This window comes from Bufo bufo, chromosome 1 (genome assembly GCF_905171765.1).
Source record: "Bufo bufo chromosome 1, aBufBuf1.1, whole genome shotgun sequence".
NCBI classification, from domain to species: Eukaryota; Metazoa; Chordata; class Amphibia; order Anura; family Bufonidae; genus Bufo; species Bufo bufo.
Window position 1 is genome coordinate 666310856 of NC_053389.1, and position 144179 is coordinate 666455034.

The window sequence follows — 144179 nt, forward strand, 5'->3', positions numbered from 1 at the left end:
GCTCTTTCCAATAGCTCATTAGTCCATTCATCTATATTTTTATCTAACTTCAAACGGGAATAAATATACTTGATAACCTTAGGGATTATCTTTCCTGGGTCAGATTGACTATCTGCTAAAACCTGGCCATTACCTGGGTCGCTGCCTGTTACACTCATGATTTTGATCAATAATCAATAACAACAACAATTTGACTTGCCAATAAGGATTAAGGAATATTTTCACTAATTGCACAAATTGGTTATAGAAATATCTCAATCAATCTCGGTGGGACCTCCAAAATATGTCGGGTATTTATTTCATATAAGATATGAAATCATAAAAATTATGATTTCATATTTTTATGAAATATGAAAAATTAAAAATTAAATTTTTTATTGGCGGACATATAAACGCCAGTTCTTTTATTGATGAGATCTAAAGTTAATTTGTGCAGATAATGAAACAGGGTGCAATTAATTATATAAAATATAATTTATTACAAATAAATACATGCAGTAAAAATGGCATACAAATGAATACAAGGATAATATCAAAATTGACCACAAGATGATGCTCCGCCGTTTACGCCGGGCTCACTTAATTTAGTACACCAAATACAATATAATGTTATTCAAATTATCATCAAATTATTATAATGTAACAACGACAATAAAACAATAGAAATGAATCTGTGGAAAATCCCTTATGCTCAATCAAAGAATATGGCAGTAAGAGACATCTTATAAATACGCCCGTTGGCCTAACTACGGATAATAAAATCCGCTCAGAGATTCCACTCTGATAGCAATATTATAAGAATTCTAATGATGTGCACGTTCATTAAAATTTCCCATAAAATTATTGTTTTAACACTATTGACCCACTAATAATGGGGTCTCAACTATATGCCAATTGGAGCGATTTATAATTACTGCAAATGAAATAGATTATACATTACCCCTGGCTTTGGGATAAAGAACTTTTAGAATGGACCCAGCTTTCCAAGATTTAGATATGTCCCGTCCTGCAGTATGTTCCTGACGTGTGAGTGATGCTGATGAATGAATCTTTGTGAAATGTTCCTTGTGAAGAAGTCCTTGTGAAGTTTTTCTTTTTGTGAAGTTTGTGAAGTGTTTGAAGAAGTGTTTTTTCTCTCCCAAAAAACTGGATCAGATATCCCCCATCCTTATCTATGCCCATCCCCTCTTGGAATAGGGATTACCAATTAGATAAGGTGGGTGTGACGTATGTTAAACATGGGATGATGTCACTAATTGACATTCCTAGGAAACTTCTGCCCATCTAACACTTGATGGCACTGTTGTATCATATAACAATTTTGAATATTTTAAGAATTAACATATATACAGATTGCTTTATTACTACTTAAACTTTGCCCTTTCACACCTTAAATCAATTAGGAGGGGCTCTTTCTGACACTTTGCTCAGACTGACTGGCGGTATCAGAAGTTTTCCTAATCCCTGAATTTATGGGGCAGATAGGAGTAATGATGGTTTTTCTGGTTTGTATACCTTAACTGTCTTCAGCTATTGAGTAATGATGTTTGAAATAACATCAGCTCCTCTAAAATAAACCCTATTTAAGAAATTTCCACTTAAACACATTTTATATCCCCTAGAATATACCCTCTCAGTGAGATATAGACATATAAAGATACATTAATAATATTTGGTTATAATACATCAATATCACATAGTATATATGAATCATTAATAAGTTCAAACGCTAAATAAATGCACACAGGAATATATCTATATGCGAATATATGAATAGATATCTGTTCCACACCAGATGTGTTTTATGGACGTCTCTTATCAGATCATGGTTTAGCCATGAAACACCCATTGTTTCTCAGACAGACAAGTTTAGAGAAACCTGTGTAGATAAATCCATGTCTCTAAACAATAATAAAAGTATAGTCTTCTCTATATATTCACTTTTAACACATTGAACTTGCTATGAACCCATCTTGGTTTTTTTCAGGTTCATGCTGATCACATGTTGTTAAAGGCAATGATCATCCATATTGAATATGGTATCATCAGATACATTGTACACTTATGAAAATGCACAACAGATATGAGGGTCCGACGTCCAAAGGTGGGGGTTGTGCTTACAGCCCAACACCGTGCAGGACGTTTGGCATTTGCCAGAGAACACCAAGATTGGCAAATTCGCCACTGGCGCCCTGTGCTCTTCACAGATGAAAGCAGGTTCACACTGAGCACATGTGACAGAAGTGACAGAGTCAGGAGACGCCGTGGAGAACGTTCTGCTACCTGCAACATCCTCCAGCATGACCGGTTTGGCATTGGGTCAGTAATGGTGTGGGGTGGCATTTCTTTGGAGGGCCGCACAGCCCTCCATGTGCTCGGCAGAGGCAGCCTGACTGCCATTAGGTACCGAGATGAGATCCTCAGACCCCTTGTGAGACCATATGCTGGTGCGGTTGGCCCTGGGTTCCTCCTAATGCAAGACAATGCTAGACCTCATGTGGCTGGAGTGTGTCAGCAGTTCCTGCAAGACGAAGGCATTGATGCTATGGACTGGCCCGCCCGTTCCCCAGACCTGAATCCAATTGAGCACATCTGGGACATCATGTCTCGCTCTATCCACCAACGTCACGTTGCACCACAGACTGTCCAGGAGTTGGCAGATGCTTTAGTCCAGGTCTGGGAGGAGATCCCTCAGGAGACCGTCCGCCACCTCATCAGGAGCATGCACAGGCGTTGTAGGGAGGTCATACAGGCACGTGGAGGCCACACACACTACTGAGCCTCATTTTGACTTGTTTTAAGGACATTACATCAAAGTTGGATCAGCCTGTAGTGTGTTTTTCCACTTTAATTTTGAGTGTGACTCCAAATCCAGACCTCCATAGGTTGAAAAATTTGATTTCCACTTTTTTATTTTTGTGTGATTTTGTTGTCAGCACATTCAACTATGTAAAGAACAAAGTATTTTAGAAGAATATTTAATTAACTCAGATCTAGGATGTGTTATTTTTGTGTTCCCTTTATTTTTTTGAGCAGTGTATTATTACCTAGTGCTATTCAATGGGAATATTTAAATTGCTGCCATTCTGGGATAGATTTGCTCCCAAGCTAAAATTGGTCTCGAGACCGGGACCTCTCACAGTTTTAAATGGGCATCCAGTACTTCCTGACTCCCTTAAAAATCTGCCGAGCTTCACAACATCAGCTGTGCACTCGATTACTGTCAAAGATCTTCAAGGTGATAAGGGCTTGCTTCCTCTGAATGATTTGTCTCACATCCTTCCAAATACACTTGGTTTCTTTATTTTCAGTTAAGAAATTTCATATAGTCCTTGACGCCTGGGTCTCAGTCTAATATACGACTGACCTCATTTGAGAACTTATGTGTCTCAGAGACAGCTCCAGGTCATGCGGTTTCCTTGATTTACAGTATGATTAATGATGGAGAGACTGAGGATAAAACTCATTGGATACATTCCCAGGGAATAAAATTGGTTAGCGCTTGGGAGGAGGAGTTGAGAGTTACTATTTCCCCAGATCAATGGAAAAGATCTTTATTATTCACACATAAGTCCTCCACTTCAAAGAGCTTAATTACAAAATCTGGACCAGGTGGTATAGGACTCCGGTAAAACTACATAAATTCTATCCATCGGTACCAGATATCTGCTGGCGTTGCCAAGCGGATACTGGCACAATGGCTCATATATGGTGGGATTGCCCTAGAGTAGCCCCTTTGTGGAAAGATGTTTTCTCTCTATATAACCATCTTTACCGGACTACAATATCACCGTCTCCTCTGATAGCACTGCTCTCTATTTTTCCAGGGCGAATAAAGCATGTTAAGAAAGGTATCTTAAGATTTTTTGTACTTGCCATGAGGCAGATTATTCCCCGTAGGTGGAAGTCAACAGAGAGCCTGCAGAGGATTACCTGGGCAACTGCTCTGGATGCCCTGGCACACCTAGAGGAGTTAAGTGCTGATTCAAGTTTATCCGGCCCGGTCTATACAGTAACTTGGGAGTCTTGGCTCCAGTAACGTTCCTCCCCGCGCTTCTCGGCTTGATTGAGTGATGGCTCTCTTTCATAACCTTTAAGTTCTTCTGATATTATCAGCCTAGATATGGTATATCTTGTCTCCATGTATTCTCCCGATATCCGTGTTCCTTACCTAATGTCTCTGTCTTGTCTCCCCTTCTATCCTTCTTCATGTTTCCTTACCTCTACATTTTCGTTATTTGTTTATTTATTTTTTTAGTTCTCCTTATTATATTCATATCCTCAAATGTTTCATAAGTGGATACTAATCAACATTACTAGTGTCTTATATCTTTGGATAGATTACATTTTTTCATGTGTGTTTCACAATTACCTCTTACAACGCTTGGTAATTATTATTGCTAATCTGCTTGGATAACTCAATAACCATAAATTGCTGCCCTTCTTACACTGTTAGGCCTCATGTACACCCGGCCGGGATTCCTGCTGACAGCAGGAGCGCACGGCGTCATTGCTTGCTATGACGCCGTGCGCTTCATGCCGCCACTGCTGTACAGTAGTGTATAGATCATACGAGTGTATTACTGTACAGCAGCGGCGGCATGAAGCGCACGGCGTCATAGCAACCAATGACGCCGTGCGCTCCTGCTGTCAGAAGGAATCCCGACCGGGTTACCATGGACCGCTCTCGGCCGTGTGCATGAGGCCTTAATGGCAGGGTCTTCAAACTTGGTACATTCGGTTACTGGGTGATGGGAATTAAAAAGTGGGCGGAGCCAAAAACAACCAATCAGATTTCAAGCCAACATCCTGTGGTTTCTTCAGAAACGACACCATCTAGTTCTGAATTGTAACTTATTAGAAAAACAACAATTCGGTACATGGAATAGAAGAAAAAACTTTATTTCATAGAATGCATTTCTAGAGAAAATTAAGTGCATATATATATTTTCTTTTTCCACAAAATTTCAACAGAAAGATAATGCACTGGAATGAAGCATTTTTGATAGATACGCCTGGAGACAGTCTTGTTACTCAGAGCACGCCTCTCATACATATTAACTATAAGCATGTTGAGGCCTGCTGGGGCTGGATTACATGTAGATGGTCTAAGAAAGAAAGAAATGTAAATCACATCTAAAATGCAGGTACGTGAGACTGTTGTGCAGCTCCATGTACTAATGGTTGAGAAAAAGCTGCACTGAAACTTCAGTGAGGAGACTGGAGAAATCAATACATTTTATGATGAATCATGCAATGATATAAGAGAAGCACCTAGGTGAAACAAAATCCTAAAGAGGCATCAATCATGGAATAAACTGGACGGACCACCTATTTGGCAGCCACTTTGGGAACAGAAAGGTTAAGCAGCAATTATGGCATTATGGCCACCAGACGTCAAAGGCCACCTAATATCAGACATGCAGGTGAATAACTGATACTGTCAGTCTTCAGATTCAGACCACTCTCATACAAAGGCTTAGTGGTCATCTCCTAAGCAATAAACATAGGGAACATGTATATATACATATATCTATCTTCTTTATGATTGTGCAGTGCAGTTGCTTTTGGAGCAGGTTACCTAACAAACCACATGTACAGTAAAGCTCATAATAGAGTTCCGGTAAGCTTTGTACAACAAGTAACCCACAAATAAGAAGTTGTGAAATATTTAATATCTTCTGCGTTCTGCTGCTGCTAATGGAACAATCGGTATAATTGTGATCTTGGAAAAGTAACTGTATACATCCTCAATTAAATGGACTGGTTCCGATATTAGACAACAATTTATCAAGTACTATAGGTATTTTACACAAATAGAATATTCAACCATAAAAGTTATATACATAGGAGTGATGTGCAAGTAAGCCGTCATCCATTCAAATACATTCTGCCCAGACCGTTTCTATGTCACAGTAGAGAAGCATATTGAAAAGGACACTAGACAGACGAGAAACTACTTATTGAGGGTTTAATCAGGACATATCCAAGGCATTTTCAGCATCTTGCTGCTGTAGTTTTCTTTTTACTGTATAGCAATAAGATCGGTTGCAGAGTGCTCCAAACGTCAAGATTCCTTTCCCGCCAGTATTACATGTGTAGCATAGACTGGTCCACAAAGAGGATCGGAGGTGGAGATCATCTAATGCTACCATTCCATGCTTTATTATACAGCGGTCAGTACAGGTGGCAACTCTAGGAGCTGCATGATATTCAAAACATGGCTGCACCTTCCCCATCTCCTTGCATGTCTTACCTCAAGTGCCATACCAGATCATCATCAGAGCACAATATACGACCAATGTGCTGAAATGAGATCATTTCTTTTAGCATTCAGACTCCAAACTATGTAGAAACATCTACTTTATTGATGTAGCAATTTCCAAAGAGCTTTTCAGGTGGACGACAGGACAAATGCTTATGTCAAAAACTCAGCTCCTCGAAGATCCAAAGAAGTGTAAAAGAGGATGTACGCAGCCGAGGTCTTCACTGAGGATACTGATATTTCTGACACTTCATGGTCATCAAACTTAAACCACCTCTGTCTCATTGCATTCTTGCAGTAAGCAGTATAATGCCCACCATCCAATCCACCGTAATGATTCTGTTTAAAACACAATGATTCTATAAGTCAAAAGTGGTTATACTTGTCCGGCGGCAAACAGTTATACATTTAGTAGATTAAACACTCAAAAATAAATAGAAAAGACCTGTAATGAAGCAGGTCCATTTCATTAAAGGATTTTCAGCTCACAGCACCTACTGTCCATGGTCCCACTGAGCAGTGGCGTGCTGTTCAAACAGATGTGACCACTGAGGCCCGTAACTGGCTGCAGCAGTCACAGGACGAAGTCACTTCTGGTCCTGCAAGGACTGAAAAAGGCCAGAAATGGGGGCATCTCTGCAGGCACAGCGGAACTGTGGACAGGGGAGGAAACAGCTTAGGACCTTTGGAGAGGCCAAACTAGTGAAAAATGAGTCCATGTTTCTAAACAGACCACACAGGGATAGAGTCCACACGTGGTCCATTTTACTGCAGACCCATTCACTAGAGTGAGTCTTGCAGGGATATCAGAGCAATATACAGTAAGCTGTGATTTTCTCTGCTCAGACCAATGGTACCCATTCAATTTAATGGGTCAGTTTTCATTCTAAGTGCGGAAACATCAGCTTTAAATGCCCACTCTGTGTTGAAAATTAGTGTCCTAACGCTTATTCTCCCAGTGATATAACATATTTGCATGTCTAACTTACACAATGTCATTAGAGAAGCCATCTAACATTTAAAGGCACTGCCCAATATTAGAGAAAACTAATACACAGGAAGGGGGTGACATAAAAATAACAGAATAAGCATTACTTACCTGTTCAATTGCCTGCCCTTCAAGCGCTGACAGTCAGTCCTTCCTGCTGCTCTTTGTTTATAGGGCTGAAGCGCTGACATCACGTCAACATGCAATCACAGCAGCCAATCACTGGCCTCAACTTTTGAGGTAATGTGCTACTGACACGTGATCAGCGCTGCAGCCCTTTAACCCCTTAAAGAATGGGCCTATTTACATTTGTGCATTTTTTTTTTTTTTTCCTACTCACGTTTCAATAGCCATAACTGTTTTATTGTTCTGTTCACATAACCATGTGAGGGCGTATTTTTTTGCGGGACAAGATGCATTTTTTAATACCACCATTTAATTTACCGTGTCTTGAAAATGGGAAAAAAATTGCCAGGAGCTTGAACGTCTCGCACATGCGCAGGCTCTCATGTGCGAGTGCCTGAGCATTGCGCTTTTGAAAACTACCTCACAGCGGAGTGGAACAGTGCGAAGGCATCAGCATTGCAGGGACACAGCGCATGCGCAAGACTACGTTCGAGCGTCCGGTAGAGAAGGAACTGAAAATCCTATCAATAAAACGCTAATGGGCGAGAAAGGGAGGCGGAGAGCGCTTGACTTCAGACGAGAAAGCCGCTGCCCCCTTGACTTCAAGACTATAGTTTACATAGCGTGGGCCAGTTGAATAAAAGTATTTCAGACTTTTGGCGCATTGTACAGAAAAGACACACAACTTTATAATCATGCTACAGGCTGCAATAAGGTACTGCTGGCGGTTTAATATGCGTTTTCTGGGTGACAGGTTCCCTTTAATAACTATTAGCCCCCTTAGGGGGCTAGAACCTGAGATCTTTAGACCCTAGTGCTATTCATCCTAATAGAAATCTATTTGGGTGAATAGGATTCTGACATTGCCCTGCAGAGACATGCCTCGTGTATAGTTCAGCAGGGAGCTTACCATGGCAGTCATGGAAGACTTTAGCAGCGTCCAGTCTGCCATGGTAACCGATCAATTTCACTGCGGGGGCTCCGATCAGAAGGCAGAGGGATGCGCTCCACAGATGCTATCAATGTTGAATGCAGCATCAGAAAAGTTAAATGATGGGGTTAGGCGCGATTAGGCATTGCTCAGTTAGTGGGTTCCTAGGGGAATACTTTAGAAGGTGTACCGTATTTTTCGCCCTTTAAGACGCCCCCCCCCCCCCCCCCAAAAGTGGGGGGGAAATAGCAGTGCGTCTTATGGGGCGAATGCTGCATTTTGCCGAACCGTCAATGATACGCCGCGCGGCGGGTGTATCAGCTGAGAGGGAGGAGGGGCTGGGGGCCGGCATCTCTTTTTATGACAGCGGGGCCCGTGCAGTGACTGTATTCTACTACATGGGCCCCGCTCACTGTATATACCGTAATCTTATCGATAATTGTGGCATTGTTAATAGTAATCAGCGCTTGTATTACTTACAACAAGCGCTCGTAGCAGAGAGGAGGGAGGAGGCAGGCCGGGCGCTGGCAGCTTGAGTCATCACTACGTCATGCGCCCACGCCGCCTGCTTCATTCATAAAGTGGGCGGAGCAGGCGCATGACTTAGTGATGACTCACGCTGCCAGCGCCCGTCCTGCCTCCTCCCTCCTACGAGCGCTTGTTGTAAGTAATACAAGCGCTGATTACTATTAACAATGCCACAATTATAGATAATATTACGGTATATACAGTGAGCGGGGCCTGTGTAGTTGAATACAGTCACTGCACGGGCCCCGCTGTCATTATAAAAAGAGATGCAACCCCCACCCCCTGTATTGGGGGCAATTCACACTACAGAGACACTGTTATGGAGGAGATCTGTGGATGACACATATGTGTCACCCACAGATCCCTCATAACAGTGTCACCCACAGATCCCCCATAACAGTGTCACCCACAGATCCCCCATAACAGTGTCACCCACAGACCCCCCATAACAGTGTCACCCACAGACCACCATTAGTTCAAAACCCACCAAAAGCACACCTTTTTGTTCAAAATATATTTTTTCTTATTTTCCTCCTCAAAAACCTAGGTGCGTCTTATGGGCAGGTGCGTCTTATAGGGCAAAAAAATACGGTAATTCCCTAATAAAACGTATTCCAAATTCACTTTAAATCACTGAGTCTGCACATAAAAAAAATGAAGTACCAAACATACTTAATTTAAAAAGACAAAATCGAAAAATAGAAGAATTATTTTAAAATCAACTAAATCTAATTAGATAATCTATATTTTGTTTTGCTCCACAAGTGCATGACTCTTAACAGTGATATGTATACAGCAGAAAGATAAGACACGTGTAAGAGCTGACTACTTACTGATACTCCAAATAAACTGTATTTCTTAAATGTCCTGGGTCCTATGACATATTGAGACAAATCAAGGTGTTCCAAAGGAAAATCCACATGTGTTTGAAGTTTTTGTTTCCAGCGCCCTTCATAAGAAAATCTAGGAAAAATGATCACAGGATAGAAATGTTCAGTAGCACCTAATACTTCTGATCAGCTGGGGTTATGTCAAATACAACACAACCTAAACATAATGAAAGCGGGAAGAAGAAAATTACCGTTTTAAGTGCACAAGAAGGACTGGCGGAAGTTTCCAAATTTCTATTTTCTTTGTGGAATCTCTTCTAGTTTTACAGTTGCTACAAAAAAACCTGTTATTATCCGTGAGTTTCTCTTCTTTGGAAAAAGACTTAAGGCAATCCTAAAAAGATATAATAATTACAAACCGCTTAAAGGGATGCTACTACAGAGTTGCTTATTAGAAATGAATTACATTGGAAAACTACATTTGAGATATTAGAAACATCTTAAAGAGGTTTTCTAGGATTCTGAGATTGTTGGGTGTAGTGGCTGTACATGGTGTTGAAAGCTCAGTCCTATTCCGTAAATGGGACGGAGCTGCATTACCACTACAAGACACAGGACACGGTGCCTGTTAAACAGCTGATTAGTAGAGGGCACCAGGAGCTTGAACCTCACCTATATGATATTGATGGCCTATCCTATGGCTAGGCCATCAATATCAAAGTCCTGGAAAACCTCATTAAAGGGATAGTCTGGTACCCAAACTCCTATTCAAAGTATGCTGTGCAAAGCGAAAATCATTACTATATACAGAACCTTTTCACTAGTTTCCCACAGTTAATCCATACTTACTGGCCCAAAATGTGATGTTCAAGCTCTCTGCCTAGGGTTGCGACCTGCAGTCCAGCTTCAGCTTGCTGGTGGAACATGCTCAGTTCCAGCATTGGAGTTATAGGAGGATGTAAGTGGGTCCTAATGCAAGAGGCTCAGCAGTGAGGGAGCACAATAAGAGACGCACAAAGACTTGCCCTTCAGCGGCCAGGGAAATACAGGGGGGAAGAACAGGCCAGAATGCATGTATACTCTTGTGTACTCTTCTACCCACATGGACTGCTGCTGAAGCCAAGCCTACTCTTGTCACACAGAGGAGCCGCAATAGGGGGCACCTCTCTGACAAAAAAGTAAATTATACATATAGGATGTAGTATTAGTGTTGTACAGCTTGCTTTGTGTGTAATTCAGTAAAGTAAAACGGTTTGGTCGGCAATTGGATGTGTGGTGCGTATAGAAGGGAAGCGCTCCCAGTCTTTTTACAGTGACAGAAAACCCGGCACTCGCTCTTTATTCTCTTGCTTACTTTATTGTATGATCATTCACTATTAAAGTTGTTGTCTCACTTCAGCAAATAGCATTTATTATGTAGAGGAAGTTAATACAAGGCACTTACTAATGTATTGTGATGGTCCATATTGCCTCTTTTGATGGCGGGATTCATTTTTCCATCATATTATACACTGCTTGTTTCCATGTTTACGACCACCCGGCAATTTATCAGTGGTGGTCGTGCTTGCACACTATAAGAAGCGCCGGCCTCTCTGGTGGTCTGGTCTGTGGGCAACCATGAAAAAGCAGTGTATAATGTGATGAAAAATGAGTCGAGACAACAAAGGAAGCAATATGGACAATCACAATACATTAGTAAGTGCCTTGTATTAACCTTCTCTCCATGATAAATGCTGTTTGCTGAGAGAACCCCTTTAATAATAGGATGTGTTGGGTCCACCCTGAACTTTCCCCAACTATAGTTGAGGAAGGCTCAGGACGGGCTGAAATGCATCTATTATAGGGAATGCTCATACAATAAAGTAAAGTAAGCAAGGGAAAAAAGAAGAGCGAGTGCCAGGTTTTCGGTCATTGCTGTGTGTGCAATGACACTGCAACCTTCTTTCAAGTTTCTTGTCCGAATGTGGAAATGCTGCTTTTCACTTACTGGAAGTAGTTCATGATATCGGCAGAGTCCTGTACATAGAAATCTGTGCAACACACCTTTCAATAAACTAGATTATTTGCAAGCACTTGACAACTTTCAGTGCAGTCGGCAGATTCAGAAAGGGTACATATATATTAGTCACATAAAGCGCTTTACAGACATTATCACTGCTTGCTGTTTCCAATGGAGCTCACAATCTAAGTTCCCTGTCAGTATGTCTTTGGAGTGTGGGAGGAAACCCACGCAAACACGGGGAGAAGATACAAACTCCATGCAGATGTTGTCCTTGGTCGGATACCAACCTAGGACCACAGCTCTGCAAAGCACCAGTGGTAACCACTGAGCCCCAATGCTACCCTTTATACCTACCTTTAATACTACTACCTAACTAATGATACCTACCTACCTTTAATAAGGATCTGAACTATTAGATCTATCCAATGCAGACATCCACACTTTGAGACTACATGCACACGACCGTATGTGTTTTGCGGTCCGCAAAAAAACAAACGAAAAAAAAAACATATGCCATCCGCATTTTTTTTGCAGGGCTACGGAACGGACATACGGATGCGGATAGCACACTGTGTGCTGACCGCATTTTTTGCGGACCCATTGAAATGAATGGGTCCGCATACTATCCGCAAAAAAAAAAAAAACTGAACGGATATGAAAACAAAATACGTTTGTGTGCATGAGGCCAAAACCTGATAATAATCTGTTCTAAGAAAAGGAGCAAATTCATTCAGATAAATACCTGAAGAGAACATTTGCTTGATGGAAGGGGCAGAGACAAGTACATGAAAGCTTCAAATGTTCGAGACTTTTTGTGACAAGTTAGACACTGCACGGTCGATTTGAACTGGCCTTGGAAAAGCGCGACTATAATGGATTCATTGAGTTGCTTGTGCTTTATCCAAGCTATATCTGCAGCCTGAGCGTCATTCAAGTGATCGTTGTTTTCTTCCTTATGTCTCTTCCTGTTGTCAGCCTGCAAAAAACACAGAGATCACCCCTCTAGTTCCAGTAACAAAGGACTTACAAACAGAAAAGGGAAGCACTGGTACTGAATGATGTCTACAGGACAAGATGGTTACATTCAGATTGTGAAATGATATCAGGAGGTTGCGACTGTGTATTTATTATACTCACTTATATAGCGCTGAAATATTCCGCAGCACTTTACACACATCATCATCACGGTGTCCCCAGAGGGGCTCACAATCTAGATTCCCTATCAGTATGTCTTTGTGGGACTAAAACCTGCACAAACACGGGGAGAACATACAAACTCCATGCAGAGTCGAACCTAGGACCCCATCGCTGCAAGGCACCAGTGCCAACCACTGAGCCACCGTCCTGCCTGGTATAGTAACTAACTCAAAGGGGTAACATTCAGTATAGTGCTGAACATTAATAACACATGTCGTGGTGTATGGGCATGAGATGAGCATTTATAGTCTGCTCACATTTCTACATATTGGAGGAAGTTTATTAACACTTTCACACACAACTGCTCACAAATCACAATGCAGTGACTATGATGAATGGTCACTTGGTGACTTTAGTTGAAGCCCAGGCCATTTTTTCCTATTCATACCAGATATGTTTTGTGTCGTAGTGCTATAATTTTTTTTATCAGAAACTGTATTAAAAAAAAGGAAGAAGGTTTCTATCACGTTTTACTATTCAACAGTTCCACTAAAATATATATATATATATATATATATATATTTTTTTTTTTTATTGTGTCCTTTTATGTTACTGTCCTGTATATAGTTTTGGGTTGTGAGGGTGGGGCTGGAATCTGCAATTTGAGCTAACAGTGGCATTCTTTTATTTGTTTTTTTATTACATTTTTGTCTTCATTATTTTTTTTTATAGTCAAAACAGTCCCCTTGATGGATATTTAGCACTACAATACTTTTTTTTGCCAATTGCAGCTGTAACTGGCAGTAGCGTGGTCCCAGAATGTGAGGTGCTCATTATGTGGGAATTCTGACTTTTAGGGGTGAGATGTCTTGACTCCCCGTGATGCCCAAGCTATACTGAACGCAATTACTACAGTGATTAGTATGTGCATTACACTAGGAATGAGTTATAGCTTATGGTATATTTTAATCATTCTCTGTCATTCAAGTTGAAAAGGTGCTGGATCCGCTGCTGTTGGAGGGTGCCGCCATGTCTCAGGCATCATGCATTTCCATGAGGTTTGAGTGTAGAATCCCAGAAACCTCTCATCACCAGTTCTAAAGGGTCCGTTTCTAGCAATCGGGTGCTAATTCGATGTACGGCCTAACATGCACTGCAGAGCTGATCTGAGTCTACTAAGACACAGCAGCTCCTGCAGCTACCCAGCAGTCGTGATATTATGACCACCCAGACGGGAACAGGACACGTCATGGCCAGTTCCTGAGCAATGGCGTTCATCGAGTGCTGTGCAAACAAAGATAAGGAAGGCAGGGACAGTTATAAATTCACTTCTGCATTCTCATGTGCAAGTCCACCGACTTTGAAAATCGAATGCCCTCTTCTGCAGCTGCACGCTCAGCAACGACGTACAGAAACATCCTTGAAGAATCATGTGTGGACCAGTTTGGCGGTGTGCAAAATCATAGGACTTACCACAGCACTTCACATAATACCTGCATTTACAGAAGGGGCACTTGCTCATACTAGTTTTTAGTGGGGTTTTACAACTCTTTACAAATACAGCTGAAAGCTAAAAAATGAACAGTAATATATGCACCTTATATGTAGTAATGAGAAGTCCAGCATTAGCGATATTTAATAAATGAACCCTCTTTACTGCATAAAATCCATAGATTGACATTAAAACATGGTAGCATTCCCCTTGCTTTGCTTGTTTAACCACTTGAAGACACAGCATTTTTGGACTTAAAGGGAATCTGTCACCAGGAAACCGACTGTTAAACCAGTCACACTCCATTGTAAGACTAGCTCAGCTGAATGTAATGATACCTTCACTAACCCTCAGTTCAGACCTGAGCGTTTTACAGCGCTTTCCTACGCGCTGTAAAACGCTCAACAAGGAGAAACCAATGCTTCCCTATGGGAATGGTTCTCACCTGGGCGTTTTACAGCGCGTACGATCGCGCTGTAAAACGCCTGACGCTCAAACAAGTACATGAGCGTTTTTTTGGGCGTTTGTCGCGCGTTCCCGTACATAGACTTTCGGGAACGCGCGACAATGTGTGCTCACTTGTCTCTGTATGCGCGCTTGTAAATGCCCGTACAATCGCGCATACAGAGCGCTCCCTTCAGAACGCTCTGGTGTGAACCCAGCGTCAGAGATGACTATACAAGAACCTGGCCCTGACAATCAAGGAGATTGTATAGACTTAAATGGGACTGAGCTGCCCTTAGGCCACGTGACCGATGAACGTGATATCACATGGCCTAGGAAGAGGCATCAGTGCTCACAGAGCGAGGCGGGCTCTCCATACAGCTGATCGGCGGGGGTACTGGAAGTCGGACCCTGCCAATCTCATACTGACCACCTATCCCGAGGCTAAGCCATCAATATGAAAGTTCCGGACAACCCCTTGCTCATTTGCATAGGGATTAAAAAGTACTGTTTCTCCAGAACTAAGTAAAATATTGCATTCAGCAGAGCATTATGCCTGGTTTAACAGTGAATTTCCTGCCGGCAGATTCCCTTTAAAGAGGTTTTAACCATTTAAACACGCAAAAAAAAAAAAACAAAAAAAAAAAACAAGATGATTGATAATCTTAGGACGCAGAAAACTTTACAAAAAAAGAAAAAACTTAACTGCCATATATATGAAATAGTCCAGATGTCATATGTCATGGACAAGCTGCAGCCCAGTCAGAAGATGTGCAGGAACTAACATTAATGAGAAGTGCACGTATTCCATTGCAATGGGAAGACAACACATAGTGGACAGGACAAACGGCTAATTCCAACACAAAACCAACACAGGTGTAATATATGGACAGAAAAAGCCATTGCCTTTACAAACATGAACACATGGTTTTTCTTACTTACTCTCTACAAGGATCGTCAAAGGACACATAAAATAGAAAATAAAAAAAGAATAAGACATTTATGTCATCCATACTGTCATCTATACAGAACCTTTCCATATATGACTCGATATGCTACTGTTCCTTACACCATATGAAAGCCGCCAGCAAGTGAGGTCAGTCTGCTGGCTGGGAGTAGTCACCAAGGAGATCCACGTGAGCTTACCCTCCATGACGGCTAGGAGAGCCAGAAGTGCTAACGCTAGTGCCTAGCCGTACCTCCAGCAACTGCTGGAAAGAGGATTTCCACACAAAACTTTTTCTCCAAGAATAAAGGCACATTCCTACGATATATCACCATTGTGGGACTGATGTATGGCGGTGCAAGTCTATCTACTGAGACCCCTACAATCACAAGAGCGGGGGGGCTCTCATATCCCTGCGTCACTATAATCTGTGTGCTGATTCTGGTATTGATGCTCAATTGCAGCTCAGCCCCAACGTAAAACAACAGGACCACAGCACTCCAATGAGGGTACTGGTCACACAATGACGCACCATCACCGCCAATTCTACTTTGCTTTCCTTCCTCTGAGGTCACAAATCCTGGATTCTCATACACATACCCCTTTAAATAATGCAACTACTAATATGAATTCTTAAACCTTCTCATTCCTAATCCAAGGTTGAAACCCTGAGAATGTATTTTCAGTAGCGTCCTACATTCTAGAGAGAAGACAGGTACAGTCTAATAGGATATAATAAAGAGTGCACATCTACTCATTAAATAATGAATCAAGTGGGAAGCAGATTACCTTATTGAGATCCTCATGGAGCCCATCCATTAGGAATAACAGGAGCTCCTGGGAGTCTTGCTGGCTGAACCCAGCAAACTGGTCATTGATTTTCCCAATGGTCACCTTGAAGTCTTTAGGAGTAATGTATTTATATTGACCTGTCCAAAGAGCCTTCATTACCACACCAAATTCCTCAGCCACTTCTCCTTTATGACCTAGAAGATTAGATCTGCACATAACAGACACAGGTAAGAGTCCAGTGCACCAGACTGACAAAATAGTAGTTAAAGGGTTTCTGTCAGTAGAATTTTCAGTATTAAACTGGCTGACATTAGCGATGTGCTAATGTCAGCTGCACCCAAGGCCTCATGCACACGACCGTTGTTTTGGTCCGCATAAGAGCCACAGTTTTTGCTCCGTGTGCTGTCCGCATCCGTTGCTCTGTTCCGTGGTCTGCGAAAAAAATATAACCTGTCCTATTCTTGTCCGTTTTGCGGACAATAATAGGCAGTTATATCAATGGGAAATTGCGGAACGAAATCTCACGCCGTTTGGTATTCTGCGCAAGCGCGGTGAGGGAAGGACACTTGCAGGCTACCAGCTTCCTCACTGTTCCTGCGCAGAATCCCGAACGGCGCGAGATTTCCCCAGGGCACAGGGCAGGCAGAAGGATGTGAACGATGCCTGGCCCTGTCAATCAACACTTGAAAGGCGTAACTTGAGGTGGGAGACGGGAGCCTCTAGGTGCAGGAGCAACGCCCCCCCCTAGTCCTAGAGGCTCATTTACATATGATAAAAGTAAGAATTCTACAGTAACAGGGGCACGGATAATCATTAGAAAAGCAGAGTTAGGTGCAGCTGACATTAGCACATCGCTAATGTCAGCCAGTTTAATACTGAAAATTCTAGTGACAAAAATCCTTTAAAGAAATAATGTCTATAGGGTCTCAAGCTAGCCATGGGCCAAGAGACAGATTTTGGCCGACCATTTAATCTTAAACCTACTGACTCACCTCTGATTGCAGATGTTGGAGTAAAAAAGGGTTGGGCATGTTGGATTGCAACATGCCTGATCCTTCTGTTCTCACGGGTGTGAGGGGTGTCAAGCAGAGGCTTACGCCCCACTGAAAAACGCATGCAATAAACAAAGCATGTGTAATTGGGGGGGGGGTCCACTTTGCTTTAGGAAAACACAGCATGCTGCTCTATTTGAGATACCTGCAGTAGTGCAGGATCAGGTTTTGGGCCTGGGACAAATTGATAATCCAGCAGAATAATAAGAGTAAAAAAATTCTTTAACACTTTCACTGTGCACTGATAGGTATTGTAATGTAATCTAATAGGTCTCCTTTAAATAAAAGCACAAGCTTGCGAATCCACCTAGAACGATAGATCTGCTGCTTTTCGTACCTGTTAATATCTGCTTGGTAATAGTTCTTGTGGAAATACTCTGCCAAGTGAGGAGTGTTACAGAGACACTGTAAGACGGAATTCATGTAACAAGTGTTGCCAAGATTCCTCAGACCGGTAAGTGCGGGGCCTGCACCTCCAAATACGGGATTGAGGCTGCGGATCTTAGATGCGGATAACTTTGTGATCTCGGTTTTCGTGTGGGTTGCTGGTCTAGAAGACAAATCATTTTCTATAGATAAAAAGTTGCATTTTCCAATTTTTAAAAGGTAAAGCAGCAGATGAGTACTGTCTAAGCCCTGCGCTCTACAAATAAAGGGTTACTTTTGCACCTTGCAATGACAAAGTAGTTTACTCTGAATTACAAATATTAGATAACTTACTTATTTTCTCGGTTGATCTGCGGTGTTGGCTTCTTCTTTTCCTCATCTTTAATAGCCTGGGATAAATCTGGTGAAGAATATGATCGTTTCAACTTTGTTTGCTCCTTGTCTACATCTGAATGGGCTTGAGGCTTCACTTTCTGAACTGGAGTTGATGAAGGAGCAGTTGAGGGAGCCATTTCAGGTGGATACATGTGAACCGTGTGCGTTGGTGAATGATAATAGCGGTAAGTACCGGTTACAGCATCAAGGAACTGCAAGTGGAAGAAATACCAAATTGTTTTACTACATGAGATATTCAGAAAATAATTCGATTATTTTTGCTTTTTTTATTCAGATTACTGGAGACATCCCATTCATCATTGACAGGATAGATGATAACTATTAGATCAGTGGAAGTCCTACCGCTGGGATGCCCACAGACCACGAGAACGGGAACTCTGTACCCCTCGGTACGGAGCGGCAGGTCAGGCATGTACGCTGCTGCTCTATTCATCTCCATCAGAGGTCCGGAAATAGCGGATCTCTGTACTTGGCTGTCTACTGAACTCCCATAGAGATGAATGGAGCAGAAGTGCACATGCCTGAGGGGTACAGTTTCCGCTCTTGTGATCAGCCTGGGTCCTTGCAGTAGGACCCCCATCAATGTAGTTATACATTATCCTATGGTAAAGTGTAGAGAGTATGGTCGGCAGTGCTGTAGGTGTGGAATTTAATTCGGTGCTGCACTGGTCAAATGAGAGTAACGGTGGTGCTCAGCATGAAGACGTGGTATTTGCAAAAAGAAAGAAAAAAAGAATGCGGCACTCACCAGGAATACTCTTTGCAGCTTTATTCACATAAAAAGATCAGCATCAGACCCTCTAGCTGTGCTTTACCCGCATGACGCTGATCTTTTCATGTGAATAAAGCTGCAAAGAGTATTCCTGGCGAGTGCCGCATTCTTTTTTTTTTTCTTTCTTTTTGCAAATACATTATCCTATGCCTGGGGGTTTACATCTCACAACTGGAATACCCATTTGAAGGGGTTTTCCATATTTGTTTTCTAGATCTCTTATGTAAGAAGAATAAGAGGGCTTTCCCTATGTATATGTGATGTACACAATGAGGCTAGAGACTATGGTGAGACCTGCCTGCAGCGGAAAGGTGAGTGGGCGCTGTAGGGAGGGAATAGGTCTGCATAGGACCTGTGTGTACAAAATGGTAGGATATTTTTTAATCAATACAATTTGCTATGTGTTTAAAAAATATCTTCATCCTCCATTAAATGCCAGTTCTGGAAAATCTATACATCTATTATACATCCTGGAAGTGTATTAATAAACTGACAAGTGGCGGCACTGACTGAATAACGTCAGGTTATGTAGGGACAAGGGAAATGCTAACAGTTGTAAGAAAAGATGCTTAAAAAAAAAAAAAAAAAAAAAAAATCTATATTTTATAGGAGATGCAAATATTTCCTAAAGCATACATTTTAGGGGGCTGAGAGGTCGTTTTTATGATATATATTTTATGAACGTCTGATAGAACTTTTTGCTGAACCTTTCTTTGAGCCAAAAATAGTTAAAGGTGTTGTGCAGTGTCAATCCTCAGGAAAGGTCAGCAATATCAGCTCGGCGGAGGCCTGACTGCTAGCACCCAGGTGCTGCATCCTCCTCAAGCAGCTGATCGGCGGGTGTGTCTGCAGTCAGATATTGTTGATCTATCCCGAGGACAGATCATTCTTTTTATGGGATTGCACAACCACTTTAAGAACAAGGTGTGAATTTTTGTATGACAGTAACCTAGTTCTATTACCTTAACCCAGCCTTCAGGCATTCCAGGAACTGTTCTACCCATCTCTTCACTTCGAGCTCGCATCAAGGGCTCTCTCTGAAACCAAAGACAGATGTAAAATATCATAAACCATTTGCGGCAAAGCTCATTACTGTAAAATTAATTGATTTCATATGTAAACTCTGCAAAAATAATAAGACATTTCAATTCCACAGTAAAATGAAAGCCAGTATACTCACTTTAGGCCGATCGTCTTCAGCAATATCTTTTGTAACCGGCTCCGCTTTGTCGTCTTGAAGCCCTTTAACCCCTTCATGCTGGAAAACAAAGTGCAGTGCACATTTGCAGAACAGACGACATAAAATACAGAGTTTCTACACTGTCCTCCTTGGCTACTTGTGAGCAATACGTGTTACAGGCAGGGCTGTGGAATCTGAGTTATTTTTGGCTGGAGTCAGAAAAAAAAGGTACCGACTACAGCTTAAAAAATAATAATCTTAATATTGTATAATTAACATAACTTTCTTAGGAAGTTTAGAAATGTTAATAAAATATATTTATGTTCTATCAATCTAAGGCTCTTATTTTATTGTCAGAGATGTTGCCTGTGTGGTCACTGTAGAGAGGTTGTTTTCTGCTCTCGGGCATCAATGAAGGAGGATCTCACTACGGCAATACTTTTTCTGAGGACAAATACATAGATTTCTTATTATTAAAAGCATAACAAAGTTTTCCAGTTATTGCAAATTTACTCCTAGAAAACACATACAAAACTGGTGACATGGCTACATAGCTACAGAAGCAGTGAGTCTATCCTTACCTTTATTGTACTTGCCCATGGCTGCAACCTTCTAAAAAATTATTTTTACTGTCACTGTGAAGTGCCCTGGCCTGCACGGTCTCTCTGCTCCGCTCCCTTAGCCCTCCTTAAAGCCTGCGCATGTGCCATCAGTAACAGAGATACTGCTCGCTCTGGAACCGCTCACTGATGGTGCATGCACAGGTTTTCAGCAGGGCACAGGGAGCTCCATCAGTCATGAAGGGAGAGGGTGGTGTAGCAGAACCATGAGGCATTGGGCCGTGGCACTTAAAGGGATATTCCCATTTTGAATAAAACATGTCTGCTGGGCTCTCTCCAGCCTCTTTGTCAGAGTTATGTAAACAGCATAGCTTCCGTGGGCTACACCATTTGTGTCATGTTGTTAAAGTCAACGGGAGTTACCAAATTGTGTAACTCTGCCGCTTTGGCTTTCTCTGGCCTTCCAGTGTTCCCAGGTTGGGACAAAGAGGCCGGAGAGAACCCTGCAGCCATGTTTTCCGATATAGGAATACCCCTTTAAGTGCCTTATTCACGCCTCTTTGACCCATCACAGCGGCAATAAAAATTATTTTTTACATATTTCCACAGCCATGTCACCAGTTTGCTATGTGTTTTCTAGGTGACAATTTTCCTTTAAAGTTATTTGTTCACTTTGTTATTTGTTCAGAAATTGTATTCCAACAAATCTGCTTTATTTTCTATATAAGCAAGTTGATTATTAATATGTTATTACTTATTATTGCCCATTTATGAAGGAGTTGAAGTCCGACAGATAAAATAGAGGAGTCGGACCTTTGGTGTACAGTCTCCACAGCCCTGTTTTTAGGAAACACGTAATCAATCACAATCCACTGTATTTGACCATCGATCTTTCGATTTAACCGCTTGCCGCACATGTAACGCCGAAAGGCGTCATTGCGGCGGCTCTCCCAGGCTACGCTAACGCGATTGGCGTCATCTCGCGTGAGCCGAGATTTCCTGTGAACGCGCGCACACAGGCACACGCGTTCACAGGATCGGAAGGTAAGCGAGTGGATCTCCAGCCTGCCAGCGGCGATCGTTCGCTGGCAGGCTGGAGATGTGATTTTTTTAACCCCTAACAGGTATATTAGACGCTGTTTTGATAACAGCGTCTAATATACCTGCTACCTGGTCCTCTGGTGGTCCCTTTTGTTTGGATCGACCACCAGAGGACACAGGTAGCTCAGCAATATGTAGCACCAAGCACCACACTACACTACACTACACCCCCCCCCGTCACTTATTAACCCCTTATTAGCCCCTGATCACCCCATATAGACTGCCTGATCACCCCCCCTGTCATTGATCACCCCCTGTAAAGCTCCATTCAGACGTCCGCATGATTTTTACGGATCCACTGATAGATGGATCGGATCCGCAAAACGCATACGGACGTCTGAATGGAGCCTTACAGGGGCGTGATCAATGACGGGGGTGATCACCCCATATAGACTCCCTGATCACCCCCCTGTCATTGATCACCCCCCTGTCAGGCTGCATTCAGATGTCCGTATGTTTTTTACGGATCCACGGATACATGGATCGGATCCGCAAAACACATACAGACGTCTGAATGGAGCCTTACAGGGGGGTGATCACCCCATATAGACTCCCTGATCACCCCCATGTCATTGTTCACCCCCTTGTAAGGCTCCATTCAGACGTCCGTATGATTTTTACGGATCCACTGATACATGTATCGGATCCGCAAAACACATACGAACATCTGAATGGAGCCTTATAGGGGGGTGATCAATGACAGGGGGGTGATCACCCCATATAGGCTCCCTGATCACCCCCCTGTAAGGCTGCATTCAGATGTCCGTATGTTTTTTACGGATCCACGGATACATGGATCGGATCCGCAAAACACTGACGGACATCTGAATGGAGCCTTACAGGGGGGTGATCAATGACAGGGGGTGATCACCCCATATAGACTCCCTGATCACCCCCCCTGTCATTGATCACCCCCTTGTAAGGCTCCATTCAGACGTCCGTATGATTTTTACGGATCTACTGATACATGTATCGGATCCGCAAAACACATACGAACATCTGAATGGAGCCTTATAGGGGGGTGATCAATGACAGGGGGGTGATCACCCCATATAGGCTCCCTGATCACCCCCTGTAAGGCTGCATTCAGATGTCCGTATGTTTTTTACGGATCCACGGATACATGGATCGGATCCGCAAAACACATACGGACATCTGAATGGAGCCTGACAGGGGGGTGATCAATGACAGGGGGGTGATCAATGACAGGGGGGTGATCACCCCATATAGACTCCATGATCACCCCCCTGTCATTGATCACTCCCCTGTCATTGATCACTCCCCTGTCATTGATCACTCCCCTGTCATTGATCACTCCCCTGTCATTGATCACTCCCCTGTAAGGCTCCATTCAGACATTTTTTTGGCCCAAGTTAGCGGAAATTTATTTATTTTTCTTACAAAGTCTCATATTCCACTAACTTGTGTCAAAAAATAAAATCTCACATGAACTCACCATACCCCTCACGGAATCCAAATGCGTAAAATCTTTTAGACATTTATATTCCAGACTTCTTCTCACGCTTTAGGGCCCCTAGAATGCCAGGGCAGTATAAATACCCCACATGTGACCCCATTTCGGAAAGAAGACACCCCAAGGTATTCGCTGAGGGGCATATTGAGTCCATGAAAGATTGAAACTTTTGTCCCAAGTTAGCGGAAAGGGAGACTTTGAAAAAAAAAAAAAAAAAAAAAAAAAACAATTTCCGCTAACTTGTGCCAAAAAAAATAAATTTCTATGAACTCGCCATGCCCCTCATTGAATACCTTGGGGTGTCTTCTTTCCAAAATGGGGTCACATGTGGGGTATTTATACTGCCCTGGCATTTTAGGGGCCCTAAAGCGTGAGAAGAAGTCTGGGATCCAAATGTCTAAAAATGCCCTCATAAAAGGAATGTGGGCCCCTTTGCGCATCTAGGCTGCAAAAAAGTGTCACACATCTGGTATCGCCGTACTCAGGAGAAGTTGGGCAATGTGTTTTGGGGTGTCATTTTACATATACCCATGCTGGGTGAGATAAATATCTTGGTCAAATGCCAACTTTGTATAAAAAATGGGAAAAGTTGTCTTTTGCCGAGATATTTATCTCACCCAGCATGGGTATATGTAAAAAGACACCCCAAAACACATTGCCCAACTACTCCTGAATACGGAGATACCAGATGTGTGACACTTTTGCAGCCTAGGTGGGCAAAGGGGCCCACATTCCAAAGAGCACCTTTCGGATTTCACAGGTCATTTACCTACTTACCACACATTAGGGCCCCTAGAATGCCAGGGCAGTATAACTACCCCACAAGTGACCCCATTCTGGAAAGAAGACACCCCAATGTATTCCGTGAGGGGCATGGCAAGTTCCTAGAATTTTTTATTTTTTGTCACAAGTTAGCAGAAAATTATGATTTTTTTTTTTTTTTACAAAGTCTCATATTCCACTAACTTGTGACAAAAAATAAAAACTTCCATGAACTCACTATGCCCATCACGAAGTACCTGGGGGTGTCTTCTTTCCAAAATGGGGTCACTTGTGGGGTAGTTATACTGCCCTGGCATTTTAGGGGCCGAATGCGTGAGAAGTGGTTTGAAATCAAAATCTGTAAAAAATGGCCGGTGAAATCTGAAAGGTGCTCTTTGGAATGTGGGCCCCTTTGCCCACCTAGGCTGAAAAAAAGTGTCACACATCTGGTATCCCTGTACTCAGGAGAAGTTGGGCAATGTGTTTTGGGGTGTCTTTTTACATATACCCATGCTGGGTGAGAGAAATATCTCGGCAAAAGACAACTTTTCCCATTTTTTTTATACAAAGTTGGCATTTGACCGAGATATTTATCTCACCCAGCATGGGTATATGTAAAATGACACCCCAAAACACATTGCCCAACTTCTCCTGAGTACGGCAATACCAGATGTGTGACACTTTTTTGCAGCCTAGGTGGGCAAAGGGGCCCACATTCCAAAGAGCACCTTTCGGATTTCACCGGCCATTTTTTACAGATTTTGATTTCAAACTACTTTGAACGCATTTGGGCCCCTAAAATGCCAGGGCAGTATAACTACCCCACAAGTGACCCCATTTTGGAAAGAAGACACCCCAAGGTATTTCGTGATGGGCATAGTGAGTTCATGGAAGTTTTTATTTTTTGTCACAAGTTAGTGGAATATGAGACTTTGTAAGAAAAAAAAAAAAATTTAAAAAAAAATCATCATTTTCCGCTAACTTGTGACAAAAAATAAAAAAATTCTAGGAACTCGCCATGCCCCTCACGGAATACCTTGGGGTGTCTTCTCTCCAAAATGGGGTCACTTGTGGGGTAGTTATACTGCCCTGGCATTCTAGGGGCCCAAATGTGTGGTAAGTAGTTTGAAATCAAAATCTGTAAAAAATGGCCGGTGAAATCCGAAAGGTGCTCTTTGGAATGTGGGCCCCTTTGCCCACCTAGGCTGCAAAAAAGTGTCACACATCTGGTATTGCCGTACTCAGGAGAAGTTGGGCAATGTGTTTTGGGGTGTCATTTTACATATACCCATGCTGGGTGAGAGAAATATCTTGGCAAAAGACAACTTTTCCCATTTTTTTATACAAAGTTGGCATTTGACCGAGATATTTATCTCACCCAGCATGGGTATATGTAAAATGACACTCCAAAACACATTGCCCAACTTCTCCTGAGTACGGCAATACCAGATGTGTGACACTTTTTTGCAGCCTAGGTGGGCAAAGGGGCCCACATTCCAAAGAGCACCTTTCGGATTTCACCGGCCATTTTTTACAGATTTTGATTTCAAACTACTTACCATACATTCGGGCCCCTAGAATGCCAGGGCAGTATAACTACCCCACAAGTGACCCCATTTTGGAAAGAAGACACCCCAAGGTATTCGCTGATGGGCATAGTGAGTTCATAGAAGTTTTTATTTTTTGTCACAAGTTAGTGGAATATGAGACTTTGTAAGAAAAAAAATAAAATAAAAAAAATCATCATTTTCCGCTAACTTGTGACAAAAAATAAAAAGTTCTATGAACTCACTATGCCCATCAGTGAATACCTTAGGGTGTCTACTTTTCGAAATGGGGTCATTTGTGGGGTGTTTGTACTGTCTGGCCATTGTAGAACCTCAGGAAACATGACAGGTGCTCAGAAAGTCAGAGCTGCTTCAAAAAGCGGAAATTCACATTTTTGTACCATAGTTTGTAAACGCTATAACTTTTACCCAAACCATTTTTTTTTTACCCAAACATTTTTTTTTTGGCAAAGACATGTAGAACAATAAATTTAGAGAAAAATTTATATATGGATGTCGTTTTTTTTGCAAAATTTTACAACTGAAAGTGAAAAATGTCATTTTTTTTGCAAAAAAAAATCGTTAAAATTTCGATTAATAACAAAAAAAGTAAAAATGTCAGCAGCAATGAAATACCACCAAATGAAAGCTCTATTAGTGAGGAGAAAAGGAGGTAAAATTCATTTGGGTGGTAAGTTGCATGACCGAGCAATAAACCGCTAAAGTTGTGGAGTGCCAATTTGTAAAAAAGGACCTGGTCACTAGGGGGGTATAAACCTGTGGTCCTTAAGTGGTTAAGAGACAACTTCCCAGCATGTTTCAGTGATACACAGGTAAATGTTACATGCTGCGCGTCTCCAAATCCTTCATTCATGTTTAGGCCTCCATGTCACATGGAAATGTACCACAAAAATTAACTATATGAATAAGTCGCGCAAAAGTTTGCAACTTTTAAAATACCATTGCGTATGTGCAAGTGGAGTTTCTATTTTCCAAAAGGAGGCATGGCAAAGGCGGGACCATTAGCCCAAACACATTTATCATCATTTACACCAGTTTTCTGGAGTAAATGAGGATTGAAATGATTGACTGCCAGGGGATGCCTTTAATTTAAGTTAAGTGCATTTAAATTAAGTGCATCTTCCAGTGGAGCAAGGCAATATCAAGACCAGCATATAAATGCCGCTCTCGATTAAATGAGCCCATGTATCCATATATGAAATGTAGAATATTGTTTTAACTAGGAAATTGGAATAACAAAGGGGGTAAGAGCTGGAAGTATCACAACCCGAGTTCATGTTTTGCGTTTCATTTTGGAAGCTTTAGTTTTTTACACTACGGAAAATCTAAGACGCTTTAGGAGTTCTAGCCAGAAGGCAAATGCCAAGAGAATATTTTACATATGGTGAAGCAATAAATGTCCACACACAGGATCTGTAAATACGATATTTTACAGCTCTATAATCATTTTACAACCAAAACACAGGAGGTTTTGTGACTGCCTGCTGCATAAGCAGAATAAAGGCTGGCATTAACAGCAGCCACAATTCTGCTGACAGATTCTCAGTGCAAGGCCCTGTTCTATTACCAGATCACACCAGCTAATAAAAGAAGCCGACTGATGAACTGCTGTTAATATACTTAGTCCCCAAATAAATAAGAGCGTGTACACACCCTATGAACGAGTTCCACGCATCGGACTTGCAGTGTGAATATGCGGCAGCTCCCGCCCTGACGGGGTCGCATAACATTATACTGATTTATGATGCTATGTAACACTTAAAGTTCTGAAATGTATTGGATGTCAGCGTTATAAAATACATTCAAGACCTCTAAAGGGTCTGTAATCATTGGGGTGTCCTGTGCAGCAGACAGAAGTTCTCTGTAGCCATTCTTTACTCTGGCTAATTGATGAAGGTCCAGAATGAAGGACTCCCCTCATTAGGGAGAGAAGTGTTCTCCGATCCCAAATTAGTACTAGAAGATAGCTGTCAGTCACAGCTGTTCTCCAGTGGGGAATCGCACAGCTTCGGTGTCCCGTGTGGTCCCCATCATGTACACTGGGATATGGGAAAGGGAGCCTTCCCACAATGGGCATGTACATGAGAATATGGGAAGAGGTTAAAGTCTTTATCAAACAGAAAATTATTGAAAATTCTGCAAACACTGAATTTTTTTTAAACTAAACTACAACATGCTCTGGGTACGGCATTTTTCCAATAGGTTTCTCAGAAGTCTTGGGGATTTGTCCTCCGGATAGGTGATCAATATCCACCCGGAACCCCTGCTGTTTAGCTGTTTAGCTGTTCTGCAGTAGCTCCGGAGCTGGAATTCGGGGTAGGAACTACACAACTCTGTCCACTGTGTAGTGGACAGAGCTGGTACCTGCTCTCACTGAAGTGAATGGGAGCAGCGCTGCAGTTGCCAGCACAGTCTACTAGACAACGGACTGAGCAGTGGATTTGCGGCGCCAACTTCCAGTGCTACTTTGGAACAGCTTATTAGTGGGGGGGTGTGGTGTTGGATCAGCTATGATCAGAGATTGATGACTTTTTCTGAGGAAAGGTCATCAATATAAAAACCCCAAAGAACCCAAATAAAATAAAAACCACCACGAAAAAGGCAATGAAAAATACTTGAAAACAAAAGGTTTAAAAATGCTTAATTTGTGTATGTGAGGCCTAGCAGCGGCTTGAACATGAATGAAGTAACTCTACCTTCTTCGGAACAGCGGACACCGTCACATCTTTCTTTTTCACATTTTGCTCTGGACCAGCTTTCTTAATTTCCTTATCAATAAAAACTTTGTCCACGGATTCTTGTTTTTTCTGTGGAGTCCCAGAGTCAGATTCTCTGGTATTGACCGGATTGATTTCTTTTTCTTCTTGAGTACTAGTGTCCCTGATGTCACCCTTGTCTGGGTCTTGTTTTTTGTCTTGATATTTATCCGGTGTGGTACTATCTGATGAAGAATGGATTTCTACTTTGGGAGGTTTGGTGTCTAAAGATGGCTTTGTAGAACGATCAGGAATAATTTTAACATTTTGAACTGGATTGTTTTCTTTCACTTCATTCCTAGGTATTTTTGAATTATCACCAATTACAACAGTTGGCTTCTTAGTGCGATCAATCTACAAGTAATAAATATAAGGACAGAAAAGCACATTAGAAAAGTAAAACAGGAAAAAAAGGGAAAATGTAATGTTAAAGAGAACACAGAAGCATTATTGGTTTAAAAACTTAAAAAAATGTATTAACCATATGAAAAATCCTTGCCCTCTAAAAACCAGATCCTTCAAACAATGTTGAACTGGTGGCCAGGTCAGATCCTGATCCTGTTCTGGATCAATAGGTTGTGTAACAGGAAAGACTGACAACAAAATAAGGCATCAATATACTTAAAGCGAACCTGTCACCATGATTTTGTGCACAGAGCTGGGGACATGGGCTGCTAGATGGCCACTAGCTCATCTGCAGTACCCAGGTCCCACAGCTCTCTGCGCTTTTATTGTGTTAAAAAAACGTTTTGAGTGATATGCAAATTACCTGATATGAGTCCTGTAGCCGGAGATGAGTCAAGCGTCAAGGAGCCCAGCACCGCCCCGCGTCCTCCGAATCTCCTCCTTGCTGGCTGACGTCACAGAGCTGGAGCGCCGAAATCTTGCGATGCGCGAGCTAGCGCATGCGTAGTTCGTTCACTGTGCTGATGCCAGCACAGGTAATGAACATGATGCCGACACTGTGCATGCGCTAGCTCGCGCATCGCAAGATTTCGGCGCTCCAGCTCTGTGACGTCAGCCGGCAAGGAGGAGATTCGGAGGATGCGGGGCGGTGCTGGGCTCCTTGACGCTTGACTCATCTCCGGCTACAGGACTCATATCAGGTAATTTGCATATCACTCAAAACGTTTTTTTAACACAATAAAAGCGCGAGAGCTGTGGGACCTGGGTACTGCAGATGTGCTAGTGGTCACCTAGCAGCCCATGTCCCCAGCTCTATGCGCAAAATCATGGTGACAGGTTCGCTTTAAAGGGGTTATCCAAGTTATGAAAAAATAATAATATAGCACTGAATATATGATATATAACTGAGCTAAGCAAGTTTTATGCAAAAAAATAATAATATATATATTTCCTCATTTCCCTGGTTCTTTTCTGGCCCTTTGTTTACCTGCAATAAAAACAATCTCTGCCCCTCCCCCTGCTCTGCTAAGGGAGCGAATACAAGAGCTGCCCTGAGTGACATGTCTGCCTGCTGGGAGACTCTGCAGCTTGTTATATGTGTATGACTACAAGTCCCAGCTGTATAATGACACTGCTAAGGGAGTTCATACAAGAGCTGCCCTGAGTGACATGTCTGCCTGCTGGGAGACTCTGCAGCTTGTTATATGTGTAGGACTACAAGTCCCAGCTGTATAATGACACTGCTAAGGGAGCGAATACAAGAGCTGCCCTGAGTGACATGTCTGCCTGCTGGGAGACTCTGCATCTTGTTATATGTGTAGGACTACAAGTCCCAGCTGTATAATGACACTGCTAAGGGAGCGAATACAAGAGCTGCCCTGAGTGACATGTCTGCCTGCTGGGAGACTCTGCAGCTTGTTATATGTGTAGGACTACAAGTCCCAGCTGTATAATGACACTGCTAAGGGAGTGGATACAAGAGCTGCCCTGAGTGACATGTCTGCCTGCTGGGAGACTCTGCAGCTTGTTGTATATGTAGGACTACAAGTCCCAGCTGTATAATGACACTGCTAAGGGAGTGGATACAAGAGCTGCCCTGAGTGCTGGGAGAAAACAGCAACTTGTAAGTGTAGAACTACAAGTTCCACTTATATAATGACACTGCTAATACACACAGGATCTTCCCCCTACCTGTAATGCTTTGCAGAACTTCTCTTTCAGCTCCTGTGCCCAGCATTTGTCTCCTCACTGCCTACAGCTACACAGTAAACACTTCAGCCCTGAGTCTGTGCAGCTGAAGGAGTTAAGAGTCTTAGAGCACACAGCCGGCAGTGAAGGGGGCGTGGCGTTTTGTTTACAGGCTTGTAAACCACCTTTATCAGAGCAGGGAGAGAAGCTGACATCACAGGTCATGTGACCCCAGTGAAATCGGAGAAACCAGCCACTGGAGATAAAGTGAGTGAATTGGAAAGCTGTTACATTTGCCCAGTTAGGAACATAGAAAGAACAAAAAAATAACTCGGACAACCCCTTTAAGTGATATACTTAGATCATGTTACAGCTGAAGGTGCACTAATGGGATTTATTATATGAATTCACCTACCTGAGGGATAAGCTTGGTAGGTTCTGCAGGCTGTACAGGACCTGCTGGCTCTGACTCCTGAATTATACTGATTGGTTCTTCTAGTTTTACTGCTTGAATGACTTTTCTTTCTCCATCTTGAACATCTGGTGAATACACTGGAGAAGGTTGGACCTGAACAGCAGGTGGAGGAGGTGGTGGCGGTGGTGGCTCTTCCAGAGAGGGATAGCTAAAATTCACTAGTACAAAGAGGAAAGGAACATAAGCTATGCATACAAGCCATTAATGTGGTGTATAGCTTGTGCTAATAGGGTCCCATATGTATCCTAGAATGGCACATGGAGGCAATGTAGGGATTCCTTCCAGTTGGGACTCTCTATTTTCAGTAGAGAAGTTTGGAGGATCACCAGTAGCCATGCATTATAGAGGCAACTACGGAATGCAATTGGCAAGCACATCCCTTAAAGGGGTTGCACCAAGTTTATAAGTTATCCCCTTATCCACAGGATAGGGTATAACTAGCTGAACGTTAGCGGTCTGAACACAGGGAACCCCACCGATCCAGAGAAAGGGGATCCCGTACTCCCGTTCTGATGGAGCGGCAGGTTGGGCATGCGCCCTGCCTCTACATTCATTCTCTATAGGAGAGCTGGAGATAACCGAGTACACAGCTCTGCTATCTGCAACGCTTCCATAGAGAATGGATGGGACGGCAGAGGGAATGGAACCCTCAGCAATCAGCTAGTTATCTCCTATCCTGTGGATAGGGGATACATTAGAAATCTCTTTAAAGAGGACCTTTCATCTGGAAAAAAATTCTGAACCAAGTATCATGATATATACAGCGGCTCCCAGGGATCTCACTATTATCCCTGGGCGCCGCTCCGTTCTCCTGCTATGCCCTCCGGTATGTTCGGGGACTTGGTTATAGTAGGCGGAGACTGCCCTTGTTCTCCTGGGCGTCTCCTTCTCCCAGGCTGTAGTGCTGGCCAATCGCAGCACAGAGCTCACAGTCTGGGAGAAAAAAAACTCTCAGGCAGTGAGCTCTGCTCTGCACTGCGATTGGCCAGCGCTACAGACTGGGAGAAGGAGACGCCCAGGAGAACAAGGGCAGTCTCCGCCCAGTATAACCAAGTCCCCGAAGTCTCTGCCCAGGGATAATAGTAAGTGCAGTGAGATCCCTGGGCGCCGCTGTACATATCATGACACTTCGTTCAGAACTTTTTGCCAGATAAAAGGTCCTCTTTAACAACCACTTTAACATTAAAAATAGGTTGCAGAGAGCACCAGCGTGAAAAACCCATGTTAGCAGCTGCAGCTGAAAATAATGTACAGTAAATTGAAATCTCTAAAGAAGACTTACCATATATAAATATATACAACGCCCTTTAAATGTACAAAAAAAATAAATAAAATAAAAACTATCACGTTTACACTGCCTGGTGCTGTCAAAGTACAGAGAGAGCTGACCCTCTAGGTGTAAAGGTAACGCCCCGTTGCTTCTAGAGGATCATTTGCATATATTAAAAACGAGATTTTTGTGAACTCACCTGTAAAATCTCTTTCTCGCTTTATTCATTTTCGGACACAGGACTGTGGGTATAGCTTGCTGCTGCCACTAGGAGGCGACACTAGGCTGAAAGCTGTTAGCTCCTCCCCTGCAGGCTATACCCCCTCCAGCCTGGAGAGAGCATATCAGTTTGTGCTTCAGCAGTAGGAGAAACAGTACCGAAACAAAAACACAACCAGTAAGGACCACTGCCCAACAAAAAAAAAAAAAACGGACACCAGCCCCAAACGGCAACTCGGACCCACTGGCCTCATAATAAAAGAAAAAATGGGTGGGTGCTGTGTCCCCCAATGAATAAAGCGAGAAAGAGATTTTACAGGTGAGTTCACAAAAATCTCGTTTTCTCGCTCATATCATTGGGGGACACAGGACCGTGGGACGTCCTAAAGCAGTCCCCGGGGCGGGAAACAACCACTGGCCCAGAACAAAACCAACTCCCTCCGGTAAGACACTACACTGCGGCCTGCAAAACTCTGCGGCCAAGAGCAGCATCCGCCGAGGTGAAAGAATGCACTCGGTAAAATTTTGTGAAGGTGTGTAAAGAGGACCAAGTCGCTGCCTTACACAATTGAGACGCCGAAGCGTGGTGAAGGTGAGCCCAAGAAGCCCCGACCGCCCTGGTAGAGTGAGCCGTGATACCGGGAGGAGGAACCTTGCCCTTAGAGCGGTAGGCCTCTGCAATGGCCGATCTAATCCACCGAGCAATCGTCACCTTCGAGGCTGCCAAACCTTTACGAGGACCTTCCGAGATTACGAACAGGGAGTCCGTACGTCTAAAAGGGGCCACCACTGCCAGGTAGATCCGCAAGGCCCGTACCACATCCAGACGGTGGAGAGCCACCTCCCTAGGATGAGAAGGCTCAGGGCAAAAAGAGGGCAGAACAATGTCCTCATTAACATGAAACGCCGACACCACCTTCGGCAGGAAGGACGGCACTGTCCGGAGTACTACCTTGTCTTGATGAAACACCAAGAATGGCTCTTTGGACGAGAGAGCCGCCAGTTCCGACACCCGCCGGATGGAGGTAATTGCAACCAGAAACGCAACCTTCCATGAAAGCATGCGAAGGGAGACTGATCGCAGAGGTTCAAATGGCTCGGACTGGAGCGCTACCAGCACCAGATTCAGGTCCCAGGAATGCAACGGTGGCCGATAAGGGACTGCGGTGTGAGCCACTCCCTGTATGAAAGTCTTGACCGGACCCAACACCGCCAGTGTACGCTGGAAAAAAATGGAAAGAGCAGAAACCTGACCTTTCAGCGAACTCAGAGCTAGTCCCAGCTCTAAACCCGCCTGAAGGAAAGCCAGCACCGTAGGGAGGGAAAACTGCCTGGGAGGAAGATCCCTGTCCTCACAGAATTTGAGGAAAGATTTCCACGTCCGATAATAGATCTTGGCGGAGGAGGGCTTCCTAGCCCTAATCATCGTGCGAACAACTGCATCGGAGAAACCTCTTTGCTTCAACAGGAAGGTTTCAATAGCCACGCCGTTAAACGTAGCGTATTTAAACCCTAGTGGAAGACTGGGCCCTGTGAGAGCAGGTCGGGCCTGAGTGGAAGGGGCCACGGCACGTCTCCCAGAAGAAGAATAAGCTCTGAGTACCAAGCTCGACGAGGCCAGTCTGGGGCGATCAGAAGCGTCTGAATGCCCTCCATCCTGATTCTGCGTAGGATCCGAGGTAGGAGCGGTAACGGAGGGAACACGTACAGAAACGTAAAGTTGTCCCACGGAGCCACGAGGGCGTCCACGTCGTACACCATCGGATCTCTTGCGCGAGACAGAAAGCACGGGAGTTTGTGATTTAGCCTGTACGCCATCAGATCCACTTCTGGGCGTCCCCACCGGAGACAAAGGTCCTCGAACACCTCCGGATGGAGAGACCACTCCCCCGAGTCCACCGTCGTTCGGCTGAGGAAGTCCGCTGTCCAATTGTCCACACCCGGGATGAATATAGCCGAGATCACCGGAACATGGGCTTCCGCCCACTGCAGAATCCTTGCAGCCTCGTTCATCACCGTCCCGCTGCGAGTCCCCCCTTGGTGGTTGATATAGGCAACCGCTGTAGCGTTGTCCGACTGTATCCTGACCGGACGGCCCTGCAAGTAGGGGGTCCAATGGCAGAGGGAGAGGTAGATGGCCCGGAGCTCCAGTATATTGATAGGTAGTTTGGACTCCGACGGAGACCAAACGCCTTGGGCTGTCCGGGTACCGAAGACCCCTCCCCAGCCGCTGAGGCTGGCGTCGGTCGTGACCACCGTCCATGACACTGGAAGGAAGGACTTCCCCGAGGACATGTGGTCCGGTACCATCCACCAGCCCAGAGCCGCGCGCACTGGGTGGGACAGAGAGATCCTGAGGTCCAGAGAATCCCGGGACTTGTCCCAGGAGGACAAAATGAGCCTCTGAAAATCCCTGGTGTGGAACTGGGCTAATGGAATCGCCTCGAAGGAGGCCACCATCAGGCCCAGTACTCGCATGCAGCTGCGAATCGACACCCTGCGGCGCTGAATGAGCAGACGCACCGTCCTCTGAATGTCCGATCTCTTGTCCAGTGGTAGACGCACCACGGCAGCCTCGGAGTCCAGTGTCATGCCCAAGAATCTGATCTGAGTGGTGGGAGACAGGCATGACTTCCTCAGGTTGATAATCCCCCCGAAGCGAGTGAGGGTGCTCATCGTAATCTGAAGACTCTCTTCGCATTGAGCCGCTGTAGGTGCCTTGATTAAGATGTCGTCCAGATACGGGAGAAGAGTAATGCCTCTGGACCGCAGAATCCCCAGAAGAGGGGCAAGAACTTTTGTAAATACTCGCGGAGCCGTCGCCAGACCGAACGGCAGAGCGACGAACTGGTAATGAGCTGCCTGGATGGCAAATCGAAGGAACCGTTGGTGGGCTGTGGCGATGGGGATGTGGAGATATGCATCCTGGATGTCTAAGGACACCATGTGCTCCCCTTTCACCAGTGAAGCAACCACGGAACGAAGGGACTCCATCCTGAACCTTTGAACCCGCAGATAACGGTTCAACAGTTTTAGGTCCAGCACTGGCCTCACATCGCCCTCCTTTTTGGGGACCACAAACAGGTTGGAATAAAAACCCGTAAACCGCTCCTCCAAGGGAACAGGGGAAATCACCCCCCGTGAGAGAAGTGACTGGACTGCGTGCAAAAGAGCCGCGGCCCGGATGGGATCCCTGGAGGGCTGGGAGAGGAAGAAGCGGTTGGGGGGAAGAGACCTGAACTCTATTTTGTAGCCCGAGGAGACAACCTCGAGCGCCCATGCGTCCGGGAGAAGACGCCCCCCCACCTGTGAGGGTGGGGACAAACCTTCATGCTGAAGGCTGCTTACCTGGGGCTGTGCGAGGCTGCTGAGGCCGCGGAAGCCAGGCCTGCTGGGGCTTAAAGGACGGTCCTTTCCGCCGATCCTGATTGGGCGGCCCCGCCGCTGAGGTGGGTGCTGAACGGGTGCCCGAAAAGCGGCGAAAGGACTGAAAGCGAGAAGATGAAGTTCTGGACTGAAAAAGGAGATTTTTGTGAAACTCACCTGTAAAATCTTTTTCTCGTCTTTTCCATTGGGGGACACAGACCATGGGTATAGCTTGAGGTATTAGTAGGAGGGACACTATGCAAATGAAAGAGCTCCTCCTCCTCGGGCTATACCCCCCGACTCCACCAGGAGGAACTCAGGCGTTGCACAAGCAGTAGGAGAAGGAGCAAGAAAAAATTATGGAAACCATCGGACCAAGCCATAAGGTCCAACCATAAGCAAAAACTGAATTGAAGACCCCTCCTGCAACAGACAGAATGGGTGGGAGCTGTGTCCCCCAATGGAAAAGACGAGAAAAAGATTTTACAGGTGAGTTTCACAAAAATCTCCTTTTCTCGTGCTTTTTTCCATTGGGGGACACAGACCATGGGACGTCCTAAAGCAGTCCATGGGGTGGGAAAAAATCTCAGCACCGCCAGGAGGAACGTCCAACGGTCAAACAGGAACCACAGCCTGTAAAACCCTGCGGTCAAAGACAGCATCAGGGATGCAGCTGAAAAAACTTCGTAAAGGAACGTAAGGACGACCAGGTGGCCGCCTTACGCAGCTTAGACGCAGAGGCACGATTGCGCCTTGCCCAGGAAGCCTTCACCACCCTAGTGGCGTGAGCAGCATTTCGTGCTGGGGGAACCCTAACACGAGCGCGACAACAGCAGAGCGGATCCATCGCGCCACAGTGACCTTGGAGGCCGCCAGACCCCTACGAGGTCCCTCAGAAACCACAAGGAGGAATCAGAACTGCGGACGCAAGTGGTAGCCGTGAGATACACTTCCAAGGCCCGGACGACAGCCAGGGAGTGTAGAGCGCGTTCCCTGGAGTTTGCCGGAGAAGGGCAAAAGGAGGGCAGGACAAGATCCTTGCTAAAAGGTGGAAAGAAGAGACCACCTCGGGCAAAAAGGAGGGAACCGGACGGAACACAACCGTATCCTGGAGAAAAACTAGAAAGGGGCTCCTGGCGGGAAAGAGCGGCCAGCTCCGACACCCGTCTGATGGGAGATGTGGCCACAAGGAAGACCACTCTCCAGGTGAGAAAGGTCAGGGAGACCTCTCTCAGAGGTTCGAAAGGGGCCGTCTGCAGAGCGCGCAGGACCAAATTGAGATCTCAAGGAGGCAAAAGGGGAACATACGGGAACCGAATGTGCCACCCTCTGAAGAAAGAACTTCACAGGACCCATAAGAGCAAGGGACCCTTGAAAAAGGACGGCAGCGCCGAAACCTGACCCTTCAGGGAACTCAGCGACAGTCCCATCTCAAGTCCGGACTGAAGAAAAAACAGCACCATCGGGATGGGAAAGCGAGGGGAGGGAACCCCGAGTTCTCACAAAAAGTCATGAAGGCCTACTAGGTACGGTAGTAATCCGGAAGGAAGCCGGCTTCCCCTGATCATGATTCTAACCACCGAATCCGAGAATCCCCTCTTCTTCAGGATGGCGGTTTCAACAGCCACGCCGTTAAACGAAGAGACCGTAGATTCCGGAGGAAGAGAGGACCCCGAGACAGTAGAATCTCCCTGTCGGGAAGAAGCCATGGGGCATCCGCCAGCATCCGAGCCACGTCCGAGAACCATGCGTGGTTAGGTCAATCTGGGGTGATGAGGACGGTCGAATCCCATCCACCGCAATCTTGCGTAGACCCCTCGACAGAAGAGAAGCGGAAGGAAGACATAGAGGAGGCTGAAGACTTGCCACGGAGACACCAGCGCGTCCACCCCATACGCCTTCGGACCTTGGGCGCGAGCCGGAGACCTGGGAGCTTGTTGTTGAACCTATGACGACATCAGATCCACATCCGGACGGCACCACCTGCCACGCACGTCATCGCAGACACCCGGATGCAGAGACCCTCGCCTGGCTCCACCTTGTTTCGACTTAGAAAGTCCGCAGCCCAGATGCCTATTCCCGGAAGGAATACTGCTGGCCACACAGGAACGTGCGACTCTGCCCACAGCAGAATTTTTTATTTTATTTTATTTTATTTATTTATTTTATTTTTTATTACTTCCCGCATCACTGTCCGGCTGCGGTCCCACCTTGATGGCTGAAGTAATTCACTCTCAGCTCAAGGATGTTGATAGGGAAAACTATTCCGTCGCCGACCAAACCCCCAGAATCGAGTGGGACCGGAGAACGCCGCCCCAGCCAGAGGCAGGCATCAGTGGTCCAGGAAAAGAACGGGAGTAACGATCTTCCCGCCGTCAGGTTCTGTAGAAAAAAACAGAACGCGCCACCTGCAGATGTAATCATACAGACCACGAGAGGTCTCGTCCCAGAGGGAAAGATCTCCTGTCGCGGCGACAGAGTGTGAGAAAAAAACTGGACATATGGTACGGCCTCGGAAGAGGCCACCACAAGACCGAGGACCCGCAGGTACCCCCGAAAGGAGAGACACAGGGAGCGCAGAAGGTGCGACACCGCCATCTGGATCCAGAAGACCTAGTTGTCTGAAAGAAAAAATCTCTTGGTCAAGGCATCCAAAAATATCCCCAGAAGGAGAGCTTCAGGGACGGGAGGAGAAGGATCGTGGAAGTCAATCAACCATCCGAGCTGTTTAATTTGAACAGTGATCCGGACGCCAAGAAATGTCCTTGGTGCGAGGAAGAGCCATCAAAGGCGCTAGGATCATGGTACAGACCCTAGGGGCAGTCGCTAACCCGAAAGGGAGGGCGAAAAAAATACATAGAGTCAGCCACCCATGGCAAGCGCAGGAATCGTTGTGAGATTCTGTGATCGGGCCATGCGGACAGGCGTCCTGGAAGTCTACGGACGCGAGGAATTACCCTGAAGAAGAGAAACAATAACAGAGCGGAGGGATACCAATTGAAACCTCCTTATCCGGAGGAAAAAATTTGAGCAGCTTCGGATCCAGGGTCGGACGCACCGACCCCTCCTTCCTTGGAACGATGAACAGGTCTGAAAAGAAACCCGTGCCCTGTTCCTCTGGAGAAACCGGGGTAATAATACCCCTGGTCCAGAAGGGAAGAAACTGCCATCCAGAGATCATAGGCGCGGAACGGATCCCCCGAAACGCTGGATGTAAACTATCTTGTAACCCGACGTTACAATTCTTAGAGCCCAGGCGTTCCTGAACATGAGCCCTCCAAACCTGTGGAAGTAGCAGGGAGGCAGACTGCGTCCTTGGACACCATGACGGCTGGGGCTTGAAGGGGGGAGGTTCCTGCGGGAGTCCTGTAGCCCCCCCAGCGGCGGGGCAGCGAAAGGACTGGTACTGGAACCGGAGGACCCGGTTCGAAAAGGACGTTAGGACGTAGGTGTGGAATGTAAGAGTTCTTGCCCCCAGATAGCGGTAGGGAAGAACTCGTCCAGCTGAGCCCTAAAAAACCTGGAACCCTCAAAGGGGAGGTTAGTAAGGGGACACTTGGAGAAGCGTCAGCGTCCCACACTATTAACCCAACCTCTCTGTGCAGAATGACCGAGAGGGCTGCAATGCGGGTAAAGAGGGAATCAATGCCCATGGAAGCCTCGCAAAGGAATTTGGAAGACTGAGACACCTGGAGAACCAAATCCGGTGTGTCAGTAGACGCATCATGTGCCGCCAGGTTCAGGTGGTGGCGCTGCAACCACACTTGGGGAGAACACTGACCTAACGTGCCCGCCAGAGATAAATGGCTCTTGAGAGAGAATCTAGGCGCCTGTCCAGAACGTCCTGCAGAGAGGAGCCGGTAAGGACAGGGAAGGCAGTGATCCTGGACACTGGGGGATCCACCCTAGGGGAGAAGACCAGCCCTCCACACTGCTCAGTCGTAAAAGGAGGATCCTGTCCCAGGTTCTGGGTATGACCGCGGAAATTCCTCATGGATAGGAAAAAATGCGGCAACCTATGGCTTCTTGGACAGAAAACCAAAAAAAGGGGGGGAACTCCCGCGTAGAGGAGAATCCCCTTGGAGATTACAGGTGTCATGGACAGCCGCTACTAAGTCCGCCAAACGTGGGGAGCTTAGGCGGAGGGACCCGCTCCATGACCTCGTCCGAGCCGGACAATCCCCCTTCAGACCTGCGCTCCTTAGGGGGGGGGGGAGAGTCGTCTGAACACACCTCTAGATGAGGGGGGAAAACGGAGTCATCCAAGATGGATGCTACCGCTCACGCTGCCTCTTATTAGTCAGGCGACCTCAGCGGGAACCACTGCGGGGAGACGGAGTGGTAGGGGCCACTGGATTGGCAACTGCCATACGGTCCAAAAAGGACATGGCTGCCTTGGCGACTCAGGCCAAATCAGCGGCCGCGCAGGACCTGGCAGATGCCCAGGCGGGTACCGCCAGCTCTGCTGGGACAGAAATAAGCATTTTTCCCACTTTTTTTTTTTTTTTTTTAAAGGCTGAAAGTGGTTTGAACTCAGAAAGCCTGGACTGGGGCAACAGCCTTATCACTGAGATACCAGCTTGCCTTAGGAGCTGGGTTGGGCAGGAAGGAGATCCTGTCCAGGGCCAGGGCAGGAGGCACAAACACCAGTGGTCTAACAGGACCCCATTGAAGCCTGAGAAGGTGACTTGGCTTAGGCATGAGAACAACTATGCAAGAATCTACAGTTGCAGTTAGAGAAAAGAAACCTTAAAAGTGTCTTCTGGGAATCGAACTAGAGATCGTTCACATCAGAAGCAAGGCATTTATACACACACATACACAGCTAGACAGCTGTTCAGAGAGAAGCAGATTGAATAGGATTAAAATGCCATACCACACATACCCTTGTGGACCAGTATGGTGCTGCACATGAAAAAAGAAATGGTAAAATGACACAGCCCATTTAGGCTGACACCCTTAATCCATGTTCAGAGAGAAGCAGGGGAGCGGATAGGAGCGTGGGAACCTTTGTAGCAGACGGAGGAAGATGCCGGAGCGAAGCGCTAGGCTCCGCCCCCGGCCGCGTCAGGCTCCGCCCCCGGCCGCGTCAGGCTCCGCCCCCGGCCGCGTCATAGAAGCGCGAAAAAATCGCACGCTCCACTCCCTGTGCTTCCTGAAAACATGTCCCCCAGTGCCGAACACAGCAAAGCGGGGGTTAACAAGGAACACACGCCTGCCTGCAGTTGCAGCCCAAAATCCTTGTTCTGTCCAAGGTTAGCTGGCGCCGCCAGGGAAAAGTCATGCCTCATAAAGGGGGAGCAGAGAGTCCCAGCAGGGAGATAAGCCAGTATAGTGCCTCCATGCCCCAGAACCCCCGGACAGAGAACATCCTCAGTTCACCCAGGCGGCCCATAGACATAAGACAGGGAGGGGAGGGGAAGCAGAGCGATTGTAGTAACAGCCACGCCGTTATACTTATCTGCTCCTGCAGTCTTCTCCCTCCGTTCAGGACCAGCAGGGCTCACCTCTTCAGACGTCTGACTCCAGGAGTGCAGTGCTCTGGATGGAGGGCAGCAGCAGGTGACCCAGGAGCTGGTGGGATGCCGGAGCTAACAGGTCGAGCCCGGTTCCACTTATCTTCTTGGGGGGAAATGGAGGCAGCCAGGCAACGTCCCAAAGACGGCGGCGGGCACTCCACGGGGGACCAGGAAGGCGCCATGCCGACCTGTGTCCCCATCTAGAATAAAAATAACAAAAAGGAGTAGAATCAGAGAGTGTCAACCTCCTTCACCAGACACTAAGCAAAGACTGAGTTCCTCCTGGTGGAGTCGGGGGGTATAGCCCGAGGAGGAGGAGCTCTTTCATTTGCATAGTGTCCCTCCTACTAATACCTCAAGCTATACCCATGGTCTGTGTCCCCCAATGGAAAAAAGCACGAGAAAGGCCGCTTTGCCCTGGGTTGGGGCAGATGGGTGCTTTTTCCACCCGTAGCCTCCGAAATAATCTCATCTAATTTGGACCCAAATAGCCGAGACCCCGAGAACGGAAGCCTCAACAGGGAGCGCTTAGATGAGGAATCGGCTTTCCAGGCCTTGAGCCACAACTCCCGGCGGATGGAAGTGGCGAGAGCTGAGGAACGGGCGATCATAGTCCCAGCATCCAGAGCCGCTTCACAGAGATATTTCCCTGCCTGAGAAATTTGGAGCGCTGACGATTGAAGTTCAGCGGGAGGGAGGTCGGACGCCATGTCCTGGTTCAAATGGAGGGACCACTCCGAAACTGCTTTGGCTACCCAGGCAGAGGCGAAAATCGGCCGCAATGCCGAACCGCTCGCCGTAAAGATCGACTTAGAGAGTGACTCTATGCGGCGGTCCACTGGATCCTGGAGGGACGAGCCATCTGCCACCGGGATGGTAGTGAATTTTGCCAAGCGAGCAACCGTTGGGTCCACCTTCGGTGGGGAGGACCATTTGTCCACGGACTCGCGTGGAAAAGGGTAGAGTAGGTCTAGGCGTTTCGGAATAATGAAACGCAAACCTGGCTGGTCCCAAGCCTTCGTGACAACGATAGAAAAATCGTCGTGTAATGGGAACGATTTGGGGTTCTGCTTTGTACGCAGAAATGACACCCCTTGTTGGCTAGTGGAGGGAAGGTCCTCCTGAACCTGGAAGGTGTCCCTTATTGCCGATATCAGGCTATCCACCATGGATGCAATCTGAGAAGAGTGCTCCGGATCCATATCTGCATCCGAATCCCCAAGCTCTCCTTCTGACAGTGCGTCGCCTAAAAGGGAGGACGCCTGTGAATGGGATCCAGGAGCAGGGGGGGGGGATGCTGAGGCGTCAGAGGAGGAACGGGTGCCTGCTCTGGGGCGCTTACTAGGAAGTCTACCTCTGGTTTGTGCGCTATGCGACTGTGCAGGTTGCGCCGGTGGTGATTTCTCTACCAAACGACCCAGCAATGAAAGGGTGGAATGGGAGATTTTTGAGAGGTCTTCCACTGCCCGTGACAGGGACCTTGCCCAGTCTGGTTCCCCCTGGACAGGCCGCTCCAGGGCTTCTGTGGGCTGTTGTGCCCTAGGGGGATGGCTCTGTGCAGGTTTCTGACATGCAGAGCACAGTGATAGTGACTGACCACGAGGGAATTTCTCCGAACATAAGGAGCAGGCATAGTAAGTGGTCCTACAGGGTGCCTGGTGGGGGTCAGTGGCCGGGTCAGACATGGTCAAATCTCCTGCTGGATGGGGGTATCGATTGCCTACCAGTATGGAGGTCCCAGGTCCTGTATCCTACCCACGCAGTGCAGAGGAAGAATCAGGAAGCTGAATCAGGGCGGGAGAATAAGCCACGCCCCCTTCCAGCCCGGACCGGCAAGCCACGCCCCCTTCCAGCCCGGGACCGGCAAGCCACGCCCCCTTCCAGCCCGGAAACGGCAGCCTATGCTGAAGTGAGGTCAGAACGCCTATGATCCCCATGTCCGGCCTTGACCACAGCGGTACTGGAACCGCTGCGGCTAAAAGGTAATGTGTGCTATGCCGCCGCCTCTAATAAATAGACCCGATATGTGCGGCGAGAGCAGTGAAGCCAGAGATCGGGCTGACGGACGGACGGGCGGGGGGGGGGGGGGGGGGTGTGGAAGATGGAGGAGTTCTCCTGCAGCTAGGGGGATGAAGCAGATTACTTACCTGTCTTCATCCGTGTTCTTCACCCTATGATGCAACACCAGCAGGGCCACCCTATGACCGCTGGCACCATGCGACAGGGGTCCGGGCAGAGAAGGGCTGAAGAGAGGGTGGCCCTCTTGCTGGGGGGAAGCAGGGGAGCGAGGCTGCCCTGGTCCACTTTGCCTTCTTGGGGGAGGCAAGGCGGTGACTTAGATACACCGGCCAGCCTCCCGGGGATACAGGGACGCAGGCGACCCTGTGCCCCCTTCCAGTAGTCTGTGAATTAAAGATAAAAATAATAAAATCAGAAGAAAAAATAAAAACGCCACCCTGCAAAGCAGGGAGGTCTGCCTCCTACGACACTAAGCTAAAAACTGATATGCTCTCTCCAGGCTGGAGGGGGTATAGCCTGCAGGGGAGGAGCTAACAGCTTTCAGCCTAGTGTCGCCTCCTAGTGGCAGCAGCAAGCTATACCCACGGTCCTGTGTCCCCCAATGATATGAGCGAGAAAGTAATTTTTCTCAGCAATGTTGGCAGATGCGAACACCACAGATGCCTTCAGCTGCCAAGTGCACTTGTAACAGGTCAGCCAGTTTCATAGGTACAAATCTGCCGACAGACGTTATTTAATTAGTATGATCGACCCTACCTTGCAGTATGCCTCGCTTAATAGGGTTGATCATGCTGACGCTTTAAGTGAAAAATGCTTACAGAATGTTTGCCAAGAGGAAACTGTACTTTTCAAGACTGTAGGGTCAATATATTTGGAATCCCAACACCTATGCCATATGCATCTTCAAAAAATGAGGTGTAAACATAAACTAGCCTAAATATAAGACACAGATATATTATCCCGCTTGCAGATTAATCATAAAATGAAGATTATTTTCATATATGCCAGGAGGATGATTTTCTCATTTCTAATGTGCACAAAAGGGTCCTTTAACATGTTTTTCTGGTTGCTCCCAGTAATGTGACATACTGTGTTTAAAGCATTGACAACAATAATGCTATACTATAAGGCTGCACTCAAAATGCACCAAAAATGGTGAAAAATGCAGATCTATTGCAGTGAAATCCCCTAAACCTTAGGCTACCTTGGGCTGTTCTTCCACTTTCCACATACAAATAGAGAGCATGAACTTGATGGACTTTTTTAACCGTATTAACTACGTAACACTGCTGAGAACAAACCGCGCACTTACATGACAAGACTGCGTTTTCATCTTTGTTTCTTCTTGGCACAGATACTTTCCCATTTGTGGTGTACATTGGATAGCAGAAAAGCCAATTTTCATAGCCACCATCTAAAACTAAAGGCTCACTTTTCAGGATAACCTTGGTTTCCCACTACAAACAAAATAGAATATGCAGATATAATACGATGTTTGCCTATGTATCAAACCTCTTAAATCACATAGAAACCCCAAGGTCTCCTAAAATCATTACAAGAGTGAGATGAATGCCAACATCACCAAGTACCATGAGCAGGTGGTTAAAGGGGTTGTCTCACTTCGGCATTGTCCATATTGCCTCCTTTGCTGGCTGATTCATCTTTCCATCACATTATATACTGTTCATATCCGAGTATTACAGCCACAGCGGCAGCGCTGAAACTGGACAGAAGCAGACACGCATGCAGGCAACTAAGCCAGTCCTAGTTTACACCAGTTTGATAAATCTCCCCCAGTGTCTTTTTATCCCGTCATTCAAAGGGCAAATCATTTTTACATTTTCCATTGATGCAGCCTTAGGCTACATGCACACATTGCGGATTACACGCTGTTTTTCCACGCAGATTCTCAACCGAAAAAAACGCAGCATAATACAGTATCAACGAAGTGAATGAGATTAGACAAATCTCATGTTGATGTTGCTTTTTTCTGTGCAGAAATTAACCTGCTGTGCAGATTTAGAAATTGGAACGGTGAGGCCTGCCGAAAATACGCACAAAAACCCTGCAAGTAACACACAGGCTTTTTTTGTGTAGAAATACAGAGAAATCTGTACTGTACGAAAAACCGCATGGATTTTCTGTTTTGGAACCAGTACCAATGTGCAGGTAACCATATGAGGTGTGTTTTGCGGTCTGCAAATTGCTGATCCACCAAACACTGATATCGGCAGTGTGCGTTCCGCATTTTGTGGACCGAACATGGCCAGCCCTATGATAGAAATGCCTATTCTTGTTCGCAATTGCGGACAAGAATAGGACATGCTCTCTCTTTTTTGCTGGGCCGCAGAAAAGAAGTACGGATGTGGACTGCACACTGGACTGCACACTGTGAGCTGTCTGCATGTTTTGCTGCCCCACTGAAATGAATGGGTCTGCATCTGTTCCGTAAAATTGCGGAACAGATGCGGACCCATAAATACAGTTGTGTGAATGTACCCTGATATGTATTTAAGTGACAAAATTTTGGGGTACATATAACTTATTGAAATCGTTTTAATAACTTTATGCGGAAGAAATGGAAAGGAAAAAAACAATTCTGACATCTTTTTCTGCAATAAGCCTTTAACCACTTCAGCTCCCCTAGCTTAAACACCCTTAATGACCAGGCCACTTTTTACACTTCTGACCTACACTACTTTCACCGTTTATTGCTCGGTCATGCAACTTACCACCCAAATGAATTTTACCTCCTTTTCTTCTCACTAATAGAGCTTTCATTTGGTGGTATTTCATTGCTGCTGACATTTTAACTTTTTTTTTGTTATTAATCGAAATTTAACGATTTTTTTGCAAAAAAATTACATTTTTCACTTTCAGTTGTAAAATTTTGCAAAAAAAACGACATCCATATATAAATTTTTCTCAAAATGTATTGTTCTACATGTCTTTGATAAAAAAAAAAAATGTTTGGGTAAAAAAAAAAAATGGTTTGGGTAAAAGTTATAGCGTTTACAAACTATGGTACAAAAATGTGAATTTCCGCTTTTTGAAGCAGCTCTGACTTTCTGAGCACCTGTCATGTTTCCTGAGGTTCTACAATGGCCAGACAGTACAAACACCCCACAAATGACCCCATTTCGGAAAGTACACACCCTAAGGTATTCGCTGATGGGCATAGTGAGTTCATAGAACTTTTTATTTTTTGTCACAAGTTAGCAGAAAATGATGATATATATATATTTTTTTTTTTTTTCTTACAAAGTCTTATATTCCACTAAGGCCTCATGCACACGACCGTATTTTTTTGCGGTCCGCAAAACGGGGTTCTGTTTTTCCGTGATCGTTTTTTCGTCTGTGGGTCTTCCTTGATTTTTGGAGGATCCAGGTGTCTGCCTGGCCGTGCGGAGCCAAACGGATCCGTCCTAAATTACAATGCAAGTCAATGGGGACGGATCCGTTTGACGTTGACACAATATGGTGCAATTTCAAACGGATCCGTCCCCCATTGACTTTCAATGTAAAGTCAGGAGTTAATATACCATCGGATCGGAGTTTTCTCCAATCCGATGGTATATTTTAACTTGAAGCGTCCCCATCACCATGGGAACGCCTCTATGTTAGAATATACCGTCGGATTTGAGTTACATCGTGAAAACTCAGAACCGACAGTATATTCTAACACAGAGGCGTTCCCATGGTGATGGGGACGCTTCAGGTTAGAATATACTAAAAGAACTCTGTACATGACTGCCCCCTGTAGTTAACACATTGGTGGCCAGTGTGGCCGCCCCCCCCCTCCCTCCCCTGTAGTTAACTCATTGGTGGCCAGTGCGGCCGGCCCCTCCCCCTCCCCTGTAGTTAACTCATTGGTGGCCATTGCGGCCGGCCCCCCCCCTCCCTCCCCTGTAGTTAACTCATTGGTGGCCAGTGCGGCCGGCCCCCCCCCCCCCTCCCTCCCCTGTAGTTAACTCATTGGTGGCCAGTGCGGCCGGCCCCCCCCCTCCCTCCCCTGTAGTTAACTCATTGGTGGCCAGTGCGGCCGGCCCCCCTCCCTCCCCTGTAGTTAACTCGTTGGTGGCCAGTGGGCCTTCTCCCCTCCCTCCCCCTCCTAATTAAAATCTCCCCCCTATCATTGGTGGCAGCGGAGTGTACCGATCGGAGTCCCAGTTTAATCGCTGGGGCTCCGATCGGTAACCATGGCAACCAGGACGCTACTGCAGTCCCGGTTGCCATGGTTACTTAGCAATTTGTAGAACCATTATACTTACCTGCGAGCTGCGATGTCTGCGTCCGGCCGGGAGCTCCTCCTACTGGTAAGTGACAGGTAAGTGACAGGCACCTGCCAGGCAGCAGGGGGCAGTCATGTACACAGTACTTTTAGTATATTCTAACCTGAAGCGTCCCCATGACCATGGGAACGCCTCTGTGTTAGAGTATACTGTCGGTTCTGAGTTTTCACGAAGTGAAAACTCAGCTATGAAAAAGCTTTTATGCAGACGGATCTTCGGATCCGTCTGTATAAAAACTAACTTACGGCCACGGATCACAGACACGGATGCCAATCTTGTGTGCATCCGTGTTCTTTCACGGACCCATTGACTTGAATGGGTCCGTGAACCGTTGTCCGTCAAAAAAATAGGAAAAAAAAAAAACCCATCATTTTCCGCTAACTTGTGACAAAAAATAAAAAATTCTAGTAACTCGCCATGCCCCTCACGGAATACCTTGGGGTGTCTTCTTTCCAAAATGGGGTCACTTGTGGGGTAGTTATACTGCCCTGGCATTCTAGGGGCCCTAATGTGTGGTAAGTAGGTAAATGACCTGTGAAATCCGAAAGGTGCTCTTTGGAATGTGGGCCCCTTTGCCCACCTAGGCTGCAAAAAAGTGTCACACATGTGGTATCGCTGTATTCAGGAGAAGTTGAGCAATGTGTTTTGGGGTGTCTTTTTACATATACTCCTGCTGGGTGAGAGAAATATCTCGGCAAAAGACAACTTTTCCCATTTTTTATACAAAGTTGGCATTTGACCAAGATATTTATCTCACCCAGCATGGGTATATGTAAAATGACACCCCAAAACACATTGCCCAACTTCTCCGATACCAGATGTGTGACACTTTTTTGCAGCCTAGGTGTGCAAAGGGGCCCACATTCCTTTTATGAGGGCATTTTTAGACATTTGGATCCCAGACTTCTTCTCACGCTTTAGGGCCCCTAAAAAGCCAGGGTAGTATAAATACCCCACATGTGATCCCATTTTGGAAAGAAGACACCCCAAGGTATTCAATGAGGGGCATGGCGAGTTCATAGAAATTTTTTTTTTTGCCACAAGTTAGCGGAAATTGATTTATTTATTTATTTTTCTCACAAAGTCTCCCTTTCCGCTAACTTGGGACAAAAATTTCAATCTTTCATGGACTCAATATGCCCCTCAGCGAATACCTTGGGGTGTCTTCTTTCCGAAATGGGGTCACATGTGGGGTATTTATACTGCCCTGGCATTCTAGGGGCCCTAAAGCGTGAGAAGAAGTCTGGAAAATTTTTTACGCATTTGGATTCCGTGAGGGGTATGGTGAGTTCATGTGAGATTTTATTTTTTGACACAAGTTAGTGGAATATGAGACTTTGTAAGAAAAAAAAAATATAATTTCCGCTAACTTGGGCCCAAAAAATTTCTGAATGGAGCCTTACAGGGGGGTGATCAGTGACAGGGGGGTGATCAGGGAGTCTATATGGGGTGATCACCCCCCTGTCATTGATCACCCCCCTGTAAGGCTCCATTCAGATGTCCTTATGTGTTTTGCGGATCCGATCCATGTATCAGTGGATCCGTAAAAATCATACGAACATCTGAATGCAGCCTTACAGGGGGGTGATCAATGACAGGGGTGTGATCAGGGAGTCTATATGGGGTGATCACCCCCCTGTCATTGATTACCCCCCTATAAGGCTCCATTCAGATGTCCGTATGTGTTTTGTGGATCCGATCCATGTATCAGTGGATCCGTAAAAATCATACGGACATCTGAATGCAGCCTGACAGGGGGGTGATCAATGACAGGGGGGTGATCAGGGAGTCTATATGGGGTGATCACCCCCCTGTAAGGCTCCATTCAGATGTCCGTATGCGTTTTGCGGATCCGATCCATGTACCAGTGGATCCGTAAAAATCATACGCACATCTGAATGGAGCCTTACAAGGGGGTGATCAATGACAGGGGGGTGATCAGGGAGTCTATATGGGGTGATCACCCCTCTGTAAGGCTCCATTCAGACGCCTGTATGTGTTTTGCGGATCCGATCCATGTATCCGTGGATCCATAAAAAACATACGGACATCTGAATGGAGCCTTACAGGGGGGTGATCAATGACAGGGGGGTGATCAGGGAGTCTATATGGGGTGATCAGGGGTTCATAAGGGGTTAATAAGTGACAGGGGGGGGGTGTAGTGTAGTGTAGTGGTGTTTGGTGCTACTTTACTGAGCTACCTGTGTCCTCTGGTGGTCGATCCAAACAAAAGGGACAACCAGAGGACCAGGTAGCAGGTATATTAGACGCTGTTATCAAAACAGCGTCTAATATACCTGTTAGGGGTTAAAAAAAATCACATCTCCAGCCTGCCAGCGAACGATCGCCGCTGGCAGGCTGGAGATCCACTCGCTTACCTTCCGATCCTGTGAACGCGCGCGCGCCTGTGTGCGCGCGTTCACAGGAAATCTCGCGTCTCGCGAGATGACGTGTATATGCGTGACTCTGTGCAGCGCTGTCACCTCCGGAACGCGATCCTGGGTTAGGCGGTCCGGAGGTGGTTAAAGGGAACCTGTCATCAACTTTATGCTGATCTCACTGTTGGCAGCATAAAATACTGACGGGAATGCTGATGTCAGCGGTGTGTTACTCATGAGCTAAAAGTAAGTGGTTCCCGAGAACCAGCATCATAATCATTGCAGCCCAGGCCTGGAAAAGAGTCAAATCCACCTGAGAAGAGTCCTGGTTATTCCTAATCTCCTGCTCTCCTCGCCCATCTGCTGATGATTGGCAGTTCTCTCCTAGAGAGAAATGGAGAAAACTAGGTAGAAGACTGTCAGTCATCAGCAGGTCGGCGGGAGAGCAGGAATTCATGAATAACCAGGACTCTTCTCAGGTGGCCGGGACTCTTTTCCAGGCCCAGTCTGCAATGATTGTGATGTTGGTCCTCGGCAACCACTTTAACTTTTAAATGACCGACCGCTGAAATCAACTCTCATGTCTCTACTTTATGGGCAGCACAAATTTGATGACAGGTTCCCTTTTAATATTTCTGTTTTAATTACAATATAGACAGCATATGATAAAAAAAAGGAGGTGACAGAGAGGAAGCGCTGACCTGGTTTTATTTTATGTATTTTCTTTGTGTAGCGCTCTTACAAAAATAAAAAAAGTCCCTGTAAAATAGTGACATTTCTACTGCTTTTATGTACCTTAAAGAGAGCATCTTTTAAGCTCTGAAGAGTTGTACCAAGTTTTAAGTCACTGACAGAACTGAACCAGTCCAGCAAAATAACATAATCAGCATGACTTCTGGTGTCCCATGAATCCTTTGATGCTTCAGGAAGGCTGCTCTCAATTCTGGTTGCTGTAAATCTGAAAGGAATACAATGAAACTCATTAGTAAAATACATCAAAGATTGTAAACCCTTGCGAACAAGGCCTCATGCACACGACCATATTTTTGGTTTGCAACCAATCCGCATTTTTTGAGATTTGAATGCAGGCCCATTCATTTTAATGGGGCCGCACAAAATGTGGACAGCACGCTGTGTGTTGTCTGCATTCGTATGTCCATTCTGTTAATATGATAAAACATCCTATTATAGCCTGTTTTGCAGACAAGAATAGGCATATTTACAAAAAAGTGTGGAACGCGAAAGTGCAGGTCGCACACGGCCGGTATCTATGTTTTGCCAATCTGTGGTTTATGGACCACAAAATGGATACGATCGTGTGCATAAGGGCTAATAAGGACATATATTTCATTTTATATACATCAGTAAAAAAACAAAACCATTAGTTAAACATTCCTGCAGGGAGGTTTCACATACAATGTTTTCTGGAAAAACATCACTCCAGTTTTTGATGTGTTTTTTTGAGCCATAGCCAGAAGTGGATCCAGCAGAAGAGAGAAGTAGAAGTCCTTCTGTTTACCTCCCGTTCCTTCAGAATCTACTTTGGTTCAAAAAAAATGCCACAAAAACTGCAGCGTTTTACTGAAAGACAATGTGGGGGAAATGTACTAAGACCAGTATTAGTATAAAAAAGTGTACGCCCCTAAATCATTATGGCGCATCTCAGGAGGTCCAGGATCCAGAAACAGAAATCTACACCAGCATAGATTTCAGCTGTCATTTACACCACTTTTATGGTGTTACTATTAAAATTTACAGGCCGTGTGGCATGAAGATGGAAAAAGTCACAAATTTTAGTGCAAAACAGTGTTCTACAACAGAAAAGGTAAGAGCCTTTAATAAATTCCTCCCTGTGTGTGAAACTAAAGGGATTGTGTCACTTCAGCAAACAACATTTATCATGTAGAGAAAGTTAATACAAGGCACTTACTAATGTATTGTGATTATCCATATTGTCTCCTTTGCTGGCCGGATTCATTTTTTCATCATAGCCGTGCTTGCACACCATCGGTAGCCGTGCTTGCACACCATCGAAAAAATCACCAGCCTATATGAGCTCCTGCAGTCCCGGACACCAGTGAGGCCGGTGTTCTGCCAGATTCCTATACCTTGGCAGAATGTTATACCGGAAGGGACGCGGCCGCATCGGAATCAGCTGGAGGAGGGTGTGTGTGGATCTGCGCAAGCGTAGATCCACTGGATTCGTAAAAATAATTGCACCGCCGCGGGAGAAGCACCTTCTTTATTTGCATGGTCGACACCGTACACTGCCCGTGCGCACTCAGGGGTAGGTAGATTTTTCAGTGCAAAATGTTCCATCAGATCTCCCTTTCCCTGAGAGCGCACGCGCGGACACATCATCTGGAGCGGTTCAGCCTCACCACATAGCAGAGCTAAGTGCAGGATATTGGGGTGGTGGGGTCACCACATAGCACAGCTGAGTGCAGTCCCTGAGTGCGCAGGCGCGGTGTATGGTTTCGCGCATGCAAATTAAGTGGGTGCTTCTCCCGCTGCGGAGCAATTACACACACCCTCCTCCAGCTGATTCCGGTGCGGCCGCGTCACTTCCGGTACAGCATTCTGCCATGGTATAGGAATCTGGCAGAACACCGGTACTTTTTCCTATAGTATGTAAGCCTGTTCACCGCTGCTGGATTGCAGGGTGGTCGTAACCATGGAAACAAGCAGTGTATAATGTGATGAATCCAGCCAGCAAAGGAAGCAATATGGACAATCACAATACATTAGTAAGTGTCTTGTTATTAACTTTCTCTACACTATAAATGCCACTTGCTGAAGTGAGACAACCCCTTTTAAAGTCTTATTCTAAAGATAATTTGGCAGATCTGAGATTGGTGACATACATACCCAGGAGATATGGCCTCCTCAGGAATATTTATAGAAGAAATAATATGAGATTCCTCAAAATCCTTAGCTCGGCGTGCATCCATTATAACAACAGTAATACCTGGGTCCTTCATCATCACAAACAGTTTTTCCGGAGTTATAGATCCATTAGGGACTGTAATTAAATATAATAGAAATTTATTAATTTACATAACAATTAGTATTAACTTTCACTGATACTGACACAGCAGTATTACTGGCTATCATGGATGGTGAGATTTTCTGATAAACTGGTTAAACATTTCCTTCACGAAAGGGAAGGGGTCACCACAAATTCCCTGTCAGGCTATCTCAGCTGAATACACTTCGTGATCCATCACTTCATTCTGGAGAAAAACTGCCGCTCTATCCGTTCTCTACTGAACTGTCGGAAACAGCAGAGAGCTGCATTCTGCTACTGGCAGCAGGCCCATGCAGATTAAGGCTCGGCCTGCTGCCCCATCAGGATTTAAACATGGGACGCTCGCTCATGGGATCAATGGGGTCCCAACGGTTGGACCCCCACTGAACAGTTTGTTATCCTGTATTCTGTGGATAGGGGATAACTCTCATACTTGGTGCAACCCCTTTAACTGCTAGTTGGTATATAGATGAAAGTATGATTGCATTCATCAGATCTAGTCCTAAATGGCATTGTGCCTGGTTTAACAGGGAATTTTCTGGTGACAGATTTCCTTTAATAGGAAAATTCTAAATCTGATCAGGGCACTGTGCTATTTTGCAGACAGTTTTTTATTGCCATATATGACCAGTGCCCAAACATGACACACTCACAAAGGTTACTTTGGAGCAAGTACAGCATTTTAGAAAACCCAAGTAAAGCAAGAAACTGATCTGAACTACGATCATTTCTCCTAAACCGTCTTTAATAAAAAAATAAAAAAAGGAACACTAAACCTAGAAATGAATGCCAAGTCTAAGTCTGCAGCATTTTCTTCCTAGTCCTGAAAACAAACAGCCTGCAAAGAACAATGGGGCAGATTTATCAAAACTGGTGTAAAGGAAAACTGCAGGCAATGTTTTGGTGTCCATCTCCAAAGCGGAATGGAGACTGAACGGAGGCAAACTGAGGCTTTCTGAGCGGATCCTTTTCCATTCAGAATGCATTAACATGAAAACTGATCCGTTTTGGGCCGCTTGTGAGAGCCCTCAACGGATCTCACAAACGGAAAGCCAAAAGGCGAGTGTGAAAGTAGCCTTAGCTGTCCATAGCAACCAATCAGATTCCACCTGTCATTTTTCAGAGCTCCTTTGGAAAATAAAAGATGGAATCTGATTGGTTGCTATGGGCAACCCAACCAGTTTTCCTTTACACCAGTTTGATAAATCTGCCACAATGGGTTAAATCTGATATCTTCCATCTTTGGCTGGAGAACTAGGACCTAGAACTTTTTGTCCCAATGCAGATAGGACACAGCAAGGAGTCATTGTTCTGCCACTCTTCTTAGGCTACTTTGACATCTGCATTATCCTTTTTGGTTTTGAGATCTGTCAAAGGGGACAAAACTGAATGGAGTGCACCAGAATGCATTCAATTCCGTTTGGTTGTGTTCCCATACCGGACAGAAAACCGCTGCAAGCAGTATTTTTCTGTCCGGCATGGGATGCGGACACAAAAAAAAACCGCCCCCACTGACTTACAATGGTTTTAGAGATAATACAACCGAATCCGTTCTGGATGCAGACGGTTGTATAATCAGTAACGGAGGCGTTTTTGCTGAACCCTGCCGGATCTAGCAAAAAGCAGATGTGAAAGTAGCCTTACAGTTTGTCATAAGACAGTGAGGAGGAGGAGGAGGAGGAGGCATAGCTAATATTCTGAGACACTGAAGGAAGATTTCTTTATATACAGATGCTGTATAAAACACAAGTCTACCACAGTGTGTGCAGAGCAGATTTCAATTACAGCAAAGGCAAAAAGATTATGAAGTACAGACTAAATGAACTATAGTTCGAAGGAGCCTGAACTATAAATTTAAAAGGGTATTCCCATCTTATAAAATGATGGCATTTCACTGGGACATGCATCCATTTATGGGACCCCGGAAGATCCTGATTCTGTGCTGGGAACATTAGGGAATGACTTTGAAGGTGCTCCTGAATCAATGCCGCACTCTCAGAAGCGGTGAGCGTTCCAGAGGTCAGAGCCCCGATCAAGTGAATGCATGTTTCACTGAAATAACTTTATGAGATAGGATCAACCCTTTAATAATGTAATAAAAAGTCGATATTTGTACAAAATGCAAACCTACCCTTTGAAGAGACTTCATTCTTACGTCCAAGCTCTTTTTTATCACCATTTATCTGAGGGGGAAAAAAAACAACAAAACAGAAGCCTTAAATGAATCCATTATTTATGAACGTTAATCTTTTGCCTACCGCCGCATGACTACAGGTAGTGGCGGTGGGTACTTAACTGTAACCTAATGTATAAACGCGTCAGGCTACATTGCGATCTCCTGGCGCACTGTGACGTTTCAGATCACTGTAACCATGTTGTAATTAGACAGCTGCAGTCACAGAAAGTATATCCAAGACCAGCAGAAGAGGTATTGCAGTGTAAAGTGTAAAAGCCAGCTGAAGAGCACTATGCCGGCAGTATGTGAAATAATTAACCCCTTTCTGCCCTGACTGTGGCAGGAAGGGGTTAATTTAAACCAATAAATGAATAAAAAATTCATAAAAGGTGAAAAAAAAACAAAAAACGACTAGTTTTAGCAATACTATAGCAGACTATGCATAATATATATATATATATATATATACACACACATACATATACACACATACAAACACTTTTTTAGTACATAAAAAAATAAAATAAAAAATATGATTTATTAGTTTTAGCAATAGTATAGCGGACTTGTGTGTAAGGCTACTTTCACACTGGCGTTTTGGCTTTCAGTTTGTGCGATCCGTTAAGGGCTCTCACCAGCGGTCCAAAACGGATCAGTTTTGCCCTAATGCATTCTGAATGAATAAGGATCCGCTCAGAATGCATCAGTACAGTCTCCATTCCGCTTTGGAGGCGGGCACCAAAACAGTGCTTACAACGTCTGATGAAACTGATCCAAACGGATCCGTTCTGACACACAATGTAAGTCAATGGGGACAGATCAGTTTTCACTGACACAATCTGGCACAATAGAAAACGGATACATCCCCCATTAACTTTCAATGGTCATCAAGACGGATCAGTTTTGGCTGTGTTACATATAATACAAACGGATCCGTTCTGAACGGATGCATGTGGTTGTATTATCTGAACGGAAGCGTTTTTGCAGATCCATGACGGATCCGCACCAAACGTGAGTGTGAAAGTAGCCTTAAATATACAAAACGTACACACTTTATTTTGCTGTTTGTTTTCTTTAAAAAAAAATTGAAATGTTTTGTATTAAAATCTTTTGTAACAGTTAAAAAGATTGTAATCACAGGGAACGACCTGTTTAAAACGTAGCCTTTAATCTAATTTAGATATAAAATAACAAAAACTCCCACAAAACATACATAGAAAAGAACAAAAAAGAAGATATATCCTTGATGACATGGAAGAAGATACTTGTGATCGTCCAGAATAATACGGGTCAGAGATGGACGGTATGGACAGAGGTGGAGTCTAATCTGTCCCTATTCCTGGCCCTGGGCTAAGTAGCCCTGCCTGAAAACGGAATAGCCGCCCTGATAAAAACGATCCCGTATTCTGGAGCCTCCTTGTAACACCTGAATAGACCCTGTAATCCTGATGGTTCCCTACTGTGGGGTCTGCTCTAGGCACACAAAACAAAAAAACAAGTATAGATAACCAGTAAAGAGAGCAGCGAACCAGCCACATTCATAGATGCTCAGTGGTGTGGGTGGAAGGCCGCCATCAATAAATATGTCATAAAGGATGCACAGGCAGCCCAGGATATGGCTATCTGTGACTGTGCATCATCCAATGGACGAAATCACTGTGCAGACCCCACACACCACTATCGATGTGCGACGTCAAAACACAATGAGTCGCCGTTCACATTTGTACATATCAGTGTATACTAAAGATATGTATACACGTACGGCACCAGAAGCACTACATATATCAGTATGCAATCAGGTGCCAGTGTCCCAACGCGTTTCACCCTGATTGATATTCGGGTTCTTCAGGGGACATATATCAAAGTACAATGCTGTTGTTTGGCATCAAAGAGAGGTAACCAAACCGGTGGTAAGGTCCTCAATTATGATATAATTAACATTATATGATTATAATTAACATCATAATTGAGGACCTTACCACCGGTTTGGTTACCTCTCTTTGATGCCAAACAACAGCATTGTACTTTGATATATGTCCCCTGAGGAACCCGAATATCAATCAGGGTGAAACGCGTTGGGACACTTGCACCTGATTGCATACTGATATATGTAGTGCTTCTTAAATATTTTTTTTTTAATATTATATCTGCCACCTAAATGGCACAAAAGTAAGGTCTAAAAAGTCCTGTGAAAAGTACATGTAGGTTGGCTCAGAAATTAATTCGTTAGTTGTAGCTACATAGGTCTATTGCTAAAACTGAAAAACTGGCCTGGTAAAGGGGGCAAATCGTGGGTGTGGTAATAACGTGGTGAACATAACACTAAGGCTGCTTTCACACGTGTGTTGCGGGAAAAGGTGCGGGTGCGTTGCGGAAACATGCGCCATTTTTCCGCGCGAGTGCAAAACATTGTAATGCGTTTTGCACGCGTGTGACAAAAATCGGCATGTTTGGTACCCAAACCCGAACTTCTTCACAGAAGTTCGGGTCTGGGTTAGGTATTTTGTAGATTGCTATTATTTTCCCTTATAACATGGTTATAAGGGAAAATAATAGCATTCTGAATACAGAATGCTTAGTACAATAGCGCTGGAGGGGTTAAAAATTAATAATAATAATTTAACTCCCCTTAATCCACTTGATCGCGCAGCCGGCATCTCTTCTGTCTTCTTCTTTGCTGTGTGCAGGAAAAGGACCTGTGGTGATGTCACTCCGGTCATCACATGGTCCGTCACATGGTGATGGATCATGTGATGACCGGAGTGATGTCACCACAGGTCCTTTTCCTGGCTAAAACACATATAAATCATAGTCTGCCCCCGACATGTTTCGCTACGTGCTTTGCGAAACATGTCGGGGGGCAGACTATGATTTATATGTGTGTTTTAGCCAGCCGGCGAACTGCATAAAGACAGAGTGGTTATGCAGTAATAGCGATACAATAGGGTGCACCAGTAGGGCTTTCACTCACCCCAGGGAAGCGCACTGTGAGACTTAGGCCCCTTTCACAGGGGCGAGTATTCCGCGCGGATGCGATGCGTGAGTTGAACGCATTGCACCCACACTGAATACCGACCCATGAAATGGGGCTGTTCACATGAGCTGTGATTTTCACGCATCACTTGTGCGTTGCATGAAAAATCGCAGCATGCTCTATATTCTGCGTTTTTTACGCAACGCAGGCCCCATAGAAGTGAATGGGGTTGCGTGAAAATCGCAAGCATCCGCAAGCAAGTGCGGAGGCGGTGCTATTTTCACGCACGGTTGCTAGGAGACGATCGGGATGGAGACCCGATCATTATTATTTTCCCTTAGAACATGGTTATAAGGGAAAATAATAGCATTCTGAATACAGAATGCATAGTAAAAAAGCGCTGGAGGGGTTAAAAAATAATAATAATAAATAATAATAAATAATAATAATAATTAGTCCACTTGATCGCGTAGCCCGGCATCTCCTTCTGTCTCCTTTGCTGAACAGGACCTGTGGTGAGCATTAAAGGGAACCTGTCACCGGGATTTTGGGTATATTACTGAGGTCATGGGTTGCTAGATGGCCGCTAGAACATCCGCAATACCCAGTCCCCATAGCTCTGTGTGCTTTTATTGTGTAAAAAACCCGATTTGATACATATGCAAATTAACATAAAAGAGTCATATCTTACTTGTGTGACCAGAGAAGAGTCATATTTTCAAGCTCTGACTCATCTCAGGTTAATTTGCATATGTATCAAATCGGTTTTTATACACAATAAAAGCACACAGAGCTATGGGGACAGGGTATTGCGGATGTGCTAGCGGCCATCTAGCAACCCATGTCCTCAGCTCTATACACAAAATCCTGGTGACAGGTTCCCTTTAATTACAGGTAAAGGACCTTTGGTGACATCACTCCGGTCATCACATGATCTTTTACCATGGTGATGAATCATGTGATGACCGGAGTGACGTCACCACAGGTCCTTTACCCAGGTCCTGAAGAAAGGAGACAGAAGGAGATGCCGGCTCCGCGGTCAAGTGGATTAACCACCTCAGCCCCCAGTGCTTAAACACCCTGAAAGACCAGGCCACTTTTTACACTTCTGACCTACACTACTTTCACCATTTATTGCTCGGTCATGCAACTTACCACCCAAATGAATTTTACCTCCTTTTCTTCTCACTAATAGAGCTTTCATTTGGTGGTATTTCATTGCTGCTGACATTTTTACTTTTTTTGTTATTAATCGAAATTTAACGATTTTTTTGCAAAAAAATGACATTTTTCACTTTCAGTTGTAAAATTTTGCAAAAAAAAACGACATCCATATATAAATTTAGCTCTAAATTTATTGTTCTACATGTCTTTGATAAAAAAAAAATGTTTGGGTAAAAAAAAAATGGTTTGGGTAAAAGTTATAGTGTTTACAAACTATGGTACAAAAATGTGAATTTCCGCTTTTTGAAGCAGCTCTGACTTTCTGAGCACCTGTCATGTTTCCTGAGGTTCTACAATGGCCAGACAGTACAAACACCCCACAAATGACCCCATTTCGGAAAGTACACACCCTAAGGTATTCGCTGATGGGCATAGTGAGTTCATAGAACTTTTTATTTTTTGTCACAAGTTAGCGGAAAATGATGATTTTTTTTTTTTTTTTTTTTTTCTTACAAAGTCTCATATTCCACTAACTTGTGACAAAAAATAAAAACTTCCATGAACTCACTATGCCCATCACGAAATACCTTGGGGTCTCTTCTTTCCAAAATGGGGTCACTTGTGGGGTAGTTATACTGCCCTGGCATTCTAGGGGCCCAAATGTGTGGTAAGGAGTTTGAAATCAAATTCTGTAAAAAATGACGAGTGAAATCCGAAAGGTGCTCTTTGGAATGTGGGCCCCTTTGCCCACCTAGGCTGCAAAAAAGTGTCACACATCTGGTATCTCCGTATTCAGTAGAAGTTGGGGAATGTGTTTTGGGGTGTCATTTTACATATACCCATGCTGGGTGAGATAAATATCTTGGTCAAATGCCAACTTTGTATAAAAAAATGGGAAAAGTTGTCTTTTGCCAAGATATTTCTCTCACCCAGCATGGGTATATGTAAAAAGACACCCCAAAACACATTCCCCAACTTCTCCTGAATACGGAGATACCAGATGTGTGACACTTTTTTGCAGCCTAGGTGGGCAAAGGGGCCCATATTCCAAAGAGCACCTTTCGGATTTCACTCGTCATTTTTTACAGAATTTGATTTCAAACTCCTTACCACACATTTGGGCCCCTAGAATGCCAGGGCAGTATAACTACTCCACAAGTGACCCCATTTTGGAAAGAAGAGACCCCAAGGTATTCGCTGATGGGCATAGTGAGTTCATGGAAGTTTTTATTTTTTGTCACAAGTTAGTGGAATATGAGACTTTGTATGAAAAAAAAAAAAAAAAAAAAAATCATCATTTTCCACTAACTTGTGACAAAAAATAAAAAATTCTAGGAACTCGCCATGCCCCTCACGGAATACCTTGGGGTGTCTTCTTTCCAAAATGGGGTCACTTGTGGGGTAGTTATACTGCCCTGGCATTTTCCAGGGGCCCTAATGTGTGGTAAGTAGGTAAATGACCAGTGAAATCCAAAAGGTACTCTTTGGAATATGGGCCCCTTTGCCCACCTAGGCTGCAAAAAAGTGCCACACATGTGGTATCTCCGTACTCAGGAGAAGTTGGGGAATGTGTTTTGGGGTGTCTTTTTACATATACCCATGCTGGGTGAGAGAAATATCTTGGCAAAAGACAACTTTTCCCATTTTTTTATACAAAGTTGGCATTTGACCAAGATATTTATCTCACCCAGCATGGGTATATGTAAAATGACACCCCAAAACACATTCCCCACCTTCTCCTGAGTACGGAGATACCAGATGTGTGACACTTTTTTGCAGCCTAGGTGGGCAAAGGGGCCCATATTCCAAAGAGCACCTTTCGGATTTCACTCGTCATTTTTTACAGAATTTGATTTCAAACTCCTTACCACACATTTGGGCCCCTAAAATACCAGGGCATTATACCTACCCCACAAGTGACCCCATTTTGGAAAGAATAGACCCCAAGGTATTCGCTGATGGGCATAGTGAGTTCATGGAAGTTTTTATTTTTTGTCACAAGTTAGTGGAATATGAGACTTTGTATGAAAAAAAAAAAAAATCATCATTTTCCACTAACTTGTGACAAAAAATAAAAAATTCTAGGAACTCGCCATGCCCCTCACGGAATACCTTGGGGTGTCTTCTTTCCAAAATGGGGTCACTTGTGGGGTAGTTATACTGCCCTGGCATTTTCCAGGGGCCCTAATGTGTGGTAAGTAGGTAAATGACCAGTGAAATCCAAAAGGTGCTCTTTGGAATGTGGGCCCCTTTGCCCACCTAGGCTGCAAAAAAGTGCCACACATGTGGTATCTCCGTACTCAGGAGAAGTTGGGGAATGTGTTTTGGGGTGTCTTTTTACATATACCCATGCTGGGTGAGAGAAATATCTTGGCAAAAGACAACTTTTCCCATTTTTTTTATACAAAGTTGGCATTTGACCAAGATATTTATCTCACCCAGCATGGGTATATGTAAAATGACACCCCAAAACACATTCCCCAACTTCTCCTGAGTACGGCGATACCAGATGTGTGACACTTTTTTGCAGCCTAGATGCGCAAAGGGGCCCAAATTCCTTTTAGGAGGGCATTTTTAGACATTTGGATACCAGACTTCTTCTCACGCTTTGGGGCCCCTAGAATGCCAGGGCAGTATAAATACCCCACATGTGACCCCATTTTGGAAAGAAGACACCCCAAGGTATTCAATGAGGGGCATGGCGAGTTCATAGAAATTTTTTTTTTTTGGCACAAGTTAGCGGAAATTGATATTTTTTATTTTTTTCTCACAAAGTCTCCCGTTCCGCTAACTTGGGACAAAAATTTCAATCTTTCATGGACTCAATATGCCCCTCACGGAATACCTGGGGGTGTCTTCTTTCCGAAATGGGGTCACATGTGGGGTATTTATACTGCCCTGGCATTCTAGGGGCCCTAAAGCGTGAGAAGAAGTCTGGAATATAAATGTCTAAAAAATTTTACGCATTTGGATTCCGTGAGGGGTATGGTGAGTTCATGTGAGATTTTATTTTTTGTCACAAGTTAGTGGAATATGAGACTTTGTAAGAAAAAAAAATAATAATTCCGCTAACTTGGGCCAAAAAAATATCTGAATGGAGCCTTACAGAGGGGTGATCAATGACAGGGGGGTGATCAATGACAGGGGTGGTGATCAATGACAGGGGGGTTGATCAATGACAAGGGGGTGATCAATGACAGGGGGGGTGATCAATGACAGGGGGGGTGATCAATGACAGGGGGGGTGATCAATGACAGGGGGGGTGATCAATGACAGGGGTGGTGATCAATGACAGGGGTGGTGATCAATGACAGGGGTGGTGATCAATGACAGGGGGGTGATCAATGACAGGGGGGTGATCAGGGAGTCTATATGGGGTGATAACCACAGTCATTGATCACGCCCGTGTAAGGCTTCATTCAGACGTCCGTATGCGTTTTGCGGATCCGATCCATCTATCAGTGGATCCGTAAAAATCATGCGGACGTCTGAATGGAGCTTTACAGGGGGGTGATCAATGACAGGGGGGTAATCAATGACAGGGGGGTGATCAGGGAGTCTATATGGGGTGATCAACACAGTCATTGATCATGCCCCTGTAAGGCTTCATTCAGACGTCCGGATGCGTTTTGCGGATCCGATCCATCTATCAGTGGATCCGTAAAAATCATGCGGACGTCTGAATGGAGCTTTACAGGGGGGTAATCAATGACAGGGGGGTGATCAGGGAGTCTATATGGGGTGATAACCACAGTCATTGATCATGCCCCTGTAAGGCTTCATTCAGACGTCCGGATGCGTTTTGCGGATCCGATCCATCTATCAGTGGATCCGTAAAAATCATGCGGACGTCTGAATGGAGCTTTACAGGGGGGTAATCAATGACAGGGGGGTGATCAATGACAGGGGGGTGATCAGGGAGTCTATATGGGGTGATAACCACAGTCATTGATCATGCCCCTATAAGGCTTCATTCAGACGTCCGGATGCGTTTTGCGGATCCGATCCATCTATCAGTGGATCCGTAAAAATCATGCGGACATCTGAATGGAGCTTTACAGGGGGTTGATCAATGACAGGGGGGTAATCAATGACAGGGGGGTGATCAGGGAGTCTATATGGGGTGATCAGGGAGTCTATATGGGGTGATCAGGGGCTAATAAGGGGTTAATAAGTGACGGGGGGGGGTGTAGTGTAGTGTAGTGGTGCTTGGTGCTACTTTACTGAGCTACCTGTGTCCTCTGGTGGTCGATCCAAACAAAGGGGACCACCAGAGGACCAGGTAGCAGGTATATTAGACGCTGTTATCAAAACAGCGTCTAATATACCTGTTAGGGGTTAAAAAAAACACATCTCCAGCCTGCCAGCGAACGATCGCCGCTGGAAGGCTGGAGATCAACTCTCTTACCTTCCGTTCCTGTGAGCGCGCGCGCCTGTGTGCGCGCGTTCACAGGAAATCTCGCGTCTCGCGAGATGACGCGTATATGCGTCCACTCGGAATGAATCAACCACCTCCAGGACGCGTCTGTGCGTACAGCGGTCCGGAGGTGGTTAAGGTGAGTTAAATTATTATTATTTTAACCCCTCCAGCGCTATTGTACTATGCATTCTGTATACAGAATGCTATTATTTTCCCTTATAACCATGTTATAAGGGAAAATAATACAATCTACAGAAAACCGATCCCAAGCTCGAACTTCTGTGAAGAAGTTTGGGTACCAAACATGCGCGATTTTTCTCACGCGAGTGCAAAACGCATTACAATGTTTTGCACTCGCGCGGAAAAATCGCGGGTGTTCCCATAACGCACCCGCACATTTTTCCGCAATGCCCATGTGAACCCAGCCTAACAGTGTGTGTGCTATCGAGCACGGGGCATTATATACTCACGGAGGATGAAGTTAGATAGCATGGAGTAAAGCCCACAAACCAACCCCACTGCTAAACCAAGGATTATTATTAAGTGATAGGGCAGACACGGCTGATAATTTTAGCGATGTTAGTTCTAGGTAGTGATTTTAGAGACAAGCAATAAATTTTATATTTTAGATATAAGGAAAATAACACGTGTAAACCTAGAGACAACCACTGGTCCTAGTGACCATTTGTAAATAAACTGATCTAGACCTAGTCACATCTTGGGCAATTTTTTTTCTAAAAAAAAACAAAAACAAAAAAAACAAACCCTGATAATTTTTATTTTCTCTGTGATTCTTGATTGAAATCATTGCCCCTTGTAGAAGTGCAATACACTTTCCCAGCTCATCTATAACCTGACAGTTGTTGGGCAAAATTTTAAGTTATGATGGTCCAGGAAAGGCCATTGTAACGTTAAAATAATGCATTTACTTGGGAGAAGGCAAAAATAAAATATGAAGTCTGAGTCAAAAGAATGTTATAGGATTTTTTTCTCACTCAAGTGCTGGTGTCAGGGGAATATTGTGTAAACTACAATAACAATAGCAAAGTACAAGGTTAGGGACTGCAATGGAACGGAAATATTCTTACATTATCAGTTTGTTGAGAGACTTCAGGATCATCTTTCGGCACAGAACGGACCTCTTTTTTTCTCTGTACTTCCTTGTCTCTTTCTTCGAGCCTCTTTCGAACTTCAGCTTCCTCATACCTATGTGATATGAGAATATGTTGTATGTACTATATACACATGGCTGGGTTCAATACCATCATATTATGAATGTTAAAAGGTAACCGTATCTAAAAGACATAAGCCTCCCTGTTTTTACTTCTCATTTTTTCCAGTTTACTTGTGCAGTAAGATACAGGTTGGTAATAGTGATTTTCAGTTTTCAAATGTTGGCAAATATGTAAAAAATCCATTAAAGGGCTTCTGTCACCCCACTAAACTCATATATATTTTTTTTGTGTACTTATAATCACTATCCTGCTATATTGCCATACATTATGTTATTAATAATTTTCGTTCAGTAGATTTAGCAAAAAACTTACTTTTATGATATGCTAATTACCTGTCTACCAGCAAGTAGGGCGTCTACTTGCTGGTAGCAGCCGCAGAAAACCGCCCCCTCCTTCTGTTGATTGACAGGGCCAGCCACGATCTCCTCCTCCGACTGGCCCTGTCAGCATTTGAAAAATCTCGCGCCTGTGTTGATTCGGCGCAGGCGCTCGGAGATAAGGAGGCTCGCCTCCTCAGAACTCCCTCAGTGCGCCTGCGCCGATGACGTCTTCTCTTTTGGTGACGTCATCGGCGCAGGCGCACTGAGGGAGTGCTGAGGAGGCGAGCCTCCTTATCTCAGAGCGCCTGCGCCGAATCAACACAGGCGCGCGATTTTTGAAATGCTGACAGGGCTGGCCAGAGGAGGAGATCGCGGCTGGCCCTGTCAATCAATAGAAGGAGGGGGGGTTTCTGCGGCTGCTACCAGCAAGTAGACGCCCTACTTGCTGGTAGAAAGGTAATTAGCATATCATAAAAGTAAGTTTTTTGCTAAATCTACTGAACGAAAATTATTAATAACATAATGTATGGCAATATGGCAGGATAGGGATTATAAGTACACAAAAAAAAAAAAGTTTAGTGGGGTGACAGAAGCCCTTTAAAAGGTTTATATGGGAAATGATAATGATGACCTATCCTCAGGATATGTCATCATTATCACATTAGTGGGGGTTCTTTCAGGAAGCTGCTGCGGCTCCCGGCAGATTTTCAAGGACAGCGCCATACATGTTTGGTATTGCAGCTCAGCCCCATTGATTCGAATGGGGCTTAGCAGCAACTAGGCCATGTGACCAATGTACAGCGATGTCACTGGCCTAGGAAGGGCTGCGGCGCTCAAGGCCTCTTCTAACAGCTGATCGGCGGGGGTCCCGGGGGTCGCACCCCTGCAGATCTGATACTGATGAGCGATCCAGAGGATAAGTCATAAATATCTTTTCCTGGATAACTCCTTCAAAGTGGCCTTTACGTTAATATGTGGTCTGCATGAACATTCTGAGCTTTTTCTATTCAAGATCTCTGCTCTACAAATACACAACCTTAAGAATTTTTTATTCATTTTTCATATAATCCAGGAGTAGCTGGCTAACTGTTGTCTGATAGTCATCTGGACTAAAATATGGAGGCATATAGGACGTTTCAGAGGAAACTCTTACTCAACCCTCATATCAACCACTGTAGTAACCTCTGACTGTCCTTAAAATCAATGGCCCTTTGCTTAGGCTACTTTCACACTAGCGTTCGGGTGTCCGCTTGTGAGTTCCGTTTGAAGGGGCTCACAAGCGGCCCCGAACGGATGCGTCCAGTCCTAATGCATTCTGAGTGGAGGCGGATCCGCTCAGAATGCATCAGTCTGGCAGCGTTCAGTCTCCGCTCAGCAAGCGGACACCTGAATGCTGCTTGCAGCGATCGGGTGTCCGCCTGGCCGTGCGGAGGCAAACGGATCCGTCCAGACTTACAATGTAAGTCAATGGGGACAGATCCGTTTGAAGTTGACACAGTATGGCTCAATTTTCAAACGGATCCGTCCCCCATTGACTTTCAATGTAAAGTCAAAACGGATCCGTTTGCATTATCATGAACAAAAAAAAATGGTAATGCAAACGGATCCGTTCTGAACGGATCTAAGCGTTTGCATTATAGGAGCGGATCCGTCTGTGTAGATACCAGACGGACCCGCTCTGAACGCAAGTGTGAAAGTAGCCTTAGACACTTCATTCCACACAACCCTTGGCCTACAATGCTGTGTCAGATTTTCAGAAACAAATCTCAGAGTACAGTGAAAGGTGTCATCATGTTAACCAGTGGTGGTCCAAGATCACAAACTCCACCAATGCGGTCTTCTCTGTTCATCTGTGGCAGATCAGAGGAAAATTCTTAAAGGATTTCTCCTTGGGGTTATCCAACAAAAAACATTTAGCACCTATTCATAGGGTAGGTGATAAATATATGACTGCTGGACACCCAGTGCTGTAGGACAAGTTGTAGTTTTTATTGGCGCCATTTTAGGGTACACGTAATTTACTGATTAACTTTTATTACCTCTTTCTGGGAGGGGGATAGGTAAAAACAGCAATACTGCCACTGGGTTTTTACATTGTAAATTTTGTGGCATTAATTTTTCGGCATAAATAACATAACTTTACTCTCTGGGTGAGTACGATTACTGCGATACCAAATATAGTGTTTTTAATGTTTTAGTACTTTTGTGCAGGACCCATATTTCTGTCTTTTTTTGGGTGGCAAATAAGCAAAAAGCAGCAATTCTGGCATTGTTTTGTAGTTTTTTTATGGAGTTCACCATAAGGGAAAAATCTGTATTTTTCACCCCATAAGACGGGGGAAAATGTCCCTGCGTCTTATGAGGTGAATACTAATAAGCACTTCGGTACTATTGAACGCTTCCATAATTGGAGGACCGGGAAGTGGTAAAGGCTCTGTACTCATCGCTTCCAAGTCCTCGGCAGTACTGTGGCTGCGCACAACGTGAGGGCAGTCTGTGACCTCACGCTGTCCACGTCAGGTCACAGCACAGCCGGATACAGGAAGAGCGCTGGAGGTGAGGAGCGGCAGCGTCCGGAGCAGGAGAGGTAAGTGTTTTTTTTATTTTATGTGCTCTGTGGCATGGGGGCTGATATGAGGCAATGGGGGCTGAGGAGAGGCATGGGGCTCTTATCCGAGTTCTGATTGGGGGTCTGATCTGAGGTCTTATTAACATTGGGGGTCTGATTGGGGCTGTCAGCTTAGGTCTGATTAACATTAGGGGTCTGACCTGAGTTCTAATAAAAAATATATATATTTTTTAATTGTCCTCATCTAAAACCTCTTATGGGCCGGTGTTTTTCTTTTTTTTATAAAAATAAAATTTTCACTCTCTGTCTATACTGTGTGTAGTTTTATGAGAGAGATATCGAGAGAGAGAGATATCGAGAGAGAGAGATATAGAGAGAGAGAGAGAGAGAGAGAGAGAGAGAGAGAGAGAGAGATATCGAGAGAGAGATATCGAGATATCGAGAGAGAGATATCGAGAGAGAGAGAGAGAGATATCGAGAGAGAGAGAGAGAGAGAGAGAGAGAGAGAGAGAGAGAGAGAGAGATCGAGATATCGAGAGAGAGAGAGAGAGAGAGAGAGAGAGATCGAGAGAGAGAGAGATATCGAGAGAGAGAGATATCGAGAGAGAGAGAGATATCGAGAGAGAGAGAGAGAGAGATATCGAGAGAGAGAGGGAGAGGGAGAGGGAGAGGGAGAGGGAGAGAGAGATATATCGAGAGAGAGAGAGAGAGAGAGAGAGAGAGAGAGAGAGAGAGAGAGAGATATCGAGAGAGAGATATCGAGAGAGAGAGAGAGATATCGAGAGAGAGAGAGAGATATCGAGAGAGAGAGAGAGAGAGAGAGATATCGAGAGGGAGAGGGAGAGAGAGATATATCGAGAGAGAGAGAGAGATATATCGAGAGAGAGAGAGAGATATCGAGAGAGAGAGAGAGATATCGAGAGAGAGAGAGAGAGAGATATATCGAGAGAGAGAGAGAGAGAGAGATATCGAGAGAGAGAGAGAGAGAGAGAGAGATATCGAGAGAGAGATATCGAGAGAGAGAGAGAGAGATATCGAGAGAGAGAGAGAGAGAGAGAGATATCGAGAGAGAAAGATAGATATCGAGAGAGAGAGAGAGATATCGAGAGAGAGAGAGAGATATCGAGAGAGAGATATCGAGATATCGAGAGAGAGATATCGAGATAGAGAGAGAGAGAGAGAGAGAGAGAGAGAGAGAGAGAGAGAGAGAGAGGACAAACTGTATCACATAGGAAAAAAATAGAGACCCTGCAGTATGAGGGGACAGCACTGATCTGTCATGGCTCTCAGAGCAGAGCACTGCAGTGTGGTGAGACTGCCCCCTCTGTCTCTGCAAAGCCAGGCATGATGGGAAATGTAGGATTCATTAGGAAAACCATATCTGAGGGGAGAAGGAACAAAAATGGCAGGTAACCCCGCAAATGCCGACATGTATGAAGGCTGGCTGGCGTCTCGTGTAGGCCCCAGACCAGCCTTGAGTAATTTCCAGCAGGCTGCACTGAACTATTAAGTGGTAAAAAAAAAAAAAAAAAAAGAAAGAAATAAAAAATTCCATAAGAAAAGAAAAAAAAAAAATACGTTTTTTTTTCCATTGAAAATACGCTTTTCAATAAAAAAAATTGCAAACAAAAAAAATCTCCCCCATATGTTTGGTATTGCCGCTGTAACAACCCGGACTACATAAATATCACGTAAATTATACCCTACGGTGAACGCCGTAAAACAAAAAATGTAAAAAAAAATAAAAATAAAAAAAAGACAGAATTGCTAATTTATTCTTAGTTGCCACGAGAAAAACTTAACAAGCGATCAAAAACAGTAATTTACTCCAAAATGATACCAATGAAAAATAAAAGTATTCCTGCAAAAATCAAGCCTTCACACAATCCATAGAAAGAAAAAAAAAAAAAAAGTTATAGGTCTTGGTAAGCGGCAATGCAAAAACATTTTTTTACTTAAAAAAATAAATAAAAACGGTAATTAGTCTTGGCGGTAATAGTTTTTTCAGGAGCCCAACATGACAGCACATGGGAGGTAGGCCTCTGTAGGAACAGGAAGCACGAGAGTTTAAAAGGCCCCTCCCCACCCCCCTATCCAGTGTCTTATAAATTACTACACCGGAATCATTTTTTTTAACCAGGTTATATACCTAGCAATTCTAGATTCACAATATTAACAGCACATTGTTATTATAGAAGTATATGAGAAATATACATACATACATTTATTTTTTGGGGGATATATTGGTGCTGTCAAGTTGGACTCCTGAAAAACAAATTAACGGTAAGACTAATTACCAATTTCCAGGACGTCCCCCATGACGGCACATGGGAGAAATACCCAATCACTTTAACTTTTTAGGGGGGGGAGAACCACTGCTCGAAGGACCTTTCGTCCAAACACTAAATTCTGAATGGTTAGGAGGTCCAAACGATAATGCTTGCAAAAGGCATTATAAATTTGTCCATGTAGCTGCTCTACAGATTTCATCTATCATGACATCAGCTTTTTCTGCCCACGATGTTGCCATAGCCCTGGTCCATTGGTCTTTAATGGAGATTGGACAGCTCTATTTTGGTAAAGAGTATGCCTCTCGAATTGTATCTTTAATCCATCTAGCCAAGGTTTGTTTAGTAACTTTCTGGCCTTAATTTTTTCCTCCATGCTGAATGAATAAATTTGAATCCTGTCTCCAAGATTCTGTTGACTGGAGATATTTAACTATCATCCTCCGTACATCCAAGCAATGGAAATGCTCCTCTTTGGCATTTCTAGGGGAAGCACAAAAAGACGGAATAATTATTTCCTGTTTTTCATGGAAGGAGGAGACTACTTTTGGTAAAAAGGCTGGGTCTAATTTTAAGATTATTGTATCATCAAGAATTTTTTAAATAAGGTTCTTTCATAGAGAGCTTGAATTTCCCCTATCTTATGGGCGGAGGTAATGGCTACCAGGAAGGCAGCTTTCATGGTCAAATATTTTGAGGAGATATCATCTAATGGTTCAAACGGAGGTTCACAAAGGGAGTTTAGGACTAATGTTAAGTCCCATGTTGGGACATTTTGTTTTATTGTGGATCTTAATCTGGAAATGGCTTTAAAGAATCTATGTTCAGCTAATGGAAAATCTAGGAAAGCCGAAATAGCCAATACCTGGACTTTTAAAGGTACTCGATCTCAAACCTAAATCAAACCCTTTCTGCAGAAAGTCTAGGATGTGTGAAATGGTAGGTGAGGAACAGTCTGGGTGTGATGAAGACAACCAGGAACCATATTTTTTCCAGATTTTACCGTATATGGCTGAAGTAACTGGTTTGCGACTATTTTGTAACGTTGCAATTACTTTTTCCGAAAGAACTTGCCTTTTTAGCATTTCCCTTTCAGGATCCAGGCCGTCAAATTCAAGGTTTTCAGATCTGGATGTTTTAGAGGGCCCTGAACTAGAAGATCCTGTCTGCTTGGGAGGATCAATGGCTCTTCTATGCACATTGCTCTGAGTTGCGAGTACCAGCTCCTTTTGGGCCAGGCCAGAGTAATCAATAGCACCTTTGTCGTGCTCTCGCCAATCTTCCTCAATACTGCCGGAATAAGAGGAATTGGTGGGAAAGCATATGCAAAATCCATGTTCCAGGTTTGTGACATTGCGTCCACTGCTAGAGGATTGTCTCTTGGATTTAGAGAGTAAAAACAGCTTGCCTGTGTGTTTACTCTGGTCGCAAATAGGTCTATCTGAGGCTGACCCCATTGGTGACATAACTCCTGGAACACTTTTTTGTTTAGCATCCACTCTCCAGGATCGACTCTTTTCCTGCTCAGGAAATCTGCCATTGTGTTTTCTCTGCCCCTCAGATGTAAGGCTGAAATTGATAACACGTTTGAATGGGCCCAGTTAAAAATTTGATTTGACACCCTCTGCAGCAAGGGGTTCCTGGTTCCCTCCTGGTGTTTGAGCTAACACACCACAATGATGTTGTCTGAGTAGATCCTTAGATTTTTACCTTTTACAATATTTTCGGCCTGTTTCAGAGTCTTCAGAACCGCTGTTAGCTCTTTTAAGTTTGATGATCCCAGGCTCTCTTGAGGTGACCATTCTCCTTGAAAATATAGATCCTCCACCTGGGCTCCCCAGCCTAAATTGCTGGCATCCGTGGTTACCGTCATCATTGGATCCAGCTTCCAGTGAATTCCCTTCACTAGGTTGTCTGGAGTTAACCACCAGTTCAGGGAGTTCGTTACCCCTGTGGTAAGGAAAATCCTTTTGTCTAGAGATTTTTGACTCTTGTCCCACCAAGATAGTATCAGTTTCTGTAATAGTCTTGAATGAAAATGGGCCACAGGGAATCATGGGTATGCAAGATGTTATGATGCCCAGAATCCTCATTGCCTCTCTAATCGTGCAACTTTTCTTCTTTTTGAAGTGTTGGAATTTTATTACCATGGTATTTTGTTTGGTTATAGGTAGAAAGGATCTTTCTTTCATTGAATCTAGAAGTGTACCCAAGAAAATATTCCTGGTTTCCAACTGCGGATCTGATTTGTTGAAGTTGATAATCCATCCCAATTTGGTAAGCATATACAGTGTTAATTGAAGATGATCTTTTAATATCTTCTGAGATTGGGCTGTTAATAAGAAATCGTTCAGGTATGTGATGATATCTATTTTGTACTGTCTTAGGTGAGCCATCACTTTTACCATCAGTTTTATAAAAATCCACGGAGCTGACGAGATTCCGAATGGCAGACACTGAAATTGGAAATGATGTATGTGACTGTTCACTTTTATTTCAAATCTCAGATATTTTTGATGATGAGGATAAATAGGGATATGATAATATGCATCCTTCAAGTCTATTGTGCACATGAATGCTGCCGGGGTGATGAGTGGAATAGCTGACTGAATGGATTCCATCTTGAATTTTCGATAGGAGATCCACCTGTTCAGGAATTTGAGGTTTATAATTGTCCTGAACAATCCATTAGTTTTTTTTTTACAAGGAACAGTTTGGAATAATGACCCTTGAACTGTTGATGCAAGGGTACTGGAACAATGGCCTTCATCTTACACAGAGACTGAATATCCAGAAGAAGTTGATTCTGTAGGGTTTCTGAGTGAGGATTCGTTATCTGAAAATGCTGTGGGGGAGGAGACTTGAATTCTAGTTTGTAACCCTCCTGAATGGTTCGTATTACCCAGGGATTTTTTGTAATGGAAACCCATTCCTGGATGAAAAAACAAATAACCCATTCCTGGATTATTTGTATTGTTCGGGTTGAAAAGGAACCCTCTTCCCTTGCCTCCTTTCGGGTAGTTCCATCTACCAGATTTTCCCTTCGGTCTACTTGAGGAGTACTGGGACTGTGTTTGTTCTCGGAAAGGGCTGACTTTTCTTGGGCTTCTCTTCTGGAAATCCTTTTTTCTTGTCAGCCACTCTTTCCAAAATAGTATCAAATACTGGTCCGAATACGTAAAAACCGTAAAATGGTATTGCACATAACTTATTTTTAGAAGCTGTTGTCGCCTGTCCAGGTCTTCAGCCACAAGGCCCTTCTAGCGGTATTTGATAGTGTTCCACTTCGTGAGGCAAAACGGATAGATTCTGCAGAAGCGTCACCCATGAAAGCTGTGGCCATTTTTAGCAAAGGCAGAGAATCCAGAATTACTTCTCTAGGTGTCTTGAGCTTTAAATGGTTTTCCAATTGATTGAGCCATAATCCCATAGCTCTGGCTACAGATGTTGCAGCAATATTAGTATTGATTCTTGCCACTGAACATTCCCAGACCCTTTTTAGGAGACCATCAGATTTTCGGTCCATGGGATCTTTCAATTGGGACAAGTCTTTAAATAGGATGGTCGTCGTTTTGCAACTTTTGCTACCTGGACATCTATTTTTGGAACTTCTTGCCATAATTTAGTGTCCTCCAGATTAAATAGAAGGCAACTTCTGAATTCTCGAGGAATGAAAAGTTTCTTTTCTGCATCTTCCCACTCCTCCAGTATCATCTCTCTCAGATTGGAATTGACCAGAACCAGCTTCCTTTTCTTTGCCCTTAATCCTCCAAACATCTCGTCTTGAGTTGTTCTGGGTTACTGAACCTCCTCCCAGATCCTTTTCCCCCTAGAAAGAAATAAAGGAACTCTCCCTTAGTACTAGAGTACACCAATAAAGAAGAATAAAACAGGATAAAGCAGGGCTTGGTAAAAACTTACATAGCCCTGAGGAGGGGTATCGCCAGCCATTTCAGCTTTGGTAGACATCTGGGACTTCATCTGGAACAGCAGACAAGCCCGACTGCTTGCTGGTTCCTTTTTTATATGACCTTACCTTAAGGGTCCGCCCCCTGCTGCCGCTGCGCTCCTTCTTTCTTGGGGACTCTATCCCCTAGGGGAGAGTCGACCCCTCATGCGAGCCCCTCATCCAGGCCTCCAGCATGGAACGCTGGGTGCCGCCATCTTGGATCCTGGCAGAGCAGTGTCACTTCCTGTACCCGGAGCGTTCCCCGGAAGCGACGTCCCCACTATACACCCGCTCGAGGAGAAGGCGCGCTGCCGAGCTCAGAGCCCCCGAAGGGGGAAGCGGCTTTGGCTTCTAGATACCGCGGCCATGTGGGAGAGAGGTAAGCTGGGAAGGCTAGGGAACCTCGCAAAGAGGTACTAGCAGGGCCTTGAGGAAACTGGGAGGAATGGCTGGACACCACCCGACCCAGTTCCAGCCCTAGTAGCCTGCGGCTACTTCCATGTTCTGTTCTTCACCCTAAGGAGGGCCTCTCTTGCAACTCCCTGTAGGGACAGGAAAAACACTGGATAGAGGGGTGGGGAGGGACCTTTTAAACTCTCTTGCTTCCTGTCCCTACAGATGCCTATAAGGACATCCTCCCATGTGCCGTCATGGGGGACGTCCTGGAAAAAAGGAGACTTTTGTATTACTTACCAGTAAAGTCTCTTTCTCGCTCTTCCTTGGGGGACACAGGAAACCATGGGTATAGCTCTGCTCCCTAGGAGGCGTGACACTAAGCGAAAGCTGTAAGCCCCTCCTCCATCAGCTATACCCTTCAGCCTGGAGAAGAGACTGCCAGTTGCGTGTCCAAGTAGTGAAAGATAACCACCAACCGGAAAAGGAACTGTCGAGCCCCAACGGGGGCAACCAAGCCGGAACCACAACTGTAACCCAATGAAGGGCGGGTGCTGTGTCCCCCAAGGAAGAGCGAGAAAGAGACTTTACTGGTAAGTAATACAAAAGTCTCCTTTTCTCGCCCATATTCCTTGGGGGACACAGGAAACCATGGGACGTTCCAGAGCAGTCCCAGAAGGGAGGGACCAGAACAAACTAGACCAACACCAGAGGCATCAATCAACTGCCGCCTGCAACACCAGACGGCCTAAAGCAGCGTCAGCCGACGCATGAGTATGCACCCTGTAGAACTTGGTGAAGGTGTGCAAGGAGGACCAAGTGGCCGCCTTGCAAATCTGCTCCGAAGAAGCCCGATTTCTCTGAGCCCAGGAAGCCCCGACCGCTCTAGTGGAGTGAGCGGTAACACCAAGGGGAGGAACCCTGCCCTTGGCGAGATAAGCCTCAGTAACAGCCATCTTGACAAAACGGGCGATAGCAACTTTGGATGCCGCCATCCCTCTGCGCGACCCTTCCGGGACCACAAAGAGCGAGTCAGTATGCCTGAACGAGCTGGTTACTTCCAGGTAAATCTTGAGCGCCCTGACAACGTCCAGGCGATGAAGCTTCCTCTCCCGCGGATGGGAAGGGGAAGGACACAAAGAGGGGAGAACGATGTCCTCGTTCAGATGAAAGGCGGAGACCACCTTAGGAAGGAAGGAAGGGACCGGACGAAGAACCACCTTGTCCTGGTGGAACACTAGGAAAGGTTCCAGACAGGAGAGTGCAGCCAATTCGGACACCCTCCGAAGAGAGGTGATGGCTACAAGGAAAATAACCTTGCAGGACAGAAGTCGCAAGGAAACCGTACGCAGAGGCTCGAAAGGAGAAGCCTGGAGCGCTGAGAGAACCAGGTTCAGGTCCCAGGGCGGTACCGGAGGGCGATACGGGGGAACCGCGTGAGCCACGCCCTGAAGGAAGGTCTTGACAGGACCAAGGGGGGCCAGTGGGCGCTGAAACAAAATGGACAGCGCAGATACCTGACCCTTCAAAGAACTAAGGCCTAGACCTTGGGCCAGTCCGCTCTGCAGGAAGGACAAAACGGTGGGGAGAGAAAAGCGGAGCGGAGGAATCCCCAGATCGGCACAGAACCCCAAAAAGGTCCTCCAGGTCCTATAATAGATCCTAGAAGAGGACGGCTTACGGGCGCGGATCATGGTGCGGCTGACGTCCGCAGAAAAACCCCTACGTGTCAGGACGGTGGTCTCAACAACCACGCCGTCAAACGTAGGGACCCTAAACGCGGGTGGAAGATCGGTCCCTGAGAGAGAAGATCTTCCCTGGCGGGCAGCGGCCAGGGCGCGTCTGCCAGGAGCAGCATGAGGTCGGCATACCAAGACCGGCGGGGCCAGTCCGGAGCGACCAGAATCACCGAGACGCCTTCCGCCGCGATCTTCCGAAGGACCTTGGGCAGGAGAGGGATGGGAGGGAATATGTATGGGCGCGCGAAGCCTCGCCAAGGAAGAACGAGGGCGTCGGCTCCGCAAGCTCCCGGATCCCTGGCCCTGGACAGATAGGCGGGGACCTTGTGATTGAATTTTGAGGCCATGAGGTCCACGTCCGGTATGCCCCAACGAAGGCAAATGGCCTCGAATACCTCCGGGTGAAGAGACCACTCGCCGGGGTCGACGGTGGTGCGACTGAGGAAGTCCGCCGCCCAATTGTCCACCCCTGGAATAAAAATTGCAGATAGGGCCGGGACGTGGGCTTCCGCCCAACGGAGAATGCTGGAGACCTCCCGCATCGCAGCAGCGCTGCGAGTGCCCCCCTGGTGGTTTATGTACGCCACAGCCGTGGCGTTGTCTGATTGTACACGAACTGGATGACCCTTCAGCAGAAGAGTCCAGTGTCGTAGAGACAGAAGGGCCGCTCTCAGTTCCAGGACATTGATCGAGAGTTTGGACTCCGATGGAGACCAAATGCCCTGGACGGATCGGGGAGGAAACACGCCTCCCCAGCCCGAGAGACTGGCATCGGTTGTAACCACCAACCAGTTGAGTGGCAGAAAGGACCTGCCCAGAAGAGGGGACTGTAACCACCAGCGGAGAGATGACCGCACCGGAGGCGAAAGATGGAAGGGATGAACTGCGGTGATTTGTCCCAGGAGGAGAGGATCGCCCGTTGGAGAGGGCGGGAGTGAAACTGCGCAAATGGGATCGCCTCGAAGCAGGCAACCATCTGCCCCAATACCCGCATGCAGAAGCGGAAAGACGGTCGACGGTGGAGAAGGAGACCCCGAACCGCCCCACGGAGGGTCAGACGTTTTTCCGAGGGAAGACGTACCTCCGCCGCTCCCGTGTCTAAAAGCATTCCCAGGAAGACGAGATGTCTGGAGGGGGGAAGGGAGGACTTGGGGAAGTTGATGACCCAACCGAACCTCGCCAGAGTCTCTAGAGTGAGATCCACGCTGGCAACCGCTTGAGAAAGGGACGGAGCCTTGATGAGGATATCGTCCAAGTACGGTAGCAGAAAAACACCCCTGGAACGGAGTAAGGCTAAAACCGGGGCCAGGACCTTGGTGAACACCCGGGGGGCTGTTGCCAGCCCAAAGGGAAGGGCGACAAATTGGAAGTGGAGGTCCCCCACGGCGAATCGAAGGAAGCGATGGTGACACCGGGCTACCGGAACATGGAGGTAGGCATCCTGTATATCGATGGAAGACATGAAATCTCCCTGCTCCAGGGAAGCCACCGCGGAGCGGAGGGACTCCATCCGAAACCGTCGAAGGAGGAGAAAACGGTTGAGCTTTTTGAGGTCCAAAATGGGCCGCACCGAACCTCCCTTCTTGGGAACTACAAAGAGGTTCGAGTAGAACCCTTGGAATCTTTCCTCTGGAGGAACGGGGGTAATCACCCCCCTGTCCAGTAAGGCTTGAACGGCCGCGGAGAACGCAGCCGCGCCTTTCGGGTCCCGCGGCGGGCGGGAGCGAAAGAACCGATCCGGAGGGAAGGAAACAAATTCGATTTTGTATCCGGAGGACACAATTTCGAGGGCCCAGGCGTCGGAGACGTGAGCCATCCAGACGTCCTTGAAAAGGAGGAGCCGGCCCCCCACCCGGGTGGGTGGGGGCGCGCCTTCAGGCAGAGGACTGTTTTGCTGCGGGTGTGCGGGCAGCCTGCGGCTTGCGCCAGGATGGCTGCGCCCGAAAAAACGGCTTCCTACGCTTGTCCTGGGGAGGAGCCGAAGCGGCAGCTGTGGTGGGAGCCCCAGAGGCCCTGCGGGAGGACCGAAAACGAGACGCACCAGGGCGTCCGCGGGGGGCGCCCCTGGCTTGGGGTTGAGGGAGATGGGTGCTTTTACCACCCGTGGCCTCTGAAATAAGTTCGTCTAAGCGGACCCCGAAAAGGCGGGAACCCGCAAACGGTAGCCCCGCCAAGGAACGTTTGGAGGCAGCGTCCGCTTTCCAGACCTTCAGCCAGAGCTCCCTCCTGACGGCAACTGCCAGGGCGGAGGAGCGTGCAATAAGGGCTCCCGCATCAAGGGAGGCCTCACAGACAAAATTCCCGGCCCGAATAATAAGCTGGGCCAAGGAACGTAGGTCCTGGATGGGGACGTCTGAGTCCAACTCCTGTTCCAGCTGCGCACCCCAAGCAGAGATTGCTTTCCCTGCCCAAGCAGAGGCAAAAACCGGTCTGAGAGCAGAACCGGAGGCAGCAAAAATGCCCTTGGAAAGGGTCTCCATGCGACGGTCCTCCGCTGACTGAAGAGAGGACCCGTCGGGAACAGGGATGGCCGTGTTCTTTGACAGCCGAGCCACAGGGGGGTCCACCTTGGGTGAAGACCAGGTGGCCACGACATCGGCTGGAAAAGGATAGCAAATGTCCAGCTTCTTTGGGTTGACAAAACGGGCGTCCGGGCGAGCCCAAGCCTTAGACACCACGGAGGAGAAATCAGAGTGGATTGGAAAGACTTTTGAGGCCTGCCTGGGTCTGATAAAGGAGACGCTAGCTGCGTCCGAGCTAGGGGGGTCATCCTGCACCTTAAAGGTGTCACGAATATCAGAGATGAGTTGGCCCATCGCTGAGGCTAGCTTGGACGGCAGGGCCGAGTCCATTTCCAGATCTGAAACCGCCAATTCACCTTCAGAGAGCGAATCCTTTGGAGAGGAGAGGCCCGTCTGGGTGCGCACGCGTGGCGGAGAGAGTGAGGCCTCAGAGGAGGAGGCTCGCTCTACTCTAATACGCTTCTGAGAGTGCCTAGCTCGGGAGGGGTCACTAGGAGAGGGTGAACCCGCTGCAGCGGCAGAAGCAGTGGACCCGGAGGGCGCGACAGTCAGAGTGGCGACCTGCGGGGTAGGTGGCCTGTCTATTAGGCGGCCCACGACATGAGTGAGGCTTTCCACGGCCTGGGACAGGGATCTAGCCCAGTCAGGCGGGTCAGAGGAAGCAGGGAGCGACACAGCGGGCGACTGAGGCTGCGGTGGAGCTCGGCATGCAGTACAGTGCGGATCAGACTGCCCCCGGGGAAAGGGTTCCCTACAAGCAGTACAGGCATGGTACCATGGCTTGGCGGCTGCAGAAGGGTCTGACATGGTGGAAAGATGTTGCACTTAAAGTGAGAACCAAGCAACAGTACTGTGGCACGGAGGGGGTTAACAGTCCTACCAGACCCGGATGATACAAGCGGCAGCTGTAAGGGGAACAGACTGAGGAGGCTGTGGAGGAGAGGCAGCAGCACGGAGCTGAATGGCTTCAGGATCGCACGGCAGAGAGATGAACCCGGAAGTAGCGGAGCGCAGCGGCACGGAGCTGAATGTGTAAGGAAGCTCCGCCCCCCCTCTGCCGCGCTGAAGCCGAAGCAGAGCCGCGCGCGCGCGGCAAAATGATTTTAACCCCCAAGGATGTTGAAGTGCCGGCCATGAAATGGCGCCGTTCATGCCAAGAAAAACGGCTCCCGCCGCGCCTGGATGTAGCAGACGGCTTGCTTGTCTGCAGCCGTCCCCTGTAAGGCAGCGTTCTAGGACTTGCCCAGATAAACTGCCCTCCAACTAAGCCCGGTAACGTCCCGATATGGGGGGGGGGGGGGGGGGGGGCCGGGGTTGGGCGGTGAAGTGGAGGTCCCTTTGGACAATGTAGCAGTGGCCATGTTGGTAGCAGCGGTGGGAGGGAGGAAGGGGAGGCTGGAGCAGCCACTCTCACCATACGCTGTCTTCGCCCTCAGTCCATCCAGCGGGGGTCGCCCCTTCAGCTCCTGGCACCGCAGTGGCAGGAAGCCGGGGGAGGGACTTGGCGTGCGGGCGACCCTGAGCTGGCGGGACGCAGGGGAGCGAGGCTGCCCTGGTCCACCTTGTCTTCTGTGGGGGAGGCGGCAGTGCGGAATTACCGGCACTGGCGCAACTCAACCCCGGGAGAAACAGAGGGGTCTAATGCGCCTCTGTTGTCCCTGTAGGTAGAAAAAAAACGAATTAAAAAACAACAAATAACGTAAAAATAAAAAATCATAGGAAAACAACCCTGCCGAAGCAGGGGGTGTCTTGCCTCCTTGGACACTAAGCAAAAACTGGCAGTCTCTTCTCCAGGCTGAAGGGTATAGCTGATGGAGGAGGGGCTTACAGCTTTCGCTTAGTGTCACGCCTCCTAGGGAGCAGAGCTATACCCATGGTTTCCTGTGTCCCCCAAGGAATATGGGCGAGAAAAGTGGTTTTATTGCAAAAAAAAAAAAAAAAAAGTTGTACAAAAAATATACACTCACCTAAAGAATTATTAGGAACACCATACTAATACGGTGTTGGACCCCCTTTTGCCTTCAGAACTGCCTTAATTCTACGTGGCATTGATTCAACAAGGTGCTGGTAGCATTCTTTAGAAATGTTGGCCCATATTGATAGGATAGCATCTTGCAGTTGATGGAGATTTGAGGGATGCACATCCAGGGCACGAAGCTCCCGTTCCACCACATCCCAAAGATGCTCTATTGGGTTGAGATCTGGTGACTGTGGGGCCATTTTAGTACAGTGAACTCATTGTCATGTTCAAGAAACCAATTTGAAATGAATCGAACTTTGTGACATGGTGCATTAACCTGCTGGAAGTAGCCATCAGAGGATGGGTACATGGTGGTCATGAAGGGATGGACATTGTCAGAAACAATGCTCAGGTAGCCCGTGGCATTTAAACGATGCCCAATTGGCACTAAGGGGCCTAAAGTGTGCCCAGAAAACATCCCCACACCATTACACCACCACCACCAGCCTGCACAGTGGTAACAAGGCATGATGGATACATGTTCTCATTCTGTTTACGTCAAATTTGGACTCTACCATTTGAATGTCTCAACAGAAATCGAGACTCATCAGACCAGGCAACATTTTTCCAGTCTTCAACAGTCCAATTTTGGCGAGCTCGTGCAAATTGTAGCCTCTTTTTCCTATTTGTAGTGGAGATGAGTGGTACCCGGTGGGGTCTTCTGCTGTTGTAGCCCATCCGCCTCAAGGTTGTGCGTGTTGTGGCTTCACAAATGCTTTGCTGCATACCTCGGTTGTAACGAGTGGTTATTTCAGCCAACGTTGCTCTTCTATCAGCTTGAATCAGTCGGCCCATTCTCCTCTGACCTCCAGCATCCACAAGGCATTTTTGCCCACAGGACTGCCGCATACTGGATGTTTTTCCCTTTTCACACCATTCTTTGTAAACCCTAGAAATGGTTGTGCGTGAAAATCCCAGTAACTGAGCAGATTGTGAAATACTCAGACCGGCCCGTCTGGCACCAACAACCATGCCACGCTCAAAATGGCTTAAATCACCTTTCTTTCCCATTCTGACATTCAGTTTGGAGTTCAGGAGATTGTCTTGACCAGGACCACACCCCTAAATGCATTGAAGCAACTGCCATGTGATTGGTTGACTAGAGAATTGCATTAATGAGAAATAGAACAGGTGTTCCTAATAATTCTTTAGGTGAGTGTATATGTATTTGGTATCACTGTAATTGTACTGACCAGAGAATAAAAGATATTATGTTATTTATACCGAAAAATGAACGCCGTAAAATTTATAACGTAAAAACGCAGTGGCAGAATAGCTGTTTTTCACATCTCACTCCCAGAAAGAGTTAATAAAAGTTACATCAGAAAGTTATGTGTACCCCAAAATGGTGCCATTAAAAACTACAACTTTTCTCACAAAAAACAAGCCCTCATACAGCTATATAGACTGAAAAAAATAAAATTAAGATATAGCTCTTGGAACAGTAAGACCCAAAACGATTCAATAAAAATTGTATTTCAGTCATTTAAATTCCTGCTCATTCCAGGCTTTGAAGTCCAGGAGGCGGGGCTACAAGTGATTGACAGCTATCTCTGTATACACAGTCATAGAGGGAAGGCTGTCAATCACTGATAGGACCGCCTCCTGGACTTCAAAGCCCGGAATTAACAGTAATTTATATGAACCCAATACAACTTATACCAATACTTTTCCACATAACTATATATCAGTCTGCTCAGCATCTCCTGCTCTATATCATGCTGCTCAGATACCATGTTCAACGTGACAGGTTCCCTTTAAAATCAACTCTTCCCGTCAGGTGCTATTTAAATTGCCATAGAACAATTACCTGTTTTTGAGACTTTTCGAGAGCTTTTCTGCTTCTTCAATTGATTTTAAGATGGTACTAGGCCCAAGTAATGACTTGTAGTAGTCCTAGAAGCAAACAATCATGTGAGTGCTGAGGAACACAGCTATATCTATTACTGCAGAATATCTGAGGTGCTGAATGTATCCCTGATAACTTTCCAATGTAGAACAAATTAACTGCAACTCTTACATAATCTATACAGAATGACTGCCGAAACAAATGCTTTCAGATAGTGATATTGACAACAACCTGTGTCTAAAGCTGGTCATACACAAGACAAATGTCTGCCTAACGCTCATGTGGCGCTATCTTTTCCATACATATGTATGGCTGCCCGAGGATGCAGATTAGTGAATGGGGAGAGGGCAGAGAAGCTGCTACCGGGATTGGACAGCTGAATTCCAACAAGCCTGATCTCCCCCAACATAAGCCTTACGGAAGGTGTAGGGAAGGTACCATACACGTAAGGGTACATTCACATGACCGTATGTATTTTGTGGCCCGCAAAACACGGATGAGTAAAAAATAGCATCTGGGTTTTTTTTGTGGACCAGTTGTAACACTGCCTATTCTTGTCCGCAAAACAAACAATAGGACATGTTCTATCTTTTTGGGGGGCCGCGGAACGGATGTGGCCACCACACAGAGTACTGCTCGCGTTTTTTGCTGCCCCATTGAAATGAATTCGGATCAGACGCAGAGCAAAATGACGGTCGTGCGAATGGGGCCTAAATGGGAGACCTAACCCGAAAGTGGCTCCTACTGCCAATTTACTTTAGCAGATTATAGAGACAATTACTGGGTATGAACACTCGTTCCAGGTAATCGTCTTGTCAAAATGTTGTGTGATTCATCATTCATCGCCTGTTGTCACCACAGTGATCTGCCGCACACTGCTTTAACAAGGTGGCAATGACTGTAACGAAAAGTATGTGAAAAAAGGATACTTTCATGAGAAATCCTCCTTAAAGAGGACCTTTCACCAGTTTTTACTTTAAAAAAGTGAGACCTCACACTGTAGCCCATGTTTCCTAGATGTCATATCGCTAATTTTTTTTCTTGATCCACTCCTCCGTTGCAGCGATGTGCCCCTCGTTCTGTTTAGGTGCCCTGTATGCTAATTAATAGCATCGGAACAGGGAGGAGGAGACATCAACTTTTCTCAGTGGGCGTGTCTTCTATCCGGCTGTGGCGCTGTCCAATCACAGTGAAGAGCGTCACAGCCAGGGAGAAGGTGAGCTGTTTTTTTCTCAATGGCTGTGACTCGCTCCGCTGTGATTGGACAGCGCCACAGCCGGATAGAAGACACGCCCACTGAGAAAAGCTAATGTCTCCTCCTCCCTGTTCCGATGCTATTAATTAGCATACAGGGCGCCTAAACAGAATGAGGGGCACAGCGCCGCAACAGAGGAGTGGATCAAGAAAAAAAAATTAGCGATATGACATCTAGGGAACATGGGCTACAGTGTGAGGTATCGCTTTTATAAAGTATAAACTGGTGTGAGGTCCTCTTTAAATGAGTTTTCCAGATAAAACACTTCTGACATGTTAAGCAGACATGGGATCTGGAAGCTGGAAACCTTTCCAATGAACAGTTCTTCCAACTGGAGACGTGGGCAAACATGCTGATCATTTTAAACAGCTATCCTCTAATACACCATTATAATCAGATACCTTGAAAGTGTCCCTGTACTTTCATCAAAAGTACTCAGACCCCCCACCAACAACTAGAACGAGGGGAAAGAAGTGTGCGCTTGGTTCTCCCTCCTCACTGCAGGCCAGGAAGTTAGACAGACTCAATAGAAAGTCCATCGGCCCCTTCGCTCCCATATCACGCAACAAGAGTGCGCTAAGTGCACGCTTCTCTACCCTCAACAATGGGGGTCTAGGCGCTCAAACCCCCACTGATCTAAACTTATAATATGCCCCTATAATGTATCAACATTTTTATGAAATTACAATGTCAATTTAAGGCAGAAACATCATATACAAACAAGTTCTCCACCGTTGCTCATCAAATCCAGCAGTATTCCCACGGTTTTCCATCTATTAGCAGACTACAGGTTACTGTCAACTGCCTTCAATGGAGGACAACTTGAGATTCCTTACAGCACTGTAGGTGAATTCATCCCCTGGTGCTGGTACAAGGAGCAATTCCAAAGTCAGATTAAAAGATCAGTGGAGAAACTAGTCATTTCTCCAACATGAATGGAGTGGCAGTAGAGCATGTGTTCTGCTGCTCTAGTCAAACTCTATGGGACTGCTGAGATAGCCGGGTGATGTACTAGGTTATCTCCGGCAAACCCATGGAGATAAATGGAGTGGCAGTGCGTATGCTCGACCATCGCTTCATTCATACCAGGAGACACTGGACTCCTGTTCTCACGGTCGGGGGGGGTTCCCAGCGGTCAGATTCCCATTGATCTTACATAGCTACCTCAAAACCAGAATACCTCTTTAATTCACTCTGTATAATATGTTGCATAAATGTGAACCTGTAATATAAACCGTTATCACATAGAACTGAAATAAAAACTGCACCTGGTTCTGCTTGAAATCCGACCTTTTTTTCACAAGTTCAAATACAAATAAAAATTTCATATAGAGGACATAAGCTTTTTCTTCATCTCTGTCAAGTCTGCACTCCTCTGCCTTCTGAAAGATCTTGCAAGCAGTGGAGACATAGCTGAAAAATAAAATAAACTGATTGTGAGAATGAAAACTGCAGTGTATTATGTACAGTCGTGGCCAAAAGTTTTGAGAATTACATAAATATTGGAAATTGGAAAAGTTGCTGCTTAAGTTTTTATAATAGCAATTTGCATATACTCCAGAATGTTATGAAGAGTGATCAGATGAATTGCATAGTCCTACTTTGCCATGAAAATTAACTTAATCCCAAAAAAACCTTTCCACTGCATTTCATTGCTGTCATTAAAGGACCTGCTGAGATCATTTCAGTAATCGTCTTGTTAACTCAGGTGAGAATGTTGATGAGCACAAAGCTGGAGATCATTATGTCAGGCTGATTGGGTTAAAATGGCAGACTTGACATGTTAAAAAGGAGGGTGATGCTTGAAATCATTGTTCTTCCATTGTTAACCATGGTGACCTGCAAAGAAACACGTGCAGCCATCATTGCGTTGCATAAAAATGGCTTCACAGGCAAGGATATTGTGGCTACTAAGATTGCACCTCAATCAACAATTTATAGGATCATCAAGAACTTCAAGAAAAGAGGTTCAATTCTTGTTAAGAAGGCTTCAGGGCGTCCAAGAAAGTCCAGCAAGCGCCAGGATCGTCTCCTAAAGAGGATTCAGCTGCGGGATCGAAGTGCCACCAGTGCAGAGCTTGCTCAGGAATGGCAGCAGGCAGGTGTGAGCGCATCTGCACGCACAGTGAGGCAAAGACTTTTGGAAGATGGCCTCGTGTCAAGAAGGGCAGCAAAGAAGCCACTTCTCTCCAAAAAAAAACATCAGGGACAGATTGATCTTCTGCAGAAAGTTTGGTGAATGGACTGCTGAGGACTGGGGCAAAGTCATATTCTCCGATGAAGCCTCTTTCCGATTGTTTGGGGCATCTGGAAAAAGGCTTGTCCGAAGAAGTAAAGGTGAGCGCTACCATCAGTCCTGTGTCATGCCAACAGTAAAGCATCCTGAGACCATTCATGTGTGGGGTTGCTTCTCATTCAAGGGAGTGGGCTCACTCACAATTTTGCCCAAAAACACAGCCATGAATAAAGAATGGTACCAAAACACCCTCCAACAGCAACTTCTTCCAACAATCCAACAACAGTTTGGTGAAGAACAATGCATTTTCCAGCACGATGGAGCACCGTTCCATAAGGCAAAAGTGATAACTAAGGCCTCTTTCACACTTGCGTTGTCCGGATCCGGCGTGTACTCCACTTGCCGGAATTACACTCCGGATCCGGAAAAACGCAAGTGTACTGAAAGCATTTGAAGACGGAACCGTCTTCCAAATGCGTTCAGTGTTACTATGGCACCCAGGACGCTATTAAAGTCCTGGTTGCCATAGTAGTAGTGGGGAGCGGGGGAGCGGTATACTTACAGTCCGTGCGGCTCCCGGGGCGCTCCAGAATGACGTCAGAGCGCCCCATGCGCATGGATGACGTGATCCATGTGATCACATGATCCATGAGCTTGGGGCGCCCTGACGTCACTCTGGAGCGCCCCAGGAGCCGCACGGACTGTAAGTACACTGCTCCCCGCTCCCCACTACACTTTACCATGGCTGCCAGGACTTTAGCGTCCCGGCAGCCATGGTAACCACTCTGAAAAAGCTAAATGTCGGATGCGGCAATGCGCCGAAACGACGTTTAGCTTAAGGCCGGATCCGGATCAATGACTTTCAATGGGCATTAATTCCGGATCCGGCCTTGCGGCAAGTGTTCCGGATTTTTGGCCGGAGCAAAAAATCGCAGCATGCTGCGGTATTTTCTCCGGCCAAAAAACGTTCCGTTCCGGAACTGAAGACATCCTGATGCATCCTGAACGGATTACTCTCCATTCAGAATGCATTAGGATAATCCTGATCAGGATTCTTCCGGCATAGAGCCCCGACGACGGAACTCTATGCCGGAAGACAAGAACGCAAGTGTGAAAGAGCCCTAAGTGGCTGGGGGACCAAAACGTTGACATTTTGGGTCCATGGCCTGGAAACTCCCCAGATCCTAATCCCATTGAGAACTTGTGGTCAATCCTCAAGAGGCAGGTGGACAAACAAAAACCCACTAATTCTGACAAACTCCAAGAAGTGATTATGAAAGAATGGGTTGCTATCAGTCAGGAATTGCCCCAGAAGTTGATTGAGAGCATGCCCAGTCGAATTGCAGAGGTCCTGAAAAAGAAGGGCCAACACTGCAAATACTGACTCTTTGCATAAATGTCATGTAATTGTCGATAAAAGCCTTTGAAACGTATGAAGTGCGTGTAATTATATTTCACTACATCACAGAAACAACTGAAACAAAGATCTAAAAGCAGTTTAGCAGCAAACTTTGTGAAGACTAATATTTGTGTCATTCTCAAAACTTTTGGCCACGACTGTATATCCAGTAAACGCACTGCAGAAGAGGAGGTCATATCTCCACAGTAATGGTCAAGAAAGTCTTTCACCTTTGCATTTCAGAATTATGAAATGTAGAGGTAAAGTAACTAGGACAAGATGGAAAATGAACACAAGGAAGAAAAAACTGGAAGGCAGGACTCGCCATTAAAGGGAAACGATGGGTGACATGATGTCCTACGTGACAGCAGGGAGGGAAGCTGAGCTGTGGAATGTATAGGGTTATATGATTTGGGGCAGGAAGCAGAGTAAATCCTGACAGGACTCCTAGGAGAGACACTTAGGCCCCTTGCAGACGAGCGTGTCCGGATTAGGTCTGGTGCGTTGCGACTGCGATCAGGGAAAATCGTGCGAGTAGGTACGCAATTGCGTTCCGATGTTCAGTTTTTATCGCGCGGGTGAAATGCGTTTTGCACACGCGTGATTAAAAAAAAAAAAAACTGACTGTGGTATCCAGACCCGAACCCGGACTTCTTCACTGAAGTTCGGGTTTGGGTTAGGTGTTCTGTATATTTTATTATTATCCCTTATAACATGGTTATAAGGGAAAATAATAGCAGTCTTAATACAGAATGCATAGTACAATAGGGCTGGAGGGGTTAAAAAAAATAAAAATAAAAATTAACTCACCTCATCCTGTTGTTCGCGCAGCCGGCATGTCTTCTTTCTTGACCTGCCGAAGGACCTTTGATGACATAATCGCGCTCACCGACGTCAGCACAGGTCCTTTGGCAGGTCCTGAAAGAAGAAGAAAGAAGAAGATGCCGGCTGCGCGAACAACAGGATGAGGGGAGTTCATTTTTATTTATTTTTACCCCTAAAGCCACATTTTAGTAAGCATTCTGTATTAAGAATGCTATTATTTTCCCTTGTAACCAAGTTATAAGGGAAAATAATACAGTAAATTGACTTTTATCAATTTACTTACATCATCTCCTAGCAACCATGCTTGCTTGCGTTGCGTGAAAAACGCCACAGTATGGCATCTGTCTGAGGAGTCTGTTAATGTATATGTTTTTTGTGTACATTGAACGTATGACAAAAACCCACCCTTATGTACCCGATCCAGCACTTCAGTTATTTTTGTTGTTCTGCTCCGTTAGATGAGCAGAACAACAGAAATAAATAGCGGTGATGTGAACGGGGCCTAAGAGGTGGGTATTTATGCAGGGGAACTGCAACCACCATCTATCCTTCAGAGCTGCAGAATAAATGTGAGACGGATCCTGGCTCCATGTGATAATGCGGTGGCCATGGCGTGTACAGGACGTGCACTGGGTGTGTTTCTTTGCTCGGTGACTAGTGTATGTGAGTAATGCACAGGGCAAGATCTGCTTCTTGGACAGTGCCGGCCTGCAGCTTTGATAGGAAGACCTACAGGGACTGTCTAATCAAGAAGACCCTTGTCCATGTAGGACCCTTCTGTATGGCGGCAGAGTTGGTGTATCCAGTTGGGGCAGTGTGAATTTACCATCGATTCGGTGGGATGATGGATAGAATAAAGCGTTTGCGTAGCGTCTGTGCCTGGACCCTCTGGCCAAGCAGAGAAGCCCTGGACCTGGGAAGTGACGCCTTGGTGCAGTGACTGCTCCAGGCTGGAGACTCTTCTACTATATTTGGCCATTATTTAGAGAGCTGAGGGCTCAGGGAAAATGAGGAAGAGAATCTGCTCTGTGGGGGTTGTAGTCCTGTCATCCTGCGCAGCCACAGATCTGCCAGAGCCTCTCCTCGTGTCTCCCTGCCTCAAAACTGCCCACATCTCCACCGCTAGGTGGGACTACAATTATCGGGTCCATAGCGCACAGTGTCAACTCCACTGAACCTCGTGGTATATCTGTTGGGATTTGGTTTCCAGGGGGCTAGTAATAGAAATCCCATTATCCGCGCTCCGCGTCTTGTCGCAAAACTTACTGGTTCAAGTTGTAGGAGAAGGTGAGTAAAAGTGCTTTACATGGTGAAAACGTGACAGCGCTGTTATACTCGTCATTGCTCCCTGGCTGTAGTCATCAATTCCACCGCCGCAATGTTTTCGGGTTCCTTGGGCAGCGCGCCCCACTCTCCTTGCTATAGCAACTCCTGGGAGCCGGCCCCTCCTCCTTACAGATCCCGCCGGCTTCCCTGCTCCAGCGCCCGCCCAAACCAACAGCAAACCTCCTTGTTGTAAGGAGCTTTGCTATTGGTGTTCGCAGGCACAGGCAGCATCGCTGAGCGTATTGGTACGCCTTACACTTTTTCCAGGGAGTAAAATGGCCTGAAAAGTAGTCAATGACGCTTGTACAGGCGATATTGCGACCTCTGCCGCCCACACAGGATGAACAACGGCTCTTCTGATATAACTGTGTGTATGCAGAAGGGTGTCATTCTGACTGCTTTTTACACAGAAATCCGGCTCCAAATCATAGAAATCAAAATGTCACAGGGATCAGCTTCCTTCCCTCTATCATATCCTGCTCTCTATTCACTGTTCTGGGACTGCTAGAGATAGCCAAGCCAGAGCTCAGCTATTTTCACTGGTGAGTTGTTTGTGAGTCGGCCTTATGCTCCTGTAATTTGCCCACTGGCTCCTGGTATCGCCCATACGGCTCAGGTAGGAGAGTGTAGGGTCCCGGGCTACTTGAGAAACCTTGTCGTGGTGTCCGGGCTTAGACATGTTCTACACCGTAGGACATGTTGACTAATCTCTCAATTTTAAAATCAGTTTGAGGATTTAGTGAGACTGCAGAGTGCACCTGTGTTTGTTATTGTTTTGTTATATTGTTATATTAATTATGACATCCGCACTTGTTACCTTGTGTAGGATGTCTATTGTGGTACTTGTGGTTCGCCGCGGGCATCCTCCATTGTATGCATTTTGCTGGGGATTGCCATTAGCAACGGGCCACAAGTGCAGGATTTGCTCCCCTATATATATGCACAACTGCATGTGGGTTTGAGCACCTCCTGCTAAATGCCAACCTGTCTTCTTAGTTTGTATATATAGATTCCTGGAGGTGTATAAACTCCTATTTAAATGTGCCTGTTTTCCATCTACAGGTCACATTTAGGTGCACCTGTGAGGCCTGGGACATATCAGCAAGTCTTGAGTGGGACTCACAGACTCCTCCCTCCTCCCATTGCAAGCATGGCCACATGCTGGAGGTAACTGGTGAGTTGTTTGTGAGTCGGCCTTATGCTCCTGTAATTTGCCCACTGGCTCCTGGTATCGCCCATACGGCTCAGGTAGGAGAGTGTAGGGTCCCGGGCTACTTGAGAAACCTTGTTGTGGTGTCCGGGCTTAGACATGTTCTACACCGTAGGACATGTTGACTAATCTCTCAATTTTAAAATCAGTTTGAGGATTTAGTGATACTGCAGAGTGCACCTGTGTTTGATATTGTTTTGTTATACTGCTAGAGATAGCCAAGCCAGAGCTCAGCTATTTTCAAAACTCTCATAGAGACGAACAGAGGGTGGCTCTGCATGCGCGGCCGCTCTCTCTTAACTTTGGGGACCCATTTTGTTCCCATACCTATCAGAGATGGATGGCATATCCTAGTGACATGCCATCCGTGTCCCAGATGGGAATATCCCTTTAGACTCCACCTAATAGAATTACACGAATGATCCATTTTGGAAAAATAAAGGATAAGGAAACTGTCCTCCGGTTCCATTTATTACTGGCAAAGCCCTTTAAAAAAAACATTTGCTAAAATGGAGCAAAAAAGTGAACTGTATTGTAGTCCAGCCATAATCTGAAGACAGTGCTGCCCGCACGCCATCGGCCCCGCTTCACAACACAAGGATCTATCTGTCCACAATGAGTGACTATACTTCATATAAGATTTATTGCAACATATTTCTCCACAGATTGTGCAATGGAAAATTTTAAGTACTCCTAGTAATGCTGGGAACATGACGTAATTCACAGCAAGACAAAAAGGTAAATACGTTCACCAAAAGCTGAAGGGTCCAACACAATGTGCAACTTTTGGAGAGCTCTAAACACAGATTAGTATCGGCTTCCATATTACTGTAGACACAGAAAGAAAATACCTCTTTGTACTGGATGTGTCTGCTTTAACTTCAGCTTTCTTATTAAGCTCGGACAGGGAGGTGGAAAGATACAGCTCTTTGGGTAGTGCCGATGCTGTCGGCATGGTGCCCGCAGGGTTCCTTTCTTCACATCAGCATCGGGTCAGTCTCCTGATCATCCTGGTATCAATGAGCTCCTTTATGAAGACAGACAGACATAAAATAAATCCAGGTATTAATGACATAGCATGACGGTCATTATACCCCTACAGGAACTCCCATCAGACTATTATAGATGAAACTGCTCTGGTAACCGAAGCAGGGTGACCCGACTCCATTTACTAAAGGCCCTCATTCACACGTCAGTGTTCCACAGACGTGTGCTGTACATGTTATCCACAGACAGCACACGTCCCCATTCATTTTAATGTGTGTATTCAGACATCACTGATTTAGCACGGTCCGTTTTTTTTAGCACAGATGCATGCTCTATTTTGTCCGTGTTCACGGATCGATCACGCCGATTATTGTCTATGGATCTGTGAAAACCACAGATGCCCTCCGTGTTTCACGGATCATTAAGAAGAGATTCTTTGAAAAAAAAATGTTTTAGCTGTTCAGTGTCAGTGAAACACGGATGCAACGCGGACAGCAAAAAACTGACCCAACACGGATCTTTCACGCACAGCTTCACGGATGCATCACTGACCACCTGCTCATGGATTTGAGCACGCACACGGATACTGGCAGAAACTGGTGTAGGTTATAGCTTAAATCTACGCTAACCCCTGGCTGGCACAGACCTGAGCTTCTGCCACACAGAGTGCCAGAGATGCGACTCACTTATTACCAAATCAAGACTGGAATATGGGAACTCCAATCTTGACAAATCTCCCCCACTGAATCTTTAGGAGGACGAAGGATGATGGCAGCATGTAAATATCTCTGCTCCCAATCAGGCAATTATCGGGAACGCTGGGTTAGTTCCTGTTAACTGCTTGTGCACTGGCCCATGTAAAAGGACCCTTAGGGTAACTGCACACGATGCTGATTAAGCGTGGCTTTTCAGTGCAGATTTTCAAGCAGAAAAAACTAAGTGTAATAAAGTAGCATCAAAGTGAAGAAGATTTGGAATGTCAGTTATTTGTGTGATTCGGTGTGGATTTCCTGTGGATCTTCTGCACACAGATCTTACTCCACCCCAACTACAGACAGCAGCAGTACATTCACACAGCCGTACAAACAGACTGTATGCTCTTGCCAGAGCTGTGAACGTCCCCTTTACTCTTGGGATCAGTCAGGGATCCTTGTCCATACCAATCACACGCTGATAATATATCCCATGGATACACCATACAAACCATAGTAAATTATAATTGTCCACACCACTGCACAAAAGGTTGCCGTTTTCTTGTAGACTCATAGAAATTAAAAGGTCCACAATAAACAATCAATGCACAGGCTTCTTGGTAAGCTTCTTCTTAAAGGATAACTGTCATATTTATTTTTTTATTTGCTAGTTTATTAGAGCTAGGCATGTATACCTGAGTTAGTCTATCAATGATTGCCAAAAGATCTGTAATTACCTTATAACAGCTTTCATTAATGTCCTCTGTCCCTTTCCACTTCTCCCTTAAAAGACCGTTATAAGGTCTTGTCTGTCTTCCTTTTAGTATAAACAGAAGACGGAGAGGCGGTCCTTCACACTGCATGCCTGCATTAGGCTTCAGAGTGAGAAGGCGTGTCTCTCATTAATCCAATCTGATTGGCTGGCAGGGAGTTGCTGGCTACAGCAAGTGTGTATGGGAAGTGAGGGAATGCAGTTTTGGCCTCAGAGAACTGGCAGAGGAGCCATCTTGAGAAGGACCTCATATTGTAAATGTTTAAACAGCCGTAACGAAGGGAAAAACTCAAGGAAAACAGTGGTATGTGAAGAAACTAAAGATTGCTTTATGCATAATGCTGCAGCAGCAGTAACATATGCTAAAATTGATATTTTGATGAAAACATGACAGTTATCCTTTAAAACAGTCAAACCTAACAAGCAGAGCTGTAATATAAAGAATAGGGGAGTGACATTAGCAGCAGAAAGGCGAATTTTAAACTTACTTAGAGTTACTAGAAAGGAGCCATCTTCAAAGAGGTTGTGCCATAAACTACTTTTCACTCTAAAGTGTATTCATCAATTACTCTAGCTCCCATTCCTCTTTGGATAGTTTTTTTGCCCAAATCTACTTCATTTGCAGTTTTCTCTTATCCCCATGCTTAAAGAGGACCTTTCACTAGTTTAAAAACTAAAAACTAACTATCAGTGGGCAGAGCGGCGCCCAGGGGTCCCCCTGCACTTACTAGTATGTCCGGCGTTTAGTTTTTAAACTAGTGAAAGGTCCTCTTTAAATTCTACTTCCTGGTTTGTCATGTGTCTGCTATGGCTACTTTCACACTAGCGTTTGTCTTTTCCGGCACAGAGTTACGTGAAAACGGCTCAATGCCGGAAAAGAACTGATCAGGCATATCCCCATGAACTCTGAATGGAGAGTAATCCGTTCAGGATGCATAAGGATGTCTTCAGTTCAGTCATTTTGACTGATCAGGCAGAAGATAAAACTGCAGCATGCTACGGTTTTATCTCCGACCCAAAAAAACTGAAGACTTGCCTGAATGCCGGATCCGGCATTTTTTTCCATAGGAATGTATTAGTGCATTCAAAATATGCACAGACCGAAAAAAAGGTGAAAAAAATAAATGCCGGATACGTTTTGCCAGATGACACCGGAAAGACGGATCCGGCATTTCAATGCATTTTTCTGACTGATCAGGCATTTTTAAGGGTACTTTCACACTTGCGGCAGGACGGATCCGACATGCTGTTCACCATGTCGGATCCGTCATTCCGCTATTTCGCCGTGCCGTCCCCATTGACTATAATGGGGACGGGGGCGGAGCTAAAAACTGCCGGACTAAAAAGTTGGACATGCAGGACTTTTTAGTCAGGCGGCTTTCGCCGTGCACCGTCGGAGCTCCGCCCCCATTATAGTCAATGGGGACGGAGCGGCGGTCCGTCGAAATAGCGGAAGGACGGATCCGACATGGTGAACAGCATGTCGGATCCGTCTTGCCGCAAGTGTGAAAGTACCCTAAGACTGACCAGGATCCTGATCAGTCTTACAAATGCCATCAGTTGGCATACGTTTTGCCGGATCGCTCTGCCGCAAGTGTGAAAGTAGCCTATCCCATCATGCCTTAGGGCAGTGAGATGTCCTGACATCAGCAGATCATGTGACACTAACCACGGCCCTTGTTCTTACCAATGACGCTTCCTACGTCCTACATTACATTACGTTTTGCCGGATCACTCTGCCGCAAGTGTGAAAGTAGCCTAAGCAAAAAAGAGAGACCTACAACACCACTAAAATTGAAGGTGAGTTATACATACTATGTTATGAAAGAAATACATTGCATAAAAGTTTTGTACAATAACTCTTTTTATGCTTTTCTACCTTGAATTAAACTAAACCTTTAATGTTACGAAATTTGAATTTAAATTAATTCACACAAACGCCCCATCCATCTACTCTTGGTCCGGCCCCCGGGTCCAATATATGAACCCATCGTGGCCCACAAGTCAAAAAGTTTGTCCACCTCTGGGTTAGTGTGTGTGCTAATGGACTTTTACAACCAAGTTTTATGAGGTCAGTTCTTGTCTCAGAATCTGTCCATTAAGATATTTTCTTGTGGGCATCATGGTGACTTCATAGCACTTTCATCCAACCAGTCGTAATGTTCCGCACATGTGCATATCAAACATGCAGTATGGGTGCATTCTGTACCCCTTCCTGCAGGGCCCTGATTGGGGTGAAGTTAACACAGAAGATGCCGGTGGATGGCCCGATTCCACGAGCAGCACACAGCCAAGTTATGGATTAGGTCCAGTATTTCTTTGATGAATCTTCATCTGTATGGTTTTTTATGCATGACCCTACTGCAGGCCATGGCATCCTTTACCCCAGGTCTAGGGCTCTGAGGACATCTCAAATGCTACAATAGGGTTTATGATGGGTAATATATTTGCTGAGTGAAGTTGTTCTGCTCCCTGGTTTGCTTTAGACAGACCTGGTGTTCTGATTTGGGGAATAAGACATTGACGATCATCTACTACTGTACTATCTATACCACCACAGGCTGGTGCATTTGTCTGGGCACAGCCGCAGCAATAACCATTCTGCAGGTCCTGCGACACAACTGTGGCCATCTTATCACCCATAATGGACAAGTCCTGGGATTCTGCGTCCAGACAACTATTACTGATGGTCACCTTTCTGAACACTTCATCTTGAAGCCTACGGAAGTTCTTACTGGTGGCCAATAAAACCAGTAACTGGCTCCTATGGTTTATTACCAGCACAATACTATGGGCAATACTGTGATGTTATAATGCTGGCACAACTACCTGTCAGGCCCCATATGATGCCCTCACTGAGCGTAGTGAACATTCAGGACGTCCAGTATCCTGACTAGAGATGAGCAAACTTCTGTTTTAAGTTCGGCGTCTAAAGTTCGGCTTCCGGTTAGCGGAGGATCCCGATATGGATTCCGAATTCCGTTGTGGTCCGTGGTAGCGGAATCAATAATGGCCATTAATGATTCCGCTACCACAGACCACAACGGAATTCGGAATCCATATCGGGATCCTCCGCTAACCGGAAGCCGAACTTTAGACGCCGAACTTAAAACAGAAGTTCGCTCATCTCTAATCCTGACCTGTCATGCTGTGCCCGGCCTACCTTCCCCACGTCTGGGCAATGATTGACAGGTTTTAGAAGTGTCAATCATCATCCGAAGGCAGCGGCGAAGGGCGGTGGCAGCAGACTCATCCCTCGTGCCATGCTGGAGCGTGCTGCGGACCTTTGACAGGTCAGAATACTGGAGGCCCAGAATGCCGGTCTGTCACTACACTCGGAGAGGGCATCATATGGGAGCTGACAGGTTCACTTTAATATTAAAAAAAAGAGGCTTTAGACATAAATGTTTGTTTTTTTCCTGTCAATCATTAAAAGGACTTAACTTTCTTAAATTCCTTCTGCTATTTGGACTCAAAGTGGGTTCCTGGTTTTTCTTTAAATGGGCACAGAGCAGGGTGCTGAATAAAATCAACCCCCCAACCTTTTAAAAGTCCAACGCTGCAGTCCCTTCAGGTCCCACAGCTGTCATGTGACTGCTACAGCCAATAGCAGGCCTCAGTAGTCACATGTGCATGAATGGCACATGAGCCCTGAGGCCAGCCATTGGCAGCAGCAGTCACATGAATAATGGACGGGATGTTGCCGCTGCAGGACCAGTAGCAGCACATTGTGGGTACGCGTTTTAGTCCCTGCTCTGTGCTCATTTAAAAAATAAAAATCTCAAAAAATCCCTTTAAGCTCTTGAATGAAGATACAGCACCAGTAATGGACAGTCTTCTGTGGGCACCGCCAGGCAACCCAGGAACTACTGACCTATGGCACTACATTCATATGGACACCAACAGGACAGGGCCACAGTTTGTATTGCTGTTCCTATCTCTTCCCATAAGTAGACACCACTGCGCAGTACAGTCATGCTGGGACCTGTAGTGCAGGCTCACCACATCCAAAACAGATCAGTCCACTTCATCCCCTCGTCTAGAAGTCCCTGCAATCATACATGCGACATATACAAGGTATGTATGCGGTGCTAATTACATATGATTCCTGGGCCTGTAACTCCGCCCCACATATCGTGACAGAACTATCCTGCACATCACGACACGGGTCAGGCACATCACATGACAGCTACCGGGAGCACTGCGGCCTCGTCCCACATTGCGCGCACCCGCAATCACTTTGTCACTGACTTACCGAGATCTTCCCGTCCCTTGCTGCTCCTGCCCGGGGCATCGCCCGCTGCACTGCACGACAGGTTGGGGCAGCTCCGCAGCTTCACCAGCTAAAATGGCTTCGGAATGTTTTCCTTGCGGTGTCAGTGAGCGGCCGGCGTGATGACGTCACCAGCTGTGGGCGGGCGCGCTCCCTCAGCGTCCCGTGTGTGACTGTGTGGTGTGAGCCATAGAGGACCTGTGGCCTTCCTGTCAGCGAAGGGTACCTACCGGCACGGTTGTGTCTAAACTCCAGACACCAAACGGACCTGGTCCTTTTGCAGTATGGGAAATAGCCAGGTCTCTAAGAGCTGTCTAAACTCCAGACACGGTACGGACCTTTTAGCCCCCTAGTGGACGGGTCCGGAACAGAGCTAGTGTTTAGCCAGCTCACAGTGATTTGGCTAAACTCCAGACACGGTGCGGACCTTTTAGCCCCCTAGTGGACGGGTCCGGAACAGAGCTAGTGTTTAGCCAGCTCACAGTGATTTGGCTAAACTCCAGACACGGTGCGGACCTCTCAGCCCCCTGGTGGTCAGGTACGGAACTATGATGGGATTTAGCAGACTCAAAGTGAATTGGCTAAACTCCATACTCCGTAAGGACCTTCTTAACCCTTTGTGGTATGTGATCCATTACAATTAATTTTGCCAAATAAAGATGAACAGATGAATGGTAGAAAATCTCTTTTTTATTTTTAATCCTTATAAGGCCTCCTGCAGAAGACCAGATGGTTTTGCGGTCCGTTTTAAAAGGATCCGTTTTTACTTTTTTTTTGTTTCAGTACTGTCTCAGCTTCCTTTCCGTTTTTCCGTTTGGTTTGCGTTTTTTGAGGAACGGAAACGGAAACAAGGCATATACAGTAATTACATTCTAAAATTCGGCTGGGCATAACATTTTCAATAGACGGTTCCGCAAAAAAATTGAACAAATACGGAAAACATACGGATACATTCTGTATCCGTTCATTTTACAGCCCCATTGACTTGGATGGAGCCACGGGACATGATTTGCGGGCAATAATATGACCTGTTCTATCTTTGAACTGAAAAACGGAAACTGAATGCATACGGAGTACATTCCGTTTTTTTGCGGACCCATTGAAATGAATGGTTCCATATATGGAATTGAAAAAGCGTTCTGCCAAACGGAAACAAAAAACGTTTGTGTGCAGGAGGCCTAACTGTTTAATATCGCCATCAAACATGAATCCGTATCATGGACGCCCTTCACCCCGAGTCCTGTGAGAACAGGGTCTGAGCTCAGATGATGCTGCAGAGGAGCCTCTAATCACGGAGAAATGTCCGCCGTCCAGTGTCCGAGAAAACTAAAGTATCGGCTCAAATTTTCTACTCATCAAGAGTTATCTGTGAAATGTTCCCATCAAAGTATTCAGATTGCAATACTCTGGCGGTAACCTGTGATTTCACCATCATCATCGTCAAAGGAAAGCTCAGCATGTGGCCCCGTCAGATCTCCTGCTGGTGAGGTCCTCTTCAGACATGGAGTTTAGCCTGCTCACAGTGAACGGTCTATTTCCCATACACCAGACGGACCTTTTCTATGTGTTATATACAGAGTGGTTCTCCTGCTGGTGAGGTCCTCTTCAGACATGGAGTTTAGCCTGCTCACAGTGAACGGTCTATTTCCCATACACCAGACGGACCTTTTCTATGTGTTACAGAGAGGTTCTCCTGCTGGTGAGGTCCTCTTCAGACATGGAGTTTAGCCTGCTCACAGTGAACTGTCTATTTCCCATACACCAGACGGACCTTTTCTATGTGTTATATATAGAGAGGTTCTCCTGCTGGTGAGGTCCTCTTCAGACATGGAGTTTAGCCTGCTCACAGTGAACGGTCTATTTCCCATACACCAGATGGACCTTTTCTATGTGTTATATATAGAGAGGTTCTCCTGCTGGTGAGGTCCTCTTCAGACATGGAGTTTAGCCTGCTCACAGTGTAATGTCTATTTCCCATACCCCAGACGGACCTTTTCTATGTGTTTATATACAGAGAGGTTCTCCTGCTGGTGAGGTCCTCTTCAGACATGGAGTTTAGCCTGCTCACAGTGAACGGTCTATTTCCCATACACCAGACGGACCTTTTCTATGTGTTTATATACAGAGAGGTTCTCCTGCTGGTGAGGTCCTCTTCAGACATGGAGTTTAGCCTGCTCACAGTGAACTGTCTATTTCCCATACACCAGATGGACCTTTTCTATGTGTTATCTACAGAGAGGTTCTCCTGCTGGTGAGGTCCTCTTCAGACATGGAGTTTAGCCTGCTCACAGTGAACGGTCTATTTCCCATACACCAGATGGACCTTTTCTATGTGTTATATATAGAGAGGTTCTCCTGCTGGTGAGGTCCTCTTCAGACATGGAGTTTAGCCTGCTCACAGTGAACTGTCTATTTCCCATACACCAGATGGACCTTTTCTATGTGTTATATATAGAGAGGTTCTCCTGCTGGTGAGGTCCTCTTCAGACATGGAGTTTAGCCTGCTCACAGTGTAATGTCTATTTCCCATACCCCAGACGGACCTTTTCTATGTGTTATATACAGAGAGGTTCTCCTGCTGGTGAGGTCCTCTTCAGACATGGAGTTTAGCCTGCTCACAGTGAACGGTCTATTTCCCATACACCAGACGGACCTTTTCTATGTGTTTATATACAGAGAGGTTCTCCTGCTGGTGAGGTCCTCTTCAGACATGGAGTTTAGCCTGCTCACAGTGAACTGTCTATTTCCCATACACCAGACGGACCTTTTCTATGTGTTATATACAGAGAGGTTCTCCTGCTGGTGAGGTCCTCTTCAGACATGGAGTTTAGCCTGCTCACAGTGAACTGTCTATTTCCCATACACCAGACGGACCTTTTCTATGTGTTACAGAGAGGTTCTCCTGCTGGTGAGGTCCTCTTCAGGTATGGAGTTTAGCCTGCTCACAGTGTACTGTCTATTTCCCATACACCAGACGGACCTTTTCTATGTGTTATATACAGAGAGGTTCTCCTGCTGGTGAGGTCCTCTTCAGACATGGAGTTTAGCCTGCTCACAGTGAACTGTCTATTTCCCATACACCAGACGGACCTTTTCTATGTGTTATATACAGAGAGGTTCTCCTGCTGGTGAGGTCCTCTTCAGACATGGGGTTTAGCCTGCTCACAGTGAACTGTCTATTTCCCATACACCAGACAAACCTTTTCTATGTGTTACCTACAGAGAGGTTCTCCTGCTGGTGAGGTCCTCTTCAGGTATGGAGTTTAGCCTGCTCACAGTGTACTGTCTATTTCCCATACACCAGACGGACCTTTTCTATGTGTTATATACAGAGAGGTTCTCCTGCTGGTGAGGTCCTCTTCAGACATGGAGTTTAGCCTGCTCACAGTGAACTGTCTATTTCCCATACACCAGACGGACCTTTTCTATGTGTTACCTACAGAGAAGTTTTCCTGCTGTTGAGGTCCTCTTCAGGTATGGAGTTTAGCCTGCTCACAGTGAACTGTCTATTTCCCATACACCAGACGGACCTTTTCTATGTGTTATCTACAGAGAGGTTCTCCTGCTGGTGAGGTCCTCTTCAGACATGGAGTTTAGCCTGCTCACAGTGAACTGTCTATTTCCCATACACCAGACGGACCTTTTCTATGTGTTATATACAGAGAGGTTCTCCTGCTGGTGAGGTCCTCTTCAGACATGGAGTTTAGCCTGCTCACAGTGTAATGTCTATTTCCCATACACCAGACTGCAATACAGGTGCAGAAGATGTCTGGCCTTGCAGTTGTTGTAGCAGTGACAGTGTGGAACATGACGGACAAGGTGCAGGAGATGTTGTCTGGCTGTGGTGGGGTTGCAATGGCGGCAGGAGCGGACATGTTACTAGTGGACGAACCTAGAAATGATTTTCTTTTGCCAAACATTTGCTAACCAAATCTACCTCTGTCTACCACACACAATTTTTTCCAGAAACAGTTGCTTTACACCCACATTTTTCACTTTCACAAGGGGTAACAGGACAAAATGCACCCCACATGATGTATGGCCGCACGGCGGGCTTCAGAGTGGAAGGAGCACCATATGGCGGTTAGGAGAGAGGATTTAGCTGGAATGGTAATTGGGAGCTATGTCACATATGAAGACACCCAGAGGTGGCCCTAGAGTGGAAACCCCTAAAAGTGACCCCATTCCAGAATATACATCCCCGTACAAACATTTTAAGTGGTGGAAAGGGTACTTTTTACCAAACAGGAGTCTCACAGAAGGCAGAAATACTAGAGAGGATTTCGAAGCACACATTTGTAAAAATGAACAATTACTAGCAGACCCCAATTTTTCACTTACACAAGGGGTTAAAGGAGAAAATGCACCCCAGTATATGTTCCCCATTTTGCGAACACCCCATATGTGCTCGTAGTCTGCTGTATTGGCGCACAGCAGGCCTCTACAGGCAAAGTGCAAAATATGGTTTTTGCAGGCCTGAATTGGCAGACATGGATTTTTGCTGCCATTTAAACCGCTTCCGGTTCATGGTCTGACTGTAAATTGGAGTCTGGTAGAAAATGTCAGAATTCCAATATTGTCTGACGTTTGGCTTCTTTACTACGCCCATATGCAGAACGAGTCCCCAAAACTTCATCATCTCTGCTGCATCTACTGGGGTCCAACCTAGGGGTCTAGCGTATGGCGAACTAGGTTTCTGAGCAATGAATTGTTGGGCGTATAAGTTGGTTTGGGCCACCATTAGATTTACAAAATCTTCAGAGAAGATTTTGAAAAAATCTAGCTCAGTGAAGTCCGCACAATCTATCAGAAATCCTGAGTGACCTATGAACTCCGGAATTTGGGGCTGATAATCGTCAGGGGGTGGGGTCCATGTGGGCTCACTCTGGGGGGCTGCCTCCGCTGCTACCCTGTGGCACCCCCTAGACCAGGCATGCTCAACCTGCGGCCCTCCAGCTGTTGCAAAACTACAACTCCCACAGCCCGAACAGCCTACAGCTATCAGCCTACAGCAGGGCATTGTGGGAGTTGTAGTTTTACAACAGCTGGAGGGCCACAGGTTGAGCATGCCTGCTCTAAAGGGTCCCTCATCAGCGGATGATGATGAGGGAGTAGAGGAAAGTGGCATCCTCTTCTCCCTCACTGGCAGACTCTGTATCGGAGGCAAGCATGGCGTGTGCCTCTTCAGCTGAGTATAGTCGTTGGGATGAATGGGACATTTTTATTTTATTGGGGTGTGACGTGTGAAACGTGTAAACCTTTATTTAGCGTGGGGAGTGTATGTAGTGTTTTCACACGTGAAGGGGCTTGTAATAAATTTCAAATTAGAAGAAAAGTTCTAAAAAAACCAAAACATTTTCTGCAAAAAAAAAAAATTACTTGTAGCGCAAACTGAGCAGTCGCGATCAATAATGGACACTACTGATCGGTGCTCAGTGGTTGCAAAAGGCACGGACGCAGATGATGCGTTCGTGCTGAAATCTAAGCTGACACTAACTGAAATTGAGATAGATAGATATATCTAACTAACTACCACTAACTGCAGTTATTTTTTCACACACAAATGTGGAAAAAAACCTCAAATGTGCAGATGCTACTGAGCACACTACTGATTGTGCGTGCTGCAGAGCACCACAGATCGTATAAAACATTACTACATTGGCTAAAAATGTTACTTATATCTATTATATATATATATATATATATATATATATATATATAAATATATAACTCTATATATATTTATATAAAGCCCTAACTACCAGTTCTTTTTTAACCCAAAAAAATAAAATATGAAAGAATTTTACAAAAAAATCTGCACAAATAATCCGCAGGTGCTGATCAGGGAGGTATGCACTGAAAAGCACTTGGCAGTCACTGCTCCTCGCACACAGAAAAAGTGATGCAGAGCTGGAAAATGGTTAAAAAATTAAATAAAATACCAAAAAAAGTGCACGGACCTTATGGTGTCCGTAAAAAAAAGGATGGGGGGGGGGACGGAAACGGAGGGATCTGGAACAGCTGCAAATGAAAAAAAAAAAAAATTATGCAGCTATTCCAGATGTTGTTGTTCATTCTTCTTTTCAGCATGCAAAAGCGTTAAATTTGTAGTGGTGGTGCAGCACAAGTCCCAGCAGCACAGAACCTATCTGCAAGCAGTCACCAGCTAGAATGGCTGCATGCAGGGACGTTCTGCCTCTTCCTGTGCAGCTATAGCGCTGCCATTGGCTGGAGCGTTGTTTTAGATAATCGCAGCGCTGGCAGGGGACCCAAAACACTGGTGTCCCCTGCCTCACCTCGGATGTGACCGATGCTGACCAGCTCAGCACCAGCCACTGTCCCCTGACCTCCTCCCGACCCTCCCCGCAGCTGCTGACAGCTTCCTGTGCTGCGATGTGACCGACACATTGATCATCCAATCGCAGCGCTTGGAGCTGCAGGGGGGTGGATCGGCACCATGCTGCTCTTTCCCGGCATAGCTGCCTACCGGTAAGAGCAGCCACGGTGCAGCGATTCCACCCCGATCTTCCCCCAGACCTCATGAAGTACATGTACGTCATGGGTCTTTAAGTCCCATCAAGATATGACATACATGTACGTCATGGGTCCTTAAGGGGTTAAAACAGCACCCAGCAGCTATGGTGCTCACGAGCAGCTGCCATATTTAAATACCCACCCACCGAGGTACAGTCCTGATCAAAAATCCTATGTATCATTGTTGGATTATACCAAGGTTCCAAGTAGAGCTTCAACATGCAACAAGAAGAAATGAGTGAGACAAAACATTTTTTGAGCATTCAATTAATTGAAAATAACGAATAAACTGAAACAGGATGTTTTTCAGCTGATCCAAATTTTAGGAGCACATGCCTTTAAAAGGCCAAATCTGTGCAAAGATGTGGATTCATTGTCATTTTCTGTCAGGTAGTCACACGTTGTGATGGCAAAGGCAAAAAAACTCTCCCTTTTTGAACGTGGTCGGGTTGTTGAACTGCATAAGCAGGGTCTCTCACAGCCGCCATCGCTGCTGAGGTGGGACGCAGTAAGACAGTCATTTGGAATTTCTTAAAGAGTTTCTACCACCAGAAATACCGTTATGTAGCTGACTGATATAGCGATGCGCCAATGTCAGCACTACATAACAGTATGTTTCTAACATTAGTCCCTGCAGCCGTTTTTGTAAAAAAAAAAAACCACTTGTATAATATGCTAATGAGCCTCTAGGTGCTATGTGGGCGTAAAATCAGCACCTAGAGGCTCCGTCCACTCACCCATTATCCCGCCCAGGTCCAGTGTTCTGCCCGCCTAGCTCCTCTTGATTGATGGCACAGTCCACCGCATCGTTGACGAAATCCCGCGCCGTTCACTTCTGTCTTCGGCGCAGTGAGTGAATGATGCAATCCTGGTGCTGGATTCCTCACTGCGCCGGATACGTCACAGTGAGGAAGCCGGCATCAGGAGAGCGGCCTTCACTCACTGCGCCGAAGTGAACGGCGCAGGCGCAGGATTTCGCCAACGATGCAGAGAACAGTGGAATCAATCAAGAGGAGCGGGGCGGGCAGAACACTGGACCTGGGCGGGATAAAGGGTGAGTGGACGGAGCCTCTAGGTGCTGATTTTACGCCCACATAGCACCTAGAGATTCATTAGCATATTATAAAAGTGCTTTTTTTTTTTTACAAAAACGGCTGCAGGGACTAATGTTAGAAACATACTGTTATGTAGTGCTGACATTAGCGCATCGCTATATCAGTCAGCTACATAACGGTATTTCTGGTGGTAGAAACCCTTTAAATGATCCTGAGGGTTATGGAACAAAAAAGTCAAGTGGAAGAACCCAAAAAAATGTCACCAGCCCTGAGCCGGTGGATCCAATTGGCTGTCGGTCAAGACACTGGACGATCCTCGACCCAAATGAAGGCCCTTACTGGTGCTGACTGCAGCCCCATAACCATCAGACGGCATCTGAGACTGAAGGGCTTCAAAAACAAAAAACATCTTCAAAGACCTCGTCTCCTTGAACGCCACAGAACTGCTCGTTTGGACTTTGAATGTCCCATGTTTGGTGCTCTCTCTTGCAAAGGTGGAAGAAAGTTTTATTCTCTGATGAGAAAAAAATGTAACGTTACTGGCATGACAAGCAGATCCCACCTGAGATGTTTTCTACGCGCCACAGTGGAGGGGGCGCCATAATGGTCTGGGGGGCTTTTTCCTTCAGTGGAACAATGGAGCTTCAGGAAGTGCAGGGGTGTCAAACGGCCGCTGGCTATATCCAGATGTTGCAGAGAGCATTCCTCATGACTGAGGGCCCTCGTCTGTGGGGTAACAGGACAACGCTACAGTACACAATGCCCGCAGGACAAGGGACTTCTTCCAGGAGAATAACATCACTCTTTTGGCCCATCCTGCGTGTTCCCCTGATCTAAATCCAATTGAGAACCTTTGGGGATGGATGGCAAGGGAAGTTTACAAAAATGGACAACAGTTCCAGACAGTAGATGGCCTTCGTGCGGCCGTCTTCACCACTTGGAGAAATGTTCCCACTCACCTCATGGAAACGCTTGCATCAAGCATGCCGAAACAATAACGGCGGAGCTACTCATTACTGAGCTCATGTTTGGAAGTTGGATTTCTGTTTTGGGGGGGGGGGGGGGGTTTAGTTTTTTTTTGGAGGTGTGGTCCTAAACTTTTGATCAGCTGAAAAACAGCCTGTTTCAGTTTATTCGTTGTTTTCGTTACATTGAATGCTCAAAAAATGTTTTGTCTCCCTCCCATTTCTTCTTGTTGCATGTTGAAGCTCCACTTGGAACCTTGTTAAGATCCAACCATGTAAAATAGGATTTTTTGCCATTTATCAAGTGGTCTTTTGATCAGGACTGTATATTTACGTTGGGTGGTCACAAAGGGGTTAAAGCATTGTACAGGGAGTCCCCTTGTAGCGGTAAATGCTGCTCCTCACAGATCCGCGGGGCGGAGTAATGTGCGCGTCTGTTAGGCCATTGTCGGTGTCAAGGGCAGTGAGCGTTGGAGGCTTCATCCGAAGTCGCTTCGTTTAAAACTTCGGATTAATACTGTACAGTGATTAATCTACGTAGTCTTAGACTGTATGGGCTCCGAGGAGCCGAGGTTAGTTATTCATGAAGTTGCGAGAGACACCACTGAATAACTCAGGTAGTTGATTTTTTTTAAGTCGAAAAACACTTTAAAACTTGAAACCGAACTCGGCTTCGTTCCATTCAAGAACCTCTGAACTGAAGCAGAGTTCTGATTAAAGTTTTAAAGTGTTTTTCCACTTTAAAAATCAACTACCTGAGTTATTCAATGGAGTCTCGTGCAACTTCGTGAATAACTTACTTCGGCTCCGAGGAGCCCGTACATTGTAAGGCTCCATTCACACGTCCGCAAAATGGGTCCGCATCCTTTCCGCAATTTTGCGGAATGGGTGCGGACCCATTCATTCTCTATGGGGACGGAATAGATGCGGACAGCACACAGTGTGCTGTCTGCAGCCGCAATTGCAGAGCGCAGCCCCGATTTTGGGTCCGCGGCTTCGCAAAAAGATAGAGCATGTCCTATTCTTGTCCACAGCTTGCGGACAAGAATAGGCATTTCTATGGGGGTGACGGGCTGGTGTGTTGCGGACCCGCAATTTGCAACACACCACGGACGTGTGAATGTAGCCTTAGACTGTACAGAGACGAATCACTGTACAGTATTATTCCCAAGTTTTGAATGAAGCATCTGAAGCTTCACTCAACACTGACCATTATTTACGTCTGCGTCCGTCTCTATGCACAGCTACAAGCGCCAAGAATACAGAACTGCAATAAAAAAAAAATATAAAAAAAATAGAGAAATTAACATAAAAATATAGAATAAATTTTTTTGGGTTCAACAATAAGTTTTTATTAAAAACAGTAAAACCTGCAGCTTTCACTTCGACTTGTACAGTAGAAAATATATAAGAATAAATATCGGGTGCGGAGAAGATGAAAACCTGTTCTATTCAGTAAAACATGTGACATACAACGTGGCCCCCCAGATAGCAGCCTGCAAACAAAATCACACTGCGCCCCCCCCACATACCAAATCACACAGCAACCCCCCTGCATCCAATATTACAATGCCCCCCCCCTGCATACAATAATATACGGGGCCCCCGCCTGCATACAATAATATACGGCCCCCCCCCCCTGCATACAATAATATACGGCCCCCCCCTGCATACAATATTATACGGGCCCCCCCCCCTTCCCACATACCAAATCACACAGCAACCCCCCTGCATCCAATATTACAATGCCCCCCCCCTGCATACAATAATATACGGGCCCCCCCCCCTGCATACAATAATATAAGGGCGCCCCCCTGCATACAATAATATAAGGGCGCCCCCCTGCATACAATAATATACGGGACCACCCCCCCTGCATACAATATTATACGGCAGCCCCCCCCATCATACAATCCCACACGGCAGCAGCCCCCCACCCATCATACAATCCCACACGGCAGCCCCCCCCATCATACAATCCCACATGGCAGCCCCCCCCATCATACAATCCAACACGGCAGCCCCCCCCATCATACAATCCAACACGGCAGCCCCCCCCCCATCATACAATCCAACACGGCAGCCCCCCCCCCCATCATACAATCCAACACGGCAGCCCCCCCCCCCCCATCATACAATCCAACACGGCAGCCCCCCATCATACAATCCAACACGGCAGCCCCCCCCCATCCCACACCATAGTCCCCCCCACGGCAGCCCCCCCATCATACAATCTCACACCGTAGCCCCCCATCCCACATGGCAGCCCCATCGTAAGATCCCACACCATAGTCCCCCCCCATCATACAATCCCACACAGCAGCCCCCCCCCCCATCATACAATCCCACACAGCAGCCCCCCCCCCCCCCCATCATACAATCTCACACGGCAGTCCCCCCCATCCAATCCCACACCATAGTCCCCCCCATCATACAATCTCACACGGCAGTCCCCCCATCGCAGCCCCCCTCTCACACCGTAGTCCCCCCCCACACGGCAGCCCCCCCCCCCATCATACAATCCCACACCATAGAGCCCCCCCCCCCATCATACAATCCCACACCATAGAGCCCCCCCCCCCCCCATCATACAATCCCACACCATAGAGCCCCCCATCATACAATCCCACACCATAGAGCCCCCCCATCATACAATCCCACACCATAGAGCCCCCCCCCATCATACAATCCCACACCATAGAGCCCCCCCCATCATACAATCCCACACCATAGAGCCCCCCCCCCATCATACAATCCCACACCATAGAGCCCCCCCCATCATACAATCCCACACCATAGAGCCCCCCCCATCATACAATCCCACACCATAGAGCCCCCCCCCCCATCATACAATCCCACACCATAGAGCCCCCCCCCCCCATCATACAATCCCACACCATAGAGCCCCCCCCCATCATACAATCCCACACAGCAGCCCCCCCATCATCCAATCCCACACCATAGAGCCCCCCCATCATACAATCCCACACAGCAGCCCCCCCATCATCCAATCCCACACCATAGTCAAACCCATCATACAATCTCACACGGCAGCCCCCCTCTCACATCGTAGCCCCCCCCCCCACACGGCAGCCCCCCTCTCACATCGTAGTCCCCCCCCCACCCGGCAGCCCCCCCCATCATACAATCCCACACCATAGAGCCCCCCCCCCCCCCATCATACAATCCCACACCATAGAGCCCCCCCCATCATACAATCCCACACCATAGAGCCCCCCCATCATACAATCCCACACCATAGAGCCCCCCCCATCATACAATCCCACACCATAGAGCCCCCCCCCCCATCATACAATCCCACACCATAGAGCCCCCCCCCCATCATACAATCCCACACCATAGAGCCCCCCCCCATCATACAATCCCACACCATAGAGCCCCCCCCATCATACAATCCCACACCATAGAGCCCCCCCCCCCCCATCATACAATCCCACACCATAGAGCCCCCCCCCCCATCATACAATCCCACACCATAGAGCCCCCCCCCCATCATACAATCCCACACCATAGAGCCCCCCCCCCCATCATACAATCCCACACAGCAGCCCCCCCATCATCCAATCCCACACCATAGAGCCCCCCCCCCCCATCATACAATCCCACACAGCAGCCCCCCCATCATCCAATCCCACACCATAGTCAAACCCATCATACAATCTCACACGGCAGCCCCCCCATCGCAGCCCCCCTCTCACATCGTAGTCCCCCCCCCACCCGGCAGCCCCCCCCCCCCATCATACAATCCCACACCATAGAGCCCCCCCCCATCATACAATCCCACACCATAGAGCCCCCCCCCATCATACAATCCCACACCATAGAGCCCCCCCCCATCATACAATCCCACACCATAGAGCCCCCCCCCATCATACAATCCCACACCATAGAGCCCCCCCCCCCATCATCCAATCCCACACCATAGAGCCCCCCCCCCCCATCATCCAATCCCACACCATAGAGCCCCCCCCCCCATCATCCAATCCCACACCATAGAGCCCCCCCCCCCATCATCCAATCCCACACCATAGAGCCCCCCCCCCCCATCATCCAATCCCACACCATAGAGCCCCCCCCCCCCCATCATCCAATCCCACACCATAGAGCCCCCCCCCCCCATCATACAATCCCACACAGCAGCCCCCCCATCATCCAATCCCACACCATAGTCAAACCCATCATACAATCTCACACGGCAGTCCCCCCATCGCAGCCCCCCTCTCACATCGTAGTCCCCCCCCCACCCAGCAGCCCCCCCCCATCATACAATCCCACACCATAGAGCCCCCCCCCATCATACAATCCCACACCATAGAGCCCCCCCCCCATCATACAATCCCACACCATAGAGCCCCCCCCCCATCATACAATCCCACACCATAGAGCCCCCCCCCCATCATACAATCCCACACCATAGAGCCCCCCCCCATCATACAATCCCACACCATAGAGCCCCCCCCCCCCATCATACAATCCCACACCATAGAGCCCCCCCCCCCATCATACAATCCCACACCATAGAGCCCCCCCCCCATCATACAATCCCACACGGCAGCCCCCCCATCATACAATCCCACACGGCAGCCCCCCCATCATACAATCCCACACGGCAGCCCCCCCATCATACAATCCCACACGGCAGCCCCCCCATCATACAATCCCACACGGCAGTCGCCCCCCCCCCCCATCATACAATCTCACACGGCAGTCGCCCCCCCCCATCACAGCCCCCCTCTCACACCGTAGTCCCCCCCATCCCACACGGCAGCCCCCCCCATCATACAATCTCACACGGCAGTCCCCCCCCCCCCCATCACAGCCCCCCTCTCACACCGTAGTCCCCCCCACCCCACACGGCAGCCCCCCCATCATACAATCCCACACGGCAGCCCCCCCATCATACAATCCCACACGGCAGCCCCCCATCATACAATCCCACACGGCAGCCGCCCCCCCCCATCATACAATCTCACACGGCAGTCCCCCCCATCCAATCCCACACCATAGTCCCCCCCATCATACAATCTCACACGGCAGTCGCCCCCCCCCCCCCCATCACAGCCCCCCTCTCACACCGTAGTCCCCCCCATCCCACACGGCAGCCCCCCCCATCATACAATCCCACACGGCAGCCCCCCCATCATACAATCCCACACGGCAGTCCCCCCCATCCAATCCCACACCATAGTCCCCCCCATCATACAATCTCACACGGCAGTCCCCCCCATCCAATCCCACACCATAGTCCCCCCCATCCAATCCCACACCATAGTCCCCCCCATCATACAATCTCACACGGCAGTCGCCCCCCCCCCCCCATGGCAGCCCCCCTCTCACACCGTAGTCCCCCCCCCCATCATACAATCCCACACGGCAGCCCCCCCATCATACAATCCCACACGGCAGTCTCCCCCCCCCCATCGCAGCCCCCCTCTCACACCGTAGTCCCCCCCCCATCCCACACGGCAGCCCCCCCCCCATCATACAATCCCACACGGCAGTCTCCCCCCCCCCCCATCGCAGCCCCCCTCTCACACCGTAGTCCCCCCCCCATCCCACACGGCAGCCCCCCCCCATCATACAATCCCACACGGCGGCCCCCCCATCATACAATCCCACACGGCGGCCCCCCCATCATACAATCCCACACCGTAGCCCCCCCCATCATACAATCTCACACCGTAGCCCCCCATCCCACATGGCAGCCCCATCATAAGATCCCACACCATAGTCCCCCCCATGGCAGCCCCATCATACAATCTCATACAGCAGTCCCCCCCCCCCCATCCAATCCCACACCATAGTCCCCCCCATCATACAATCCCACACCATAGTCCCCCCCATCATACAATCCCACACGGCAGCCCCCCCCCCCATCATACAATCCCACACCATAGAGCCCCCCCCCCATCATACAATCCCACACCATAGAGCCCCCCCCCCATCATACAATCCCACACCATAGAGCCCCCCCCCATCATACAATCCCACACCATAGAGCCCCCCCCCATCATACAATCCCACACCATAGAGCCCCCCCCCATCATACAATCCCACACCATAGAGCCCCCCCCATCATACAATCCCACACCATAGAGCCCCCCCCCATCATACAATCCCACACCATAGAGCCCCCCCCCATATCATACAATCCCACACCATAGAGCCCCCCCCCATCATACAATCCCACACCATAGAGCCCCCCCCCATATCATACAATCCCACACCATAGAGCCCCCCCCCCCCCATCATACAATTCCACACCATAGAGCCCCCCATCATACAATCCCACAGGACAGTCCCCCCTCACAGAATTGTCAGCCCCCTCCACAGGCTTCACATGTACGGCTCTCAGGCAGACACTCTCCCCTGTCAGTGCTAAAGACGCTGGTGCGCAGAGCAGCCATGCCTAACCTTCCTACTGTAATGGTAGCAGCACTGAAATAGAAGCGCGCGCTGGCTGCCGACCCACGTGACCTAGAAAGGTCACGTGATAGTGTGACGTCAGAAGGTCCGTTTCGTGTCTGGAGTTTAGTCGCTACCCTACCGGCACACAGCTAGCCCCCACTGCGGTAGATACACAGAAATGGTGCTGACGAAACACACAGGGAAGCAAGGCTGCATTCTGACGCGTTACACAAGCTCTGCTTCATGTCTCCTAGCGGAAAAACGAGGTTCACTTCAATTTAAAAAGTCCCCCCTCACCCCCCAAAATAACAACCAGCGCAATTGTAATGACCTGTAGAAAAAAAAAATATATATATATATATATGGGTCAAGAAATATGTACCCCAAAATGGTACTGTTAAAGATTTTCACCCAGCCCCATTCACTTCTATGGGGTCTGCGTTGCGTGGAAAACGCACAAAGAGGAGCATGCTGCGATTTTCACGCAACGCACAAGTGATGCGTGAAAATGACTGCTCATCTGCACAGCCCCATAGAAATGAATGGGTCCGGATTCAGTGCGGGTGCAATGCACCCGCGCGGAAATCTCGCCCGTGTGAAAGGGGCCTTAAAGGGGTTATCCCATCTTTTGATGTCTGCTTAATTGTGTAGTTTTTGACACAAGTATCAACTTACCCAATAGAAGTGATTACCGATTCGTCCTCCCTTATATATTTGACATTCTTTTTTAGCATTGTTTACAGCCGGTTATTATTGGTTACGGCCACCCCAGCGACATCGGAGCATTGGCTGCGCTTGCGCGCTATCCTCTTCTTTTTTTTCTACACAGCCCGACCTGACTCTCGGCCTAGCGCATTTTCGCGCATGCGCGTTGGATGTCCTTTTTTTTTTTTTTTTTTTTTTTTATAGAACTCTCTGTGCCTGCACGCTTGTTAGTTCTCCTGCGAGAATGATTTCCTGCTCACACGGGAGCGCGCATGCCAGGCAAGTAGGCGGAGTCTGTAGATCAGCAGACCGCTGAACCTGCTGTCAGTCATAAGAAATCTAAACGCCCCCTGACTGAGCAGTTTAGCGAACATGAGAGAGCAGCCACGGCATGGAAAAGAGAAGGACCAGACCATTTTTTGCAAATCTGACATATGTCACTTTATGTGTGAATAACTTAAAAACGCTTTTACTTATCCAGGCCATTCTGAGATTGTTTTCTCGTCACATATTGTACTTTATGACACTGGTAAAATGGAGTAAAAAAAATTCATTTTTATTTATAAAAAAATACCAAATTTACTCAAAATTTAGAAAAATTAGCTAATTTCCAAGTTTCAATTTCTCTACTTCTATAATACATAGTAATACCTTCAAAAAGTTATTCATTTACATTCCCCATATGTCTACTTCATGTTTGGATCATTTTGGGAATGCCATTTTATTTTTGGGGACGTTACAAGGCTTAGGCTACTTTCACACTAGCGTTCGGAGCGGATCCGTCTGATGTTTCATCAGACGGATCCGCTCCGATAATGCAGACGTTTGCATTCGTTCAGAAGGGATCCGTCTGCATTATTACTTAGAAAATTTTCTAAGTCTGAAAGTTGTCTGAGCGGATCCGTTCAGACTTTACATTGAAAGTCAATGGGGAACGGATCCGCTTGAAGATTGCGCCATATAGTGTCATCTTCAAGCGGATCCGTCCCCATTGACTTCCATTATAAGTCTGGACGGATCCGCTCGCCTCCGCACGGCCAGGCGGACACCCGAACGCTGCAAGCAGCGTTCAGGTGTCCGCTCACTGAGCGGAGCGGAGGCTGAGCGCTGGCAGGCGGATGCATTCTCAGTGGATCCGCCTCCACTGAGAATGCATTAGGGCCAGACGGATGCGTTCGGGGCCGCTCGTGAGCCCCTTCAAACGGAGCTCACGAGCGGACACCTGAACGCAGGTGTGAAAGTAGCCTTAGAAGTTTAGAAGCAAATCTTGAAATTTTTCAGAAAAATTCTAAAACCCACTTTTTCAGGACCAGTTCAGGTCTGAAGTCACTTTGTGAGGCTTACATAATAGAAACCACCCAAAACTTACCCCATTTTACAAACTACACCCCTCAAGGTATTCAAAACGGATTTTACAAACTTTGTTAACCCTTTAGGTGTTCCACAATAATTAACGGAAAATAGAGATACAATTTCCAAATTTAACTTTTTTGGCAGATTTTCCATTTGAATCCATTTTTTTCAGTTACAAAGCAAGAGTTAACAGCCAAACAAAACTCAAAGCTTGGGATCTAGTGATCACCAGTCAGTGTGGTTTACTATAAGTACAGTGACTGAGTCACACCACACAAAAACAAAAGTTTTAGATTTTAGAAAAACAGACTTTTCTAAAATTAGATTAGTGGTATACAAGTCCCTATCAGACTGGAACAGTTTCATTGGAGTCCAGGAGAAATGGGACTACTTAAAAGTGGCACTATTGAAGGCAACAGAAAATTGCATTAGGCTTGTCAGTAAAAGCAAAAAAAGGAAGAGACCACTGTGGTACTCAGCAGAAGTGGCCAAAATCATTAAAAACAAAAAGATAGCATTTAGGAATTATAAAAAAAAAACAAAACGAGGATGACAGACAAATTTATAAGATTAGGCAGAGAAAGGCCAAACAAGTTATAAGAGCTTCCAAAGCACAGGCAGAAGAGAAATTAGCTCAGTCAGGGAAAAAAGGCGAGAAGGCATTCTTCAGATACATAAATGAAAAAAGGAAACTAAAACAAGGAATTACCAAATTAAAAACAAAAGAAGGAAGGTATATAGAAGAAGAAAAAGAACTAGCTGACTGCCTCAATGAATATTTCTGTTCAGTTTTTACAAAGGAAAATGAAGGAGAAGGACCTCAGTTAGGAAAGAAGACTAATGAATGTTTTGATGCATGTGTCTTTACAGAGGAAGAGGTTCTAAGTCAGCTGTCTAAAATTAATACAAATAAGTCACAGGGGCCTGATGGGATACACCCAAAGCTATTAAAAGAGCTCAGCGTTGAACTAGCAAAACCATTAACAGATTTATTTAACCAATCGCTGGCAACAGGAGTCGTCCCAGAAGATTGGAAATTAGCAAATGTTGTGCCCATTCACAAGAAAGGTAGTAGGGAGGAATCGGGCAACTATAGGCCAGTAAGCCTGACATCAATAGTGGGGAAATTAATGGAAACCATACTTAAGGAGAGGATTGTGGAACATCTAAAATCCCATGGATTGAAAGATGAAAAACACCATGGGTTTACTTCAGGGAGATCATGTCAAACTAATCTTATTGATTTTTTCGATTGGGTGACTAAAATAATAGATGGAGGAGGTGCAGTAGACATCGCTTATCTAGACTTTAGTAAGGCTTTTGATACTGTCCCACATAGAAAGCTTATCAATAAAGTGCAGTCTTTGGGCTTGGACTCCCATATTGTTGAATGGATTAGGCAGTGGCTGAGGGACAGGCAACAGAGGGTTGTAGTCAATGGAGTATATTCAGACCAAGGTCTTGTTACCAGTGGGGTACCTCAGGGATCTGTTCTGGGACCCATATTGTTTAATATCTTTATCAGCGAAATTGCAGAAGGCCTCGATGGTAAGGTGTGTCTTTTTGCTGATGACACAAAGATTTGTAACAGGGTTGATGTTCCTGGAGGGATACACCAAATGGAAAAGGACTTAGGAAAACTAGAGGAATGGTCAAAAATATGGCAACTAAAATTTAATGTTGATAAGTGCAAGATAATGCACCTGGGACGTAAAAACCCAAGAGCAGAATATAAAATCAGTGATACAGTCCTAACCTCAGTATCTGAGGAAAGGGATTTAGGGGTCATTATTTCAGAAGACTTAAAGGTAGGCAGACAATGTCATAGAGCAGCAGGAAATGCTAGCAGAATGCTTGGGTGTATAGGGAGAGGAATTACCAGTAGAAAGAGGGAGGTGCTCATGCCGCTCTACAGAGCACTAGTGAGACCTCATTTGGAGTATTGTGCTGAGTACTGGAGACCATATCTCCAGAAGGATATTGATACTTTGGAGAGAGTTCAGAGAAGAGCTACTAAACTGGTACATGGATTGCAGGATAAAACTTACCAGGAAAGATTAAAGGACCTTAACATGCATAGCTTGGAAGAAAGACGAGACAGAGGGGATATGATAGAAACTTTTAAATACATAAAGGGAATCAACAAGGTAAAAGAGGAGAGAATATTTAAAAGAAGAAAAACTGCTACAAGAGGACATAGTTTTAAATTAGAAGGGCAAAGGTTTAAAAGTAATATCAGGAAGTATTACTTTACTGAGAGAGTAGTTGATGAATGGAATAGCCTTCCTGCAGAAGTGGTAGCTGCAAATACAGTGGAGGAGTTTAAGCATGCATGGGATAGGCATAAGGCCATCCTTCATATAAGATAGGGCCAGGGGCTATCCATATTATTTAGTATATTGGGCAGACTGGATGGGCCAAATGGTTCTTATCTGCCGACACATTCTATGTTTCTATATTTATGGCCCTGATTCTGTAGTTTACAGAAACACCCCATATGTGGTCGTAAACTGCTGTACGGGCACATGGCAGGGCGCAGAAGGAAAGGAATGCCATACGGTTTTGGAAGGCAGATTTTGCTGGACTGGTTTTTTGACACCATGTCCCATTTGAAGCCCCCTGATGCACCCCTAGAGTAGAAACTCCAAAAAAGTGACCCCATTTTGGAAACTACGGGATAGGGTGGCAGTTTTGTTGGTACTATTTTAGGGTACATATGATTTTTGGTTGCTCTATATTACACTTTTTGTGAGGCAAGGTAACAAGAAATAGCTGTTTTGGCACCGTTTTTATTTTTTGTTATTTACAACATTCATCTGACAGGTTAGATCATGTGGTATTTTTATAGAGCAGGTTATTACGGACGCGGCGATACCTAATATGTCTAGTTTTTATTTATTTATATAAGTTTTACACAATTATTTCATTTTTGAAACAAATAAAATCATGTTTTAGTGTCTCCATAGTCCGAGAGCCATAGTTTTTTCCGTTTTTGGGCGATTATCTTGGGTAGGGTATGATTTTTGCGGGGTGGGATGACGGTTTGATTGGCACTATTTTGGGGTGCGTATGACTTTTTGATCACTTGCTATTACACTTTTTGTGATGCAAGGTGACAAAAAATGGCCTTTTTTACACTTTTTTTTTTTTACGGTATTCACCTGAGGGGTTAGGTCATGTGATATTTTTATAGAGCAAGTTATTACGGACGTGGCGATACCTAATATGTGTAGTGCATTTTTTGTATTTTTAATCAGTGATAAATGTGTTTTTTTATTTTTACTTTTTTTTTTCACTTTTTTTTTTTACATTTTTCTGATCCAGACCCACTTGGCTCTTGAAGATCCAGTGGGTCTGATGTCTGTATAATACAGTACACTATATAGTGTACTGTACTGTATTTTCACTTTACTTAGTCTGATCAGACTTCTGCCTTTAGCAGAAGTCTGATCAGCACCATGGACAGCCGGAAGCCTGTGAAGGCATCCGGTTGCCATGGTAACCATCACTCGCTGCCACGACAGAGCAGTGGGTGATGGGGACGGAGGAAGGGGGGCCCCCTCCCTCTGTGATAACATCAAGAATCGGGGGCTGAAACGGCACAGCAGCCCCTGATGGGAGAGGGAAGGAGCTCCCTCCCTGTTAACCTCTTCCATACACCGGTCCCTACGGACCGCGGCATGGAAGGGGTTAAACGGCTGACATCACAGCACAGATGTCAGCCGTTTGAAGCAGAGTGTCAGCAATGTGCCCCCCCGGTAGTTAAAAATGAAAATTTAGGTAATTTTGAAGTTTCTGATCCCCGCGGTCCGTGAATTGACCTGCGGTTTGCAGCGATCGCCGATACGGGGGGGTCACAGGACCCCCCTCGGCATTGTCCCAGGGTGCCTGCTGATTGATTTCAGCAGGCACCTGTCACGGACCAGAGTGGGGGAAACCCTCATCCGTGCGATGTTAAGGATAAGGAAGCTGCTAGGCCTGGACAACAGAATTAGGGAGCAGGTAACCTCCTAAAGCGTCCCTAACTCTGACCCTGACTCTTAACTGTATGAGCCAACCCAGATGGTAGGAGGGCTCATACTCAGGAACCTCGAGTCCCTACTAGCCCTCAAGAGATCCCTGGACTCGGAGCAGGGTAAGACGACCTGTTCCTCCTAGACACGGAGGAACAAGAGTCTCCCTGGCCAAGCTGCAAGGAAAGGGGAACATCAACAGCATATGGATATGGCAGGCGAGTGAAAACACTTCCACACCTACCTGCCACAGACACACTGACTGGAACCCGTGCTCAATAGCTGTTATCCACACAAAACACAAAAGGACACAGCACACAGCATAACTCACACAGGAAACAAGATCCATAACTGCAATAAGGTGAGACTCCACACAAACATAAGCATAACATCAATACATTAGTTTTATGACCACAAGGGTGGCCCTCACTGGTTAGAAGGCATCAGGATACCAGGAGGATGACTCCAGCATAACATGCCTGGAGTACCCCTCAGCTACAGGCTTCCAGCAGAGGCTAAATAGCCCAAGTAGCCACACCCACACAGACATATTAGGAAAGGAATTAACCCTTCCAACACCAAAGAAGGTAAGTGTCACTTAAAGGGGAAATGCACACATAACCAAACATACAAAGTGCACACCTACAAAGACAGGTTGCCAGGTGCAACCGCATGCACTTGACAGCAAGCTGCCTAGCAACCAGCTCAGGCTGCTATACTGCCAAATAACATCATGTTGCCAGCGGCAACCACATGTGAGGCATCATACTAACAGCCCTCACCTGTGATTGACCACAAGACCAGACCGCGGACAACTGCATGCGGCTCAAGGAGTCATGACCATGGTCGTGACAGCACCCTGTTCCGATCACCGCCTGTCACACGGCGGTGATCGGAAATACACATGACGTATCGGTACGTCATGTGTCCCCAATAGATTAACGGTGAAAAAAAGGAATACTGTCCTGGGATTTCAGGTTGCAGCCATTGCTGTAAGATACATTGTTTAACAACCATACAAATTGAGTGAAAAAGATCAGGAAGGCTTCCCCCATCAGTTTCTTCCTCTTCACAGTGAAAAAGGAACAACATTGGGGTCAATCTCAATTTTCTCCCCCATAATTCCTCCACCATATCACCCACCTCAGACCAGAGCTGTCTACTACCTGAACACGTCCAAAGACCATGAAAAAGGTCTGTATGACCTAAATGACATTTAGGACAGTGTGTTATACGGTCGGGTTTGAGCGGGTGAGAAGGTACATTGAAACCAAAGATGGCCCTATGCGTAATTCTCAACGGAGTGTCTTTCCATACCTTATTTATTATATGCTTCCTAACTCGCAACCATCCCTTATGCATCAATTGTGTAATGTTTACTAAACCCAGCTGCTCTTCCCATTTTTGAAAACTTCCTTCTCTATCATTCGATAGTTCTTCAGTTCACAATCTGTAGTATAAGTGGGAGACTGAAATCCTACCTCCCCCAACTCCAATATTTTGTCCAAAATATTATGTTTTATTTCCTTGTGAACCATTAGTAGATTTGAGTGTATGGCTGCATTTACTTGAGCATATTGTATAGTTTGAAAAGGGGTAAGAGAGAATTTATCTATCACTTCCGACTCCCTAAACCATCTGGGCTCCACGGGATGTAGCAAGTGCTTGACCTGTAGGATTCCCTTTAATGCCCACTCTTTAAAAAGACTATTTGTATATCCTTGTGGAAACTCCGGGTTATTCCACAATGGAAGGTGTTTAGATATCCTATATGATAACCAAAACTTTTTCCTCAGAATTCTCCATGTAGCAATGATATCCTTGATGAGGACAGAGTTTTTAATCCAAGCGGGAATGCTAATCAATCTCGTGTGTAATAGGGCTACCAAGGACCAGGGAGCGCAGAAACCAGCTTCGAAAGGCAAGGCAGACTAAAAGCCAGTGCCATTGATCCAATCAGCAATGTGTCTTGCCATACAAGCCAGGTTATAACCTCTTACATCTGGGAAAGCTATACCACACAATTCCTTAGGGGCCATTAGCTTACGCAAACTAATTCTTGGGCGCTTGCTGTGCCAAAGAAAGGTTGTGAAAGCTTTGTTTATCCTATTTATGCATGTTTCAAGAGAATAGGTATGTTTGTAGGGGATATAATAGTTTAGACATTGACATCATTTTGAGGAGATGATTTCGGCCCATTAAGGATAAAGGGAGGTTGTGCCATTGTCGTAACTCATTAAAGATATTATTTATTAAAGGGACATAGTTTAGCCTGTAGATGGATTCCAAGGTTTTACCTATCTTGATGGCTAGATATTTTATAAATGACTTTGCGACTGGTATATTCTCCACTGTTTTCTCTCCTCCTCCTGAACCGGCACTTCGCAAAAAGAGAATTTCACTTTTTTTTAAACTCGTTTTATTGAAAATTAACAATAAGCATGGTTCAGCATATTTTGGAGCATTGACACCCCACGCAGGGGGGTCTCCAGCTCCACATAGTACAGACGTGATACATAATGTGTCAGGTGATTCTCAGCAATATTTCGCTACTTGGCATCAAACAATACAGCATATCTACTTTCTAGTGTTTAGACATTTAATGCAATGCTACCCTCCGACACAGAGTGCAAGTGCACAGGTTGCAAGGAATGATTTGAAGAGCACCACTCTCCCCACACTTTCTGAAATTTCCCTGGGCATTTTCTATGTATGTATACTACTTTTTCCATATTCATTGCATGGTTCATCAAGGTCTTCCATTGGTTCACTGTGGGGACTCTATCCGCCATCCACCTCAATGCTACAGCCTTCCTAGCCAGGAAGAGGGCTTCCCCTAGGAATATTCTCTGGTGATGTGTCCACTGTTCCTCCTCTAATATCCCTAGGATACATATTTTTGGGCAGGCTCCTATCGATACAGGCACTATCGTAGACAGAATCTCTAAAACCTTATTCCAAAATACTTGTAAGTGTCTACATCCCCATATCAAGTGCCAGAAATCAGCGCTCCCTTCTTGACATCTATGGCAACTGCTGCTAGGTAGTCTCCCCATCTTATAGAGCCTGAGGGGGGTTAAGTAGCTTCTATGCAATATGAATAATTGTATCAGTTTATTATTTACCGACGGGGAAACCTTAGTGGGTACCAACATAGCCTCCTCCCATTCTTCAGCATCAAGAGTTGGGATATTAACCTTCCATTTCGCTTCTACTTCCAATGGCTGAAGAATCATGCGATCACCTAGTAAATATGTGTACAGTATAGAGATAATGCCCTTAGGTCCCTGCGATCTTAGCACCCCTATCAGAGGATATTTGGAAATACTGCGACCTGTCCCTCTAAACTGATCATTTAGGGCGTGCCGTAACTGAAGGTACCGAAAAAACAAAGAATGGGGAATCTCAAATTTCTCCTGTAGTTGTTGCAAAGTTCGTAATACGCCCTCTTCATACAGCTCTGCTAATGTCAACACTCCGCATCCCTTCCATATCCCTGCACCCTCCAATGTTTCCAAGTGCGGCCACATGGGATTGTCCCAGAGCGGGATTGCATCTGGTAAATCTGCATACGAATTTAATTTGGCTGCTTTCCATATTTGGTTAGCCAGTCTATGAGCAGGAAGTAGTCTCCTGGATACTGTACTTGGGGACTCCAAGACAGGCCACAGATTAGAAAGTAGAGTTGTTGCGATACCAAATTTTTGATTCGGTTTCGATACCATGAAAAAGTATTGCGATACTCGATACCATTCGATACCACGCGAAAAAAATAAACAAAAAAAGCCACGTGCATTCCTCATTTTTAAAAATGGCGAATCGCGCAGTTTTTATTTTATTTTTTCTGTTCCGGCATTCACCACCTAGATTTTTTTTTTATATTTTAATAGTTTGGACTTTTCTGACGTGGCGATGTAATATGTTTATTTATATATTTTATATGTGAAATTGGGAAAAGGGGGGTGATTTATACTTCATATTTTAGTGTTTTTTTTTTTTTTCACTTTTTATTTAATAACTATTTCCCCCCTTAGGGGCTAGAACCTGGGATCTTTCATCCCTTTTCCTATTCACCCTGATAGATCTCTATCAGGGTGAATAGGACTCCACACTGTCCCTGCTGCTCTGTGCTTTGTGCACACAGCATCAGGGATGTTACCATGGCAACCAGGGCTTCTGTAGCGTCCTGGCTGCCATGGTAACCGATCGGAGCCCCAGGCTTACACAGCTGGGGCTCCGATCAGAAGCTGCCACTGCACCACCAATGAGGGGGAGTGGAGAGGTCCCTGTGGCCACTGCCACCAATGATTTTAATACTGGAGGGTTGAGAGGGGCCGGCGCACTGTGCCACCAATGATTTTAATGGGATGGGGGGATTGAGGGGGAGGGGGTGCACTGCACCACCAATGATTTTACCCCTTTATACAGGAGGCGGGTACTAGCAGATCAGCGGCAGTTAACTGCCGCTGATCGCAGCTCCCTGTCAGGGGCAGGGTGCCGGCAATGCGATTCTGCTGCCGGCACCCGCCTCCTGTATGTGTTAAAGACTGACTACTGTATATGAGTCCAGACTTTCACTATTAGGCCACACAGAGCGGCGCCCAGCGATGTCTCAGCACTCACCATTAGTCCTGGGCGCCGCTCCGTTCGCCCGCAGTGCCCCATTACTGTCTCCTCTCCTGCTCCACATGCTGCTGATTACTATTGGAGCGATGGGAGGAGACATCAGCTTCACTAGTGGGCGTTCCTTCTCCCTGGCTGTAGCGCTGTCCAATCGCAGCGCAGGGAAAAGGAACGCCCACTAGTGAAGCTGATGTCTCCTCCCATCGCTCCGATAGTAATCCTATCATTGGTGGCGCAGTGCGCCCGCCCCTCCTCCGCCCCTCTCTTCTCATTGCCGCCCCTCCTCCACCCCCTCTCTTCTCATTGCCGCCCCTCCTCCGCCCCTCTCTTCTCATTGGTGGCAGCGGCAGCAGCACAGGGGGAGGGAGGACAGCTTCCTTCTCCCCGTGCTGCTGAGAGAGAACATGAGCGCGCCGATAGCAGCGCGCTCATGTTCAGAGATACTAGACTGCGCAGAAGCGCAGCCCAGTATCGAAAAAACGGAAATCCCGGTATCGTATCGATACCGGGACAAAAGTATCGATTGGGTATCGAAATTTCGATACCCGCAACAACCCTATTAGAAAGATTAAGATATTCCCTCAACCAATATTCCGGTCCTGGTAGTTCTCCCTGTTTGACCCATGCCGCTATATATTTCAACTGGCCGGCTAAGTAATATAGAAAAAAATCGGGTAGAGCCGCTCCCCCCCTCGTCTTAGACCTCTGTAATACTTTCTGCGAGAGCTTCCTCCTAGCCTTTCCCCACACAAACGCCGTTATCAGGGAGTGCAGCCTGTCAAAGAAGGCCTTTGGTACCGGGGCGCATGCATGTGACAGGAGATACAGGCCCTTGGGGAGCAGAATCATTTTAACTAGGTTCAATCTCCCCATCACCGAAATCGGTAATGCCTTCCAAGTTTTAAATTTATCAATAAATAAGGACTCTATCGGTTCTATATTTCTCGTCACAGACACACCAGGGTCCCTTGTGATCACGATGCCAAGATACTTAAACTGGTCCACTACCGGTAAATTATGTATACTCTCCGGCCACCCATGATCCCAAAGTGGCATAATAGCTGACTTCGTCCAGTTTATGAGCAAGCCCGAGTATGTGCCAAATTTCCCTATTACCTCAATTGCTCTGGGCAGAGTCAGCTCAGGCTCGTCCATAAACAGAAGGAGATCATCTGCATATAAGCCTATCTTCTCCTCTCTGTCTCCTCTAGAGATCCCCATGAAGGACCTGTCCTGCCTCACTCTTAATGCCAAATGTTCGATTACCACCGCAAACAAAAGGGGGGAGAGGGGGCAACCTTGTCTAGTACCTCTATGCAGAGTAAATGAATCTGACATGGTGCCATTTACTAGTATATTTGCCTTAGGTCTCTGGTACAGTATCTCCACCCATCTTATGAACCCTGGGCCAAACCCGAATTCCTTCAGGATCCGCAACAGGAAAGGCCACTCCACAGAGTCAAAGGCCTTAGCCGTGTCAAGTGATGCCATGGCCCATTCACGCCCCTCCGCCACTCCTACCTGAGCAATAACCTGAGCTCTCCTGATATTGTCAGAGGTGGTCCTCCCCGGCATGAATCCCGCCTGATCCTGGTGTACTATAGACGTTATTACTTTATTTAAACGAGAGGCTAATAATCTGGTTAGAATTTTGTAGTCTAAATTGAGCAACGAAATCGGCCTGTAAGAGCCACATACAGTTGGATCCTTGTCTGGCTTTAATATAACAACAATAGTTGCATCATATAAGGTCTCGGGCAGTTGGTGACGCTGGAATGATGCTGAGTACAGCTTAAGGAGTTGGGGGCTAAGAGTTTCACTATATCTAGAATAAACTTCAATCGGGATCCCATCCGGGCCCGGTGCTTTCCCAGTTGGTATGTCATGCATGGCTAGCTGAATTTCTTCCAGAGTTATATCCTTGTCCAGGAGGGTCACTTCCGCCTCGCTGAGCTTAGGATGTTCCACCTCTGAAATATAGTCACTTAACTCCCTCTCCGTGTAGTTAGCTGCTGTGCTGTACAGCGATTGATAAAACCGTTTGAAAGCGTCAAGTATTCTCTGCCCGGATTCCTCCAATTGTCCCTCAGGGTTCAGAATTCGAAGTACCGGGGGGGACGACTGGTTGGCTCTAGCAATCTGAGCTAAAAGCTTACCCGCTCTATCACCAGATTCAAATGACTGTTGCTTCATAAAGAACATTTTGCGTTCACTTTTCTCCTTAAGATGCATCATATACTCCCTTCCTCTAGTCATCCACTCTATCCTATTCCTTTCTGTGGGGTCCGAACAAAACAATACCTCCGCCTCCCTACATTTATTATGCAATTTTACTTCCTGGCGGGACGTGTCCTTTTTTACATAGGATATTGAGGACTTCAGACATCCCCTCAGGAAGGCCTTCAGGGTGTCCCACAATAACAATTCCTCTGTTTCATCTCCCTGCACATCCAGGAATACTCTCAGCTGATCGGGGATTCTATCATTTTTTGTCAATAAAGAGAGCCAGAAGGGATGTATTCTCATCTTCCCCCCTCTAGATGCAATCCCGGGAGTGTCAAAACGTGCCACAACCGCAGCATGATCTGAGGGTCCCCGCGACTCATAGTTAATTGCAATCAAGTCCGTATAACTAGCAGCATTTCCCAGGACATAGTCAATTCTCGAGAGTGCCCCCCTAGCGGGAGTGAAACAGGAGTATTCCCTCAACTGCGGGTTTCTAATCCTCCACATATCTATCCATCCCATTTCTGCAGCAATTCTAAACAGAGTGGTCGTCGAGTGGACCCCAGTCTCTCTCCCTTCAGGCGGTCTAAATCCATCTACCTCTTCCTGCATTACCATATTAAAGTCTCCCATGCAAATCAGCCGGGCTGAGGGATATTGCGCCGCAAACCCCAGGATAACATGAAGGAGTGAAATACTCGCCGGGGGGGGGATTATATATGTTAATTATTACGTACGGGATGTGGTCAATAAAGCCATACGCCAGTATATATTGTCCCTCCGGATCAGCAACTGACTGCTGCGGTTCCCACAGGAGGCCCTTGCGCACTAATATAGCCGCGCCTCTAGAATTTGATGAGCCATATGACTGAAGTGACCACTGGACCCACTGTTTTACAATTCTGTGCCCCGTGTCAGCCGTCAGATGAGTCTCTTGAAGTCCCAGAATGTGAGGGCTATAGCGTCGTATATGCGAGAACACCGCTATCCTTTTGTTCGGATTTCCAAGTCCCCTCACATTCCAGGACATCACTACTAGAGGTCCCATAGTACAATCTTAAAGTTATCCTTCCAGTAGTACAGGATGTCATCCGGCCCTTGTGGAGTAACCTCACCCATTTTAATAGTTCGCCCCCCTCCCACACTACTGATGCATAATTGATGTGACCATGCTTTCAACAACTTACCAAACATATAACATAACAGGTAAACTTCTAATACCTCTGAGCAAACATCCAGTGCCTGCATCATAGTATTAACTAGGTGACAATCTATATTCGGAGACCAGTGCGGGGTGAAGATGTTATGCCCGCACAGGTAGCCGAGCATTCCCTGGTCAATGTGAGTTTCATAGCTGCAGGTACATCTAAGCCTCAATAGGTGCAGACACTCATATTCAGACAGCCTATGAATCCACATCTACAGTAGGACTATAACCATGCTTACAATGATCTGCTATCTGAGAGAGCACCATATTGCATTCAGGTAATGCATATTGCATTCAGGTAAAGCTAAATATTGCACCATATAATAAGGATAAACCACTCAGTGACAAGGCCTCTATAAAGTGCCTTTTCAGAACTCAGTAATACTTGCAACTCAGTCCCAGTGTTTCAGATCAGTGCATTCTTGGACGTCTAGCAACCCAGTCCTCAGCCTCCTTTGGGTCGGTGAAAAATATCGGCCGTTCGCCATCCACTACGCGCAGTCGCGCTGGGTAGGCCATCGAGTATTGCAAATTTAATTCCCTGAGGCGTCTCTTGACCAAGACGAAGGTGGCCCTCTTTTTCTGCAAATCCGCGGAGAAGTCCGGAAAAAGTGACACGTTGGTGTTTTCGTGCATCAATACACCTTTGCTCCTTGCTTGGCTAAGAATTAAATCTCGATCCTTCCAATTTAATAGACGGGCGAGCAGGGGCCTTGGCGGTGCGCCTGGAGGTGGTGGTCTGGCCGGTACTCTGTGCGCCCTTTCAACTGCATAGGCCGCTGAGAATGTGGCTGTAGGGAACTGGGCCTTAAACCAAAGCTCCAAAAAGCTGGCAGGATCTCTCCCCTCCGCTCTCTCTGGCATCCCCAGGATTCTTACATTATTGCGTCGGGCCCGGTTCTCCAGGTCGTCGCATTTCTGCCTCCATAATCCAACGGCTCTTTCCACCTCCGTCAGCCTCGAATCTAGCGGCCTGGTGTAATCCTCCAGCTCCGACACCCGATCTTCAGTGTGTTTAACTCTTTCCCTCAGCTGTTGCACGTCTTGCCTCAACAGGCCCAGGTCGACACGCACCTCCTCAATTTTGCAGGTGAGGGAGGATTGGCAGGAGGAGATCGCTGTGAGGAGCTGCTCTGAGACCGCTTTCAGCGTTATCTCCGGTTCTCCAGCCTCATCAGTTTCTATCTGCTGCGCGGCCTGTCCGCACGTCACCGCTGCACGTGGAGTGGCGGGAGCCGCGGCGCCATGTTGGTTTTCCTGGCGGGCATATTCTTTAAGTTTGTCGGCCGTGGTCTGCGCCTTGCTGGGACCCATATCTTGGTTCCTGGGTTTCCTCCGTCTCCTCTGCACTTGCCACTCTGAGTCTGAGGAATGCAGCTTGGCAGGATTAGTCAGGATTGATACCAGGGACCGGAGCCGCTCTCAAGTGCGTGCGGTCATGCCGGCAGTTAGCCACGCCCCCCCGAGAATTTCACTTTTGGAATGATTTATTTGCAGTCCTGAGATTGAGCCAAAAGCCGAGAGCGTTTGAATTATTTTGGCCTAATCGGCAATAGGATCCGCCATGAATAAGACAATATTGTCCGCAAATATTGTGAGGGCCCATTGTCAAGCCCTCATACATTGCGGGTGAGTCTAAACATCTAGCCAGTGGCTGAATCGCTAGATCAAAAAGAAGGGCATCCCTGCCTAGTTCCTCTCTGTAAAGTAAAGCTGTTAGACTAGAATCCTGCCACAGAGACCCTGGCCTTGGGGTTTGTATACATTCCCGATAAGACTGAGTGAAAGAGACCTTGGAAGCCCATAACATCAAGGACCTGATCAAGCCAATGCCAACCTATGCTGTCAAACGCTTTTTCTGTATCTAGCGTGACAATAGCCAGATTTTTCCCAGAATATTTCGGGGATCCAGCCAAAGATAGTGCCAAAAAGACCTTTCTAATATTAATGACCGCAGACCTCCCCTTTATAAAGCCCACTTGTTGGGGTGAGATTAAAGAAGGGAGGATAACCGCCAGCCTATTGTCACCGCCAGTTCTGTGAGAAGGTCTGACAGACGTTCTTCTCTACCTCTTGTATGACGTTCTTTGTTTTGGTTTCACTTTGTCATCTCCTTTCCTTCTGCCAGGTGTCACTAATTTAGACTAATCGTCTTCCTTTATATTCCCTCCCATACTGCCTCACTTTGCGGTTTATACTAGTTCCTGGATGAAGTGTTCACTGCTGGAGGCTGCTGCTGCTGTTTGCTCAGATAAGTCTTTTCCTTAATTGTGTTTCCTTGCTGGCTTGATTCTAGGTGACCCTGACTCCGTCCGTATTAAGTGCAGAGAGCCGGTGGTCGTGTCTCCTCACTATTATAGGGTTTTCAGGTGTCACAAAGTCTTAGGTATGTGGGCATGCAATCGTCTACCATTGAGACCCTTGCATGTGCATAGCAGTCAGGGAGAGCTCTTAGGGTTTTAAAGGGCTCACCTATATGCTCCTTAGTTTGGGATCAAGCCAGTCAGTCGTTTATTTATAAGTTCCAGCTATCTGCAACTTCACCTGTGACACCTATTGGCTAAAATTTTAGATAACAATTTCATATCATGGTTAATCAGAGAGATCGGTCTGTAAGAGGAAGGGTCCTCCGGATCCTTCCCTTTTTCGTGAATTAAGGTAATCAAAGCTGTGTTCATATGTTCAGGGATAGTTTGTCCTTCTACTATAGAAGAATAAAGCGTAGCGAGCACAGGAGATATTTTAGTATTTAGGGCCTTATAAAAATCAGCAGAGTATCCATCAGGACCAGGTACTTTGCCAGAAGGGAAAGCTTTTATAGTGGACTGGATTTCCACCGCCGTAATTGGGGCTTTTAAATTTGTGAGTTGTTGCTCCGAAATCTTGGGGAGGGATAAGGCCTCCAAAAATGCCCTACGCTTTCCCAAATCTACCTCTCTCCTCTGGTAGAAGCGATCAAAGTAATCTCCTAGAAGGTTGGTTATCTGCTGCGGTCTGCGCTCCCTAGCCCCATCCCTACCCTTAATGCAGTGTATTTGAGTCCTTAGGCACCTGCCTTTTGCTAGAGATGCTAGCAATCGTCCTGATTTGTGCCTAAATTTGTGCATTTCAATGTCAAATTTAGTTTTCTTGAAACTTTCTTACTTGTCAGCCCAAATATCAAACTCTCTCTGCGCCAACACCCATTCACCTTTTGCCTCTGGGGTCTGAGCGGAGAGAAAGTCCACATAAGAGGACCTAAGAGACTCGCTGGCTTTTTGAAAGCGTTCTCTTGCTAGTTTCCTAATGGAGGATGTGTACGCCAACAGACGCCCTCGGAGTACCGCCTTGCCAGTCTCCCAAAATAGCATTGGCGACTGAATATGGCTTTTGTTATCGTCCATAAACTCCATCCACCATCCCTGTAGTAATTTATGGAAATTTTCATCCCGTAGCACGAAGTCAGGGAATCTCCAGATATATTCATTCCCCCTGGGATACTGATCAGTAAGATCTAGGATAAGAGGGGAGTGATCCGATATTACCATGTCTGAAATGACAACATCAGAGACTCTCGGGAGAACCCCAGGGGATATGAAAACATAATCAATTCTAGACCAACTGTCATGAACATGTGAGTAATGCGTGAATTCTCTATCTTGCGGGTGGAAAAGCCTCCAACAGTCTTGAAGAGAAGTATTAGTGGCGAAATCTGACAATGTTACCTGCTGCTTTTGGGTTTTATCACTTTTCCTATCCTCCCGTGTGTTCATGACTAAATTGAAATCTCCCCCAATTAACTTCTTTGGATGAGAATCATTAAGTATCTTGTGACTCACAACCTCAAGAAAACCACGCTGGTTGTGATTAGGAGCGTAAAGGTTGTACAAGCTATAGTCGCAAAAAGTGCCAGATATATGAATATGCACCATCCTTCCTTCCTTGTCTGTGTCCACAGAGTGGGTCTCGTGAGAGAGGTGACGCGCTATGAGGATCAAGACACCCGCTTTTCTACCCACTGCCTCCGAACCCTGTACCTCACCTACCCATAGTTTTTCCATTCTAGGGAAGTCATCCTTCAGTAGATGGGTCTCCTGCAGCAACGCAATATCCGTCTTTAATCGCTTTCGGTAACGCAGAATTTTCATACGCTTGTTTGGGGAGCGCAACCCCTTAACATTCCGTGAAACAATTCTCATGATACACCGCTGCAGGTAGTGCCATGTACAGAAGTTGTATACGTGTTAGAAAGATGAAGCCCCTCACAAGGGTCACCTCTTAGGAAGGGGTCACCTCCCAGCAGGGCTCCCCCCTCCACAGTCAGGCCACCAACATGTTGATCCCATAGTTGCAGAGTGTGAAACCAAAAGCTTACAGTATAATAAACTGAAAAAACAAAACTGTAGAACATAGAAAAAACATTAGACAATAACATATCGTCAAGTGACCTTCTTTTTTTCTGGTATTTGCAGCAATAACCTCACCGCCATTCCTTCAACTTATATCACAACCCGCAACGACATTTTCCTACCCCACACAGGACAGTCCTTTTGATCTTCAGTAGTTGGCAAGATGATGTCTGGCTGAAAGTCTTTTCTCTTTGGGAGAATTACGAACACTTGACTGGGAGCCTGCGGGCATATGGTTCCAATCTTGACGCCCGCGCGGCGATTCAGAGGTCCTCCGTCTGGTATCAGCTTCTTTCATTACTGCTCCCCCATCTTCTAGGAGTCGTAAATAGGTTTCTGCTTCTTTTGGATCCACAAATTGGCAGATTGCACCGTCGCCTTGATTCACTTTCAAAACTGCAGGGTAAATGAGTTGAAACTTGACCCCCATTTTATGCAGACCTGAACAAATACCGCTAAAGGCTCTCCTTATCCTTGTGACTTCAGCAGAGTAATCAGCAAAAAGGAGCGTTTTGTGGCCTCTCAGGATCAGCTTCTCCCTTCTCATTCTATAGGCCCGCAAAATGTCCTCTTTATCCGAATAGTCCAAGTATATACAGATAACTTGGCGTGGTCTTTGGTTTGAGTGAGCTGGAGACATATTAGGCAGATCTTTTAAAGGGCCTACTCTGTGCGCTCTCTCCACTCTTCTTGTTCCAGGTAGTCCCAACGCCTGCGGCAATTCAGTGTCAAAGAGGCGACGCAACTCCTGAGGCGGCACCGATTCAGGCACCCCCACAAGCCTCAGGTTACTTCTCCAGGACCTGTTTTCTAGGTCCTCAACCCTCTCATGAAGGCGATTAGCTAGCTGCAATAAATCACATGAATTTAGCGGAAATGTCCGCAGAGTCCTCTTCCAAACATGCCACCCTTTGTTCCACCTCCTCAAACCGATGGTCATGCAGGGCGACCTCTTCTTGCAGCTTATTCAGAGCTGCTTGTACGGTATTAGAGAGTGAGGCTATTATACAGTCCTGATCAAAAGTTTAAGACCACATGAAAAATGGCAAAAAATCATATTTAGCATGGCTGGATCTTAACAAGGTTCCAAGTAGAGCTTCAACATGCAACAAGAAGAAATGGGAGTGAGACAAAACATTTTTTGAGCATTCAATTTAATGAAAACAACGAATAAACTGAAACAGGCTGTTTTTCAACTGATCAAAAGTTTAGGACCACACCTCCAAAAAAAAACTAAACCCCCCCAAAACAGAAATCCAACTTCCAAACATGAACTCAGTAATGAGTAGCTCCGCCGTTATTGTTGATCACTTCAAAAATTTATTTCGGCATGCTTGATGCAAGCGTTTCCATGAGGTGAGTGGGAACATTTCTCCAAGTGGTGAAGACAGCCGCACGAAGGCCATCTACTGTCTGGAACTGTTGTCCATTTTTGTAAACTTCCCTTGCCATCCATCCCCAAAGGTTCTCAATTGGATTTAGATCAGGGGAACACGCAGGATGGGCCAAAAGAGTGATGTTATTCTCCTGGAAGAAGTCCCTTGTCTTGCGGGCATTGTGTACTGCAGCGTTGTCCTGTTGAAAAACCCAGTCGTTACCACACAGACGAGGGCCCTCAGTCATGAGGAATGCTCTCTGCAACATCTGGACATAGCCAGCGGCCGTTTGATGCCCCTGCACTTCCTGAAGCTCCATTGTTCCACTGAAGGAAAAAGCACCCCAGACCATTATGGCGCCCCCTCCACTGTGGCGCGTAGAAAACATCTCAGATGGGATCTGCTTGTCATGCCAGTAACGTTGGAAACCATCAGGACCATCAAGGTAAAAAAAATTCTCATCAGAGAATAAAACTTTCTTCCACTTTTTGGTGCTCTTTGAAGACGTTTTTTTGTTTTTGAAGTCCTTCAGTCTCAGATGCCATCTGATGGTTATGGGGCTGCAGTCAGCACCAGTAAGGGCCTTAATTTGGGTCGAGGATCGTCCAGTGTCTTGACGGACAGCCAATTGGATCCTCCAGCTCAGTGCTGATGAAATTCTTTTGGGTCTTCCACTTGACTTTTTTGTTCCATAACCCTCAGGATCATTTAAGAAATTCCAAATGACTGTTTTACTGCGTCCTACCTCTGCAGCTGTGAGAGACCCTTCTTATGCAGTTCAACAACCCGGCCACGTTCAAAAAGGGAGAGTTTTTTTGTCTTTGCCATCACAACGTGTGACTACCTGACAGAAAATGACAATGAATCCACATCTTTGCACAGATTTGGCCTTTTAAAGGCATGTGGTCCTAAAATTTTGATCAGCTGAAAAACAGCCTGTTGTTTTCATTAAATTGAATGCTCAAAAAATGTTTTGTCTCACTCCCATTTCTTCTTGTTGCATGTTGAAGCTCTACTTAGAACCTTGTTAAGATCCAGCCATGCTAAATATGATTTTTTGCCATTTTTAAAGTGGTCTTAAACTTTTGATCAGGACTGTATCAGGGGCATGCTGCTTTGCCACTTCTATGGCCAATAGCTTAATGTCCACTGTACTGTCTCCAGTAGATTCGAATAAATCCGCCTGTTTGTCTGCAGGCGCGCTGTCCTTTCTCTCTGGTGCCTCATGCGCCCCTGTCTGAGAGGGGGTCGGCGCCATCTTTGATTGTGCACGGCCGTCTGCGTAGGAGTTGCTGCGGCCGGAGGAAGAGGTCTTTTGCCCGCTATGGAGAAGGTAGCGCTCCATACAACTGAGGGAGCAGTTGAGTATGAAGTTATCTCCCATAATGTCAGGGAGGATACGTGTGGAGAGCGGGACTGGTAAGTGTTAGCGGCGAGGAGCTAGCTGCCACACGTCCTCACATACCAGCACCGGAACCGGAAGTCAAAAATGTTTTAGGACTAAATAATAAATTAAAAAGTACAACTTGTACTGTGGGGGGGAAAAACTCATAAAGTTACACTGACGGAAAAAGATAAATGTAAGGGTTTAGGTATGCAACAATCAAAAAGAATCAATATCTAACTTCTGGAAGACCCCTTTAACCCTTTAGGCTACTTTCACACTAGCATTGTGAGCTCTGGCAGTCTCTCTGTATCCACCATTGCCAGAATGCATTGCATTCCTGTCCAGCCCCATTAAAGGGCTTGTGTGGGCTTTTTCCTCAGAATAGGTCATCAATATCAGATTGGCGGGGTTCCGACAACCAGCACCCCCACTGATCAACTGTATGAGGAGACTGCTGTATGTCTATGGCAAAAACCATAGACCGCAACAGCATACGGGAAAGAGAGACTGGAGACTGCACAGGTCCAATGCACGCACTGTCTACTCAAACAGCTGATCGGCGGGGGTGTCGGGTGTCAGACCCCCACCGATCTGATATTGATGACCTATCCTGAGGATAGACAAAAGATATTTGAAGACAGCACCAATGTCCCAATTATATATAAGATACCAGCAGTCAGGCTCATCCCCGCTCCAAACTGTAAAGAATAAATAAATATTGTAACCAGCGTCTTCTCTTTTGCCAGTTTATTCCAGTCCACAAATAAAAAAAAGGCGACGTGTTTTTTATTCTATCCTGAAAATAGGTCATCAATAGAAAATTGCGGAGATCCGACAGTCTGTTCCCTGCCGGATCTGACAGCGCTAGTGCGAAACTAGCCTCAGTAACCAGCCTGTTTTGGGCCTTAGTGACCAAGCAATTTTTTTCCCTTTTTTATTATCGCATTCAAGAGCTATTTTTTAGTTTTTCCGTCGATGTAGCCGAATATTGCGAGACAAGTTGTAGTTTTAAAACCTACTGATTAACTTTTATTAACTCTTTCTAGGGGAATGGGAAAAAATAGTGCCACTGAGTTTTTAAATTATGTATATTTTTTTTATGTTTTACTACTTTTGCGCAGCATTTTTATTTTTTGTTGTACGAAGCTACATGAGGGCTTAATTTTTGCAGGTCGACTTGTAGTTTTCATTGGTATCATTTTGGCGTACATAGCAAATTTTTTTCTCTTTTTTCCATTTTTTTTTTTGTTCTGGCAAGCAAAAAACAGTAATCCTGTTTTTTTTTTTTTACAGCATTCACTGTGCAGGATAAATTATGTGATAATTGTACACTCACCTAAAGAATTATTAGGAACACCTGTTCTATTTCTCATTAATGCAATTATCTAGTCAACCAATCACATGGCAGTTGCTTCAATGCATTTAGGGGGGTGATCCTGGTCAAGACAATCTCCTGAACTCCAAACTGAATGTCAGAATGGGAAAGAAAGGTGATTTAAGCAATTTTGAGCGTGGCATGGTTGTTGGTGCCAGACGGGCCGGTCTGAGTATTTCACAATCTACTCAGTTACTGGGATTTTCACGCACAACTATTTCTAGGGTTTACAAAGAATGGTGTGAAAAGGGAAAAACATCTAGTATGCGGCAGTCCTGTGGGCAAAAATGCCTTGTGGATGCTAGAGGTCAAAGGAGAATGGGCCGACTGATTCAAGCTGATAGAAGAGCAATGTTGACTGAAATAACCACTCGTTACAACCGAGGTATGCAGCAAAGCATTTGTGAAGCCACAACACGCACAACCTTGAGGTGAATGGGCTACAACAGCAGAAGACCCCACCGGGTACGACTCATCTCCACTACAAATAGGAAAAAGAGGATACAATTTGCACGAGCTCACCAAAATTGGACTGTTGAAGACTGGAAAAATGTTGCCTGGTCTGATGAGTCTCGATTTCTGTTGAGACATTTAAATGGTAGAGTCCGAATTTGGCGTAAACAGAATGAGAACATGTATCCATCCTCTGATGGCTACTTCCAGCAGGATAATGCACCATGTCACAAAGCTCGAATCATTTCAAATTGGTTTCTTGAACATGACAATGAGTTCACTGTACTAAAATGGCCCCCACAGTCACCAGATTTCAACCCAATAGAGCATCTTTGGGATGTGGTGGAACGGGAGCTTCGTGCCCTGGATGTGCATCCCTCAAATCTCCATCAACTGCAAGATGCTATCCTATCAATATGGGCCAACATTTCTAAAGAATTCTATCAGCACCTTGTTAAATCAATGGCACGTAGAATTAAGGCAGTTCTGAAGGCAAAAGGGGGTCCAACACCGTATTAGTATGGTGTTCCTAATAATTCTTTAGGTGAGTGTATAATGGCCCATTATATATCCTAATATTACAGAGGGGCCATTATATATATTAAACAGAGGGGGCCATTATATATAATAATAACTAATAATAATAAAACTCTGCAGAGATGAGACGCGGCTGAAAGAAGGTATCATGGCGGTCTTATCTCCGAATGAAGATGCTGAGGAAAGTCTACATCACAGGAGATGTCACTGGATGGATGAGGTATGTGGTGCTGTATTATACTGTATATTTTGTAGGGATGTATGTAATGTCCAAACACGTATTTGTTTCACGGTAGGGTTGGGGGGTGGATTGAGAATTTGGTCCACCCTGCCGCATCCTGGCCCCAGACTTCAGGTCACACTGTGCGTGCGTTCTGAATTCTGGGGCCTTATACCTATCTACTACTAGATTATCTGTACTTAGAGAGTTACCACCATGTTATCTGTGGTGTTACATAGGACTACTACATTATCTGTAAAAGGGGCATGTCCACAGGTTGGGGGGTGCGCAATACATGCTCGCCCCGGGTGCTGGCAACCCACGCTACGCCACTGACCCTTTCACATAACTTTCTATTAGGCCTCATGCACACGAACGTATTTTGTTTTCGTGTCCGTTCCGTTTTTTTTGTGGATAGGATGCGGACCCATTAATTTCAATGGGTCCGCAAAAAATGCGGACAGCACACTGTGTGCTATCCGCATTTGAATGTCCGTTCCGTAGCCCCACAAAAAAAAATAGAACATGTCTTATTTTTGTCTGTTTTAGGCATTGTTACAATGGATCCGCTAAAAAACCCGGATGGCATACAGATGTCATACGTTGTTTTTTGCGGATCCGCAATTTGCGGACCGCAAAACACATACGGTCGTGTGCATGTAGCCTTAATGTTCTTTGATACAGCACTTTGGGAACATCCAACTTCTTTTGCAATTACCTTTTGAGGCTTTCCCTCCTTATGGAGGGTGTCAATGATGGTTTTCTGCACAACTGTAAGGTCAGCAGTCTTTCCCATGATTGTTATTACTACTGAACCAGACTGAGAGACAATTTAAAGGCATTAGGAACCCTATGCAGGTGTTATGGATTAATTAGCTGACTAGAGTGTGACACTTTGAGCCTAGAATATTGAACCTTTTCAAAATATTCTAATTTTCTGAGATTGTGAATTTGGGGTTTTCATAAGCTGTAAGCCATAATCATCCAAATTATAACAAATAAAGGCTTGAAATATCTCACTTTGCAAGTAATAAGTCTATCTCATATACACTGCTCAAAAAAATAAAGGGAACACTTAAACAACACAATGTAACTCCAAGTCAATCACACTTCTGTGAAATCAAACGGTCCACTTAGGAAGCAGCACTGAGTGACAATCAATTTCACATGCTGTTGTGCAAATGGGATAGACAACAGGTGGAAATTATAGGCAATTAGCAAGACACCCAATAAAAGAGTGGTTCTGCAGGTGGTGACCACAGACCACTTCTCAGTTCCTATGCTTCCTGGCTGATGTTTTGGTCACTTTTGAATGCTGGCGGTGCTTTCACTCTAGTGGTAGCATGAGACGGAGTCTACAACCCACACAAGTGGCTCAGGTAGTGCAGCTTATCCAGGATGGCACATCAATGCGAGCTGTGGCAAGAAGGTTTGCTGTGTCTGTCAGCGTAGTGTCCTGGAGGCGCTACCAGGAGACAGGCCAGTACATCAGGAGACGTGGAGGAGGCCGTAGGAGGGCAACAACCCAGCAGCAGGACCGCTACCTCCGCCTTTGTGCAAGGAGGAACAGGAGGAGCACTGCCAGAGCCCTGCAAAATGACCTCCAGCAGGCCACAAATGTGCATGTGTCTGCTCAAACGGTCAGAAACAGACTCCATGAGGGTGATATGAGGGCCCGACATCCACAGGTGGGGGTTGTGCTTACAGCCCAACACCGTGTGGGACGTTTGGCATTTGCCAGAGAACACCAAGATTGGCAAATTCGCCACTGGCACCCTGTGCTCTTCACAGATGAAAGCAGGTTCACACTGAGCATATGTGGCAGACGTGACAGAGTCTGGAGACGCCGTGGAGAACGTTCTGCTGCCTGCAACATCCTCCAGCATGACTGGTTTGGCATTGGGTCAGTAATGGTGTGGGGTGGCATTTCTTTAGAGGGCCGCACAGCCCTCCATGTGCTCGCCAGAGGTAGCCTGACTGCCATTAGGTACCGAGATGAGATCCTCAGACCCCTTGTGAGACCATATGCTGGTGCGGTTGGCCCTGGGTTCCTCCTAATGCAAGACAATGCTAGACCTCATGTGGCTGGAGTGTGTCAGCAGTTCCTGCAAGACTAAGGCATTGATGCTATGGACTGGCCCGCCCGTTCCCCAGACCTGAATCCAATTGAGCACATCTGGGACATCATGTCTCGCTCTATCCACCAACGTCACGTTGCACCACAGACTGTCCAGGAGTTGGCAGATGCTTTAGTCCAGGTCTGGGAGGAGATCCCTCAGGAGACCGTTCGCCACCTCATCATGAGCATGCACAGGCGTTGTAGGGAGGTCATACAGGCACGTGGAGGCCACACACACTACTGAGCCTCATTTTGACTTGTTTTAAGGACATTACATCAAAGTTGGATCAGCCTGTAGTGTGTTTTTCCACTTTAATCTTGAGTGTGACTCCAAATCCAGACCTCCATGGGTTGAAAAATTTGATTTCCATTTTTTTATTTTTGTGTGATTTTGTTGTCAGCACATTCAACTATGTAAAGAACAAAGTATTTCAGAAGAATATTTAATTAATTCAGATCTAGGATGTGTTATTTTTGTGTTCCCTTTATTTTTTTGAGCAGTGTATTAGTTTTACCTTTTAAGTTGCATTACTGAAATAAATAAACTTTTGCACGACATTCTAATTTTTCGAGTTTCACCTATACATGCACCCGTGCTATTTCCGACAGTCTCAAGGTGGGGCCTGTTCACATGAATGGTGTGGGGTTCCTGACAGTCAGACCTCTGTGGATAGGGGATGACCTCTTATAAGCAGAATACCCCTTCTAAGACTTTTTCAAGACTGTAATACTGATGACCTATCCTCTGGATCAACTGTTTGAGAAGGCAGCAGCATTCGCAGTGGCTCTTTGCCTTCGCTTTCCTTAGGCCAGTGATGACACATTCATCGGTGACGTGGCCTAGGCAACGCTCAGCCCCATAGTGAATGGGGCTGAGCTGGGATAGCAAGCACAGCCTACTATACCATATATGTCGTTGTGCTTGCTGAGCAAAGACAAAGCTGCAGTGCTCCCAGGAGCACTGGAGCCTTCTCAAACAGTGGATCGGTTGGGGTCCTTGGTCTCGGACCCCCACCGATCAGATACTGATGACCTATTTTGCCCATTCTTCTGTGCAAAATAGCTTGCGCTCAGATTGGATGGAGAGCGTCTGTGAACAGCGATTTCCAAGTCTTTCCACAGATTCTCAATGAGATTTAGGTCTGGACTTTTACTGGGCCATTCTAACACATGAATATGCTTTGATCTAAACCATTCCATTGTAGCTCTGGATGTATGTTTAGGGTCATTGTCCTGCTGGAAGGTGAACTTCTGCCCCAGTCTCAAGTCTTTCGCAGCCTCTACCAGGTTTTCCTCCATGATTGCCCTGTATTTAGCTCCATCCATTTTCCCATCAACTCTGACCAGCTTTCCTGTCCCTGCTGAAGAAAAGCATCCCCACAGCATGATGCTGCCACCACCATGTTTCATGGTTTAGAGTGAGGTGCAATGATGTGCAGTGTTAGTTTTCGGCCATTGCAAAAAGGTAAACTTTGGTCTCATCTGACCAGAGCACCTTTATGCACATGTTTACAGTGTTTCCTACATGGCTTGTGACAAACTGCAAATGGGGCTTATGGCTAGCTTTCAAAAATGGCTTTCTTCTTGCCAATCTTCTATAAAGGCCAGATTTGTGGAGTACATGACTGATGGTTGACCTGTGGACAGATTCTCCCACCTGATCCGTGCATCTCTGTGGCTCCTCCAGAGTGATCATGGGCCTCTTGGCTGCTTCTCTAATTAGTGCTCTCCTTGCCTGGGCAGTTTAGGTTGGACGGCTATGTCTTGGTAAGTTTGCAGTTGTGCCATACTCAATTTTCGGATGATAGATTGAACAGTGTTCCATGAGATGTGCAGAGCTTGGGATATTTTTTTAATAATCTAACCCTCTTTTACATTTCTCCATAACTTTATTCCTGACCTGTCTGGCGTGTTTCTTGGTTTTGATTATGCTGTTTGATCACTAATGTTCTCTAACAAACCTCTGAGGCCTTTACAGTACAACTGTAGTTATACTGAGAATAAATTACATACAGGTGGACTTTAGTTACTAATTAGGTGACTTCTGAAGGCGCTTGGTCACATTAGATTTTATTTAGGGGTATCAACTAGGCTAGTGAGGAGTAAGGAAGCACAAACATCTGCTCCCACTACAAGGGTCTTTAGGACCACAAGATGGCGGTGCGTGCACCACGCGAGGCCCAGCGTCTTCTCAGATTTTGCAAGTTAGCAGTGTTATTCCTGTTCATTTTGGGTCTCTTTGTTCAGAGCAGATTCGCTTTTACATCCTACACCCGACAAGAGCTTTTGGATATAGGATCACACAACTCAGACTGTTTTATCAGCAACTTCGACTCATCCCTGAAATAAGAAGAACACCCGACTCTTTGCAGGCCACTGAGCCTACCGGAAGTGCTTTGTAATGACTGGCGTCACGAAAAGGGAGGGAAATGGGAAGGCCCTGTCCAAGGGAGAGGGAAAGGTGGTGACCCCTGACTCACCTTGCGGCTGGCACCTGACTGCCCTGACGTCCCTAGACGGGTTCCTCACCCGTACGCCGATCACGTGCCTACACCCTGACTTTCCCTAAGATGAGCCCTGTGTAGTGAACGGGGCGGTGGGATCACTAGTCCGCACCACTGACACTAAGAGGAAAACACCAAGGAGAGGACAGACAATACAGACAAACATATAATCCCAGGTGGGCGACAACAGCAGACCACCAAGGCCCAACAGGGATCCGGAGGGTAACGTTCTGGAACAACAACCAGGGAACACAGCTCCAGTGGGTCAGTATAGAAGTCCAGGCAGGAAGCTCTATATCTGGCAACCAGAGAAGTGGGAGATGGGAATATAAGGAGGTTGGGATTGCTGGACAAGAAACGGCTGAGGAGGAGAAGCTACGGATCCCTGAGTGAGCTATAAAGGATTGCAAGGCAAACCCAGAAAGCTACCATTACGAAACAGCACTGTCTTTGTACATCGAACGCGCAGCCACCCGCTGCGACTTCCTGACCCCGGGTATAACGGAGTCAGACGTGGCTCTTGACACCCTCGTGACAGTACCCCCCCTTCCACGAGGGGCCTCTGGACACTCAGGACTAGGTCTCTCAGGATGAGAGGCATGAAAAACCCGAACTAACCTGTCGGCGTTTACCTCAGACGCTGGAACCCACATTCTTTCCTCGGGACCGTAACCCCTCCAATGCACCAGATATTGAAGAGAACGGCGGACCCGACGAGAATCAACAATTTTGGATAATTGAAACTCTAGATTACCATCCACAATAACAGGAGGGGGTGGCAGCGGTGATGGTTCTAGAGGTGGAACATACTTTTTGAGTAACGATTTATGGAAGACGTTATGAATTTTAAAAGTCTGAGGTAGCTCCAGGCGAAAAGCCACGGGGTTAATGATGGCTACTATTTTGTAAGGACCAATAAACCTAGGACCCAGTTTCCAAGAGGGAACCTTTAATTTAATATTCCTAGTAGATAACCACACATAGTCATTCACTCCTAGGTCCGGACCTGGCGACCGTTTTTTATCAGCCATGCATTTATATTTACCTCCCATATTTTTCAAATTAGCTTGCACTTTCTGCCATACAGACGAAAGAGACGACGAAAACCGTTCCTCTTTGGGAACCCCAGAAGACCCCCCCTCTTTGAAAGTACAGAATTGGGGATGAAAACCATATGCACCAAGAAATGGTGACTTGCCAGTAGATTCCTGACGGCGATTATTTATGGCAAACTCGGCTAACGGTAAATATGATGACCACACCTCTTGGTTTTCAGACGCAAAACATCTTAGATATGTCTCAAGGTTTTGGTTGGTACGCTCAGTCTGTCCATTCGACTGAGGATGGAAAGCTGAGGAAAAGGACAAGTGTACCCCCAAACGGGAACAAAAAGCTTTCCAAAATTTAGAAATAAACTGGGTTCCCCGATCCGAAACAACATCGGAAGGGACCCCGTGAAGCTTCACGATTTCACTGATGAATACCTGAGCAAGAGTCTTAGCATTAGGTAGTGCGAGTAACGCAATGAAGTGTACCATTTTGCTAAACCTATTCTAAAGTCGTGCAGTTTCTCCTCTACATTTGGCCCCCATCCACCAAATCTACCTACATACATACACAATAAGAATAAAGGATCCACTATGTAGAACTCCAGAAAAGCACATTGGAACCCTACTGTGGTCATAATTGACTCTGATGTGTTCCCTATAATATGTGACCTCAAGAAAATACACTTGATAATGTACTATGTGGCTTAAATAAATATTTTAATATGTTTAATATCTTATTATGTCTATATTTGTTAGTATTATATTTGTATCAATTTTAATTACATCATAAATTGATTTGAACAATATTAATACTTATTCAAGGATTCAAAGAGGGACCCATTCGAAAATACATAGAGATCTGCAATTACTATTCGGTTGTTCCTCTATATGTGTGTTTTGGCCTATATATGGTTGTTTTAACTTAGACCTTTCCTTTATCATTTTATTATTAAAGTCTCCTATGATGCCGATGCACTATTTAAGATGTGTTATTCTCTTGTGCAGATATCGATTTTCTCTGCAACCACATCAGTAGACAATGTGCCGTTGATAGTTAATGACACATTGAACAAACCATTAAGACGCAGTGGAGCCGCACTAACACATTTGCGACATTGATGCGCTTTCTATGTGATGTGTTTTTAGAGGAAATGCTGCACAATTCAATGAAGGTTGCGCAGGTGGAGATTGAATTGCCACTTATTTGCATATATATCTTTCGTATATTCTTTATATTTATTTTTATGTTCTTAGTTGTATATATATCTCTCCTTATACGATCCTATGTTATTCCAAGGATGAGACGGCCGATATGTTTGAAAACACAAATATGTTTAAAACATGTTTTAAAGCCAGTCATCACAGTTATAGATCCCAATCCTCACAAGATTCGAATTCCGAACCAGTCCTTACTTTATTCCCAACCCACTATAAAAGTGGAATAGAAGCAGGGGGATAGTAACCACTGAAGAAGGGGTCTTTCTTGTAAATCCCCGAAACGTGTCTGGTATCCCCCCACTAAGAGGAGAGGGTCTGCAAGTCCGAGGAAGTCTGGAGATCATCTTATTGCCAGTGAATTGCCGGTATACACAAGCGCTACCACACGTGAGACGAACCAAACCACGTGTAGCAAACAAATTCTACTGGCGCCAAATTCAAATCTGAACATTACTCCTTGAGACCGAAGGCATCAGCAATACGCCGAGTCGAGGGACCATCATCCAGCACTAAGGATCCTCAGGTAAGATCTTGCATAGCCCACTTAAAGCAATCGCCTCCTACCAATACTGATTCTAAACAAACTTGTATAGCTGTATACGCCTGGGACTTTTTTTTCAAACACCTGCTATAAGGACTGGTACCGGAGTGAGCACCAGTGTATGGAGGAATAATATTGAACATTAACCCGTTCCAAGGAA

At 46.0% G+C, this 144179-nt stretch overlaps 1 protein-coding gene across 3 annotated transcripts; it reads right to left on the reverse strand.

The window, feature by feature from the left end:
• Positions 1–4886: 4886 nt before the first annotated feature.
• On the reverse strand, positions 4887–97881 carry USP8 (ubiquitin specific peptidase 8). 3 transcript variants are annotated; one of them, XM_040414037.1, is made up of 20 exons: positions 97725–97881; positions 91870–92045; positions 85291–85435; positions 82729–82814; positions 64972–65089; positions 55281–55332; positions 52990–53143; positions 50917–51079; positions 44764–44908; positions 30999–31216; positions 28430–28843; positions 20269–20346; positions 20051–20125; positions 18254–18507; positions 17871–18083; positions 16479–16689; positions 12413–12646; positions 9920–10062; positions 9672–9801; positions 4887–6604 (listed from the first exon to the last, which is right to left on the reverse strand). In XM_040414037.1, the coding sequence occupies exons 2-20, from the start codon at positions 91971–91973 to the stop codon at positions 6419–6421; spliced, it is 3123 nt and encodes a 1040-aa protein (XP_040269971.1). In that variant the 5' UTR covers positions 91974–92045; positions 97725–97881; the 3' UTR covers positions 4887–6418. The 3 variants fall into 3 exon arrangements, with proteins under 3 accessions (XP_040269971.1, XP_040269972.1, XP_040269973.1); XM_040414038.1 differs by lacking the exon at positions 97725–97881 and adding an exon at positions 97472–97577; XM_040414039.1 differs by lacking the exon at positions 97725–97881 and adding an exon at positions 93435–93472.
• Between the last annotated feature and the right edge of the window lie 46298 nt (positions 97882–144179).

What these genes read in the sequence shown, in the direction of transcription:
- USP8 (XM_040414037.1), bottom strand. Translation starts at nt 91,973, where the DNA reads ATGCCGACAGCATCGGCACTACCCAAAGAGCTGTATCTTTCCACCTCC. An exon ending in TAAAAGATGCTCTCTTTAAG is followed by an intron (nt 44,909 to 50,916) that starts GTACATAAAAGC and finishes TTTTGTTTGTAG; the next exon opens with TGGGAAACCAAGGTTATCCT. An exon ending in CAAGCAAATGTTCTCTTCAG is followed by an intron (nt 10,063 to 12,412) that starts GTATTTATCTGA and finishes ATATCTTTTTAG; the next exon opens with GATTGCCTTAAGTCTTTTTC.